We start from the raw sequence: 107,193 nt of genomic DNA, 5'->3' as shown, positions 1-107,193 counted from the left end.
AAGGACAGATCTTACGACAAAATCATGACAAACTTGTGTGATTTTTGCATTTGGGATCTCATCCCATAATACAGGTTGGGCCTCCAGTTATAGAGCAGCCCATCTTCGAATATAACCAGGCCGGCCCATATTGCTTTGCTCCAAAAACAAAAATTAAGCCCAACCGATCCATCATCCAATGGGCCATGATGCATCATGCGCAAGCCCACCTCCAACCAACCACTCTGCCCCAAAACCATTTCTTCCCATCATCAAAAAAAAAAGAAAAAAAAGAAAAGAAAAAACAGCAAGAAACACAAGGAAAATCCTCGCTTCTTCTCTTCCACGGGGTTTTTCTCCTCCAATCCTTTCCCCTCTCCCTCTCCTCCTCCTCCTCCCTGCGCCTTCCACTTGCAGCGATTCCTCCTCCCCGCCCGCTCTTCTCGAACCTTCTGGAACCTTCCCCCATCCCCCACAAGGTTACCCTTCTTGATCGGACAACCTGCCTGATTATTTCATTTTATTTCCTGCTCTGATTATCTCCTGTATGTATTCAAGAAAAGGAGAAAAAAAATGGAGACTTATATGCAAAATTCGTTTCTTGTATGCACAGCAGAAGCAGCAGATGGGCATCGTCGTCGTCAACCAATCCTAGGCTGACGAGCGCTGCGGCGGCGCGCGCCATCTGCCCCCCTCCGCCGTGCTCCGGTGCTCCCCGATCTGCGCCTCCCGCTCCGGTTGGTCGGCTGTCGGAACCCGCAGCTGCAAAACCCTAGCCGAGCTGCAGCGATCTCAACGCTGGCGGCGAGGCCTTCCACTTCGTCGGCGTCGACGGGTAATGCGGATTCTTCCCTCTCCTCAGTTTCGCGAGATGCTCGATTGCATTTCGGGATGGGGTTTATGCTCTAGGTGTGAACCGAATAATTGCCGAGCCGAAACATGTTTGATTCGGTTTGTGTATACACAGATCTAGCCAGACAACATCATCTCAGATGTCGGGGTGGGGTGTAGAGCACACCATCAACCACAATTTGTCCTTTTTAAGAGCGAAAAGATATACTACTACAAGTAGACTGCGGTTTCAACGAATGTCATCTTGCCAGATATTATCGGTTTTGATGGGGCTCACCAATGATGAATTCTTTCCATTTCAGAAGCATAGAATTGAGCATTTTGTTTTAGTTGTGAGGTGTATTAGGATGTCTTTCGGTATTGGATCAATGTTCACTAAATCTCGCTTATTCGACGCAGAAAAATATGGCGCATGTTTTATTTACTTCCCCTTGCTGTCACTGAACACATTTCCTTCAGTCAAGGACAAGACATGGTGTTGCAGAAGAGGTTGGACTATGGATCCCATGGCCATCGTGCTCCCGTTAAGCCACGTGTCGCAACATTGGCACCGGTACATTTTTTTTATTATGTTTTCTTATGTTAAGTGTGCTGCCCACATAATTTGGTAAGTTTTAATGATCGATTGTAATTCAGGTTAAACGCTCAACAAGAATAAGGAAAAAGCAGATGTATGCACTTGATTTGCTTGCGACAGCTGCAGAAAAATTGTTGGCTGATCAAGACAATTTATCTAGTGGACCTAACATAAATGAAACACCAGAAGGTTATGTTACAAGCATGAAACCAGTTAAAGCAGAACAGTTTGATGAAGCGTTTCCGTTGAGAAGCGTGGCTGTGAAAAAAGATGACTGCAAAGGGTGTACAGTAGGCTGTGCAGGCATCTGTGGCTTTCTCAGACAAGCTAATATGTGCTTGGCTGAAAACTCGTCGACTCAAAATCTAGCTGATTCAGTACTAGAGTCACTAACAGCAAAGCCTGATGTGTTGGCTAAGGACTCATTTGTTAGCAGTAAAAAATCATGTCGATTGGGTTTTGGTCTTGGCACAATTCCGGAGTATGGATCTGTCGGAGTATGCCAACCTTGGTCCACAAGATCAGCAGAGGTTAAACAAGTGCATCGGGCGAGACCAACAGCGATCAGAAGTCAAGAAGATAGTGATGCTGCAGCTCTATGTGCTTTGGTCGAGACCATGGATTTGGACACCAAACCTCTTGCTGAGGCTAGCTCTGGTAGTAACTCAGGAGTGCACATCTGCGGCCATGACAGGGGCCATAACTCCCATCCCTCGTGTTTGGCTAAAGTGCAGCATGCTGCAGACAGAGATGATGACGAAAATTCTTCTGGGTGTGTACATCCAAGCACCTCAGGAAATAACCGTGGTTATATTCCACATTATATAGGTGACCGTAGGATAAGGAGATTGTTTGCCTCCAGGTTAAGGAAGGCAGCTCGCAACAGGATATGTGGAGAGATGTCTTGTAAAGGTATTTCAAGCTAATATCAACTCTTCTACAGCTCCATAGCTTGTGAAAAGAGAGGATACTTTCTTTTCCTACTTAATTTTATTTTTCAGCTAGTTAGCAGGATTTGGACTTTATATTGACTAAGTTTTTTATCATTTAACTAGGTAACAAGCTGAGTTTGTGTGAAAAGAAGATGCCCACAACGCGCCGAAGAGTGCAACAAACAACTTTGAAGAGGAAAAGACTTGCTCAACTTTACTCCGAAAAATCATCTGATGAAGGTATCCTAACTGAAAGTATGTATTGTGTTGTCCGTTTCCCTTATTGTATCTAAAGGTCACAAATTATTTAGATTGCTCCAGGATGTAACATTGCACATAGTTGGTACAACTTAATCCTTCGTACACACAGCATTGGATATTCTGAACCCCTGCTTTGATACACTTCCTAAAAATACACGGGCATGCCATTTCTGCCAGTGGAACTCCATTTTGTATGGGTGATCCAAATCCGCATGTGCATCTGAGGGCTATGATGGCGTCCTGGATGTTTATTTTAGTTTTGGGGTTGACTTAAAAGAATCATTGCTTAATTTATAAACACAATGACTTACTTTTTTCTCTCTTTTCAGTCAAGTTAACCATCAAATCTTTCAACATCCCTGAACTACTAATTGAGATCCCTGAAAATGCAACAGTTGGTTCATTGAAGGTAAAACACCATATGTGTATCTTCTCAGTAAAAGTTATTGGCTGTAACATATATTTATTAGTTGGCAACCATGTATTCATGTGTGCATCCAGATACTCTTTCCATTTGCTGTCAATAATCTTACTATCGTTAGTGTTATCCTGTGTCAGCTGTTTTAGAAACTCAAATATATCACGTATTTGTTGTTCTGTGATCCATGCTAATGTGTATTTGACTGATCTAGTTTTCTAGTTTTAGTGATGCAACGTACTTATACATAGTGAAAAGGTGGTGCCTTTTCGTTACACTTATTTTAATCTTATATATGTTGAATATTTCTGCCTGTCAGTGCTTTACACTTAAATATTTATCTCTGTGCATAGACATTGGCTTTCTAATGAACCACATTATTTATTTCTATTTGTCTTCAGAAAACTGTGTCAGATGCTGTTACTACTATAATTGAACGCGGTCTCCGTGTCGGTATACTTCTTCAAGGAAAAAATATTCAAAATGACAACAAGACGCTTCGTCAGGCTGGGATTTGCCGTGGTAAAAAACTAGATGACATAGGCTTTACTCTGGAATGTGAAGCTGGGCAAGATTCTCACCCTGGAGTAATAGTGCCAGAAGAAATGGATTTTGTTGGTGCATCTGTCATGGACAAATCTGCTACGTAGGTTACAAGAAAGCATCTTCTCATTGCATTATTAGACAGGAGACTTGGATTTAGATGTAATGATTAGAAAACATTGTCAGGATGCATCTGATAGTTTATGTCAACGCTGTTGTTTTGCAGAAGTTTCGGAAACTACACGACCATAGATTTTTGCTGTATGTGGTCATCTAAGGGTTTTAATATTCCATTTCCAGGGTGAAATGCGAAGAACCTGCTGAGAACCAGCAGCTTATGCAAGATTTTCCAGGCTGCAGCTTGAGTGATCCTGGTTCTGTTGATTATCCCGTGGAATGGAGCACACAAGAAACATCAGCAAGCTCCCAAGCCATCGTCCCTTTTGCAGACCCAAACTCGTTGGTGCTGGCCAATGTGCCGCTTTCTAGGTCAAAGCGACCAGATTTTGGGCAAAGACGGATAAGGAGGCCTTTCACTGTTGCTGAAGTGGAGTTGCTGGTGGAAGCCGTCGAGCACCTTGGAACAGGAAGGTTTGTGGCTTCAATGCCCCAGTAGTTTTATTCCTATAGGCGCGAGATCATCACCGCAGTTCGCGTGTCTCATGTGGACCTCTTGATCTGGTTGTCTAGGTGGAGGGACGTCAAATTCCGCGCATTTGAAAATGTTCATCACAGGACCTATGTTGATCTGAAGGTAAGCCTAAATCTATCTCGTTTTTTCTTCAGATCTGGTTCTTTCTATCAGGATCAGGATGCACTATCTGAAACTGTGAAACAATATTTGATGAACCAGGACAAGTGGAAGACCCTGGTGCACACGGCGAGCATTGCGCCGCAGCAAAGAAGGGGAGCTCCTGTTCCACAGGAACTCCTGGACCGTGTGCTCGCCGCACAGGCCTACTGGTCGGAGCAGCAGGCAAAGCTCCATGGCGATCCCCCTGTTCCTGAAATCTGCCCTACCTGATCCTGATGATGATGATGATGATGATGAAGGAAAGAATGGCCCTCGTGTACAAATCGGTGTAAAAATTGTTCAGAAGGGATTGGTTGGTTGACGTTTGATTGAAATTTGTCGACAGTTGAAAACTCACAACTTGGTCCTTCCTACTGTTGGTTCGTTAACAGGAGGAGGAGGAGGAAGAAGAAGCTTATTTGTAAATTTCAGCAGAGTTTACTTGTCTTTGCAAAAAATGCAAGTCGTTTTGGACAAGTTGAGCTGGTTTTTGCATTTTGCTTGGACGTGATCCTGGCTGGGCCGTTGTGATGATGAGGTGAGGCCCAAGCCCATGAAACAAGATGGGCTTTGTCGTCGTGGGAAGCAGACCTTGGCTGTTACGGCTGCTGTTGTCTTTATCTACCGGCCTGGCCTTCTTATCCAACTACAACTAACACCAACCGGCCAGCTGCCGTCAGGCCTGACGTCAGCACAAGCATGGAAGCAGACGAACTCCACGTTTAGCTCCATCACCATGTGGCGCGGATTCTCGATGAGCATGTGCACTCGTATCACAATTACTACTCGTCCTAAACGAAAATCTACTTTAGTCGTACCAGGCAGAGACGGAAATACTGTATACTAGTACGGACAGGCAACAATACTGTTACACACAATAAGTAGGAATAGCAGGGAAAATACGGAGAGCAAAAAGAAAGGAAGAAAAATAAAAGTAGGAATCCGTTACGTGCAAGCGACCTTCACCTCACCTGCTGGTAGTATGTACTCGTGCTGCTACTGGACTACTCCTACTACTACCTGTGTGAAAAAAAAATAAAGAAAATAAAATCTGGAAGCAGTACGAAAGGAAATAAAAAAGTGGGCAGCTTATCCGGTGGTGGCGCCTACATAAGCAAAGCAGCAGCAACGTTTGTTGCGTCAAGTAATCGGCGCTTTTCACGAGCGATACAAACATAGGCAAGAGAAGAGACGCTTCGACTTCTTCCCCCACCCAACCGGAAGGAAGAAGAAGACCAGCTCGCGCGCTCGGATCTCAGCGAGCCATGGAGAAGGCGATCGATCGCCAGCGTGTCCTCCTCGCCCACCTCCTCCCCTCCTCCTCCTCCGATCAATCGCTCCTCTCCGTGAGTCAATTCCTCTTCATCTCTTTCGCAATTCTCTTTGTAATCTCCATCTCTCTCTCTCTCACTGGACTCAATTCAATTCAATTCGATTGTTGGTTGATTGGTTCAGGCGTCGGCGTGCGCGGCCGGCGACAGCGCCGCCTACCAGAGGACCTCCGCCTACGGGGACGACGTCGTCGTCGTCGCGTAAGCTTTTATACATCCCTAATCCCTTTTTTTTCCTACTATTACCTGTTAGTAACTTAGTATTACTTACACGGAACACCAATTAAGGTCACCTGTTAATGGCGGATGTTTGACTACCACTAGTTGCTGCCATGTTTGAGGAATAGGAGCAAATTCAAGCAACTACGCTGATTGACTTTTCTTACGAATCAGGATTACTATGGGTGCTTGGTATCGCGATGTAATCCCATCCAAGTCAAATGCGTTTAGTGAGGATGTTGAAGTTAGCCTCTTATAGTTTTAGGATAAACCTTGTACTAGTAGCTGAAATCATACTAAATCAAGAGTTTGTTACTGCTATTTTGCAACATAATATAAGATCGCAAACTCTACAGGCCAATTCTATCTCTTCACCACCTATCACCCAAAGTGTATTACAAACTACAAGTTCTAAGCTTTGTTTTTTTTAGTGTTTCTTTTTTGGCTGTAGCATGTTTTGTGTGCTTAGCCATGTGAATATGCCACCACGTATCTGAATCGATCAACGGATGTGATAGATACTCTTCTGACCACTTTATTCCATGTTTATCCACCTGCAGTGCCTACAGGACACCCATATGCAAGGCCAAGCGAGGAGGTTTCAAGGATACATACCCAGAGGACCTTCTTACTGTTGTTCTTAAGGTTTGCGCCTGCTAATATTTCCCTTCATGTATGCTGTGATTCAGTGGTTACTTCGAATTTAGAGACTATGCGTTCTCAATCAATCGTTTGCTCCTTTTTTTTTCTATGTATTTTCTAGGCTGTTCTGGACAACACTAAGATCAACCCTGGTGAAATTGGTGACATTGTAGTTGGCACGGTGCTAGGTCCAGGCTCGCAGCGTGCAATCGAGTGCAGGGCTGCGGCTTTCTATGCTGGAGTTCCCGGTAATACTGTGTTTGCGGTTATATCACCATATGAAGACAGGGCTTCTTTATTATGGACACTGGTTTCATTTGCTTGATTTTACCTTTCTGTCGATGCAGAAAACGTTCCTGTTAGAACTGTCAACCGGCAATGTTCCTCTGGATTACAGGCAGTGGCTGATGTTGCTGCGGCCATTAAAGCTGGGTTCTACGACATAGGTAATTAACTAGTTACTCGTTCTAGACAATATGGTTATGCTAACTCTGCTACATGGTTGCTTCATTTAAAGGTGCTAATTTGCCTTTTTCCATCAAAAACAGGGATTGGTGCAGGCCTGGAATCCATGTCAGTAAATGCTATGGGTTGGGAAGGACAAGTAAACCCTAAAGTATGAATTCTATGAGCACCAGAGCATCCTTTGTATTTCTGTAGTTCTCTGGTGATGCCTTGTAACACTACGTACTTTGTAGGTAAATGAAGTCCAGAAAGCACAGGATTGTCTTTTGCCCATGGGGATAACGTCCGAAAATGTTGCACACCGATATGGTGTAACAAGACAAGAGCAGGATCAGGCTGCTGTGAGTCACTTGCATGCATTCTGTTTGTGTTTTTTCTTCCCACTTCTTCCTTTTACTCAAAACATGATCAAAATTTGGATTTTCAACAGGCTGAGTCTCATAGGAGGGCTGCTGCAGCCACGGCTGCAGGGAAATTCAAAGATGAGATTGTTCCGGTGCCTACAAAGGTAAGAGGCACTGGGCTTTAGTTCATGTGATGTTACCTGGGAATTTAGTCTGCGTGATGTTACCTGGAATTCAAAGCCAGTCTTAACCTAGTTTATTGTTCATGATTATTGTGGAGTCATGAATGGTTGTTGCTATGCTACCTCTGTATTTTATTTTAGTTTTTTTGCTAATCAGGATGTGTACAAGGTTCACTGATATTCTTTCCTGTCCAGATCGTTCACCCCAAGACTGGAGAGGAAAAGAAAGTTGTGATATCAGTTGATGATGGAATTAGGCCAGGGACCACAGCATCTGGATTGGCAAAGCTTAAACCAGTTTTCCGGAAGGATGGTACAACAACTGCAGGTATTGCTACAGCACTCTTAGTTTTTTTTCCTGATGACACTACCATTGCAACCAGGCTATGTTTGTCCGTTGCCTTTTACATTGTGTATGTATGTGCTTTTTTTTTAATTTAACAAACCTATGTAGGCAACTCTAGTCAAGTGAGTGATGGTGCTGGAGCTGTTCTTCTCATGAGGAGGGACGTAGCAATGAAGAAGGGACTTCCTATTCTTGGTGTTTTCAGGTGCTGTATTTTGCATTTCTTTGTATATACAGCATTTGGTTCAGTCTTAACATGTGTTCCAGAATGCTGTATGAGATATATCTTATTGTTAGGTGTGGACAGAGTTTGTGATCATCATTGTTATTGCTATTGTTGTTGGGACCTAATATAGTTTCACCTTTTCTTTTAACTGATCCATCCATATGTTGCCTCCAATCATCATTTAGGAGCTTTGCTGCTGTTGGAGTAGATCCCGCTGTTATGGGTGTTGGTCCTGCAGTAGCAATACCAGCTGCAGTGAAGTCTGCTGGACTACAGATTGAAGACATCGATCTGTTTGAATTGAATGAGGTTTGTTACTTGTTACAATATTAGCTCACTCGTTTATTTGTACCTAGCTTGCTAGCTACAATGGTTGATACCCATACCATCCATATTCTTGTATAGGCCTTTGCTTCGCAGTTCGTGTATTGCTGCAACAAGCTGGGACTGGACAGGTCAAAAGTAAACGTGAATGGAGGCGCAATCGCCCTAGGACATCCTCTTGGTGCAACAGGTAATCAAATACTTGTATGGGAGATCGTCATTCTGGCTTTAGAATGTACAGGTGTCAATGGAAGTAGCATTGCTGTCTGTTAGTACCTGCTACAGATCATCCGAGCATGTCTTCTAAATGGGGCGATTGTTCTTCTGTTGGTCAGGTGCCCGGTGCGTCGCAACTCTTCTGAATGAAATGAAGCGCCGGGGCAGGGACTGCAGATTCGGTGTTGTCACCATGTGCATTGGTGAGTTCTTTTTCTCTGGATTTCTCTGTGTGCAGGAGAATGCATGCAAGTAGCCCCCGTTGTTAAACTTCCATGACCTCTTGTGTACTAGTATGTAACTATGCATGAATTGGTTGCAGGATCTGGCATGGGGGCAGCAGCTGTGTTTGAGCGGGGTGACTCGGTCGACCAATTCTCCAACGTGCGCCACCATTAGCGGCAGTTTTCTAAGAGAAATGCAAAGCAAAGCAGTGGTGCAAAATCATCATGGTGGTCAGTCCAATGGAGCATACTCTGGCAGTAAGATCTATACCGAAAACTAAATGCAGGAAACACGTAATCTTCTCCGGTGAAAGGTGTAACAGTATATTGAAGATCTTTTCATGTAACATTTTGCACTAATAATAATTTATGCGAATAAGGGGCATGCATGCTCAATGTTTGTTTTGTCAAGTGTTCCACACGAAACACTGAGAGGAGCACAGTGGTTGCAAATGTTGAAGGGCCTGATAAGGGTAGGCCTGATCATGGATAATTTGGCCCAAATCAAATCTGGCCTGGCCTGATCGTTGTCCAAAATACTTAGTACTACTTTCTCTGTAAAAAAAATAATACAGTATAAAACAATTTATTTTGCTTGTTAGGACAATGCTTTAATCACCAACTGCTTTATTAATATATTATATTTATGTGACACAGAAGTATAATTACAGGAAAGCATTTGTGAATATAAATCTAATAGCACTCATTACTTTTGAATGTAAATCTAATGACATTAATTTTGTCTCAAAAATCATAGTTCTTATTGGTCAAAACATTGTTCTAGTGAAATAATGAAGTGGGCTAGATCGGAGATGTTTAGCCCATTCCTTAGCCCAAAGAGTTCGGAATTCTGTTTGGCCCCAAAATACTGCTCACATCTTATTTGCACTATGATGGTATATATATGATGGTATATATATGTTGCTGTATATTCGTTCCTTAATACTATAAGAATGTGTTTATAGATGTATAACCAGAAATCATTATAATTATATTTTCTTCGGGCTGATAATACTTGTCCTTTTAGATAAGGGTGAGGTCAAACTTTAAAATATTTGATTATGAATTATTTTTAAAATGTCTTTTAAATATGGTGACTACATATATAGATTAGTCTTAAAATAATACTTTAATAAAATCATATATTTGTTAACACTTTTATACATATTATAATAGAAAATAATTGTCAAAATTGTTTTCTGGAGACCGTACTCTTGACCAAAACGATAAGTATTATCAACCAGAAGAGAGTATTTGTGACGATCACGAAGGATAGTGTGATAGAAGATTATTCTATCTAATCTCAATATATTTTTACGAACTTCAATATAATAATTATTTAAAAAATACTCCCTCCATCCCATAATGTAACAATCTAGAACTGGATGGGATGTATTCTAGTACTATAAATCTGGACAGCCCCCTGTCCAGATTCGTAGTACTATGATGCATCACATCCGATCCTAGATTGCTATATTCTAGGACGGAGAGAGTAAACTATTTTTTTTGATAATAGAAAAAGTTAAAACTGAAGGTAGGCTTGGTTTAGTTCTCAACTTTTTCTTCAACCTTCCAACTTTTCCATCACATCGAAACTTTCCTACACATATAAACTTCTAACTTTTTTTTAAAAAAAAATTTAATTTTAGTGTGGACTAAACACACCGGTAGTACATTGGGTCGATGGTAGAGCAGTGGCAGTGGAGCAGTGGAAGTGGGGGTGGCAATGGCATAGCTAGTGTGATGAGGAGAGAGGAGGCGACAGGAGAGAGAGGATGGGAGGGGGAAAAGCGAGGGGTGTCGGAGCGGGGCACACGGGGTCAACAGTTGGCGCGCCTTCTTTGTCGGCTTGTCCCCCCCACCTCTATCTCTTTATCGCATACTAGTACGCGCACACGAGCTTGTCTACCCCCATCAAACGTACTGTAGAGTTGTCCACTGCGATGCGAGGTCAACAACCAAACCGTTTTGGCCTGCCCGCCCGGCAATATGTCATGTGCAGCTACCTTTCCCTACTACTACTACTACCAGGGTTCGACTGACTTACCGTAGTACGGGGTACGGTAATAGAAAAACTGCGGTAACCTTTTTAAATTTAAATAAATTTAAAAAATAATTTAAATTTTTAATAAATTTTGCACGGTTTTGTACGGTTTTTTAAGTTACCGTGGTTACCGCACGGTAAACATGTTTACCGCCGGAGCACGGTAACCCTAGCCCCGACAATTTGGAAAACCCTGGCTACTACTGCTACCCCCTAGTACTACTGTAAAAGAACTGCTACTGCTACACCCTAGCTGCGACTCCTACTCCGATATATTCTACGGAGTATTTCCTCTGTCTTAAAAAAACCAAAAATGATTATATTTTAGTATTACGAATTTAAACGGATTGTGCTAAGTTGGTATTTTAAGTCCGTAAGAGCAAGTTTAATAAGGATGTGTTTAGTTCCACACTAAAATTGGAAGTTTGAAGAAATTGAAATGATGTGACGGAAAAGTTGAAAGTTTGAAGAAAAAAGTTGGAATCTAAACAGGGCCTAATATAGATAACTACTAGCTTCAAAAATTAACACATTATCTATAATTAACTCAATTGCATACTCATCATACAATAGTTAACAATAAATACAAGCACCGTTAATATATACCCCCACATTTCCCTCTCACATAGTTTATTGGAGCTCGTTTTACATCTGACTATAAATCTGTAGTTCACTTTTATTCTCTCTTTCACATAAGTGCAAAATATAATATGGTAACATGTAAAACCCATTTACACTAATTTATTGTAAGTGCTCTAACGCTACAATAACTGAGGTTTGCTCCTACTCCCTCCGTCAAAAAAAGTCTCTAGACACACATATCCAGATTCATCTCTAGAATTTGACTTTTTTTTTGAACGGGGAGTACCCCTTAGAACAAATGACATTGCTAGCCAGCACACAACCAGATCGAATACCACTACATCACTACTGCTACATAGGAGCACTCCATCGGTACTAAAATAAAACCAACCACGTATAAGATGTTCCACATCATAGTAATACAAATCTGGAAATATGATATTCGTTTTTTTACGGAGAGAGAGTACATACAGGAGTATGCATTGCTCTAGCTAGGAAGCGGTAGTAGTACTATTTTATCACCATGTTATTTTATTGGTTCTTTTATCACATGATTTCGTTTCTCTAGTTATTGAAAATTTCATCTCCTCGTCAAAAAAAATTTGAACTTTCCATTTTATAAAAAAAACAAACAAAGGGGAAGGTTTTAAGTGTAAATTAACCTAACTATGGTACGGTTTGAAAGAGCTTAATTCAAGTGTTACAACTACATTTCACCCAGATCACTTTCGATACATTAATTTTTTACTCCACTATAGACCATGAACAGGCATAGCCAAGGTTGTCAGGATCGGCATACTAGGTAGTATCGTTTTGCTCAAAATAATATCGTATCATAGGATCGTATCGTAGTATCGGGATACTATGAGATTTTATTTTTTAAAGTTTAATTAATATTTATATTAATTATATATAGCCATTCTATATAAAAAAATATAGTAATGATATATATCATGCAAATAGAGACATTTATCAAGAGAAACCACGTTGGTTTTGATATATTTAACTGATTTTTATATAAATTTAAGCATATTTAGTTACATTATTTTCAAACCATGTTATTTTAAATAATATTTTGTAGTATCGTAGGGATCGTAGAATCGGGATACCACCTAAGATTTCGTAGGATCGTGTAGTAATAAATAGTAGGATCGAGATACTACAAAAATTAGGATACTAGATGGGATTGGTATCGTTTCGGCTTGATAGGATCGTAGTATCGTAAAATACTAGGATACGAATCGGGATACTGACAACCTTGAGCATAGCCCTTTGGGTACTGTGTTCATGTACAAGTGTACTGTACTATTAGTATCGTAGGTAGCTAAACAGAATGCAGAGCAGTGCTGCATCATCGCAAAGGATGCAAAGGACATGTGAGGACTCACGTGACCAACCCTTTCCCCTCCCCTCCTTCCCATTTCTCCGTTTTCATCTCCTCTCTTTCCCTTGTCTCTTGCATTTTGTACACCAACAAAAGGCAAATACCGGGGCCCACTGCCCAAAGGGCAACCATCCCACAAAGAGGCAAATTGCTCTGTCTCCCCCTTTTTCTGTCCCCACACCAGCTGTTAAGCAAGTGTATAAACTTAGAAAAACCTATAGATTAGAGTTAATATGCACAATTGTGATCGGTTACGGATCCATGATTTAGACGTGAGGAGTAAGTAATAGTTACCGTGAAAAAACATAACTGATATGTTACTAGTTTCCAAACCATCCCACACGGATAATAAAAGCATATATATATATATATATATATATATATATATATATATATATATATATATATATATATATATGTGATACACATATGGGACTCCATGGTGCCCGGGCTTCAAGGTATAAAACACACAAATTCTCTCAATTTTTTTAAAAAATTTTAAATTGTGAGTATATACCTAGGTATATGAATTTGATTCATACAAATACCTAACAACAAAACAACTCAAACTCAACTTTATTTCACAATTCATTATTACATACCTAACGAATTATATGTTTGGATGTTATATACCTAGAACCATCTAGAAAAAAAAAAGTTCAAACTCAGTTCAAACTTGTTTGAACTTGTTAGTAAAGAAGTTAATGTTCATATCTAAACATTTAAAAAAATTTCATACTCATTCAAATTGGGTATATACTCAATTTGAATCTTGGAGCCCATACTCCATGTAGCACCAATTAATTTACCTATATATATATATATATATATATATATATATATATATATATATATACATACACACACATTTATGTTGTAAAATTCAAAGTAATAGGTACCAAGAATTATTCACAAATCAGAAAAAGTGAACACGTCAATCATACAGCCTAATGGCTCCTGAACGGCTTGAATATGGATTTATAATTGCATGATGCAAATTAATTAGTACTTGTCAACTCCATTGGATATGGCATGCGAACAATGAAGCGCAATCTAAAAGCCAAGAGGTATATATGAGATAGAGATAAAAAGTGATGCACAACCCCGTGTCAGTAGAGCTAGAACTAAGTAACCATTGATCGAGTAAGCACTCTAAGATTGGAGCAATCAAAACATTAGTAGTAATTTGGTTGTTGCAAAAACTATTGCATGCACGACTAGGAGCGAGCACAAATCAAACATCACGGCCAAGTAAAAAGCCAAAGCTTATTGTCCACATATGATTTGTTAGTATTAGGAAGGACCATATTACCCTAGACAGATGAATCGTAACTCTATGATTTCTATTATCTTACATCTCGATCACTCAGTAAGTTCTCCCATGTATATTTTCTTGGCTACCAACTCCATCTTCTTTGATTAGCGTGAAAATATAAAACACAAACATAATATCACTATTTTTTTATAGAGAAACACCGTCATGCAATTCCTATCATAATATCGTCTTCTTTCGCATATGCCAATTTAGAAAAAAAAACAAAAAAAAGGCAAAACGGATCTACTACCACTACTACCAAACAAATAAAATGCAGCACTCCTATACATTACCACAATCCACCCCAACACCAAGAAAAACCCAAGTGAATTGTGCTTGCTACAAAATGGTTGGGTGCTCTCTAGCAGCTACAAAAACCCCAAACCCCAGGCCAGCATTGTGGGCCCCACATGCCAGGAGGACAGGTGGGGCCCAGGTAGCCCTTTGCTGCACTACTACCCACAACTGCCGCTTAATGCTGCTGCCCCAGCTTAATTATAGCCTTCCTCCTCCTCCTTTCCTCCCTCTCGAGGCCCAGGTGTTCGTCCGTGTCCTCTTCTCCACTCCACACACGCACACGCACAAGCCAAGCAGCAAGCAGCGGCGCCGATGAGAGGAGGAGTAGCTGGGCCCACCGCCGGCGAGCCGCCGGGGACGGAGGCGGAGGCGGAGGAGGTGGAGGAGAGCTCAGCTGGGGACGACGAGGAGCTGGAGCTCGGGCTCAGCCTTGGCTCCAAGAAACAGCAGCAGCAGCAGCATGCGCCGTGCCGAATCCTGACGGCCAGGGACCTGCAGCCGGCGGCGGCGCTGTCACCGGACTCCTCCGTGTCGTCGTCATCCCCCGCGGCGGCGGCGGCGGGGGGGAAGAGGGCTGAGGGCCCCACCGCCACCACCTCGCCTGGGACGGTTGCTTCCGGCCATCCACACAGGTGAGCTGAGCAGAGCAGAGCAGAACACAACACCTTCAGGGTTCTTGCTTCTTCTCTGCCTCATAATTTCATATATAGCACTATATTTATTACTCGATACAAAAACAGTTTCTTTTATGATTCTCTGAAGTAGTAAGAGTAGCAGTAATAAATTTGTCTGCAAGATTGGTTGCCACTTGTTCTGCTCACTGGTTAGCATCATAGGATATTTGCATATGGCTTCTCCTGTAGTTGTGCATAGAACTCACATCAGCAACAACCTCCAAAACCTATTATTATCTACACTCCACACCTGTGCTGTGCATAAGCTTCTTATCCTTCCAAATTCAAGGACAAAAAATGACAAGTTTGGTGCTTGATCTGCACTCTAATATGTAACTACAAACACTTTTGTTTGACTTGTGACGCTAGTAAGATTTTCTCTGAAATGAGGACCAGATGTATATCAGCACCAGAGTTGCTGAGCTACACCTACACATGTAGACTTTTCAATACATTTCAACTAATCCCAACTGCATTTCCTGGTTTGGCAGCAGCTTTGGAGTGGTGGGATGGCCACCGATCCGACAGTTCAGGATGAACAGCCTGTTCAATCAGGCTAAAGAAAACACATCTGAAACCGACACCAAGAAGACCGCCACCAATGAATCTGATGTGCAGAAGGACAAGGAGGAGGGCGAAAAGAAAGGACGGGTTGCTGGATGGGTGAAGGTGAACATGGATGGAGAGGTCATTGGAAGGAAGGTGGATCTCAATGTGCACCGCTCATACAAGACCCTTGCATTAGCCCTTGAACTCATGTTCACGAAGCCGTCCATTGGCCTTTGCGCTTCTCGTAAGCTCGAGTCTGAACTGTCACTTTAAGTAGCTCACAGTTTCACATATTTTCAAATCACATCAAGTTAAGTGGAATCAAGCTTTGCTGCGCACAATACATAATAATAGTGTAGGACAATGTGAGAGTTTTGCAAATTAAAATAATAGCCATGCTTCATATTGTACCTAGTAAGTCGCAAGCTTTTTTCATGATAGGTTGATTCATCTTGTCCATGAACCTGAATTATGGTTATCTTCGCATTTTCAGATAATACAAAGTCGCTGAAACTACTAGACAACTCTGCCGAATACCAGCTCACCTACGAGGACAGGGATGGTGACTGGATGCTCGTTGGAGATGTTCCTTGGGAGTAAGTCGTTGCACTATGTAGCTATTAGAACCTGGGCACTAGAAATTTTTATAGTTCTAATTTTCAAGGCGACTTCGAATAGCTATTCAGGTGACTTATTATTACGGTGTTGCCTTGTTCTTGTGCGCAGAATGTTTGTCAGCTCTGTGAAGAGGTTGAGGATCATGAGGACATCAGATGCGAATGGTCTTGGTTAGATTCTTTTCTACCACCTATTACATTTGATGCTAGTCAGTCGTCTGAATGGAATCGATTATTGTTGTATGTATAACCTGTTGAACTGAATCTAGAGGATAATTTGAAATAGCTTGTTTTGCCACTAGTAGGATTTTAGCACTTTAATCAGCTAAAACGCACCCGTTTAGGTTCTAACCTGATTTGCGCTCATTTTACCGACAATCCGTTGCAGGTCAGCGATACCAGGGAATTCACAGAACCATTGCTTCAACAAGAGGCAGATCCTGAGAGCGTGTGACAAGGAAAAGAGCTATACCGCTGGTGAAGCTTGGAGCGTGCTTGATGGTTAATTACTTGTCCAGTTAAAATAGCAGAAGGCTAGTAAGAAAGAGCCACAGGGCTCACCCGGTTCTGTAATATTTTTGCCTTTGTGGTGCCTGTTTTTGTTTGCACTGTCGATCTGCAAGAGCATATGGTCGCCTTGCTCTGTTTGCATGTACAAGTATGTCTTTCTAGTAGTTTTTATGGTGTTTGATGATGATCCTTGTGCCTACCTGATTACTACTGACTCTTGCACAGCCTCACAAATCTCTATGAATTAGCCCTGGAGTTTCATTGATTAATCCACCTCCAAAATTCCTAATATGTGTGATGAAAAAAAAAAAAGTCTTGTGTTGCTAAGAGAAAAGGACCTTATCGCAGTTGCTGTACTGGGCCATGTGGCATCATCATCTATTCAGCATCATCCGGAGACAGAAAAAATGTAGAGTGAAAGAGGCTTGTTTGTGTGTGTGCTTTGCTTGAATGCTGATAGCTCACACTTTGTTTGCTGTCTTGGCTGTTTTCGTGTTGCCAGCCACACTGAACAGCGACCCCCCTGGATTCCTGATCCGTTCCCGGATCCGCACGAAAGCGTGCCAGCCTCCGTTGCCTCTGCCGGCCAAGCAGCAAAGCAACCAGACCACCTCCCCTGCTTCATTTTTGCCTCCAATTTTAGCACCTGTGAATGCAGAGGATTCCTGCAAGCAACAGCACATGCGCATGCTACAACTACTACTCATCACTCACTACCAGATGAGATGTGACTGACACAATGACACAATGTAGTGGTAGTACTATCATCTTCCCCAAGGTGAACAGAAACAGATTGATTCCTCAGCACAGCATGCCATGAGACATGGTGGCCAGCCTGCCATTGAAATCTTGCCAGCGAGAAAAATCAGCAAGGACCATGATAAAAACACTCCTGATTCCTTGGCACTCTCACTCGCTCGGCTGAATCTTTGATGCTGGCAGGCAGACAATGGCACGAGAACAAGGTCACCAGGAAGGAGGATGCAGGGACAGTCCAAGCACAAGACACCAAAGAATCAGAAAAGATGCCAGCAAGAAACGCAGGGAATGGATGGATAGATGCACACGGAAAAGACCAAGGTATATATATCACCGACAGCAACAAGTGAGTGGTCCACATGACAAAATGTATATAGAGCAGAGTACCACTGGACACCATTTCCCAACTACACAAACCCAGGCACATAAAGCAGCTTCCAAACGTAAGACAATGGAAGATAATAATATCGTCTAAAAGAATCCCACCGGGTAAATCCTGAAATCCCTGGAGCACACTCTGCACACCCCCTGTACCGCTTCATCTGTATGACTCGGTGCGCTTCGGCTTGCTTTGGACCACCGCTTCGATCTTGTCGACGACTTCTGGGGTTAGCAGCGGAATGACATCGAGGGCCTTCATGTTTTCAACAATCTGCTCATTTTTAGTTACCAAATGATGGATTAGTATTCTTAGTTTCAGAAAAACCATTAATTGGCGTCTTACTTGGCAAAAGAAACATATCTTGTGAAGCACGCGGGCGTGTGGAAGGTACCTGGTTTTCTTTTGTGGCTCCAGTGATCACAGATGAGACGTTTGGGTTCGATGCGCACCACGCGATAGCAAGTTGGGCTAATGAAACACCAAGCTCAGAAGCAATTGGTTTTAGCCCATTCACCTTTCTCAGTGTGTCGTCAACCAGAGATCTGTTGGCCAGGTTCTGAAAGAGAAAAAAGTTGCCTTGTTTAGAACAGCTCAGATTCTGAAAGAGAAAAAAGACACACATCTGACAAGGAAAACTGAAGTAGCATCGATGTATTTGTTAGGGGCAAGTTTCATAAGCCCATTCAGAAAATGAAAAACCATGATGTACACAAGCGTTTAGTCAATATTCAGAACAAGCAGAAGTCATGCTAGCAGCTGCTACATAAGTTATTAAGGCCCTGTTTGTTTCAGCTTAAGATTATTGTAATCTAGATTATTGAGCCAGATTACTATAAGTTGGATTATAATAAAGCCGACATAGAATAAGCTATTAGCTGTTTGTTTCTCTGGATTATTAGTTGTTTGTTAGCTGTTAGCCACCCAATAATCTAAAAAAGCACCTTTAGAGTGGATTACCAGATTATAGTAATCTGGCTTATAGATTATAATAAGCTATCTGTTTGTTTCAGCTTACTCCTAATAATCCAGATTATAATAATCCTAAGCTGAATCAAACAGGGCCTAAGTCACAACAATGACACGCTATGTTCTGGAACACTGATCCTGCAGCATTGAATCCACCATGAACTACAATCCAATGATTAATGCAATTGATATAGTAGTAATAGTTGAGTTTTATCCTTGGTATCTTAACATGACATTGTGATCTTCATGCATGGACAAAGGTACTCCCTCCATCTACTTTTGATAGTCATATTTCATCTTGATACACAGACCAAGGATAAGTAATTCTACTTATCATCTATTTAAACATGCTACTAGTCATTCCTCGCAAACAAACGATTCATTAATATTTACATTTCTCGATGCTCATGTAGCCAATCTTGTGTGGAAGAATGGAGAGTCACACATTAAATCCAAGAAAGTCTTTAAGATGATAGGTTGTTGGATTGAAATATGCCTATCAAAAATAAATTTTTCAGATTTGGAAATATGACTATCAAAAGTAGATGGAGGGAGTAATTAATAGTCAGGTACTCAGGTAGCATGATACTTTAAAAAGCATAGCTACAGCGTAGTATTGTCGATAGAAAAAATGATGGCACAAGGCAGCTGAGAATAAGCATGAACATTTTAATATCAGAATTCAGAAAAAGAAAAGCAGGAATGCACGTATCTAGTACAGGGACAAAGTTACCAATATTACCTTGTAATTTTCTAGGGCAAACCTACTATCAGCAGGTATATTTCCTTTGGCATACTTTCCAGTGAGAACTCCCGAAGCTAGAGGGCTCCATGTAGTCAAACCCAGGCCATATGTGCTGTAAAGAGGTAAGAACTCAGATTCCACCTGCAGAAGTACAAGATCGTTACTTCTTGTTACACAATCACACACAGCAATAAACTTTTTGCCATCTTAATCTTCAAAAGGACTTGCTACAATGCATTGGTGAGAAAAAGCAGTGATCCTACACACTCAGTTGAATGGCAGAAGTTTGTCAGCACAGAACAGTACAGTGTACATGCCTTTTATGGTTATATCAAAAAGTTCTGTATCAGCAATGGATCTGCTGATAGATGGATCAGTCATGACTCGTAGCCAAGTCCAATTCATTGCATTGGCTATACTGAACTAGCAACTCAAATTCTTCAAGTTCAACATTGTTCTCCTTTAGACTTACTGGATTCTGAAATATACAGCAAGATTCTGGAAAGCATCGCATAAAGAAATCTGCATTGTCACTTGTTAGTGGACTGTCAATTCACAAACAGAGTGTGAAGAATGTTAAGGAGCTGGCTCGGAGTCTCCTTTTCCTTGCCGGGGGATGAAGGGGAACACTTCATGGAATGGTGGCGACAAGTGCGGCAACTTTTTCAGCCGAGCTACAGGCCGGCCTTTGACACTCTATGTATGTTGGTCTGTTGGATGTTATGGAAAGAGCGCAACTCGAGAATCTTTGAACACAAAGATTGCACTTCAGCGCAAGTTTACAGAGCCATTAGAGATGAAGTGCTGATTTGGAGGGAAGCTGGAGTGTTTAAGCATAGAGAGTAGTGTGTGGGAGTCTTCTCCTGGGTTCCTTGATCCCTAGGAGCTTTTTCTTTTTTTGGGGGGGCTTATGCCCTGCGACAGTACAATGTCGTTCTGTACCTGGTTCATTTCTCTCTCTTCTTAATACAATTCGGTTGGTCGATTTTCAGCCGACCCGGCAAAAAGAAATCTGCATTGTGCATAGCAAAAATAAATAACTAAGTACATTTCCTGCTAGGTTGTATCATCCTCCCAGTAGACAACAAGAGAAATCTCTGGACTAATTTATTCGTAGCACTAGTCATAGAGAATGACAACCATTTCTGTTTTTCCTCTACCAGTCATAGAAAGCTCCACCTTGACTACTTAAGCTCATGCTGTCTTTTCTGTTTTAAGCGTGCTGAAGCGGCCAAATAGAAAAATTTTTGGGAGCCCAAACTGAAACTTTTTGAGATCTCACATATTTACGTAAGCCATCTCATTTGATTATGACCGAATATCAAGGTGTCAACCTGATAAAGACTAAATATCAAATAAAGCTTCCAATTGTAAGTATGAAAGGAGCATTGTTGTCTAAGTAGTCTCCACAATATTGTTATGCTTGAGCTTTCATTATCAGCATTGCTCTGTCTTTTGCCTGGCGTAATGACACAAGAGAATGTAAAGCAATGCATGGCCGACATTACTGCCTACTACTCCAGTTCTGAAGCTAAAGAAAAATACTATCGCTGGAGCCATGTAGTGCTACAGGTCACATCGAGGAGGATGAGATCTATACTACTCATCCTCCCTGACTGCTCACCTGTGCTTAATTTTCAAAGTTTAGGTGAAAATGCGGAGATGTCACCATCGCGAATCGAACCGATGCTCTATCATGTGTAGCCAAAATTCTCATGCAATTGGTATACTACTTACTCATCCGTGCAGGTGGAATACTAACGGTACTAGTGTCTACAGGATCTAGGAGCTCATCAAAGAGACAATAATAAATGTGAAAAAGAGAAGGATCTGATCCTAATCCCAACTCACCAAACCTACGTACAGTACTACGCATCAGCAGTTGGAGTACTAGAATACCAGCATTAAACATATTCGCTTTCGATTTTAAACGAGCTCTCGTTCTGGGCGGTGGAAACATCGGCAAGTGCTCATCAATTGGTACACATGAAATCCGTGAACCGCCATCAATTCAAATTCAATCCGCGCGTATCGCCCAACCAAATTGAAATTGCTATGGGTTTTGGAAGATGAGATCCAGTTGGGGGGAAGGAAGGAAGGATAGGGATAAGGGATCAGTGACCTTGTGGCGCGAGAAGAGGTTGTACTCAGGCTGTTCGACGATGGGTCCGACGAGGTCGAGGCGGTTGGCGACGCTCCACGCCTCGGTGATCTGCTGGGCGGACCACTCGGAGGTGCCCCAGTAGAAGGCCATGCCGTGGTCGATGACCCAGTTCATGGCGCGCACGGTCTCCTCGACGGGGGTGGTGGCGTCGGGGCGGTGGCAGTAGACGACGTCGACGTAGTCCATGTCGAGGCGCTTGAGCGAGCCGCGGAGGCCCTCGACGATGTGCTTCCGGGAGAGGCCCTTGTCGTTGGGGCCCTGCCCTCCCCAGAAGAGCTTGGTGGAGACGACGACGTCGGAGCGGCGCCACCCGAGGTCCCGCATCGCCTGCCCCATGATCTCCTCGGCGCGCCCGTTCGCGTACACCTCGGCGTTGTCGAAGAAGTTCACGCCGGCGTCGCGGCACGCCTGGAGCAGCGCCTTCGCCTCCTTCACGTCCAGCTGGTTGCCGAACGTCACCCACGCCCCGTACGACAGCTGGCTCACCCGCAGCCCCGACCTCCCCAGGTTCTTGTACTGCATCTTCGCCGCCTCCGCCTCCGCCGCCGCCGCCGCCGCCGCCTTCTTCCTCGTCGACGGTGAGGTTGGTTTGGATCTGCAGCGAGAGAGAGATCGAGAATGGCTAGGTGTCGCGCGGATGCGTTGCGTATTTCAGCTCTACTACTACCTGCGAGTCGCACGTGTTGAGCACGTGTCACGGACAGGTGGACCGATCTGTCCGGGGCCCACCTGTCACTGGGATTGGACGGAGCGTGGTGGGGCCCGATTGCAGGCGGTGGGAAGCCGAGGGGGATATGTCAGGTGGTGTATGACAGGTGGGCCATACGGGTACCGTTGGTGCGCTGGCTGTGTGGGGGTAAGGAAAAGCTGGGGTGACAGAAGAAAAAGGTTTCGCTCCCACCTTTTGAGATTCGGCAGCGCGAGAGCGATCCGCGGGCGGGCGAGTAGATTCCGCTACGCTGGATGACATCCCGACCCCACAAGCTGACAGCGCCAGGAAGGGAGAAGGCGACGCGGCCGCCGCCACCGTCCGGCACGGTGCAATGTCAGCCAGCCATGGATTTTTTTCTGCCACGTACAGAAAGCTCATGCTCATCTCGTCGGACTGGACACCAGCGTACAAATTGTTCTATGATTAATCTATATAGTAGATAGTTGTTACTTCTTCGTTTCAAAATATAAAAAAAAATTGATTAGATAAGACACATCCTAGATTTATAACACTATGAATCTGGATATGATTAGATAAAACACATCCTAGTACGATGTTTAGATTCGTAGTTCTAAAAATTTGGATATGGTCGGATAATACACATCCTATTATTATATCCAGATTCGTAATACTATGATATGTTTTATCTAACTAAAACTTATTATATTTTGGAAGAAAGAAAACATAGTTATGATGCAGAGAGTAGCTTTCTAAATACTGAGCTTTTTATTTTTATTTTCAGGAGAACCCAAAGATTCTGTGACACCACACGTCATGTGCTCATGCATGTGATGCCGATGCGTCATGCGATGTTCTCTTGTGCCTGGAGATGCCATGCCACTCTGCACGTGACGGCTATTGTCTCAAAGTTGAATAATAATAATAATAAATAAATAAAAGCACTTCACGCTTGAAAGTTGAAAGTTGAAAGGAACAGTGTTTGCGAGGGCATTGAGTTGAGTTGGACCAGGCTTTGAAGGGCGTGGGCCTCATAGATGGGCCCCAAACGGGCCAAGCTTAATTTGTCTCACATCTTCTTCTCCCTTTTTTCTTCTGCCTTTCCTTTTTCTCTGGCCATCTTTGGTTGGTACAACAGCGTGCGGGGAATAATGATAGACGTGATGATCATTAACGCAGGAAGGGGCTACTATAATCAGTGTGCAGTAGAAAATGACTGCAGCCAACATATTCTCGAGCACATTGATTGGCGAAGATCACCATACGAAATGATGAGATTCTTATTCTCATTCCTTCCCTTTCACCAAAAGAAAAAATAAAAACATGACGTATATTTATTAAAGTAATCCAAAACAATGATTTTTAAGTGCTTGTTCAATTTATTATTATTATTAACCTTACAACAAATCAATAATACTCAATTTCCGTGTAGTTTGATGTTACTAAATTTTGGTAGCGTTGGTTGCATTTGGGGCCATTTTGGATTGATGCTAAAATATGCCCTACCAATTGTTTGGCAATTTAAATAATAGTTTGATTGGTTTGGATTAGAGTCAAAGCATTGGCAATGCCCATATCTAATTTGGTAGTACTCTATAACTTTTCTTCACTATAAAAGCATATTAATAGCAAATGATAGCAAACAAACACATATATTATATGAACTTTACTCTACGGTAGTGCCAAAATTTACCATTGAATTGGTAGGGTAGAGAACCAAATAGACCCCTAGTTTAAAGTCTTAACTATCAGATTTTGGCAGAATCTTAAAGTAGAGAAACCTCTTCAATTACCAAATTTTACAGGGTAACAATGGCAAGAATATATTTTGCTCATTCAAAATTTGATGAAAAATGTACATTTTTTATATATACATAACTGAAGGAAAAAAAAAAAGTACTAGTTGTAGTGGCGAAGATGTGGGCCGCGGTAGTGGGCGTGCCTAACGGCCCCGTCCGTAGTGCGGACGAGTGGTGCACTAGTAGTAGTGTATTTCGCTTCGCCTCCAAGTTCCAACCATTTCCACCACCATCACCACCCTCCACCTCCGCCTCCGCCACAGCCGCGCCGCGCCGCTCCCCTCCGCCGCCGCCCGCGATGGCCGCGGCGGCGATCCACCAGTTCGCCGAGTGCATCACCTGCCACGCGTGGAGCCCCGACCACTCGAGTAATCACCCCTCTTCCTGCTCCTCCTCTCCTTCCCCCCTCTCTTCTCTAGATCTCGCGCCCTCCGCGGTGTTCCCGTTTGATTCGATTCTGGATCGCCGGCCATGGCGTACGACGCTGGCTACGAGTGCGTGCGGTCGGTACGGGTGGGATTCGCGACCGCGTTTTTCTAGGGTTTCCGCCTGCAAATGTGATTGAGCTCCGTTTCGAATCCCCCCGGTAGGAATCGGTTGTCGTTGCTGCTCATTTCGTGGAGATGAGGGATGTCCCTCTCTATCTTCGATCCGTGGTGTTGCTGGTTTTGGTGCCAGCGGTGGCGTTTCCTGCTGATGTATGGGTTTCTGTAGAACAAATGCCTTGCTAAGGTGGTTTCGGTATTAGGGTGATACTAGGAGACATGGATCGCGTCCGTAACACACGTTTACATCATGGATTTCCCCTCGTAGGTGGGGCGCTATATGTAATTTGAAATTTACTGACTTGGTTCTTTGAATTATGACCTGAATAATTCCATGTTTCCTGTGAATTTTACCTGCCACTCCATTCCCTGCACCATATTTGAATGGGAATTTCTTGCTACATAGCGCTAGCTCTTGTTCTGTCATGCACTGGTAAATGAATGCTCTCATCCATGGTAACAACCAGTACATTATACATGGCACCCACATGATTGTTATGGAAAATGAAGTAGGCTTCCTGCAATTATATATAATGTTCTTCAGTTCTCCTCTAGTGTAAGCCCAGGTTGCTTGTCTGCTGCTGATAGAGGGATAGATGAAACTACTGAACTCTGCATAATGTAGACTTGAACAGAGGGCTATACTCTTTCGTGCTCGCTTGATGTGTGCTAGTCCCATTGGAGGGGTGAGCAATACATTAATTTCTGTTCATACTGACCATAGATGATATATTATCTGCTTATATGGCAAAACACCTACTGTAATTTAAGAGTACAGCATTTCTTGCCTTGTAATATGAGACACTGTTACATCCCTCTAGAATGATGCCATTTCCCCTTTTTATGATGCACATCCCATGCCATCTTATTTTTAACTTGACATGTAACCTTTTCTCTCTCTCAGTGATTGCCTTTTGTCCAAACAACAATGAAGTACATATCTATAAGTTTTTTACTGACAAGTGGGAGAAACTTCATGTTCTTTCAAAGGTAAATGTTCTTATTTATATTTTACAAGTGCGATGATCTTGAGCACCTCTCTCTCTCTCTCTCTCTCTCATCATCTTTTTACAATGCAGTACTGTATAATCGATAGTTGATTCATTATCTTATTATTTTCGCTATTGCTATATCTTGCAGCATGATCAAATAGTGTCTGGAATAGATTGGAGTAGATCTTCCAACAAGATCGTAACGGTCTCACATGATAGAAATTCGTAAGTACACATCAAGTCTCAATTTTCTTATTATGAATCACCTTCCTATTCCACAAGGGTATAAATACATGTTGGTCTCCTTTTTTCCTTATATGAACTGCAGATATGTTTGGACACAAGAGGGCCATGATTGGGTTCCTACCCTTGTTATTCTCAAGCTAAATCGTGCAGCTTTATGTGTCCAGTGGAGCCCAAAAGGTTCTCTTTATAACCTGCCTTGATGCTTACTGGCGCATTGGATTTTTCTACTCCCGTTGCTGAATCAATATATTCTCTTTATAACCAGTGTATATGCTTTATAGTTCTTTACTCTCTCAGATACAAATATAAATCGTGCAAGCCTAATAAACTCTTTCCCAAATATTAGTCATCTTAGAACCTCTAAGCACTTTCCCTCTCTTCTTTCCTTACCCTTACTTAAAAACTGCCACTACACTACTCATGAATAATTACAACTGCACAAGTCATAACTTGTAAGTTCCTTAGCCTTAATTATGCTTTAGATGAGATGTTCAGATGCATTAGTTTGTCAGATTGTCTCAACCGTGCTGCCATATTTGTTGGCAACAAAATGTGTGAAAAACGGATGCTTATAACCTGAAGTGCAGTATCATGAAGAAAACAAGTTTTTGAAGTTCATTTTATATTGTTTGCAGAAAACAAGTTTGCCGTAGGAAGTGGTGCTAAGTCTGTGTGCATTTGCTACTATGAACAAGACAACAACTGGTAATTGTGTCTGCTACCTGTATTAGTTGACTGCTACTTTTGGATTTCCTTAGTTTTACGTTAGCTACGTCAAACATTACAACTGGGTTGTATGTTTTCTACTGATATAGTTCATGCAAGTAGGTAGGTTGATGTGCCACTCTTGATATGTATTTTTCTTAACTGCCTGGATCCTTCACCTACAGGTGGATTAGCAAGGTTGTTAGGAAGAAGCATGAATCTTCTGTCACTAGTGTTGCATGGCATCCAAACAATGTAAGCGTCTCTCTTTATATTGTGCTTTCATTACAGCTGTGTTTTTCTTTCGTTTTGCTTTTTCTTGTACTTGTGAGATGCATATCTCCCAATCCCACCACTATGCAATTCTGCTTGGTTTATACACGCAACATCTATGTATATGCGGGACCTGTTTTTCTTTGGAGGCAATATTTTATTTTGCTTGCTTTCGCGTTTCTTCAGATACTTCTTGCAACAACATCAACTGATGGTAAATGCAGAGTGTTATCCACTTTCATCAAGGGTGTCGATACAAGGTGGACCTTGCTGTTCTTATGCCTATCAGGATCTTCTAAATATTTTGTTTATCTCATAGCTTTTTCTTGACCAGGGGATCACATGCGAGCACTTCTACTGATTGGAAATTTGGAGAGGTATTTGCCATTTCTTAGACCATTAATGCATAGTGTTCCACTGTTCCTTCTGTTGGAATGAAAATGTCTTACGATATATCCCTTTGTGATTTTCAAATATGCCTCTCCATTTTGTCACCACACAACTTCTTAGGCTAATTATACATTTTAGCATCAGCATCAGTGTTTTTTTATTAAATACTCCATTAACTAAGAACTTGAGAACTCATTATGATTCACAACCCTTGGCAAGGCATACTATCCTTATATTAGCTGCTATAGCATTTTTTGTTTCCTGTCAAAGTGCTGATCATCCTTGTAACATTTTTTCTGCTATGTGGTTGCAGCAAATTGCTCAGCTTGACCTATCATCTATGTGGGCATTTGGTGTAAGGTGGTCGCCAAGTGGAAAGACACTAGCCTATGCAGGTTCTCCCTCCTACTTGTTTCTTCATCCTAAGTGTGTTTAACTCTCTATTTTGCTTTTGTTTACCACATCATCTCGCATGCATCATAGCCTCCTACCAACTTATACTTTTACATGTGAAAGGTTCTCTTCATTGTCAATATACTGTGGCACCTTGACTGACATAAGCTAGTTGAACTTCAATTAATAAAAACACTAGCCAAGGCCTCTGCATAGTTCATCTTTTGTCCTCTCCAGTATTTTGAGCTCCGTTGAGATTATGACTTGTTTCTTCAATTTTTATTTCCCACAGATGGGACACTATACCCTCTGATATATCCACAGATAAGATAATTTTCAATTATTTACATATATTGACTTGTTTGTTATTGTCTGATTGCTAGGGCACAATTCCATGATTTATTTCATTGATGATGTTGAAACGTCTCCTGCTGCACAGAATTTAGCACTGCGTGATCTGCCTCTCCGTGATGTGGGTCAGCATTTTCCCTTCTGCTAGTATTTATTTGCATGCTATAATTCCATGTTTCATAATATTGGGTGAACTCCACAAAATTTCAGATTCTTTTTCTTTCTGAAAGGACGGTGATTGGTGTTGGATTTGATTGCAATCCTATGATCTTTTCTGCAGATGAGACTGGACTTTGGTAAGCAAAGATGTAGATAGCAAATTAGCAACTTGTTAAAGTGGTTGCATTTTCCTTTTTATTCCGACAGTGCATTGTTATGAGCACTTGCTTCTTCCTGTTAAAAACATCTGATTTCTAGCTGCCTAGCTTCACCTTAATAGTTAAGGCACTTTAACCTTTTTTTCTTAAAAAACATCTTGTTTCCTAAGAGTTCCATGACCATTATTTTAGGTTAATATATATGTTTGTCTCTCATAGGAGCTTTGTCAGATACTTGGATGAAAGAAAAGTAACTACATCAACTTCAAGAGCTTCACAGGTTTCCTTTCTCCCTCCCTCTCATTACTTCATGTTAGTGCAGGATTTAATCGTGTCATTCCTTGCTGTTGTGCTGTTATATGCAGCTGTTATCTACTATTTACTATGTTCACAAGGTTCTATCGTCATGTGTATTTAGGCGAACACTATATAGCGCAGCCCATGGTTGGAAGTACAGTCTATTGGTTATATAAAAAAATGTGGATTTTCAGTTTACAAAAAGATATTTACATCTCTGGTTTCAGTAATTGAAATGGAATTATCCTTGGTTGGAAAAGAAAAACATTCTTGTCTTCAGCATTTTAAACCTGAACTATTCACCCTTTATTATCAGTGCAACCTCAAGTCTATATAGAGTTTATCTGCTCAGTTCTTTTTAGCTGAGGCAGTAGCATTAACACAAGTATCCTATTGATCTTTGCCTTCAGTTGTGAATACAATAATCAGAACAGGTGGTCCATGGTTATTTGAATAACTTGCGATTCCACAAGAACTAACATCAGAATAAAATTTATGTATCAGCTATCTGAAGCCTTCGGAAAGCTATATGGCCAATCAAAGCAAGTGGCAAGCAGTGATACTGTTGAACCATCAAAGCCTCGTGGTGGTGTTCATGAGAATTGCATAACGTACTACCCTCTACTTCCATTTTGCAGTTCAAAAGCGGACTCTTATCAGTTGCATATAGACTAATAATTTCGTAAATTTCACAGTTGCATCGTGCCATTGAGAAAAGGAAACGACAGTATTGTCAAACGGTTCAGCACGTCAGGTTTAAAACATTTCTATGTTGACGGCCTAAATTCTCCAGCTTTATGTTCAGGCAGTCTATGTTAACATTCTGTACTCCGTTATTGCAGGATTGGATGGTAAGATTGTGGTATGGGATGCAGAAAACCACATCGACATTAAAAAATAGCTCCAGGGAAGGTTTCTGATCAATCACATCCAATGAACTTATATTGATGCATGGCAACAATGGCAACGAGCCCTGCAGGTTTTAAAGATCCAGGGCTAGGGAGGAGAATGCTTGTTTTTTGTTGTACCTGTACACAAACCATTTCTTTAGCTGGCTCTTTAGCATAGAGGCTATTGGGATCTCTATAAGTTGGCTTCATTTTTTTGGGGAGTAACTCGGTCTTGAATTAATATTGTGTAATACCTGTAAAATCCTAGCTAGGCAATTACATAAATTCGACATCTCATCCCAAGTGTTTCGCGGTATTCTGTGTAAAATAACCACACGTGGAATTCACCCGAATGCTTTCACTTTTGCTCAGATGATAATTGCTCGTCATCCTGTTTGGTTTGATTTGATTTTGATGTGCTATATACGTTGGAACCTGCGGACTCGAGAGGCTCGCTTGGTTGAAATTTGTGATGTACTTAAGTAATTTACTGCTGATGAAGGAGCATGAAATCAGGTCCTGGCGATGTGGCCTGTGGGGACCTGCCATGTTCGTGGATCCCCATGTATATATGCTCATCTGCTCAATTATCTGAGACATTCCTCCAGGGCGGCCAAATTTGGATGTACGTCCATGAAGCATCCACTTTGCTTTTGTCCAAAGCAAAGCAGCAAATCCACAGGCGACTGTAGATCACTCGCTTCTGTTACGGTCTGTGGTTAATACAAGTGTCATGCATGTCTGACGCACACTGACTCTTATACATGATTGATGCCGGCTCACTCACTGTGCTGTCGCCTATCCAACTTGCATACGTACATCGTAATCAGTACAAGTATATATTTCTTCCGTCCTATAAAAAAACTAATCTAATACAGAATATTAACGGATATAAATTAATAGAATATATCACATCTAATTTTAGATTCATTTTTCATGGAACGGAGGGAGTATGAGAGCTAGATATTGGACATGAAACCGTTAAGCAAGTAGTCGTGGAAGGGAACAGTTATCGACCTGTTTATTTAGCATGAAAAGCATTCAAAATTTTGGAAGTATCAAATTGGCTCCCTCCCTTCATATAAATCCTCGCTATGTCCACCCCACATCTTTCATCGCCATTGTCTTGTATACCTTCTTTTTTTAATCTATCCATATAAAACAATTTTATGCACCATCTCCTTTGTATTAAAATAATTTCATCTTTCACGAAATCATTTCATTGGAGTATTTTACTTGCCGCCATCCAAACTACTACCTCTGTTCTAAAATTGTTTCAAAATATAAGAGATTGATTCTAGCTATAATTCCTTATATTTTTTTAACGAAGATAGTAAGTTTCTAACTTCTCTCCAGTCAATGCATCTCTTTTTCACTCGCCATCTTCTTACAACTCGAACAACACTATCACCACTTTGCCAATCACCACCATCCACCTTCTCCACCATCTTTCTCGATCTCCCTTTACTAATTAACTTCCAAAAATAAAAAGGTGGGCCTCTCTCCACCCAGGTCTTATCAGATCATGCCATCCGGTTCTGCTATCATACATTTACGGCCACTCTCCCGCTCGTCCCTTTTGTCATGTGGCAGTCTTGCTCAAGAGACGAAAATTGAGAGTGAGAACGATTTTTAACTTGTGGAGAGCGAGAATGTAGAAGGGAATGCCGATTGTTAGGGAAAGAAAATAGAATTGTCGTAGCATTTTTTTTCAACTAAAATCCTAAAATATCAGGATTAGGAACGTAGTAGGGACACTGTTGGTGATGATCCAAACAAGTGATCACAAACGGTAGGTAGATAGGCTCAGCTCTTGGATTCTCGTCTTGTAGAGCTAGAGCCAAACCAAACGCTATTAGAACTTTAATCTTTTATGAGAGGTGCAGGCGAATATACTTCAGAGAATACATACGAGGATGACTATCCTTCCCTGATTCCATGACTCTAGATAAATGTTAGATTTAGAGCTCTACCAAACATCCTTAAGAGACATGTATGGCTGTCGTAATTTTTTTATTAAAAAACTTTCAGATGTAACTATAGTATAATTAAAGTGTAATTAGATTGTAAGTTTGTAACTACATTGTAACTGTATTAACTATACTGTAACTACGATATAACTTATATAAAACTTGCATTTAACTATCGTTTGGTTAGCATTGAGATCTCACACGTGACATGTGTGAAAATTTCTTTCTATTATTTTTTTTCCTTCATGGATAAATCTCGAGGCAATCCGATGTTCACAAATCTGAAAGTTTTGGAGCCAAAAGTTTGTGGAAGTTTTCTAGCGAATCCCTTTTTTATGGCAAACAGCCTACTAACAAGAGATCCAGGAGTTTCATGAATCCTTCAAATTAATTTGTTTGTCTCTTCAATGATACTACCTCCGTTTTTTAATAGATAACGCCGTTGACTTTTTCTCATATGTTTGACCATTTGTCTTATTCAAAAATTTTATGCGAATGTATAAGATATAAATCACACTTAAAGTACTATGAGTGATAAAACAACTCATAGCAAAATAAATTATAATTACGTAAATTTTTTGAATAAAACGAATGGTCAAACATGTGAGAAATAGTCAATGGCGTCATCTATTAAAAAATGGAGGGGGTATGATATTGCAACAATTAATTAACACTTATAACAGACATAAATCACTGATGATGTTACACGAGTGAAGCAGTAGCACATGCCATAGGCCATGGTGATGATCGATCGAGCAGAACAAATTAAGATAGCCTAGATGGGGCTCCCGAAGGCGAAGGCGGCGGCCGGCCAGCACGCGGCGGCGGCGTCGCGGGCGCTCCAGCGGCGGACGAGGTCCATGTACTCCTCCTCCTCGACGATGGCGGCGCCGACCTTGCTCCGCCACGCCTGCTCCGCCTTGGCGAGCTCCATCTCCGCGTCCTTGATGAGCGAGTCGAGGTCCAGCCCCAGATCGAGCCCCATGTCCAGGCTCACGCCCAACCCCTTCTCGATCTCCTTGCTCCTCGCCCAGTACTTGTCCTCCAGCATCGCCAGGAACTCCTCCTCCACCTTCTCCACCTCGAACGCCGCCGCCGCCTCCTCCGGCGCCAGCTCCATCAGCAGGCACGGCTTCTCGTCCTCCATGTCGCCGGCCTCGTCGTCCTCGCCCGCCGGCCGGCGAGACCGCGACCGCGAAGACGAGATGGTGCCCTTCTCCATCGTGATGAACCCCGCGCCCTCCTCGTCCACGTCCTCCACGCGCCCGAACGCGCCGCCGCCCTCCATCTCCGCCACCGAGTTCTCGATCGTGATGAACCCGCCTCGATCGGATCGGAGCGACGCCGCCCGCCGAGCCGACCCCGACGCCGCCGCCGCCGCCGGAGACGGCCGGTTCCGGAGGCAGCTCAGATCCGGCAGGCACGACGCGTAGGATCCCTTCCCCTTGTTCTTCCTCTCCGCTCTTGCATGGCCTGTTCGTGATCGATACACGTAGTAACTAATTAGTATTTACTTCTTAATTCGCAATTAATTAACCACTACACTGTTATTTAGCGCCATAATTAAGTGATTAACTAGGCTAGCTAGGGTTTCGTTTCTTCCTTATTACCATTGGCGCCGCCATGGTTTTCCTCATGCTCCATCACTCTGCAGTAGACGCTGACGGTGAGCACGGCGCCGGCGGCCGCGCCGCCGAGCGGGAAGCTGAGGGCCTTGCCGCCGAACCGCGGGTTGGAGCTCTCCGCGGTGGCGATCTCGGTGAGGTCGACGGGGAAGGAGCCGAGGTCGCCGCCGCCCCTCGCCGTCGACGCCGGGTCGTCCACGAGCGCCGCCCACACGGCGAAGCTCCGCAGCGTGGCGCCGCCGGCGACGAAGTAGTTGAGGAACACCTCGTCGAACGCGGCGGCGCCGCGCGACGCGCGCACCGGCGACGTGTGCTCCCCCTCGCCGCCCCTGCCGCGCCACCCCACCACCACGCCGCGCCCTTCCGCCGCCGGGGGGAGGCCGGTGACGTGCTGCACCTGGAGGCACACGACGCACCGCGCCCGCCGCGGCCGGCCGAGGCCGGCCAGCGAGCCCAGCAGCCGGCACTTCCACTGCCCCAGCCCGCCGCCGCCGCGGCCGCCATCGCCGCCGCCGTGCAAGAGGTTGAGCTCCTCCGCCACAAGCGAGGAGGAGCCATGGTGATGTGGCTTGCCTACCATCTTAAGCTCTTAATCAAATTAATTGGAAGCTAATTAAGCTATCGACCTGCTCACTGATCACTCAGCTAGCTAAGCTATAGCTAATTATAGTGGAGTTGATCAGAGGAAGAGAGAGCTTGGTAGCTAGGAGATGCATATGCTTATATGAGATTGAACACTACTGTAATTAAGTGGAGATTAGCTAGGAATAATATAATAAAGGTACAAGAGAGGTGATGATTTGGGTAGCATGGCATGTGCAGTGGCTATTAGGTAGTAGCTTTGATCTGATGGGAATTGTGGAGGCAGGATATATGGGGAGCCCTAATGTGGAAAGGGAGGACCAGTGTTAGGGTTTTGCACCATTATTTAGCTCTCATGTGTTACTTGAACAAGAGGGCTGACTGTGGAGGGCAAAACTTTAGAATGAAGGATTGCTAGCTAGCTAGCTAACTTGTAAGGAAAAAGATGGATGGCCTATGCTTGTAGATCTGTTCTCATTATCTACTAGCAAGTTGGGATCTGGATTGCTCAATTAACCATGATAATATACGCGATCCCGTTCAAATATGATAATACTATGTAGATATCAGATCTGTCGATATGGTACCCCATCGGTACCAGACCGATACCCATAGGTATCAATTGATACCCGTCAGTATAAGACGTCCTTCATACTTGTGTATTAGGCATGATACTAGATACTTGTGGTGTATCATGGCCTGATACTAGATACTTGTGGTGTATCAGGCCTGATACTAGTGGTACGTGTCTAATACCTACAACTACCAATCAGTTCACCAATGTTGATGCATTTGGTTGAGTATGATTATTCGATTTCATGAGAGGATAACCGTGGTAGCGACGAGCTCACATCAAAGAGGAGTAGCATAAGACTTCCTTCCATCACCCTCGCCAATGCCACCATCTCATCTCCCCTACTTCCCCATTCATCACTTCCTCCTTTCCCCATCGAAGAAGACGATAGAGATGAAAAGGGAGATCGAAGTGAGTGCTCACCCAACAATGTGAAAGACCAAGGGGGTGATGAGCTGCTCCTTGGTGGCTCTATCCTCGTCACATACGCTTCATCCACACCGCCACTGACCATCTCGCCAGATTTGATCTTGCACAATGGATAGATGGATGGACGGGGATGCAGTCAGAAGGCAGGATGGTGTGGAAGTAGGCGATCAGGCAACTGCCCCCTAGCATTCCCGCTTAGAAATTGGCATCTGAGGCCTGGTTTAGTTTCCAACTTTTTCTTTAAACTTCCAACTTTTCCATCACATCAAAACTTTCCTACACACATACAAACTTCTAATTTTTCCGTCACATCGTTTCAATTCCAATCAAATTTTTAATTTTAACGTGAGCTAAACACACCCTGATAATACTCATCTTTGCGCATTTTATCCCGTCTTCAGAAAATTTGAGACTCACCACATGTATGTTACGATCACATCGAGTCATGATTCACACTAATTAATAAAAACAACAAAATTAATTTCCGAATTAACTAGTAGGAAAGCAATGTACTTTCAGTGAAACTAATTAAATGTGGTGGTAGAAATCAGAAATCCTACCGAAGGTACTAAGATATATATGGAGTACTACAATTTTGCTTACTGGAGTAATTATATAATTCTACACTCACATCAAGTCAAAACATTGATATGAGTGTACCTAAGCTCTCAACCCCAACCTCAAGACGTGTACAGTACAGGTGGTGTGTGCATGCAAATAGGGGTTATATCAAATCAACAAGTAATATAATCTCCTCCCTAGAACTGGACCCCTATTAATCCTTTTAAAAACGTCTAATCAAACAAGGAAAAGATGAAACGGCGCGCAGGTGCATGAGAAGAGGAAAGAATTGGCTAAGTCCAATGATGAACTTGATGACCCTTCAAGCTAGTACTACGTCCTTTGCTGGTGTCCATGGCAAAAAGAATTTGGGGATGGCCTTGGCCCTTGTGACAATTGTCAGTTGTCATGTAACTTGGCTGCTTTACTTAATTGACACCTAGACTCTACTTAATTGGTACTTAATTAGTCACCATGACCAATGGGTTAGCAGGACCACAAAAGGATATTGGTACTATTATTTTGGATTAATTCTGCATAGTTCTTGTGCTAAGCTCCCTCACTTTCTGCATGGCACATGTACTTTGTTCCCCTCCAGAATGGATAGTATATCTCTAACTAGCTAGTTCTGTTTCTACCCCAAATTAAGCGTGATTGCCAGTATGTATGTGGCTGCGAATTATTACCAGAGGTTATTTGTTTGATAGACCAAGAACATCTAAACATTTGTGTCCCAATTGTTAAAGTTGTGGCCATCAAATTTGATGCCACAACTTAGCTTGTTTGTGTTTGTAGGCAATGACTTTGTTTGAGAAGCTCGAGATTCCGAGAAGCAGCTTTCTAGTTTTTTTTCTCGAACGTGCAAAACAATTACACGTCAATATATTAGAAGAAAAGAGTAATAGCTACACAACCTCACTCAGCCAGACCGGCTTATTCCAGGCGAAGGGGAAAAAAAAGGCAAAATCAAAGCTGAAAACTTAGAAAAACTATGGCAGCTAAAAACAAGACTCCAAACAGTGGAAGGGGACAGAGCCACGCTACACTCCCAACAAATCCCCAAAGGCGGCAATGCCAGCCAAAGACCACAAACGATCCTCCGAGTGGATGGACTCCAGAACCACTGAGACAGAAGAGAGCGCAGAGTCGAAAACCCTGGCGTTCTGTTCCTTCCACAACTGCCAAGAAACCAAAAGCACCAGGGAGTCGAAGCCGGTGAAGAGATGCTCAGGTAAAGTGGGCCCTGGTGCTCGGCCACCAGTCCTGGAACCAGCTGCCACGGGGGAGAGAGGGCAGCCCAGCCAGGAGGCAAAAGCACGCGGAGCCAGACTTGCCGAGCAAACACACAGTTGAGGAGGATGTGGTTCGCCGTCTCCAGATCCTAAGCGCAGAAGGGACATGCCGAGTGACTATCGATGCCACGTTTCCTGAGCGCAGAAGCTTTCTAGTACTAATCAACTAGTGAGAATAGACAAAAGATAGGTTTCTAGCTTTTGACTTCAAATGCAATTTATTATCTATATTCTATATCAGAATTTGGTTGAGAATCTGAAATGTTTGAGAAGCTTAATTAGAGATTCTGTGGAAAAAGTTGTAGCTGGTAGAAGCTCTCTCAAACAGAAGCTATAACATTGCCACATCTAATTAATTAGTGTTCCTACAACATGTATTTCAGGTCTCCTTTAAATGAAGTTTTGCATGACTGGCATATATATGTCTATGAAGCAAACACTATCCTAACATGATCAAACACGGCCAAATTACTTGTGGCAAACTCTGGCGTTAATTTTAGAATTTACCCAACTACGACTCGCCTTGCTGGAGCACATCAATAAAATGCAGATCGATGGAGCATCGTTTCCCGATATGGGAAGGCGCGCGCACACATTTACACATACAATTGGTAGCTACCCGATCCTGATGCGCGATATATATATGGGACCGATCGATCGATGCATGCATGCATGTTTGTGTGCTTCTGTTCGATTCAATTGCTAATTAAGATTATAATTCTAGTTTGTTTCGCTATCCGAAGATTTGAGAAGAAAGAGTATAATGCCCCTTATTAAATGGTACTACGTAAGAGTGTACAGGTTAGTTGAGGGTAAAATAAGGAGAAATTTAAATGAGAAGTGATTAATGAGATCATTAATTAGTACTCTATTTTGACAATTATTTTGAGATAAATTTAAATCCTATAAATATAATTATTATGGGACATGGATTATTAATTAAGTAACAAACTTGGCCTGCAAGTGCTAAGCTATCTGTGTTGGTAAGTACCCTGGGCACAAGTGGCATAGCTTCAGTATCCACTTTGGTTTGTCCAATCAAGTGTAAACCACATGCATATATATGAATGAGGCTTGTGCCCTGACGCAGGCAGGGTACGTACTAGCTCATCTCCTTTGATCGATCGATCTCCCACTTGATCATCAACGCGTGCATTGACAAACGAGTAAACCCTGCATTGGAACTATATTAATTTGAGACTTGCTTTGGACACATGGAGATTAAGATCGATCCATGAATCATGCACGTACGGTCCGAGGCAGATATTAGTCCTATATATATGCATGAACGTACACCTACACTATACACGCGTACGTCGATCTGCTCATCTGATCGATCAGAGAACACACTCTATCGGTATAATCCCTCCGTCCAAAAAAAACTTAATCTAAAAATAGATTTGGCTCCTCCTACTATAATGAATCTGAACTATCTCTTTTAGGTTGAGTTTTTTTAAAGGGAGAGAGTATGCATATGCATGGCTAAGAGCTACGTGCTAGGCATACACGTACCTAGGTGATCAGGTGGTCTAGCTAGCTAGCTATAGCTATAGGGCTTAATTTGTTACTAAGCACTAGTTTAATTAGTTGCTTTTAAATTTGGAACATTTTGTACTGCTGCATGCTACCTTGTCCATATATTGAAGTACTACATAACAATTCATGCATGCAGTGGTACCACAGTAGGAATGTTGGCATGGATCAAACCGATTTGCCTATATTTTATTTACTTATCATTGTACTTATTATTTGTATTATTGTTGTGCCTTGTTTACTCTCGTCTTGGACTTGATCCACGGGGAGAAATGCTTTTGGCGTGGCCCGGCCCAGCCCAGCCCAACAAACTCGGGTAGGGCTAATGGGTGCTAACAGTGAAATTTAGTAATCGGCAAAGACGTCATCGGCTTATAATCATTATAGGCTGCAGCATCTCGGAATCAGCCGATGGGAGTTATAAAGTCGTCAATAGTCAGATTCCTGCTATATTCAGTTAAGGAAATCAATCTACTAAAGGAAGCTTATCCCTAAGTGACCGAGTTTAAAGAGGATGCGGCATGGCAATTTATCTATTAATTAGGAATAGTTTGTTAGTTTCCTTTTATCTTTAGGAAAGTGTGTTTAGTGTCCGATAAGGACTTTATATTTTCCTTTTATCTTTAGGTTAGTTTCTTTCTTGTCCGACAAGAATTTGTATCAACCCATGGGTATAAATATGTACACCCGGGGTCTATGTAATCTATCGCTACGATCAATACAATTCGGCGTATCGCCACCCTTTTTACTTCTACTTTTGTTTTTTACATTCCGGCGGAACTTGGCACCCGACGCGGGGCTGCATCGTCTTCGATCTCCGGCGAAGGGATAAGTCCAATGTTCCGTCGGTCCAGGCAATTGTCTCATCTACATCGGCATCGTTCAAGGCTACACCAATACATTCGACCTCTTGGATTGCTCTGGTTTGGATGATATATTTGCCTACCTATTTATCATGTCTCTGTTAATCTAGTCTTAGCATATCAATTTAGCTCTATCGGCTGTCTCTCGCTTTAGGGTTTCTGCCGGTAGGCTAAATCGCGTTGCTAGATTAGATTAGCCTAGGCATCTACCACCCTGAAAATCAATCAACGGCTTGATTGTCTAGATATTGTGTTTCTTTTCATACTTAGTGTTGCATCAGTTAAGTTTGATCTACTAAGTCGTGCTTAGAACCATAATCTCTAGCCTGCTTATTGATTGCCAATAAGGGTTTCATCGGGGTTTCAGCCGGTGAGTTATCTGGACGTTGCATCGGCTCATAAGGATTGCATATACATATAAGTTGGATTTAGCCGATGGCAACAGAGGTTTCATTGTTTAATCTAATCTTGTGGATTTCATGACATCGGACCTCCAGCCGATAGGTGCTTTAACCTTCGGATCAATACTTGTTCTACTATATCATATTGTTAGCCAATTGGTTTATACAGGATTATATTGCTATATTACATCATCATCAGCCGATTACCTTTATATCAGTATCTACATTTGACATATAGCTGATTGCTTAAACCCTATCGCTATCGGCTGGTATTAGCGTCGACTATTATCGGCTATCGGCTGGAACTACTCCATCGGCTTGTCAGCCGATCGGCTGTTTGATCTATTATTTGCAAATGTTGTCAGTTGCAGGATTAAACTGACTAGCACGCCCGCATCTCATTAATCTTTGGACCTACACAGGAGCTAAGCAGATCTCCCAGGCCGGTGTGTTCGATTTTTTTTCGTCAACAATGGGCCAATTAGATCATTTGGTGAAAAAACCCCTCATTTTGTTATCATTCCAACTAGTCCAAACCAACACCACACCTCATTCATCCTAAGACCAAAAAAGAAGAATAAAAAACTTTATATATCTCTCTCTCCCCTTAATAGCCATGTTAAGGGCTAAAACATACTGTATGCTGTACCATGGGACAAAGGGAGTATATGCATCCAGATGCTCTCGACTCAGCTATGGCCAATGATGCCAAGCCTGCCATAAGATAAAAGTACTAAGCTGTGCAAGACATACTAGCATCAGCTAACATTATACTGTGATTGAAAAAAAAAACTTGTTACTCGAGATGCCCGTCTACAGTAAACTTCATATCGATGGATGATCACCAATTGGTTCATGGCAAATCACAAAAACTCGCAATTCCTTTTCAGCATGCGAGCATATATGGTTCAATCTTTTTGGATTATACAAGCCAATAATATATTACACAGGATGTAATCAGAATTCAGGTCGATGCATGTTTACAAAAACTGAATCCAATCACTTGGCTGAAATTTAACTCGATTTTACCTTTGATCAGACTGCTACTGTTTACCAGCTTCAGCAGCGGAATCATACAGGCAGCTTCAGACTGACACAAGGTTTTCTGGACTAGATCACTACTACTAGAGATACACTCAACTGTCTGAAACCGTCTCTTCAGACGATGCACCGGTGTCACTAGTCCCAATGGCACCGAGGGGTCCGGCGATGGCAGCAGCCCTCTGGTTTAGATCCAGGGCGCCATCGCCGGACTTGAACAGTTTCTTGCTGAAGGCGCGCCACTCCGCCTTCCTCTTGGGCGCACGCTTCAGTGATCCATCAGGAAGAACATGAGGCTTCATTTCATTCAGTCGGTCTGCTGCAGAATGACCCGGAGCCTGCATGCTCGGCCACAGATCTGCATCAAGCCGGCTTACGCCCGCCATCTCGGCGTCCTTTGTCAGCCACTCAGGAAGATTGTTGATTGGTTCCTGGTTTATGGGAAGGAACTGAGCCACCCTCTCTGATGGATCTTGGCACCAAACTGCCTTGTTGTCATAGTATGACTTGGGAAGCTTGGACGCCCTCCTGCGCTTGCTAGAACTTCTCCCATATGGGGAGGAAGCAACAGGGAAACCTCCCAGAGACAAATTTCTTGGTACATTGTCGGTTGCATGTAGGTTTAACATGCCCAGGTTTGATAAATGATGCTGCCCTCTCTCTGAAGTACGGGCGCTTCGAAGGTACATGTCACCCAATGAAAGGTCTGTTGGAGCAGAAAGAAATGGAGATTTTGAGCATCCAGTCCAAGAACTGCTTCCAACGTAATCTTCTGGTATATGTGAAGGCGGTGGAGGACCTCGAGCAGAGGATCTGAGTGATTGAAGGAAATCCACACCTAGAAGATTTCTTTGTTCCTTGTCCCATTGCTTAGCAAGATCCTCGGCATTTCTTGAGTTAGAAAACCGTAACCGTCTATCCCTCAACATTGCATTCCAGTTATTTGTCCCATACCTCCTAACTCCAATCCAAAGAAAATCCAATTCTTCTTCTGACCACGGGGAAGAGTGCCTTTTGTAGGAGTATGTCCCAAGCCTTTCTGTCAGAAAATGGGATCCACTGGAGGTGCCTCCACGAAATAACTTATCGTGCCTGAGGGCTGATACACTACTGTCTGGGAAACTATCCAATTTGAGATCTAAATTGAATTCAGGAGCCTTATCCAATATTCTGAACTTCAGTTCTGATGGCATGACACTTGGTTCCTTGAAATTCCCAGTAATCCACGACGATGATGGGGCTGGATCAAATAAATTTGAGTACGAGCTATGCATGGTTGAGGTTTCTTCATGATGTTTTTTACCGTGCATGGCATCCTTCTCCTTTGTAAAAAACAACCTTTCAACTGGATGGGACATTTGCTTTCGTTCATGAACACATTGATCCTGTAAATAGTGCAAATAAAATGCTTGAGATAATACAAAGCACAAATATCAAGGACTTATCCAATAAAGCATATGTAAGCACTTTTTTATAACACATGTATCAGCAAAACAATAGCTTGTAAACTGGATAGTGGTTCAAATAAAGAGCACATAGGATACAGTTTACTGAACACCTAGAGCAAGTATAAAGAAACAGAACACCCAATCCTACTAAAATGAACGGTACAGAATGTATTATGTACAAACCACTTCACTGCAGAAAGAAGTTCTCTCTTTAAATAAGAAGATGAGGAATGTGGATTATGGACTAAAGCCAAAATGTAAGGTAATACTTGATGAAATATAGACTAATATTATCATTCTGACCTGATCTTTTAGTTTGTACACCGATGTCTCATCCAAACTGAGAAGCCTCTCTTGTGGTAATTCAGCACAATTTAGATTTAGGTTGATCTGCCCCAAAGAAAATCTACCTCTATTTTTCTCCTGGATTAATTGATCAAGGACCTCTGATTTTTCCTGCTCTTTGCCCCTCTCATCACTATCATCGTCCAAGACAATAATTGGAATATTTTTTGTTGAATCTTGAGACTCCAGAAGATCAGCTGCCTCAGATCTATTTGTTGGTTTCAGAAGATTAACATTTATATTTTTCCTTGGTGACTGTAGACAATTAGTCTGTCCATTACCATGTTCATCCCTCTTCACTTCAATAACTTTTGGTACTTCAATAGCGTCTACTGGTGTTCTGTTTGAGTCCTCCACTCTTGCATCTAACTCACTGGTTTCTTGCACCCTAGTGAACTCAGATACTGGTGTACCTTCTTCTGGGATTGAACTTTGGTTTGCATCTTTAGCAGGCTGCGAGGGAACCATATGATGTACCGACGATTTCGGAATGTGTGAACTAGAAAAGGAGCATTAATGAGTTCCGGGTTCATGTACTGATCAACAAAACAAATAGTACCGTCTTACCTTTTTTGTTCAAGCAAGTGGTCAACAATTACAGATTGTCCAGTGCTTGTTCCCGCTATAGTAACCTGTAAATAAATTCCTTTTCCTCAGTATTAAATAGAAGCTGTAGTTATTCTGAATGCTCTACGTGGTAAAATGCAAAAGCACATAGTCAATGAACACATAAACTATCAGGAGTGTAGCCTCATTGTGTATAGACAATGCAAGCAGTAGAGAGAATGCAGTCGCAATGACACACACATTGGATTTTATTTGAAGAATTTATAAAAGAAAAGACATGAATCTAGAATATGGTGCATAAGTGAATCACATAGAAGCTTTCAGTTGAAGTTACACGGACAATGTTGGATGCCTCTAGCCATTGCAGTCACAACATGCATTATTTCCTGACACTGGTATGTGCACTTGCAATAGTATTGCACATAGTCGCATAGAATGAACAAGTAAAACAAATGGATAGGCTTAACAAAAATTTTGTCAAGTTAGCAGTACTGTTATTGTACAAGTACGAGTACATGAAGATGAGGTCATGAGAGAGAAACATACCTTATCTTCAACATCCAAAGAACTGCCAGCAGTTTGTCTACACAAGGGTATAGCATCCAGTGGCGAACTTGGTGGGTTGCAACTTAGTTTTGAGCAATGTTTGTCATTATCTCTTGAACAACTTCCTGCTGCAGGCTCTTCCAAACCTATTTTGTTTTTAACTCGCCTATGAAATGTAAGCATAGGACTAAATCTACTCTTAGATTGGCTAGGCCTGGTAGAATTATTCGGCTGCTGATGAGAATTTACTCCCACAGAAACAGAGGCACTAGAATCTTCTGCCTGATTAGTTGTCCTGTCAGCATGCACACAACTGGAAACAAGACTTTGATTATGTGTGCCATCTATGCATTCTAATTTATTCTCACATGCGTCTCCTATTGCAGTATGAGTAGAACATATCTCAGGCTGTTCCTTTTGAGATAATGATTCACGTGACTTAAGTTCCGCTCGTTCTTTGCCTGGTGCATTTGCACTTTGTTTAGGTGATTCTTCCTTGATGACTTGCTCCCTTGAATCAAATACATCCTGTTGCTTTGTAGAGGTCGACTGCCAATTTTATAGATGAGAATAAGTATCAGATATGAATAAAGTTAGATCAACTTATGAATACAAAAATACAAAATTTTAGTATATACTCCAGCATCGAACATTAACACACCACAGTGATACAGAACAAACTTTTAGTATGGCATGGAACTTTACCACACAGCAGTTTTAAAACATAAACATATATCATGGTTTCATTAAACGATTTTTTATTATAAAGCACGATAGATTAGATTCCTGAAAAAACATGACTAGTGACATTTCTAGATATGAATATCTACATCATGTTGTACTGTTTGACATGGCAGTTTCATGCGCTCCTTGTGGAAGTGGTGCATATCAATAGTAGTTATGTATTGTACACCCTCTTTAGGAATGTAACAGAGTAACATCAAATGCTAAAATAGATAGTAAGGGTGACAAGTCAAGGTTCCTCACAAAATTATCTTCCTCTAACATGTTATTATCGGCACCAACCCCATAGTTTGGGGATAAACTGCTGACAGGAACACTACTGGAAGCACCAGAAAACTTGAGATTGGTGCCATCAGCTGTATAGACATGTGATGTAACACGCTTCCTCTTGTAGGTTATCATGAACTTGCTGCTCATCCCTGAAAGAGCCAATGTGATAAAACAAAAATCAAGCTGTATATAATGTACAAGGTATGTTCCCCCATGCTGACAGCAAAGAAACAACTGAGCAGCTGTGAGTAAAGTTCCGGTAGTGATACAAAAGAGGTGAAGCAAAGGCAAGGGGAACAGCATCTATGCAAGAATGAAATTTCATTATTTAGATCCCTGAGCAGGATAATAATCAACAATGACAAGTGTACTTAAGCGAAAGCCTACATCAGGGAATAAGATGGTGGTGAAAACATTCTCTTTCAAATTTCTAGAATTACAAAAGTAGAGCTGCTTATCTCTATCAGTGAATTAAACTTGAGTGATCGAACAAGAACCTCAATCTTTTTCCATTCAAATACAGATCAACACCTTGTGAAGAAGTAGATAGCCAAGACAACCCCATTCAGAAAGTGACGCACATATCTACATTAGGAAAATTTAACCCAGTACCCCACCCATCAATCAAGCACTATCATTACCCTAAATAGATAACCCCTCATACATTTTGAGCCGGATGCGTGGTATTCCCCCATCCCACTTTCCCTTGTTTAGATACACTAGAGAGCATTGCTACTCCAAAAATAGTACAACATCTCCTCCTTGCAACCATCCCACGAAGCATAATCAATCCTCACAGTTCTACATACAAACTCCGAGCTCCAAATCAGCGCCACAGCTTTCACCAGGCATGAGCAAAATTTCCATGCAAAAGAAACACATGCAACCACTCCCCCCCCCCCCCCCCCCAAACTAACCACCTTCCACAGCAAGCCAGGCTCCTCCTACCCTTTCCCCTCGCTAGAAGAAACCAAACCAAATCAAACGAAACAATCCGCTCAAGGAATCGAGCTAGAACGAACGAACGAACAAACTTGGGGGGAAGATAACCATTACCTCGATTCCGCGGGATGGCGGCTTGGCAGCGAAGAATTTGGGATAATCTAGAAGGAATTCGGGAGCGGGAGGAGGAGAGAGAGAGAATCTCCCTTCTTCTCCTTCTTTTTCTTATTTTTGTATTATTTTTTTAAAGGGTGGGAGAGGGTGGAAGGGAATGGGGGAGTGCGGTGTGCCTACCTGCCATCGGTTTATTGTTGTTGCTTCTTCTCTCTCGTTCAGTGTGTGGATGGACGGAAATACCCCCGAGAAACCATGCATAGAGGAATTTCTGAGGGAGGGTAGTTTAGGGAATTGGCTAGTGATGTTGGACGCTTTAGAGCTGTGGGCCAGGGGTGTCAGGTGGGCATTTGGGACTGTGCAGCAAAGTTCGCGGGTTTCCCGTGCTCCCCTCCAGTTGAAGTAACTTTCCTTCAAATCCAAATGAAGAACTCTTCCAGAAAAATTCAAAACGAATGGAAGGAAAAGGCACGGCGGATCGAAAGAAGACGGACGTACCTGCTCGAGCATGGAGGATGAGAATCGACTCAAAGTTTACACAAGGCTACATTCAAATTGCTCAGACTACTTTCAAACCTAAGTTACCCATAGAGAAACTACACAACTTCCTTCCATGCGATGGCACCTTAGACACCACAAGCCAGAAAAAGACGCAGAAGAAATTACGAAACATCCTCTGTATTTGCAGTTTAGTTCTCTCAAAAAGAGTAACAAAAAGTCACTGCAGATCGCAGCGCATCTGGTAAACAAGACAACACCTCCAAGATATGATGTATGAGCATAATGCCATTTGGTATATGAATTTCCTTTTCTTGCACTGTTCATATACATTGTAACTTTGTACAATCTATAACTGGGAGAGGCCACCAAGACATTGCCTCTTCCTACAACCCATGGATATTATAAGACTGATTTGAATTTGCCCTACAAAAGAATGATTTGCCTGCCTTGCTTTAAAAGATATGGCTTTTCCTAGATGTAAGGGAGGAATCCCATCCCAACCCTATTGACTACCTATAAGGATTTTACAAAAAACTAGCTGGAAAAGAAAAGGAAATATAACAAAAGAAAGGGTACACCATCCAGCGTAAAGGATTGAAAAAAATTTACAACAAATCAAGGAATATTCTGACAAGGTATCTAACGGTATAAAGCTCTGAGATTTCACAGCCCTAATCCTGTAAAAACTGGAAGGCGGGATTCTCGAGTAGCTCCTCAGCTGGTTTGACATCGGTGAAGTCCTTCTCCTGAATTGAGTTGGTGATGTCATCGACTGAGAACGGGATGCTGCATTGCAAACACAACAATAAATTGAGGGGTGTGTTAATGTTTGTCCAGGGACTAATATAAACAGTGGATACATCCACACAATTAAATCAAATGGTACTTATGTTACCTTGAATTATCATCCAACAGAAATGAACTGCTTTCAGCGTTATTAGAGTCCTCTGTCATCAGCACCCGCATGTTACTAAGAACCTGAAACATTAGATGACCTTAAGTTTTCTTTTCACTTTTGATATCCTGCACAGTATACTACATTGACCAGGAATTAAAATTAAGCAGTAATGTGTATGTACGTTATTTCAATTCCATATACAACATTCTTTTAAAAGGGGGAAAAGAAAATGTACTTTAGCAGTCAACAAATGGAAAGATTTTCATTGCCACATGCATAATTGTATATTGATTTTTTTTAACGAATGGAACTCACATCTGATGATACGCTCTGGGTATTGTACTTGTCATCCCAGTACTGTGTACAGATTCTGTACAGCTGCTGAACGCTCAAGATCTACAGATATCAACAATAAAGCATGAATTAGCACCAATTTGCTTAAGGAACAAAAACAGAAAAGATGCTCGACAAAATTGAAAAGTGCGGTTAATGTGATTTTACCGGACATAGGTCATTGACAATCTCATCATAAGATATTCTGAATTTTTGGAATATGACCTGAAAAGAGTATTGAAAATGTATTAATAGTTGCCAATTACACACAGCACAGGGCAACATCAGTCTGGATTAACACTAATTATCATTTGCTTTATTCATGGAAAACTATGAAGCTTATTAAAGCCAAAGATAAATAAAGCAAGGTTCTAGGATGCCACTCATGCACATAGGATGTCAAAAGTACTAATGTTATCTGATCGGGCGATCAGCCCTGATCGCCTAGGCACCGACCAGGACGATCAGGGCGATTAATCGAGGCTGATCGGTTAGTATAGCAAGAGTGTCCAGCAGGCCATATATGCTATATATTATATACTAAATACTCTATAGTCTGTAGTATATGGTAAAAAGCAAGGATCATTTGGTCAAAGAAGAAGAAGCAGCATCATTTGCTGCCCGTCATCTGCCCAAAATGGAACATGGGCTGGGCTGGCAGGCCAAAATTATATTTTCTCAGGGAGGTAGCCCATGAACTGATCGTTTTCCACCCTGATCGGACGATTAATTGCGACTAATCATCGATTAATCGGATGATCAGCTTTCTGATCGGCTGATCGACTTACCTGTGCCTGATCGGAGGTAGGGGAGCGATCAGGACGATTAATCGTGATTAATCGGACAATCAGATAACATTCTCAAAACTACAACATTTTATTGGTGCCAAACCTCAACACAAATATACACAAGCAGAATGGACATCATACCAGAAAACCAACAGCCTGCCTGATATGCTTGAGCTCATCCCAGGATGCTGCAGCATACTGTATGAAAAAAAAATGAAGGAGCTTCAGTAAACTGAATCATGTAGGAGGGAAAGCTAGCGTTCAAACACAGACAGATCACCTCAGTTGTTGCCTTTGCACACCATAATTCCAACTCAGCTAGACCAGCTTTGACATACTCTCCATTGCTGAAGGAGCAACATTCACGACGAAGGAGTAAACTGCAGAACAAAAAACATTCATGTACTCATGTACTGCGCAAGTTTCCCGGCATACAAGAAACAAAACTTGAAATATAGGTTCACCTGTTGAACAGTTGTACATTAATGTATGAGAATATCTGGGTAAAAACTTTCTGAGCTAAAACTGGGGGTACCTGAGGATAAACAAAGCAGCAGTTAGCGCATACATCCAACAGAAGTGAATCGCATAGAAACAAAGAAATACACATACATGGTTATCTTGCAGTTTCTTCAAAAGGATATCCAAGCTCTCGATGATTCTCTGCCAATGGTTGCTCTGAGCTTGACCAGATAACCGTCCAGACATTCGCAGCATGCTAGCTTTCATTGTTCTCGGAGCCTAGTGGTTAACAAAGATCAAAATGAATGGTAAACAATGAATCTATTTACAGCCAGTTATCAACAAACAGCAAAGATCCAAAAGGAAAATATACCTGGATACACAGAGAAATCAAAGATGATAATTCCTTTTTAATATTGTCACGGATGATACCGTAAATCTTCTCCACATAAGCAGTTAACTGCTGCTTGAAAAGCAAGGCAGGATACTTGGCCTCAACTTGACGGACGACATCAGTTGCCTCAACATGCATGTTGACAAAAGATGCAGATCGCAAGCCCTAGACAAGTGAATTTACATTATCAGAGCCCGTACCACATTTTCCATTTTATTTCCTTCCACTTTTCATGCATGGAAAAGAAAGTAACATACTTGAGCCATTCTGCCAAACAATGATGTTGGCTGAGGAGGTTTCTTTCGTGAAACACTCCCAGGTGCACCAGCAGCTTTGAGACTTCTCTGAAGTAGGAACAGCAAGCTAGATGTATTTGAGAGCCAGTAAGCAAGATTATCGTTATCTTCTTCATTCTGCATCAAGGGCTTCACAACGTAAGCTGACTGGGGGCCAAAGAAACTTGCCAACTTCCAAAATTCAATCAGATTACAATTTAAGGTCAAAACAGTATCACTGAAATAAACTGTGGATTGGAATAAATGAAATGCCAGAGAACAGAGTGACGTCATTATTGATTTCTGAGGAATACAAATTTAGAAAACAAAAACCAATTAGATTGGTGTAATAAGAAGTTGATTCTCTCTCCATGTTTTCAAGTCTTTCCTGTACCATCCCAGTTTTCAAGAATCTGAAAGGGTTTTAGTTTTTCTTCTACTTTATTGGAAAAAACGAAAATGTTGGACCAAATAAGTAGCATGTTCTTCCATGTACTAAGAAGTGGCCTAGATCTCCATGCTTGTAATATTTCCAAAACCATGCCAGTTTTCACGCATCTACAGGTTGAGTTTTTTGTTTGATTTATTAGCAAAAATGGCTTTGCCTTCATTCAAGAGTAGAAGTGGCATATTGCTACTTCAGCTGATGCTCCAATACCTTGAGGAAAATGGAGCAACCGCAGAATAACTTCTAGACAACTAGAGTAGTAGAGTGGAAAATGTAGGGTGTAAAAGAAATTGGAAACTTGTTAAGAGAGCAGCTCTACTTTTATATAACATAAAGATAAAGCCTAGAGATGTTTTGATGCTGGTAGGATCTCAGATTAAATTTTCAAATAATAACCACTTATTATATATATATATATATATATATATATATATATATATATATATATATATATATATATATATAAGAAGTCTAATTGTACTTCTGGCTCAAGTAACGCTGAAAGACCACAATACAGGTTCCAGATTACCTCTATTGCAGATCCTATTAACTGAATAAGGCGGTCAAAAACACTTGTCTTCTCTGCCTCAAAAGATTTCCAGTGAAGAAGACATTTATATATGGTAAAAGCAGCAACTGGTTTCCCCCCACAATAGCCAAGGTTTTTTGACACACAGTCAATAAGTGCATCGACATTTTCCTACAGAAAGATAAGAGTCAAGTAACCATTTTTGTATGAGCAATTTAAACAATAAATATGTTGACCTACAATTTGCCTGTCGACACAAGATTTCCTCAACTTTGGATCACCATTCCCATAATCTTTAATAGCAGGAGGTGCACTTTGGGGTTCCTGAAAATGACAGATTGTTGTGACTTGTGAGACCATAGACAGTTTAAGTTTCAAAACAAAAGGAATATTTAAGGTGGAAAACTTCAAACCTTTGGATCTTCAACCTCATGGAAGCCATTTTCCAAGTTCTGATTAATAGAGAAGAAAGCGGGAGATGTGAGTAAAGGAACATTCTCATTTCAGCCAGAGGGAACAAAAGTTAACCAATGTGCAAGCCATTACATGTACCTTTGGAACAATTGGAATTGACAGATGTTCAGACATGCTCTTGACTGGCGAGCTCAACAGTGCTTGTCTCTGCACCTTCTCCTCAGATTCCATGTTGGATAATTTCTCTTGAAGCCTGAAGCAGAATAACAAAAAGAAATGTCAACCACTGTACTTCTACAATAAAGTTGAGTTCAGAAAATGGAACAACCTTAGCATCGCCATGTTCAAATCGACAATTTTTGTCTCAGCATCCATTGCCTTTTGTAGCCTCTCTTCGCTGATTTTGTTTGTTTCTTCATATTTCTTCTCAGTATCATCAATTTTCTTTTCAAGAGAACTGACCAGAGTCTGCAGTAATGGAATGTCAAGTGTTATATCCATAGCAGAGGTAGTATCGCATGGAGCTAGAATGGCAGCAGGAAACAAATCTCTTTAAGAATGATTAGATTTATTTTATAGTATAAGTCCTAAGAAATAAGAAAATGCATTTCCTTGTCAATGGGGCAGACAAAAAAGAGAATCTAGAATATGATCAGGTCTCACCTTAAGTTTGTCGTTTTCATCTCTAAGCTTATTCATCAGTTCAGTATCTATGACAGGAACCTCTTTAACAACTGGTGCCACCTCTGCAGCCTTCTTGGCAGCCTCTCTCTCCTTGACTAGCATTTCCTGTGTTTCTTTGTATTGTTGTTGCACCTCTTGCAAGGTAGCTTGCAACTTTGCATTCTCTTGTGATTTAGCTTCCTCAAGATCAGCCTACAACAAAGACCCATGCATAAGTAATAATAAGGTATCACAAGTTAACTATACATTTTTTTTTTTCATTTTACTAACAGGGAAGAACAAGATCTCCCTTGCCATTTCCCAGATGTCTATTAGGTCATATGGTGAATATACCGCATAGGTCACTCATATCATGGACAGAAAGACATATATATTGATATTCATGGACAGTCAGCTGTGTGCTTGAGTGCTTAAACCAATATAGTGAATTAGTTATGGGCTGAGTCCTTTTGTAGAAGGTAACCAAACAGCCAGTTCAACCATGAACCATGAGATCATATTTGTGTAATTGTGTATGTTAAATAGCACGTAGAGTACAGATTGGTGTTTCAACCCCAGAAAACAATGTAACAATGCCATCCAGTATTCTTCAAGTTACATTAACAAGAGAATTTATAGAAATAAACTCACTCGCATGCGTTTCTCCAATTGCAGTCGCCATGTAAGCTCTTCAACTTGCTTTTCCAATTTATTTTTGGCAGCTTGCAAAGCACCAGTTTCCCGTGCAGCCTGATAAGCAATGAAAATGGATAAGAAAAGCTGGTCCTTGATATATCCCACTATCACTAGGGGGCTTTCGCACTAGTAACAATAGAGAACTGTAATAGGCAAAGTACTAAGGCCTATAAAAACATACCATGTACTGAGAAATGTACACAGCAGTATAGCAAAACATCTGTAACTGCAAGTGCAATATTGTACACTATCCTACATACAATATAAAGGTTCCAGAAGTTGCAAAAAAATGGGCCAGTTGAAACTTTTTCTTGACCAAAATTTCTAAGGGACACCTTAACATGGTTTCATCGAAATAGCATATATAGAACATAACAAATGACTGGTGTGCTTGAGTTTACCATTTTGAGTTTTCGAAGCTCCTTCCTAGCAACCTTTCCTCTCCAGGCACATTGTGTAGTAATGGCAGCTTTCTTCGTTCTTGAATAATACAACCTTGCCAAGAACTGACGGCAGCGACTCTGAAATAGAAATTTGAACAAGTACAAAGTTTAAGAAAAAAGCGTCGATAGGATCTGATAAGGATTATTGCAGATTGTCTGCATGTTAGTATTGTGGACCATATGTGCACTATATGTACAGTTAGTCATATTTTGGAGAAAGATTCAACGGGGAGTACTGTTTGTAGTCTAAAAGGCAAACTCTGCATAGCAAGCAGGCTTTCAGCTATTGAATTCAAGGATGAAACTAACAAAGGTGAATGGAAGTATGTTCTAGTCTTAATTACTATTTACTAAACCACAGATTTCATAAACTATACCTCCCAATGAAACTTAGATTTCATATTTTTTTATCAGTTTATCTAGCCCCTATCTGAGGAAGTTGTCCAGGCAGTAATAGCATTACAACTTAAGTCTAAGACTAGAAGAAAAAATCTATGCAACCTAAGCATGTTCCCTGCAGTTTCAGAGCTATCGATGACTGTCAATCAAATATCAACCTTAAATATACGGAGAGAAAATCATAATACTTATATTGATTACTATTCCATGCTACTATCGATTTGCATGTGCTCACACACACATGAAACAAGCTTATTTATTTCTCAGTTTTACCTGGATAACAATAGCTGCTTTTGTTTGTTGTCTGAAATGGAGCTCTTTACATGCAACCATCCCGCGTAAAGCTGATTGGATAGTAACAGCCGAAGCAGAAAGTTCATTGTATGCTTTTCTGGCAGCATGCATGCGATAGCAAGTCTGTATCCTGAGAGAAGCAGCTTCTCTGCGGAGATTCTGGTAAATTTTTCTTGCAAGTTCCCCTTTAAATATGAAAGGGAAGCCATGTCAGAAATTTTTATGACATGAACAAAATTTAAATTAACTGGGGACATAGAGGCTTCAATTTGGAATAACAAATGAAAATCTCACCGCGACAAATCGTCTGCAGTTGTACAGCTGATCTCCGCAGTTTAATGAAATTTTTCTGTGCCAGAAATGAGCGGACTTTCCTTTGAATCATGTTGGCGGAACGTCCTAACACTTCGTTTCTACGTGCATCAAGCTCAGCCATTTGACCAGCACGAAGAAATACTTTTGTCTTGCCAATCTACATAATCCATTTGAAAAAAGGCATGCAGTTTAGTCCACATATCAATACTGGTAAAGATAGACCTCCAAATATTCACTTAAAATGCATATGTTACATCCTGTTCTAAACAATTCAGCTCTGCTGCAGCCTATGCTCTACACAAGTAGATATTTCTATAGGAGAGAACAATTCTTGCACTTCGAGGCATTATTTTTATAAAAAATGTTAAGAATTATAATGATCAACGGGTGGTAATGTCTTATAACTAACACGACACTATGTGGCTCCAAATACTTAATACAGACACTCAGACAGTAGTTCTGGTTCAGTACAGTTTGTTTAGCACCTCAACCACAATGGACCAACGCTTCTGAGATGGTAGACACTGCTGTTTCAACAATAGCAGTTAGAGTTTATTATATAAGTGTACCAGAATGAGGATGCCTTAAGTAATTGTTTGTCCAAAAAGCTATGCATTTGTGGATGGAAGGAGTAATCAACAATATGGCAACAGAGCATACTACTTACTGAGCATCAATTATCACAGATCAATAACACCCAATGCAAAAGCTACTTTCTGTGTAACATCCATTACCTGATAACCTTGCAGATCTACCTTCTCTAACAGCCTCCTTACAGCAGCAATCTCATCAGAGCTAGTAAAATGAACACAAACTCACATCGGTAAGTAGGCTCAACAAACTGAACAAAGAAACAGGTTAACACTGGTAATACCTTCCACTCAAAACATCAGGCGCAAGAATACCAAAGCGATCTATGAACTCATAGAAAGTTCTTCTAGTTGGATACCCAGCACAGCTTATCCTGATTGCTTCCATTACTCCCTGAGGACAAGCCAATAATGTAAATATTGAAGTTGGAACTTGGAAGCAAAAAAATATGTGAAACAGGAAATCTTACTCCGCATCTTAGCTGCTGAAGAACATTCTGGTTCTCGAATATTGATGGCTTGAGTATATTATTCGGCTTTACACAGCGGATATAGTGGGGCTCAGTTGCACTCAATGTCTCTAAGAGAGATTGCAGTTGTTGCTGTATTGCATTATATATGTATTAAAAGTATGAACAATCGTAAGCAATAGACATCCAAATGAAGAATTTTATGTGACTTGTTATGCACCTTGAACCTGGAACCGATGGATGAAAACTTGGACGATTTTGAGGAATCCTCAGAGAGGAGAGGGAAAAGGCCCGAGACAAATGAACATTGTGAAGCACTCAAAAGGGCCTGATGTTCAGCAACTACATAATCTTTGTTCTTGTCCAAAAATAATTCTGTTTGGTAGGTGACCTACAAATTAAAAGGTGGCCAACTTAGATTTGATCAAAAGAACTATGAAAACTAAAGAAAGTAAAGGTATTCATACTTACATCTCCAGCATAATGGCATATGGTGAAGTCTGATCGCGATAATTTTGGCTTAGTAAAGCGCTTATTATTTTTGAAAGTTTGGTACAATTTCTGAGCAAATGTCTCGTGTGTTGATCTTGGCAGCATACTGTAACACAAAATCACATGTTTATAGATCAATTTCTTGTAAAGCTGAAATGCTGTATGCTTGAAGACCAGCATAAACAACAAAATGATTTATTATCAGTTATACATACCAGGCCTCATCTAGAAGGGCAATAATTCCACCGGGTTTCTGTGAACGAATAATCAAATACTTAGACGGGAGTGGAAAAAAAAAGCAGAATATAAAAGCATGACATCACCAGCGAGTTTCAGTAACACGAAAAAAAAAAACATACGAGTAGCAGCCTGCATATCCAAGAATTGGAGCTAAGGTATAGTAGCAACAGCACTTACATTTGCTTGCTACTTGCAAGGTCTGTTGCATCTACGATTATATTTGGTAAAATTATGCAAGGAAGATTTTGAACGAGACCACATAAATTCATCAGAGAGAGAGAGAGAGAGCAATCTTGTTTTCATCGAGGTTTGTCTTAGCGTAACCATATCACAAGGTTCGAGAAATATATATATTCAAGGCCAAGAAAGCAACCTTCTCAATGAGATCGAGAACATCCTGATTGTCGATGAACTCAATGTAACTCCAATTAATTTCTTCTTTAGTGTACTCTTCCTGCTCCATCTTAAAGACATGCTGCAGAAAAGAAGAAATTCAAAGTTGGAAATATCTTTTTAAAAAAAATATAAGTCAGCAGAAATGAACGCGTAGGTGATAACAACAAAAAACAGAAAACTTGCCTGGTTGAAGTGCTGTTGCAGTTTTTCATTTGTCAAGTTGATACAAAACTGTTCGAAACTATCAATATCAAGAGAAATATGCATTAGATATGAGAACTACAATAAATTCATAAAATTAGAGAGAAATAATAGAAAAAACAGATAAATAAAAATCAAGAAACAATTACTCCCTCCATTCCATAATATAAGACACAAACACTTTTTTTATATGTTCCATAATATAAGGCATACATGCATGCATGCATGCAATTAACTATGACCTCTTCTCCATTAAATTATTAATTCTTTAAATCCTTCACTCTCACATCCTCTAATTCTATTGGATGCATGCATTGTATTTATTAGCATGATCCAAACTACAAGATGATAATAATTATTTCTTGGTCTTTGGATTAAGGGTGGTTGTGCCTTATATTTTGGAATGGAGGGAGTAACAAGCAACAAAAAATCCCATGCATCATGATAAAATGTGGTAATATCTTGGATTGTAGAAGAACATAGTGTATAAAACCTAAAATAACAATAGTTCTGAGAATCTACTTCACTACTACCTATCTTAACTTTTTGAAACAGTAAGATCACACTAAACATGAAAAAGCAATACTCTGGATCCAACATTTTGCACTTCTTCAGGAAATGTTTCAGAGAAAGTGCTGCATTCAAGGCAAATATTGCAGGCAATATTTAAGATTTTCCATAAAATACAGCCATCCTGAATCTTTAACATGTAATCCTATATCAAAGGAAAAGCCCAGGAGTGTAGCATCTTCCATGCGTCCATAGCTTTAGTTCTTGAAATATACAGAGTACAACTGGGACCAAGTGTTTCGGTGACGAAAAGTTTCTAGAAGCCATGCCCTGAACAGCACATAGTAAGGCGTGAAGCCAAATTACCACCATTTATTACCAAGAACTAAATTGGGGCTAACCCAACAGCTTTCCTCTCGCTGACCAATAAGTTGACAAGATTACAACTAACATGCAATCAATCATCAAAAGCGTACCAGTGAAGCACCTGTTTGTCTTGAAGCTTTCAAAACCGTAGATATCCAGCACTCCAATTAAGCATTTTGAATTTGGATCTTGGCCAATAGATTTGTTTATCTTATCCACAAGCCTAAGATTAAAGGTCATTTGACACATGAGCATAAGGTGAAAATATGTGTGGAAACAACCATTAGCAGCCAGTGCAAAACTTCAAAACTGACTCACCAATCAAACAACCGTGAGTACACAGTCTTAGCAAGTGCATCTCTACTCCCCTTAGCAGCCTCAGGATCCAAAGTTTTTACTATGTTCTCATCACGAGTCACAATAATACGTTTGCACAATGAATCTTCAAGTGCTTTCTCGTCACACCTACAAGACCAAATTTGAGGCTCTTGTGAGATAAGTGTACGCATTCAAGAGTTTCTAAAAGGAATCCAAAGACCGCATACATGAAGAGCTCAGCGGCAGTCTTTAAATGAAACAGTGATTTTTCATCCTTAGGTTTTGATGACTCTCCATCATCCCCTTCAGCAAACTCAACATTTCCCAAGTGGAGGATGGCAGCAACAACCCGGAAAATTGCTTCCTGAAGCATCATGAAAAACATGAGGTAAAGTTTGAGAAGGGTAAATAAGCTTCAAGTAATTAAAAAATGGTATGTGTTAATAATTATAGAACCAAGTGCATACCTGCTCTTCAGAACTGATTCCAATAATATCCATAGCCTTTCTAGTTTCAAGGTACTCTTTAGATTCATCTAGACCTTCAAGCTTGTAGCAGTTGGACTGATTAAGATAGTGAAATGTTCTGGGATCTCCCAGTTTGTATCTCTTAAGCTCCTGTAGATGGAACACTGAATCATTCAGCACTAGTATATGAAACACAGTATTTTAGGCTGCAGAAGCTGCTACAGGCTTACAGCATTTAGTATTTTGTGAAGCTACAAAGTGGAGAAGAACCTCTAGAGGAACATGTCGACGGAAGGTTTTCATGAACCAAAATTAGATTCATAACTGTTATCAATCTAACAGAGAACAGGATACAACGTGAAGAGAGAACTTCAGCAAGGGAAACTGGAAACTTTAAGCTTAATAAAGCATTTTATTCACACCACAGTGTGTGCCATATGAAACGGTATTCCTTCATGCTGACCGACATGTAAGTTGTGGTATAATTGGGAATTAATCGATTTAAAGAGTATATCAAACTGTCAATCTATTGGTCCCAAATAATACAGATAAGCCTCTAGATAGGTTATCTTGGGTGGTAACATTTAGGATGGTGCTATTGTCATGTCAAACTGAAAAATGGACTATATATAACAGCTCATATAGTGTAAGCAGCATGTAAAAATAGTGATGCTATTTACATAAATTTGTCTAATCAAAGAAGGACATGAATAATCAAGGGGCAGCACCTCGGGTGGGGCAGCACAAAGCATGTAGAAACAATGATAATTTCTCTCTGGATCAGATATTTGGCAGACACGAGATCTCTCGAGGAGATAAGTTCTGACAGCAGCTCCTGATATTCTCCCATTCTGATCAAACTGGATCTCAACAAACTTACCAAAACGACTGCAATAAAAGCAGAGAAAAGAAGATTTGGTTGAGTGACAGATATTGAATCATAATGATCGTATGAAGAATGCTTCCTACCTTGAATTATTGTTTCTGACAGTCTTTGCATTTCCAAATGCTTCAAGGACAGGATTAGACTGAGAGGAATATGAATATGAAGTAATCAGTTGAAGAGGAACAACAGATGGTTATGGAAATAGCTTTCTGGAATTAGGTGGCTCTCAGAAATTATCACCTGAAGAACTTGCTTCTCAACAGTTCGCCCTTCAGCGGCAGCCTTCCCACCCATGTACGCAAGATAACGCATTATCATTTTAGTGCTTTCTGTTTTGCCAGCACCACTTTCTCCACTAACAAGAATTGACTGGCTTATTCCTTCATTAAGCATCAATCTACACCAGTAATCAAAGACATTCTTCTCACAGTAGAGCTCAAAGGAGAAAAGAAGTTCTTTATGGAAGCTAACCCATTTAAATCGTAGACCACCTTGTAGTTATCAACATATATATCATAATGAGCCTACCTGTATGCAACATCTGCAACAGCAAAAGGATGGGGACTTAATTCACCAAAATCTGCCCCTTTATATTGTTCCATCATCTGAGTATCATACAGGTGAGGCAGTCTTCGAAAAGGATTTACAGCAATCAAGATATTTCCAGTATATGTCTGGTTTCAACACAAATAAGTTGAAAACATGCGTTAGAGAAGAATGATGGCTGCACTTAAAATGGTAGCATTGGTAAAAACATATAGAGAAGCGTAGTCACATTATGTCAGTGTAAAAGACTTACATATATTTCGTTCATGTCATATCTAGATTTCAAATTCTGAAGAACCCCAGGTTCATGAAGATAAGCAAGCTTCGTCATGTCATCAACTCCACATGGTGATTCCTCTGGATCCTTTGCGTGGACATTGGAACCTTTAACAGTAACCTGAACAAGACGACCAAATTTGAACTTAAGTGTAAATACCGCTATTATGGAAGGTCAGTTCAGCTCATCTTTACATGGTCTCTCCTAGCTGCCTAGCTGTTACAAATCTAGCAATAATATAGTAGCCAGCTGGTCATACTATAGCAAAACCTAATTACTTATGAACAACTTACCGTCTTTTCATTGGAACACTTGACAATAACCGTGTCACCATGGACTTTTATAACCTCCCCATCGATCCAGGCAACACCAGGATCCTCAACCCAAACCTGGGATCCCACCACAATGGTAGCTTGAGCCGCCTGCAGGAATAAATTTATGCCATCAAACGCTAGCTGCATATTGCTCGACGCGGGAAAAATAGCGTTATACCTAAAATGTCAACGAAACCCATGCATCCCACATTCATTACAGCAGTTGTATAGCAAACCGTTTTCTGGCGCGAACAAGAGCGCGGCATATTGGTCACTTGATCTTAAGGGTAGCAACACACAGGTCAACGTCCATAGCACAATAATTTTTTTCATCAAAAGGAATAATATCACAATAATAATTTATCGGGACAAAAAGAACATTGTCCTCATTTCCCATCTGAAACAGCCTAACTATCCAAGGGCGCGGACCTAACGTGGGGCATAGTTAGAACTCCAAAAATAGTGTGGGAAATCAAAAAGGTGCTATCAGCGTCAGTACCCAGTAGGGTAATATCACCCGCGTCTAGTCTAGACTCTAGAGCAACGGAACAGCAAAGCTAGGGCTTCCTTACCATCGAAGGAAATCAATCCAGGTCCGGGCGGATCTCCGCTCCACGCTACTCCTCCAGACTTTAGCCCGAGGGAATGATGAACACGACGACGACGACGACGTCAAGATGTAGTCCGCCGCGCGAGACCTCGAGGACGACGGGCGGGGTTAGCCGCGACGACTCGGCCGCCGGCGAGATCCAATCACCGGCGGGGGGGCCGAATCGCCGACGCGGAACCGCGAGATCGGAGGGGGGGTGAACCCCCCGAACCCCTCCACCCACGAAAGCAGCAACAGCTGCTCGTATCTCCCGCCGCCCCCCGACTGCCTCCGAACCCGCCCCCGCCGTTCAACCCCGACGAAATGCACCGCGTCCGCCTTACAGAGCGCCGCCGCCGCCGGCAACAACAACGACGACGAGGAGGAGGAGAGCTCTCCGCGATTGCGCCGCGGGGGTTTCGCGGCGGCGCCTCTCCAAAGTCCAAACCCCCTCCCTCTCCTCTCTCTTCTCCGGATGTTTTGGCCTCGCTCTCGTGGAGAAAGGGAATGTGAATGGCGAGGGGAGAGGGGAGCGGGGAGGAGGAGGAGGAACAGCTGCCGCCTGCGCTTTTTTTTTTTTTTTTTTTTGTTCTCTTGGGTTTCTTCGGGTTTTCGTTTACTACTACTAGTACTACTTGCTTGTAGTCTGAGGCATTTTTTCTCCTTCCGGGTCTTTCGGTTCACCCTTTCCTTCCCTTCTCGTTTGCTTAGCGGGTTTTGGGTTTCTGTATGCTCCGAATAGGTTATGTGTACACGAAACAACTTTATATATAGTTTTCTTGTATATATACATATATAAAATGGCACGTGATCACTAATGTGACTGTACACCATGTAGAAAAAATAGTTAGATGGTTCTCTTGCGCGACTAATGATTCTAAGAAGAGAGCACGAAAAAAATGGTATCTAAAGTTTGGAGTGTACGATGATAACTATGATAAATAAGAGACATTCAAGACATACGTGTGGAAAAGTAGCAATGGTATAGCACACGTAGTTATAAGGTGTATATGACTATATGTCGAACGTGGAAAAAGAGGGTTAGTTTACTACAAATGTGCGGGAAAATGAAATCATGTTGACAGCTTGATGACGTCATGACCTTATAAAAACCGCCAGCCATTTAAAATGTGGTATGGAGCCATTTATTAATATGTAATCTATTCATGTTGTTTTACTACTGATCTATAAATTTACATTCATTGCACGTATAGAGTGACAAATGAGAATATATAAAAAAAATATTTATTGATCGATTATAACGATATGCACATATACGTGCAACACTCTTAGAGCAGGTACAATAGGTTGTTTAAGCGGGTGATAATCTATACACGGTGGCAAAAGTGATGATCTGGAGAAGAAATAAGTGGAGAGAGAGTGAAAGTGGGCGACTAATTTATCGCTTTATCGCCGACGACACAAGGGCTCCAACGCATGCAAAGCAGCTCCGAATGAGCTTCTACTGGCCACACGGTTGTGAGGTGGGGTCCATGTGAAACCATGCAGAAACAGAGGTCTGTTAGCAGCTGAAAAAGTAGATTAAAATATTGAAAAGTAATACATGCAAATTTATGGATAGAAGAGCTAATAGCTCATTACTATGCATGTTATCTTTACTAGTTAATTGTATTGCTGATGTGGATGTTTTTGGAGCCAACCGTAGGCTATACTATTGACCTTGCTCTTATGATCAGTTTTTGTTTGACTCGAACCTTAGGCAATTTCAAACTTAAGTGACACTATAGTATTGACTTATTTGCTTAGTATAGCTAGTTGTTATTCCTTCACAATCCCTCATCACTACCACAAGAAGATGGCACTTCATGATGAACTAACTTCTTAAAATGCATCATTTTTATCCTTTTGTATTCCTACTACTTTATAGTTGAATTATAGCCACACCATAGCTTACCGATCATATGTACCATCTGGATAGCCAAGAGGGAGCATTACTTCCTAAATCCTATCATCGTATGATCTATAATTATTTAATCGATAATCATCTGGTTTAAGGTATAGAATTTTGTAACATATTTCTATAAAGATTAGTATTATACGTGCAAAAAGTATAAAAAGATAAAACTTTCCCCTTTATGAAACATATAGAACAAAATTCATGCATACACCGTATCGTATGTCCTCGTACATGGTGGGTAAGATGTACTTGTTGGAGGCAAGCTAGGAGTAGGTACTGTGTGGCTCCCGTGTAATCGGTTTTGTTTGACGTGAACCTCAGTCCTCGGGCAGTCTCAAACTTAAGTAACACTATGTTTTTGTCACTCGTGTGCCTCACTATGTATAGCTAGTTGAATTCCCTTACATTCCCTCACGCAAGGATGATGCTTCATGGCTAAACTAACTTCTTAAAAAGTTAAAATACACAGCTTGTCATTCTGGATTCCTACAACTTTATAATTGAATTATAGCTGTACCATAATCTTAGCTTACTGATAATATATACCATTTGGATAGCCAAGAGGGAGCATCACTCCGTACCATTGTTTGATCTATAATTATTTAATCGACTATCGCTTGGTTTAAGATACGGCACTTTGTAACATATTTTTTTATAAAGATTAGTATTAAGCGTGCAAAAAGTATAAAAAGATGTAACTTTTCCCCTTTACGAAATACAGAGTACAGAATTCAGAATTCATGTATACACCGTTTGTCCTTGTATGTGGTGGGTAAGCTTACTTGATGGGGACAAGCTAGGAGTAGGTGCTGTGTGTTGTGTGGCTGTAGAAAGAAAGTTCGGAGCCTGGACCCGCGAAGCCACGCAAAAACCCGGATCCGCTAAGATACCTGTAGATTTTATTTTTGCATCCAACGTGGCGCCAACTCATTGGGTAAACCAGATTTAGCAGGTCATAAGGTAGAGGGAGAAAAGAAAAATATAAAACCATTTGCCGTTTTTCTTTTATTTTGTTTTCTAGTGGTACACCCGCTGTTCGTGGGTACGCACCCGCGGTGGGGCCCGCGACACCCCACGGAAAACTGGAAACGCGCGGTCACCGTCACCGCCCCCAACGACCCAGGGCGCCGTTAGGCTTAGATCATAGGCGGGCCCCACCAGGCTTGGATCATTAGGTGGGCCCCACCATGTCGGTGAGCGGTGGGGTAGAATAACACCCGGTGTAGAAGGAAAGAGCAGCAGCGTTTGTGGCTGTGGCATTAAAGAAGTATACTCATAATTGCAAACGATAAGACAGCTATAAATATATTTTAAAAAAATTCGTAACTAGCTATAGGATGGATTTTAAGACACAATATGTGTATGATAAATGAGATCAAGTATTAATCGTGTATTATATATTTGTAGTAACTATTATATAAATCAGCTATTAAATTAAATATAAATGATTTAGAGTTACTAGTTGACTATACTATTAAACTCGCTCTTATCTACGAGGAGCTAGTTTTAATTTGGAATATAGTATTAATTAATGGCAGCTTATGGCCTCGTGATTCCGTGCTGGTACACGGTTTCACAACTCATCCAACTCGTGGATGGCAGCAGAGAAGAGGGAGGGGGCATTTCGGGGAATTCCAGCCTGTGATGCTTGGTCGGTGGCGTATCTGTGAGGTTTCTCCTCCTTTAATTTCATTTATTTCATTCTCTAGTGTGAGATCCCTTTTTTAATTCCTTGTCAAATTAGGCCAACGGCGGATTAGAAAAATGACGAAAATAGCCACACCGTCGATCAGAAGAAGTTGGCCCCCACGACTGGACGTTGGACGGTTGCCTCGTGATCGATCTTAGGTTGTCAAAGACTCAAAGCTAAGCTTACCTACCTTGTGTGCCAACGCTTCCAAGGAAGTGTTACGAGGTCTTTCCAAGGAAGAATTTATCAACGGCGGAGAATGCTTCTATTTTCTCGATTTTTAAATATTTTTTTAAAAAAACACAGTACAAATGCAAGACGCTCACAACACGCGTACACTCACCTCTATAAATATATACACGCACACCCTATCTCTATAAGCATCTCTAAAAAACTGAGCTGGCGTATCTTGAGATTGATGAAGTCACCACGAGATACTGTTGGATTATTTTATCTAAAAATTTAGTGGAAGTATTTAAAAATATAACTCATACCTGAAATATCTTTAATAATCGTACAAATCACATCAAAATGGATATATCATGAAAGGAATGGAATAGCATTATGTTTTAAAAGTAAACAGCTCTACATGTTTAAAGCTGGAGTTAGTAGTAGGCTGTATGATGTTGATGAGTAGAGAATGCGACATAAATTTGCTCGACCGATGTCTCTCATCCAACAACATCGCGTACAAACGAGCACTGTATCCTCTTCATCTCATACGCATATGCAAGCATGTGATGTGAATTAAAAGCGCTCGAATGATGAAACACTGCAACTGCAAAGGGTAGGGAGCAATTTTGCTTGTGAATTTGGATGATGATTTCGTGCCTAACAACGTGGAGACAAGTAACCGCCATTCACGGGAGCCCCTTTTTTTAGCTCAACAATGAGTGTACTCAGATGTAATGCTGCAGCACCTACCTCGCCAAATTATCCTGTAGCACTACTTGGAGCAAGTTTAATACCATCCATAGTTAAATTAATAGCCAATTTATACAATAATTAACTATAAATATATACTATATCATTAATAATTAGCCCCACATGTCATACATACGTAATATTTTGGAGTTCGTGTTATAGTTGGCTACAGATACGTAACTCATTTGTCTTCTCTCTTCACTTTTATCTTCTCCGTATATGCTTATAACCGATTTATAGTATATTAGTTTACCTGCTCTTGGTGGGGATCAATCGAACTCTATGCGTCTGCTATTTTTTTATTATTATTTCAAGCATAAAAGTGAGCAGAATTTTATGGCCGGATCAATTGATTACCTCCTAGGTTGGACATGGAGATCATTATCTAAGAAAAAGTTGGGCATGGAAATTATCAAGCGCGTTAACTTTTTTTTTCTAAATCATTTATTTAGGTACTATTTAGATAAGGGACTAAACTGTCACATCGGATATTTAGATATTAATTAAAAATATTAAACGTATACTAATGATAAACCTATTTCATAACCCTGAACTTATTCGCGAGATGAATCTATTAAGCCTAATCAATCCACGATTAGCCTATGTGATGCTACAGTAAATATGTGCTAGTTATGGATTAATTAGGCTTAAAAATTTTGTCTTGTGAATTACCTCTCATTTATACAATTAGTTTTATTATTAGTCTATATTTAATGCCTCTAATTAGTGTCGGACTAAAATTTAGTCCCTAGATCCAAACACTACCTTAATAATTAAAGTTACAAAAAATTATAGCAATGTTTTTAACATAGAACAAAATATAGCATCAACATACATTCAATGCTATATTTAGTTAAACTATTTAATATTATAGATGTTGCTACATTTTTCTATAAGTATGGTTAAATATAAGAAAGTTTGAATTAAAAAAAGTTAAATAGTATTATAGCATGAAATGGAGGGAGTATTACCAATTGTTTTTTAAGTACATGATGTTGTTTATTATTAAACATAGTGTTTGATTATTGGTTTTATTAAAAAAAACAGTGCAAACGTAAAAATAAATAATAAAGTATGCTTAAAATACATTTACTGATAAAAAAGAATAACATAAATAAATACTATTGACGTAGATTTTGAAATAAGATGAATGCTGAAAAATCAACAACATCATATATTTACTATTAGAGAAATTAATTATCAGGCCAAGGATATTTAAGCAGTACTACGGCCTGCAATCACCTTATTGACATTAACCGAGCACACATGGTTCGGAGTTCGGTTTGATTGACATTAACCGTCTTACCGTCTTGTACGATCTGGTAGTAGGACACTAGAGTCACCTTCAGTAAAAACAAGGTAGCTGCAATCCTTCTTTCGTAGCCAGTACAGAAAATTAATCCCTTGTACGTACAGTAATCTCCAGCGACTGGTACAGCTCCAAATTAAATATACTGAACAGTGAAATCTGTAAATGGACAGCAATACTACTGTATAATGTATCCAATCGTTTTGTACATTTCCAATGGGTGAACCCAAACTGATTGCATATATAGGGTAGGATCGCAGAAAGCCATCACTGATCCTTTGCATTAGGAAGCTACAAACGCAAGTAAATTGCAGTGGTCAAAAGTTAGAGCTCAAAAGTAGGTGCACTATATACTTTAACTATCTGCTTTCTTTCTGCTTATCTTGCTCCACAAAGGAGAGAACTGCACTTTATTCAATACTTAGATTATATATGATATGAAAGTATTTCTTTTGATGAATCTTAAAAACATAAAATTTATAATGTTAAAATATATGAATTTCTTGTAGAAATTGATGGCTAAAATATGTTTGACTTATTGCAAAGATATAAAGAAATACCAGTAATTTAAAATGAACGGTGTTAGTCCTACTCGTAAAGAAGGCGCACTTGTGTCAATTAAAAAGTTGGCAAGAGGTACAACAGCATCAGAATCAGAATGCAGAGAAAACAAATATGGAAGCGAGCAAGCAAGAGAAGTAAACGCGTTGGGAGAAGGAAAGAGTCAAAACCTCCAATCAATGGCTTGTCTGATCATCTTTTCTTAACCTGAAAGATCTACCTGGGAGGCAAAAATGAAAAAAAAAAAAGGGAAAAGAAAACAATCGCCACACGAACACATCAGACCAAAAATTAGGGCATCAAAGCATGCGGCTGCCTTTTGTCTAACTCCCAAGGCACACAATAACAATGATAGATGTAGCTCTACAGTCTCTCTCTTCCTGCCTTGATCTGCAGTTTGTCTTAAGCCGGCTGGTATCAGCACACTACAGTACTCCCTCATCATTAGAAGTGGAAATAATCTCGATCGTTAATATTTAGGAGTTCTAAACAGTTGAGGTTATTAATTAGTACTACCTCGGTATCAAAATATAAGAATTTGGATGGTATCTAGTTTCAAAGGACTGAGAAAAATGTCGGATAGAGATAGTAGTTAAGATGATAGTAAAAATAAATATGATCCATTGAAAGAAGATAGGTCTAGATTGAACTCTACTAGGAGTGGAGACTATATACCAGTTTTTTTTATTACTCCTGTTACGACTTACGAGTAACATGTGTGTAGGCGCAAGTAAATTAATAACATGTTTGTAATCACTTTTCTTAATTTAGTGTGTCATGTTTTGAAAGGGGCACCGTAAAAAAAATCCCTACAAATTATAGACATACATATTTTGATCATAAACTTTCTCAGATTTTGCAAGTAATAGTTCTCAGCGGAGTACATCCTCTGAAAATTGCAAATCTTTCTACTTTATGACTTATGAAGATGATTTCTGAGATTTCATTGATACTAGTTTAACAGTGTCCAGGATGCCATTCTTGTCTAGCATTCATAGGATAGCTGGATAGCACACCCTATGTGTCATCAAAACTAGCAGCTGTCTGTTAGTGCATCTGCTTTTATGCAAACCAGCCACTCATTTTCCATTCATTCACTCCATTTAATTAGGGCCTTATTTAGTTCTAAACTTTTTTTTTCGAACTTTCAACTTTTTCATCACATCAAAATTTTCCTACACATAAACTTCTAACTTTTCATCACATCGTTTCAATTTCAACCAAACTTCTAATTTTGGTGTGAACTAAACACACCCTAGAGCAAGCTAGTCAACTAATTCCAATCACATCTCTCTCATTTGCCCATTTTCCCCCTTGTTTGTGCTCGAGTTGAAACGTTAATCTCTCCGAGTACCAACCAAGTTGATACTATATGATTTTTTTTTTGAGAGAGAACATGAGTTGTTAGTGCTGTTGCTGTAGGAGCGCGGCGTATGAATACGATACGGTCATTTATATACCTGTTTCAGTTGTACTGACTCTCGTTGGTACCTATATATAAATGGCTGCCATGAGGCGATCAAATAAACAATTTTCATATGAAAATTTATCAGTTGTACCAAAAAGCCAAATGATTTATAATATGAAATGGTGGGAGCATACAAATTAATTTCTCTCTTATAATTAGCCGGAGTGATTATGACAGATGAAACGTGCGTGCATGCATGGCATGCAGCACGACGGCCTCTTGCATCTCGGTGGTACTTGAGCTCGTTGGTTGATGCATCAAGTCGTCCGAAATTCCAAGCAGCAATATATGCGTCGGTCCGTCCGTCCAGGGCTGCACATCTGGCCATCTGGGTGTCCATATATATGCATCATGCATGCAATGCAAGCTCAGCCAGCGGCTTAATCGGCGGGCCAAAAGGGCGACGTCGTCACGCGTCCCCGTCATTGATCGAATTCAGATTGATCAAAATCACCCCTCTGGAATTAAACCCCACAAGTTCGAATTCAGTACGACTGGTAGTCTGGTAGAGGTAGTAGTTGTGAATTGAGTGATGTGGCAAAGCGGTAGCTGCATGCACGCGTGGTTGATTGCTTGATTACCGGTAATGCCGTTGTAATCGAGTTGCTGGTCCATGCATTTGCTTTGCTTGGCTCGCTCGTCCTCGGCTGTCAGCTCAGCTGGTGGCTGGCACATCCATTTCTCATGACAGTGCCAGTGAACACAGTAATCAATCTCTCCCTTTTGTTTTCTTCTGGGAATTTAGAAGACCAATCAATCAATCGATCTGATCAGTGTACAAGCGTTTTGGGCCAGGAGTAGCAGAATTGTGGAGGCCTAACAGCCAGGAAGCAGAGAGAGGTGTTTGCAGCTTTGATGGGCTGTGTGGCCTATGGACTGGGCATCACAAGCAAAATGGTATACAGTGAATTTGTACATGTGCTAATCAACTACTCCTACAACATAGTAACCTAATACTAAATTAGACACTAAACAAATTATTATCACATTATCACACCGTAGCATCATTGCAAGCAATGCAAACCAGCGAGCATATATGTATAGGGTAAAGAAAGAAACATATCTTTGTTATTGTGTCATAGGACTGCAACGATTCGCCTCACTTGCATTTGCAACTCAAAAAATTGACAAAGATTTTGTGCGTCTTATTGGTGAAAAACATGAGCAGGAACCAACATATGCATCGAATATGGTCCTGCTCGCTGTAGGGCGGCTGGCAGCAGCAGCAGCAGATAGTAAGAAAACAAACACAACAACGTTTCTGCAACTAAAAGATTAATTCTACAGTGTCTTCAGGAGTGGAAGACTACAGCTCAGAACTTCGTATCTTCTCACTGACAGTAGAACCAAAAGCTGGACCGCCCTTCCGGTAGCACACAAGAAACTCAACCGGGTAACCCTTCAATTTGTGAGGCACGATTCCGAGGTCCGAAAAGGTGAGAGCTGTATTATGTCCCCAGAAACAAATGTGAGCTTGTGCAAACAATAGGTTACAGATCAATCATAAGATATCATGCTTACCATTATCAGACACTAGGGTGTCTACAGAAAATGCATTAATCTGATCTTTGTTGAAAATTGATGGGGTTGGCAACGGAAAGGGCACTTTGTTTAGCAGCATTTCCCTTGGAGATGCGATAGCCTGCACAACCCGAAGCATAACTGTTAAAAGACGAGACAATCCAATACTCAGGTTGCCTTGACCAACACAAGATATTATTTAAGTTCATACCCTTGCAATAGGAAGAGGAACATCGATGTACCGTGGCCATTCACGTATTGTCTCATACATCAGCTCAGCCTGTAACATCCAGAACATTTTTATATAAAAAAACTCGACCAACCAACTTGAAGATTCGTTCATTGCTGCATAACAAAATGTTGTGCATGATAATTACCAGCTCATGAACAGTATAAATCTCTGGTCCACCAAGTTCGTAGGTCTTTCCCATGCTGGTGCCGTCATCCTTGAGGGAGTTGACAATAGCAGCAGCAACATCCACAACATAAACAGGCTGAATCCTGCAAAAACCAAAAGGTTGCATTCATGTTATCTCACCTGCTGTGGAAGTTTATGTAGGTCCCCATCGGTTGCCTACGACTGATTATAAGCCGTAACGGCTTATTATTACTGATAATAAGTAATTTATGAGTAATACTTTTACATGTGTCTTTAGCGACTTAAAAGCTAATGATGAAAAAGAAACTACGTTGAATTAGCATCAAAATCAACTTCAAAATCAAGTTTTAAAATTCAAATTTTGGCAATGGCTTATAAGCCATAGGGCAAATGATGAGGCCCGTATTCTCTGATCAATTAATGTTCTAGACTAAATTTTAAGTCAAGGCATTACAACAGCAGCCAACAGGAAAGTTCAATTACTTTGTAGACCCAGAATCAACAAGAGGGAGGAAACCCCAATTTTTGGCAAACTGTGCCCATCTGTTCAAAATCCGATCTTCTGTGCCAATCATAGTTGCAGGCCTCATAATTGTAGCCTGTTGATCCATGCAAACAAAATTTTGGTTAAAGTAACTGCCAACATAAATGGGACATGTTTGCTTCTAACTTTCGGTAATGTAGAAACAGGAGTTCAGTATTGCCTAATGTAGATGATCACCTCAGGAAATTCTTTCAACACAGATTCCTCCCCAGCAGCCTTGGCCCTCAGCATTCTAGAAGGAGAAGAGGCCGATGCTCCTAGGGAAGAAACCTGGATAAATCTCATGATACCCCCATGCTCCTTTGAAATCTGTGCATAGTCCATAACACAGTTAATAGCCAGCCACAAAAGAAGTCTTGATGGGAATTATATTATCATGATGCAGCAAAAAGAAAGTTACAAATGATAGTGAATTTTTTCCCCTTTGTACAGGTATCCAATTGAATGAAATTATAGAGCATGGTTATTACCCAGGACAGCACAAATTAGAGGAAATAGAATAGTAATTCCACATTGAAGGCAGTAACTGTGATGCTGAATTAAAAGACTAACAGCTCAGTAGAAAAAGATACTTTTCATGCAAAATGTAAAAGTAAGATATTTCCATTTCCAGATCTAGGAGCTAAGTAACACTGGCTTCTGAAACAAGAAAAAGAAGGATTAATGTTAACCAAAAGGACAGCTAGACGGATTATATACCGATGGCAGAGCAGTGTGCTTAAATATATTGTGCTTTGTATTGTGTCAGATGAAACCTAGCCAAGGTCACCTAAGCAGGCAAAAGTTTGAAATCTAATCACAACCATGGATTATGTGACCCTCTGAAGTTATAGCTGGTGAAATAAACCAGCCAAATGGTTGCTTGTCAATGCTGCTGCAATCTTGGGATGAGCACAAGCAAGCCAGTGCACTGAGAAATCAAGCTGGTTGCTACTTTGAATTTCATTCAATCCTAATTCTCAAAGATTGTATTAGGAATTATCTATATAGTTGGAAGAAAAGCGGATGTGCGCACAATGCATACCATTGCAAGTTGTTCAGCCATATGATGATTTACTTCGTCAAATCCATAGTTTCTTGTTTCATACTCACGTCCTGTTGAAATTGAGTTGACATAGTCAGGAAGGGATTTGACTCTGAATACGATGCTGTACCAAGTTAGACATACCTATTAGGTTAATGACCACATTGGATTTGGCCATGACAGCCTTAATTGAATCCACATCTCTTGGATTGTATTTCATAGGAACAATCTGCCAAGAGAAAAAAGTAGAATACATAAAAGGGAAAAAAAAGGAAAAATGAGTTAATGACTTCACTACTTGTAATTTGTGAACTACAAAAATACAGTACCTGACCCAGGTCACCCATCAACTTCAGGTGTCGGTGACAATCCTCAGAACCTCTGAATGGTACAAGCACTTGAGACCCCATCTTTGCTGAATAGAAATAAATAATTGAGTTACCATACTATTTCACTTTGTTTTTATGGTAATATAACTCAGTAAGATATTATTCATTACAATGTAGTAATATAGGTCTAAAGCCTTATCATCTCACCAAGTTGTTGGACAAGGTAGCGGCCAAGAAATCCAGTAGCTCCAAACACCGTAGCTATGATTCCACTGTCACGAAATTTCTTGTTATAAATTCAAAGGAAAATTTGCAGGTTAAGAGTATCATTAACCTAATTTGATCGTCATTGCTCCCAAGATGCAACAAACACCAGCAAATGTGCAAGTAACACTCTTTAAGATAAATATTAGTACCACAATTCGTACACTCAACACCCTATGCAAATGGCAAATGAATTTTCTCAAACCTAGCAAAAAAATGTGGGAAGTAGGATCAAATACATTTGGTAGAACAACATCACATATCTGTCAACCAGAGCTCCAATTCAGCTCATAATAACTAAAATCGACTCTCTGTTTTTTCAGGGCACAGAATTTCCAAGGCCTAGCTGTGTTACAGGTAACTCCAAATTCCACGAGATGCACAAGTATACAAGAACAGGTCCATCGCAAATGCAACCATACGAACTGCACGAATCTGACGATCTAAGCATCAGGAAGACCATTCTAAGGAACACATATCTGCTATGACAGTACGGATGGATCAGAACATTATCACAACCTAATGAACCTAAACCAAATCATTGGGAAGGCCAAACCTAGACGCAGACTCGTGACAACGGGAATGCCCGATAGAATCAATCGGAGGAACGGAACCAGCCTGAGCTCCTCACCTCACAGACGACCTCCCTCCGGTTCCCTTGCGGACGAGATGCCCCGTCCCCTTGACCGCCGGCGCCCTCGCGGACATGTACCTCGCGCCATCCGCTCCACCCAATCCTGCATCGAAAACCCAAACCACCTCTAAGATCTACCCTCGGGGGGCACCCGCGGGCGATGTTCAGGGCTGGTCCCGGACGCCCGGAAGGGCGCCTCCTCCATACCTTGGGGTGCGAGCGCCGGCTGGGAGGCGGATCTGAAGGCGGAGATCGCCGCCGCGGTGGTGGGGGAGATGTTGCCGTCGAGGAGGTGACGCCTCCACGCCGCCGCCGCCTGCATCGTCGCCGTCGGTGGTGGTCGGAGCTCGCGGTGGAGGAAGGCCGGAGACGAGGAAGGCCAAGTGGTGGTGACTGGTGAGAGAAACGAGGTAGGGTTGGAATCTAGGTGTTAGTGGAGGCCCAATTAGTTGCGAGGTAGTTGGGCCCAATTCTTTATGGGCTTATTAATGGGCCTATTCTTTATGGGCTAATTAATGGGCCGTAGGCCCATTTACCATTCTACGTGAGGAAGTGAGTTGTGTTGGTTGGTGGACGCGTCCGCTTTTCTCTTCCTCGTCTTCTTCTCCGGCGAGCTCGACGGGCCGCGCCGCCGCATCGGCCGCAGTCGACGGAATGGACGGGCAGGGGGCTTGGAGGGGTGGGGCTTCTGCTTCCTCCAGGATCTCGTACAAGAACGCCACCGTCGCGGTGTGCGCAATCAACCTCCTCGCGTGCGCTCTCCTCTTCCGCAACTACTACTCGTCCTGGCCGCGCATCGCCGGCGACCACCAGTTCGATTCTGGTACGAACTCATTGTACTCTTGTTCATTTCACTCTCATTGAACAATCTATCTCTCGTTAGATGATTTGGGCCTAGAAATTTGTTCGATTTGGTACCCAAATGATAGTACGATAAACTGGTTAGTGAATTGGATCTAGACTGACTAGCAAAGTTCAGGTCTTTTCTTCTGATTATGGACAAGGGCTTCTGCTAACACCACGCCACAGGAAATGCAGGGAATTTCTTTACGAATCCGAGCAGCTGACAAAAATCACTCTTTTTTTTTCCAATCGAAATACCTCATGAGCTCTGAGCATATGGGGAAACCCCAAATGTAGAGAACAGCACTATAAGCTGCGCTCAAAACCTATAGAATGGGATCAACCATTCTTCGTTTAGTACAAATTCTAGTTTTTCCTTTATATCATGTGAGATCAGTCCTGTTATATACTCAATTCAGTGAAAGATCCCGTGCTACAATTCCGCAGCTCAGCTACGGTTTATATGGGAGTCGGAAGAGTTACGTCGTGCTATGGAGCCTGTGGATTTGATCAGGAGAGTAAGTCACTGTATATTGTATATTGTGTTTCTCGTGGTTTGGTTGAAAGAGAATTCATTGGGATGCTAATCAAAGTTAGAACTTCGCTATTTCTGCTACATAGGTGAAGGAAATCGAACAAGAAGCTTATGGTGAGCATGGCATGATGACACAAGAAGATGCCAAGCAGACAGCTGCTGTTGATGCATCAAAAAGGCTGCAAGATTTAAGGGCAGGGAATGATGGTAGCAGCCAAAAAGGTTCGTAAATTCATTCTTGGTTTCTTACCACTCCTCATATTTTGGGGCTGCATTGTTCTTTCAGTTTATCTTCTGTACTATGTCTGTTCGGATCCAAGGAGCATATGATGTGAACAAAATGAAGTTAGATGCTTGCAAACATGGTTGTGAGTCTTGTGACAGTTACATCTTTGTAGTACTACCATCATATTGCTGTCAATATGTGGCCCTTTAGTTGTGGCTTGTGCTGCGAGTATTTGACAGTATATATTTCATGGAAAGAAAAAAAAGACCAGTTGCACAGTTAAACCGAACAGTTCAATAATACAGTTGGATGGGCTATAGATCAGAGAGCTTCAGGACAGGGCTGAAAAGAAAAGCTGAAAGAATGAAACAACTGCTTGCAATACCAAGCTATTGTGATTTCACCACCATTCCATTCTATCCTGCCAGTTGATGCAAAGACACAAAATGATCATAGCAAATCATATCCTGAAGTCTTCAGGTGTACATATATATACATATGCTAGCAATTGGTAATATACCATTATGCAATAGCAGTGTGATTTGGTCTGTACACAACGGTTTATTTTGCATGCTTGCTGGAGCAGCGTTTTGCTCTTCTACCTCCCTCGGTAATATGTAGAAGCTGATGCTTATTTTTTTCTTTTACCATTTTGTGTAAACATCTGCAGCTCTTGAGGAATGGCGCAAACGGAAGATGGAGCGTGCGAGGCAGCGGGCGATTGAAAAGAACGGGACCTCATCAGCTGCGAAAACGCGATGAATTGGGAGGTAGCTATTGCTGCACATCACCTTTGGGGGTGTCCTGGAGCTGCTGCTGTACGTGGGGTGGTCTCCTGGTGTCTGTAAAATTTCTTGTACATCGTGTTGTTGTTGTTGTCTAGATCCATTTTTTATTCTTCTGTTTCTCTAGTAAAAGACCAACTGGGTAGAAAAAAAAATTAAAGCTCATCTTTTTCGACCACTCTTTCTTGTTTTCGTGCTTACTATTGTGACTTGTGATATCTGTCCGTTGAACCATTTGCGGTAAAGAATTGCACTCCCATTGTTTACCTCAAGCTTATAAGCTAAAAGCTAAAATTTAAATATGAAAACTTAAATTTAGAGTTAATTTTAATGGTTTTTTTATTATAATTTACATTATTATTAAGAACACATATAAAAATTATATTTGTAAATTATCAAATTTTTAAGTTGCTAGTAATAAGCCGTTACTCCACATCTTACCATCAGAATAAGCGTGAAAAGATGATTGCATTGCGCACTACTCTCTCCGTCCCATAAAAAATCAACCTTCTACAGGATATGACATATCATAGTTTATGAAATCGGATATATCTGTCTAGATTCATAATACTGTAATGTATCACATTTGTCGGTGATATGGGCCCGGGGTATCAGGTTTAGAGGGAGGAGGCTGCCCCCCCCAACCGATGCCACGTGGCCCTCCCCCGAGGGGAGTCAGCCCCCCCCCCCCCCCCGAGGGGAGTCAAGCCTGAGGTAGGACAGCGGCCACTCCTGCCCAGAGACTGGATGGAGGAGGCTGCCCTCTAATGCCACGTGGCCCTCCCCCGAGGGGGGTCGGGCCCGAGGTAGGGCAGCGGCCACTCCCTGGCCAAGACTAGAGGGAGAAGGCTGCCCCAGGCGCCACGTGGCCCTCCCCCGAGGGAGGATCGGGCCCAAGGTCGGGCGGCGGCCGCCCCCTCCTGTGACTAGCGGTCGGGCTCCCCCGATCCCCTCTCTAGGTCACCGCGTACGGTGGGTTAGGTGTCCGCCTACAGGTGCCCACCTACCCGCATTTATGGCGACCGAGCGGTCGCGCCGCGTGCAGTATACTCAACCGGTCTATGACCGGTCGAATGACCGATGGGACTGGGTAGCGAGCCTGTGTGCTGCTTGCGTGTCAGGCGGCAAGATTTGACAGGCCCCATTATCAAGACGACGTGTGCTTGGCTTCCCAAGTCAAGAGACAAGACATGCATTTAATGCAAAGATTATAATACTTCTTCACCGGAGCTAGGTTAGGTTGTTGGGCCCATGTGGTAATCCCTTGAGGTATAAAAGGAGGTCCAGGCCTAGTGGTGGGGGGGGGGGGGACTTCCGAGCGAACTGGCGCTTGGGTCTTGTAACTCCAAGTACTTGTGTTATACATTCAATCAATCATGCACAGGAGTAGGGTATTACGCTTCTCAGCGGCCCGAACCTATATAAACCTCTTTTGTCTCATCGTCTTGGAGGGGCCTAACCCCCTCAAGATCACACAGCTCAACTCACCAAGCCCTCGAATCTCACCCGCTGCCCCCGTTCGAACTCACAAAGGGGGGCCTCACGGTTCCCTGGTGGAGGAGTTCACTCTCCGACAATATTCTATGCTAAATTCATTTTTTATGGGATGGGACGGAGACAGGAATCACTAATCACTAGAGCTGTGCTAGCATTATTGGGTGCATTGGCATTTTACCTGAGCTGGTGGGAATCTGGGTGGTCGAATCCAAAGCGGACACATCGCGCTTCGTCCTCTCCTCACCGGTTTTGGTGGGGGTGGCCGCTCTCGCGCCGCCCATGCGTCCGCGCCTCCCGCGCACACGAACCTCGTGTGCCCGCGGTGACGCCACGTGGCCGCGCGCCAGCCAGCCATCTCACTCCACACTCCAGTCCAACTCCGGCTCCGGCGCCTCCCGCGTCGAGGCGTATACTCTTCCACCACCACCCGCACCCGCCACTCCCAGGCCAAGTAAATTTATTTCTTCTTCTTCTTCCTTTTAGATAAAAGAGAAAAGAGAAAAGCAGCGGATTATAGATCTAGAGCCAGTTGCATCACGGACTTAAGACATAATATATATATATATATATATGATAGGTAAGACCATATATTATTAATAGTATAGTAAGGAGCTATTATATAAATTAGTTATTAGATTGGCTATAGATAAATTAAAGCTAGTAGTGAGCTCTACTATTAAACGCTCTTATTTTCCCACAACGTTTACTGCTACAACTAGAGCACTGCACTGCACGGGAAGATTATTGCGCGGCAAATTCATCCTCCTCCTCCTCCTCCGCCTCGGGGTCTTCGCCGAAGAAGCTAAGCTTCTTCCTTCTTCTTCTTCTTGCCCATGGAGGCCGCGGCGGCGGCGGCGTCGGCGGCGCCGCACCTGCTGCACTGCGGTGGCTTCGGCCGTCTGCCTGGTCTCGCGGCGTCGCTGCCGGGCCGTCGGCGCCGGCGCCCATCCCGCCGCGTCCTCGCCGTCGCCACGGAGCCCAAGCCCTCCGCCTCCGCCCCGGCGCCTCGCTCCAGGTCGAGGACGAGGACCCCTAATGACATCTCCTCCACCGTAAGACCGATCGCCTCTCTGCTCAATCAGTTAGATCTTCCGTGTTCTTACACCTGTTTCGTCTCGCTGAGATTGTGGAGATTGTGTTGGTGTGGTTTGTGTGTTTGCGATTGAAGCGGTTCGGGGAGATGTCCAAGGAGATCCAGCGAGTGCGGAAACAGATGGAGGAGGACGAGCAGCTCGCCACGCTCATGCGCGGCCTCCGCGGCCAGAACCTCCGCGACTCCCAATTCGCGGACGACAACGTCCGCCTCCGCCTCGTCGAGGTCCGCCCCACCAACCACACAATTCAATCATCACGTTAATTAACAGTTTATTTCAACTAAGGTCTAATAGAAGAACAAAATTTTCATTTCCCCCTTTTCTTGGCTCTAGGTTTCATCCATGAACAACAATGAGGCGCTGCCTCTCGTGTACAGTCCTGAGATCATCTCTGCATACTGGGGGAAGCGCCCGAGGGCCGTCGCCACACGGATCGTGCAATTGCTGTCTGTTGCTGGTGGTTTCATCTCTCATCTCATATCAGACCTCATAAACAACAAGCTCAAGGAGGTACCAATTATTGATTTACTATATCCACCTTGTTGTTTTCATCTTGAATCGTCTAAATCCAATTGCTAACTGATAAAGAACATTTCCTTTTGGGGGTGGATCAATGCTTATCAATAGAATGAAGTAGCGCGTGCGATTGAGCTGAGGGAAATTGTGACATCTTTGGGTCCTGCTTATATTAAGCTTGGCCAAGCACTAAGTATTCGACCAGATATTCTGTCCCCTGCAGCAATGACTGAATTGCAGAAACTTTGTGATAAGGTAAATATTTCTGTGTTTGTCTTACTGTGTTCTCCCCTTGCTATCTCACAAAGCATAGAAATGCCAGGAGAGCTATAAATTTGCTAACTGGTTGATCTACCGCTATGTGAAGGTTCCTTCGTTCTCCGATGATCTTGCAATGACTCTTCTTGAAGAAGAGCTTGGGCGGCCGTGGCACGAAATATACTCTGAATTATCTCCTTCCCCAATTGCTGCCGGTACTTGTACTAAATATTGCCCGCGTGCTGCACTTACCATTTATGATTAAACCATTATCAGATGAAATTATATTGCATCAAATTATACTCACTGTTCTTGGACTATGCTTATGAATTATCTTGCAGCATCTCTGGGGCAGGTTTACAAGGGCCGCTTGAAAGAAACCGGAGAACTTGTAGCTGTGAAAGTACAGAGGCCGTTTGTACTTGAAACTGTCACAATTGATTTATTCATCATTAGAAACTTGGGCCTGGTACTAAGGAGATTTCCGCAGGTAAATATTTTCTTCTACTTGGTCAAAACTGATGCCCAGACTATATTTGAAAGCTCACCATTGAACCATAACTGAATACTGTTAGGTCTCCATTGATGTTGTTGGTCTAGTAGATGAGTGGGCTGCTCGATTTTTCGAAGAACTTGATTATGTGAATGAAGGAGAAAATGGCAATCGCTTTGCTGAAATGATGAAAAAGGATCTTCCGCAGGTAATTATTCTAGTGTCCATATCGAGTGATAAATCTGTTTACTGTTGGAGTTATCTGTTTTGTCTTAATTCCATGTTATTACAACACATACATGCTTGTTTTACTGTCAAGCTACTTATGATTTTATCTAACAATCTTCCAGGTCGTTGTACCAAAGACATACCAGAAATACACATCTAGAAAAGTTCTTACTACACAATGGATAGATGGGGAGAAGCTGTCACAAAGTACAGAGGATGATGTTGGGTCATTGGTCAGTGTAGGAGTCATATGCTACCTAAAACAGGTTAGCTCATTTTGTTTAATCATTGGTCAATGTAGCATATGCTTGTTGAATGGAAGTACCTTTATTTGCGCAAGACATCACTTCAATTTTCTTGGGCTCGTTTTATGTTTCTCTGGCAGTTGCTTGATACTGGATTTTTCCATGCTGATCCACATCCTGGCAATATGATTAGGACACCAGATGGAAAACTAGCTATTCTTGATTTTGGTGAGTCAACATTATGGATAATACTTCTCACACACAGCTCTGTTATTTTTCTTTGGTTCTCATATAAAAGACAAAAGTTATACTAGTTAGTTTGCATGCGAGTCCATAAAAAAGGAAAGGCTGAGCGGAGTCAGTAAACCATGGTCCATTATTATTTAGTTAAATATCTATTCAGTGGTAATGTCAGCATTACGTGGAAATACTCTTCTTCAATTTGGAGGGAAAAAGGACTAAGAATACACTTGTTTTGTACTGTCCTTTGGGTCGACCTATTTTTTCTTCGTTTTGTTTCCATCTCCTTTGATGCTGATGAAAGAAATATATCCTCCTTTTTGTAGGGCTTGTAACTAAATTGACAGATGACCAAAAGTACGGAATGATTGAAGCAATAGCCCACCTCATTCATCGTGATTATGATGCGATAGTCAAGGACTTTGTGAAGCTTGGTTTCATCCCTGAGGGAGTTAACTTGGACCCAATCTTGCCTGTATTGGCCAAAGTTTTTGATCAAGCACTTGAAGGAGGTGGCGCAAAGAATATAAACTTTCAAGAGTTAGCAGCAGATCTAGCACAGATAACATTTGATTACCCATTCAGGATACCTCCGTACTTTGCTTTGATTATCAGAGCCATTGGAGTATTGGAGGGTATAGCTTTGGTGGGTGACCCTGAATTTGCCATTGTGGATGAAGCATACCCATATATTGCGCAGGTTAGAATTTGATTCAACTCCATGCTGCATTTCTTAGAATAACACAACTATAAAGGCAAGCAGATAATACTAGGATTTGCATATTCCTTCTTTCTTTGGTCTGTTGGGATCGAAGGTTGATTTTGATGTTATTGTATTATTGATTCTGATTTTTTTCGACGATCGCAGAGACTACTAACAGACGAGTCACCTCGTCTAAGGAGCGCCTTGCGATACACAATATATGGCAAAACAGGTGTATTCGACGCAGAAAGATTCATTGATGTCATGCAAGCTTTCGAGAATTTTATTCGTGCAGCAAAGAGTGGTGGTGGGGAGAACTTGAAAGGCAGCATGGCTGAGCTGGCTGAGATAGGAACTCTACCAAGCACAAGTTTAGTTCCTGCATTTCCAATGGCCATATCACAGCCTGAGCAACCAGTCAAAGCTCGGGCTGCTCTTTCTTTTCTACTCTCTGAGAGGGGCGACTTTTTTAGGGAGTTCATTCTTGATGAGGTGAGCTCTCATGTTGCAGCATTTTTGTATTTTGTTTAAACCAAACAACAGTAATTTGCATGTTGCAGGGAATGTTGTTTAAGATAATCCAGTGCCTTCCATATTGAGACCTCTTGTTCTCTGCATTGCAGATTGTCAAAGCCATAGATGCAGTTTCAAGGGAGCAACTGATACAAATTGCTGCATCTTTTGGGCTAGGAAATGCTACCCCAGTTTTCAGCATGGTTCCTGTCAGAGCTAGAGCACTGCTTCCTACAATCACAGAGGAAGACAGGGTCATCTTGAACAATGTTGAGAAGGTTGTGAAGTTTTTGACAGCTGGGAACAATCCAACAACAATTGATGGGGTATGTATACTGAATGAAACACTCCGCAAATCGAACATCTAAAGATTACTGATTTTTTTGTCTTACTGAATGAAACACTCCACAAATCGAACATCTAAAGATTACTGATTTTTTGTCTTTGGGTTGATGCCAGGATGTAAATGTTGCGTATCTTGTACAAGAGCTTCTACCTGTGTTGCCGAGCATTTCGTCGAAGATCCTACCAGAGGTCATGAGCCGGTTGTCATCGCGAGTATTTGCACGGTTGATCCGGGAGGCATTTTTGTGAAGTGATTTTTCTTACTTCCGACGGGAGATTGCAAACAGTTATTTCTCCCTTTTTTGCAAACAATACATCACAAATGATGATAGAACTCATAGAAGATTGTACAGCTAAACGTTGTATAGAAATTATACACATATACGCAGATTTAACCAATTTTTAACTAGCAATTTTCCTGTGTTAATGGAGACTACAGAGCCTGCAGTTTCATTGTGCGTACATGGATCAAGTTGCTAATTTAACCCTTTTTTTGTTAGCGTTTTCGTCAGAACGGAGTATCACCTGTATATGCAAATTAACCAATTGTTATATAGCAATTCTATGACTTTGCTGATGAAAACTCTTGATTACTTAAAAACGATTAAGCGCATTCTCCCAAGCCCTTCGAAGGCTCGAACCAATACTTTCTAACAATCATCTCAAAGAAAAGGAGGAAGAAGAAGCAGACAAGTGGACACAACCATGCTTAACTGTGTACTTCAGGAAGAACAAGCAAGCACATAAAGTAAGGATGGTTCAGTGCCAGATCTTCCAAGTTAGGGCTCAGGAACCACAAAATGGATACATGAATTCACAGCAAACCTCATAATACTAGTTGAGCTACTATGGCCCCAACAGAACAGAGGTTTGCAGGGATTTCATAAAAAACGAATTCAATCTTCTGTTGGCTTGACGACAGCTTCAACTTCTGTGATTGTACTCTCAGCCTCTCCAATCTCAGCACCTTGTTCATTTGATTCCTTCAATTCAGCCTGCAATAGAACAATGGTTGTGGTTACTGAAGAAGAGGATATGCAGAATTTAAATGTCGCCAGAAAAAATTCATACGATACCAGAGTTGCTTTCAAGTCTGCCAGTGCAGTTTCAAGTCGCTTATGGCAGTCTGGGACCATCATCCTTGACTCGGCTAAAACATTCTCCTGCAGGCGTAAATGACATTAACATAAAGTTCAAAGGGTTCCACATTGAATTGCAACTTGGAAGAGATGTAGCGCCACCAATAATCAGCTTTGCTCCTTCAAAAAGAAATGCAGTTGCAACGAACTGAGCAACAGTCTTCCCAATCTCATTTTCACACACACACACACACACACACACACACACACACACACACAAAAAAAAAATCAAATCAAATTTAGAGCTCTTCAGACATATATGAACTGTGATGTCTTAACAAGCCTTGCAACACCTATATGTAAAACTCTGTATAATGTGATTGTCAGAGAACATGGTAGCACTCTGAAGAATGCATCCGCCACATGTTCATTTAATGCACAACCCCGTTTATAACAATGTCCATCCATATGCTGTGTTGCTATGATTACATAGACTGCCCAATCAAAACATCTCAAAAATGCATTTTTAAGGAAGAAATTATTCTCTACTGGGTAAATGGACTAGAATAAGATTGTTATAAATCTAAGTCATTGGACAAAACCAGAAGCCAAAATTACAACCAACAACTGACTTGTTCAGTGAGTCATGGTATATTGCATTATTGATATATACGGAAAAGCTTGAAGCCAAACCATTAAGTTAATTATTAGAATTAGTGGCACCAGAATATGCAACTGAAGCATAACTTGACACCATAGATTCCAACCATAAATAATGCAGAAATCACTATGCCACAACCATTGTGGAATGGATGATAAAAACATGTACGTTTTTTAGATAATGGAAGTTTTCATTGATCTCAGTCAATTACATCAATGCGATATAATTGCACTAAGAACACTTCTTGGCAACATGTATGCAAAACTGACAAACACAAAAGGATAAACCAGACTGTTAACAAGGCTTAGATACTTCTTTTGCCTAATCATTTTGATGAACTGCTGATTAATTGAAGCACAACTAATAACGAAGCAACAAGAGGAGCAACCATTCACAAGAGAAACAAAAAGCCCTTGATAAATACTAGTATAAGATTCTTCTTTTAATCACAATACACGGCATATGTACTACTCCCTAACAGTACTGCACTTGCAATTTACTACCAGAATAATGCAGACAAATTAACAGGCAGGTTAGTAAAGGGGGGAAAAAGGCTTGCAATTGCAAGCACAAAGATCTTCTTCACCTGTTGCTTGAGATCGTAGGGGTCGGCGCCTTTCTCCTTCATGTCAGCAGTCTTGGCCGCCTCCTTCTCCACCTCCTTCTCGTAGGAGCGGAGCTCCTTGACGATCCTCTTGCAGGTCGACGTCTTGATCTTCAGGTTCCTCAGAGTCGCCATCCTAGAAATCCAGAAGAAACTGGATGCGCCAATTGGAGGGGAAAGAAATCAGTTAGTCCGGATGAATCCCCCAACTACGCCACGCAGGCGCATCGATCCAACCAGAGAAGAACGAGGAGGAATACCTCGAAACTGGATGCTCGCGCGGGGTCGGAAGGAGAGGAGGCCGTCCCTTCTCGCCGGCGGCGCGTCGCGGCAGAGCAGATCGGCGGAGACAGAGAGGAGAGTGCGGCGGAGGCGAGACCTGACGGCGGCGGCTGCAGGCTGCAGCACACCGGGCGAGTTCCTATGGGCTTCAGTTGGGCCTCAATGGGCTTCCTCAAGCTTTATTTCAATAAGTCTATTTTGCCTCCCTCAACTAAAAAACAGTTTATAGCAGCTCCTACATCTTCGAAAGACGCTCTCCTTATGAAGCGGTTTCTGCTGACGTGACAGGTTGACTCTGGTCGACTCACTGAGACAGGTTTTGCGGTTGGGAAGACAATTCAGGGTGTGTTCGGCACTGCCGGTTCCAACTTTCCCCTCTCGTTTTCCGTGCATACGTTTTTCAAACCACTAAACGGTGTGTTTTTTTACAAAAAGTTTTTATACGAAAGTTGCTTAAAAAAATCATATTGTTCCATTTTTTTAAAAAAAATTAGCTAATACTTAATAATCACGTGCTAATAGACTGCTCCGTTTTCCGCGCGCACTGGTTGGGAAGCTCCAGTAGCGAACACACCCTCAATCAGGAGCAATAAAGGAGGGAGTCAGAGTAGACTTATTCTAGCTATACTTTACTAACAACTGGCCAATTTGTCTTCCTCTGAGGCCCAACTGTTGGTGAAAGCTTGGACTAATGACGGCCCAAATAATTGGATTGCCTCATCGGCTCGCTCTACCTCTACCCTCCCTCCCGCCGCCGCCCGCCGTCACGCCGTCGCCGATGGCTTCCTCCTCGCCGGCGTCTCCTACCGGCGCCGCTGCCGCCCTCCCCTCCCCGCCCCTTCCGGGGTCAGCCTCCGGTACTCGATCGCCGCCCTCCCCGATTCTTTTTTTCTTCGACCTGTTGTTTCGATTGATTGGTTGGTGCATGCGAAAACTTCGAACTGGTACAGTATTTGCGAGCAAAAATCGATGAACAATTAGAGAAAAAAAAAGCTAGTACTCGATATATTAGGATAGTACTACTCCATATGTTGCTAGAGGAAACTCTGAATCCTGAGCTGTATGACTGTATCAATGCAACTTGCATTGTGTGTGCAAAGAAAAAAAAAAAGAAATGCATTGCTACTGGTAGTTGTAATTAACTACATTTCTACAAGAGTCTTAAGCAAGTTTGACTCGTGAATGGTAGTTGCAACTTGCAAGAGTTCTGTGTGTGGTCCTTTGTGCAGCAAAGCAGTTAATTGAGAAAAAGCAGCAGAGTTACTCACTCACAGACACCAATCAACATGCATGGACCATACATATGCATCTATCCTGCTGCTAGTGCTATGGTATCCATTCTGTGTGCTAAAACGCGACTAATGACAAGCTAACAATGCACCTTGTAGGACAGTTCCAACCTGATAAAAAGCCGTTTTTTATTCTCTCTCTAGCGAATAGCAGAAGCTCTGCTGTTTCTTCTTTCGAGCAGAACTGAAATATATAATATACAAACTCTTCGTTACAACAGCTACTGCATTGTAAACAACCGCAACTAGGGTACTTGTATAAGTTGAAGCGAGAAGGAACTTTGTTTCTTCACTTGGTTTGCAGGAGTGAGTTTGTTGTGTGTTGAATTAATGGAGTCTTTAGTTTTTTTTAATTATCAATCATGCATCGTCCTCAAAGTTCTTGAGATAGTACAGTACATGGTTAAGATTCATCTCAACCACTCATGTTACTTTCCTGAATCCTGCCAACCTTAATGGTGACACCAACTCAAAAGCAGAGCGATTTATCTTGGGCTTTTGCCCTTTCCTGATGCATCCAGGAGAGTTTCACTTTCACCATTGCAAGCTTGTTGCAGCAGCAGGAGAAGTACATATGAATCAAATCAAAATCCAAGCCAAAGCATGAAAGAAACATATACATGTAAGCAATAAATCCAGTTCAGTTTGCAGCTTGACCTCATCATCCATGGACACATCTAACGCTGTCGTTAACTGATCGGTAGCGATTGATGTGGTCGCATGTGTGTGGGCGCATCCATGCAAATACTATACTACTACTGCATAACATGCACTTGTTCGTCTCATCATCTATAGTTAGCTAAGCTCTGGCTATCATTGTGCAATGGCTTGTTGATGAGTTCTTAATTTGCTGCAGTGCCCTGGCAACATCATGTATGTACTCTCACTCTCAGTATATGTTATTATGTTTGTACTAGATCTCTGCATGTTTGTGTACATCTTGCTACTTGCTTGCTTTTTCCCAAGCTGGTCCTGAATACTAATCCTGTTTGATCTGCATGCAGGTTTGGACCAGTTGGATGCCATGGACAGGACAGCAAATTTGCCTTGGCACAAAAGCTGCCTTGTCTAGCGGTATATGTGCATAGTGCTGTACTAATACTGTATTTGTGCGTGTATCTATGTGTTTTTGTACATGTGTGTATCCAGACATGGGCCAGTAGTGTCGGCTCTGTTTTTTTTTCCAGCTTATTAATCGGATTATTAGAACCACTTATTTGTTTTACGTTTTCTTAAAAACAATGTGATTTATATAAAAAAAATATTCAACTGCATTGTGTTTGACCACCTGTTTTAAATTATTTGTTAAGTATATTTATCAAAATATTTAATTAATTCCTATAATAAGTAGATAATCCGCATCAATAATCCATTCACTTATCTAAATATCTAAATCAAACATATGCAGTATGTATGAGGGTGCTGGCTGAGGGATGCAAATGCAATCGATGGACCACTCAGAGATCTGAACTTCTGGATTGAAGCAGATAAGGTGAGAGATTGCACAATTATACTAGATAGATCAAGCTGCTGCTAGTATGATTCATAGTTTGGTGTTGTTGTCTGTAGGCATTGGCCTCTTCTCCTTGGTTAGTTCAGTATTTGGCTGAACTGAATTGAATGGCATGCAGCCATGCATGATTCAATTGAATGCAAGCTAGGACTACTGGTTGTGCATGCATGGATCAAGCTACTCTGTTAGTAACTGAATTGAAGGGGAACTGGAATGAATGAATGAATAAATACTGATCGATCGATTGCCTGCTGCTTCTGCTGCTGGATTGCACTCTTCCTTTCTGATAGGTTGATAGATCCGCTTCTTTCGGGCATACATGCAGAGCTGGATTAATGTTGCTGCAGGCTCTCTGATTTCACTCACTGCATGTGCAAAGTGTAAATTATGAATTTACTAGCACTAGTACTATATGTTAGTGTCTGCTGCAAGTTAGTTTATCTCGCAGCAATTGTTTCTCTCTGAAGATTATCGGCGTGATTGCTGGGAATACATCTGCGTATGTAATTATGTATGTATGTGCATGCATATGCATGCGGTATAATATACTGTACTGTACTTACTGATAGGCACATGACTTGTACTTATACTACTTAATCACTTACACGTATGCAAGTACGAGCTAAAGCTAAGCGCGAGCCCCACGCTGTCGTGTGACACGTGGCCGTGAAAGCTGTACACGTCTAAAGTCTAAGGGCTTTTTCAGTTTACATTTAAAAACGAAGGGTGAATTTTACCATTCGGTTTGGAGGAATAAAATATAAAAACAAACTAATTTTTTCATTCCTAACTGTCGTACAGGAGAGGCTGAAAATTTTACATCCAATCGGACCTTTAGAAAAATCCTGTAGGATTGAAGTGTATTTACCTTTTCAATTTCTATGGATTAGAATATCTATAAACTGAACAAGTTCTAAACGAGATGAGAACCAGTTTGGCTGTGAAAGTGTGAACCTTTGTTGCATTGACCTGCAAAGGCTACCTTCATCTTTCTCGTTGGAAAAAAAGAAACTTCACTTTACATCCCTAAACTTTCACCAAATCGTCGTCAGATTTCAGTGGCAAAAGAACTTTACTTACATCCCTAAACTTTCACCAAATCGGCGTCAGACTTCAGTGGAAAAAAAACTTTACTTTGCATCTCTAAACTTCCACCAAATCGGCGTCAGAATTCAGTGAAAATTCAGGATTGTATACTGAGCAGTTTCATTTTGAAAACTTGTCTGAAAATCTGAACCAAAGTCTATTAATTACTAAATTTATTCAGAACCTAGAGTATGTGCAACTTGAACTGCACACACAATCATCACTCCACGAGTGTCCTGCAAAGGTAGCCAATGAATTACCCAAAGGAAAACTAAAAAGCAGAACACATAGTACTCCTACTCCTATATTAAAGGTCGTGAAGAACACAAGGCCACCAATGGCAGCGATGATGAACAGGCCAAGCTGCACAAGCAGAGACCACCACAGATCACAAAAAGGCAGCTCTTTTTCACTTCAGAAAAAGCAGAAACCGTTGAGCCCTAATAAATGAATTGTGAACTAACCCTATCCCAACGGCTTCTTCTCTCTTTAGCTAGGCCGGTGAGTGAGTACTGAGTACACGCTATTTCCTCACACTACAAACAGTTCACAGCTTAATGACACTGCGCCCAGCACTGTTCACAGCTTCACAAGTTCATCATATCATAAACAAGGTTTGCCCCAGGCATTAATTTCGACTGGCAGATTTGCAAGCAAGGATCTCATAATGCAGGCCCCCACAGGTTTGCGATTGCATACCTTCATTTAAAAAAAAACTGTGCTATACCTCTCAAAACGGTACATTTTTTAGGTGCTCTCTTTTTAAACTGTTAAATGGTACATTTTTTATAAAAAAATTATAGAAAAATTGCTTTAAAAAATTATATTAATATATTTTAATTTTTTACTAATACTTAATTAATCACATGTTAATTAACAACACTGAACTCAGCCTCTAAGTATTGGATGAAACTTTTTCGAGTACAGGAACACTAGAAAAAGTCTCATCAGTACTATGTTTTTGTATGGAGAGAGTACGCCCTCCTCCGTCAGAAAAAGAATTAACTTTTATGTATAACACCTTCCGTCCTTCGAAACAATTAACTTCTACTACCTACGAATTCGGACAACGGGTACACCTTTTTTTTTTTTTTCTATTACTGCTTTGCACAGCCACACATGGAGTAAAATCTGTTGTTTAGTAGGAGGAGAGTTCAGAAAAGTGGAGCGTAGCAACAAACACCACAAGGACCAGAGAAGCAGAAAGCCAGAAGAAAAGATCAGAACTTTTTACCCACTGAAACTACTTTCCCATGTAGTAGCATAGTAGTAAAAAACTATTTCTCATCCTTTTCATTTATTGAAGTACTGAAGAGAGACAATGTAAACAACAGTTGCCATGACACTCCCTAAAAATAAGAGAGCCTGTGTCGAGCTGAGCATGAGCAGCAGTGGCAACTTGCAAAGCAGCCATCAGGATGCTGAAATTACACAGCAGGATGCTCCAGAAATTTCACATGCTTTGGCCTGTGAAAAAAAGATGAACAGGGGTGAACTGACCATCCTTGGCCCTCCTCTCCTCCTTCAGGTCCCCAGAAACCTGCAAGTGCAACAGCTCTCCAGTTGTGCCAGTTGGTGTGGTTGTGAGGTAGTAGTATCTGGTCACTGACATGTGGGTCCCAGTGACACACCCACATGAAGCCACAGTAGCCCACATGCCAATGGACAGGGACACCACTCAGCCACCACAATCCCCTAATCCACTACTCAATCAGGCAGTATGAACACCAGCAACCAACATGGATTCTTCAGTTTGCAGCAACCAACATGGGGTCAAAATTATATAAGCTAGAGTTGCACAATGCACCATGAATCCATGTTTCATGCCGTTGTTTCAGGTTCAATGAAAACTAGTAGTAGTTCCCACTTGTAACTTCGATATGTGACACCAAGAGATTCTCCAGTGAATTTTTCTATGTTTTTTTTAGCAAACCCCAAAATATGCTATTATCACGGAGAAGACAGTGGCTGTCTGTCTGATTCACCATTAACAAAGTTGGCTGTCTGTCTGATTGATTCACCATTAACATGCCAATGGGCAATGACCAATCAACATTTGTCTTACTGTTGAGACCGGTAGGCTATAAGCACTATGATTGAAGTAAACAAAGTGTATTAAACATTATATAAATCACAGTTGACATGCAACATAGCAAAGGTTACGTTGCCCTGTGACACTCGTGAACACATGACATGCTGGGGATTTTTTTGTCTCATGGATCAGATCATACATTGGTCAGGGTGATAACAAATGAAGCAATTAATATATTACACTCTGTTGGTTTGTAGGCTACTTTTCAATCTCGAATGAGACAATACTGACCACAAGCAAAGCAACACCAACAGCTCACTAGAGACGAATGGAATCAATTATTTTGTCTCGTGTTGTTCGTGGATTAAAAGGATATCAACAATACTGACAAAATGTATTTTTCAAGCAGGCCAAGCTATTTACAGCACACTTCTACATCAGAATGAAGAAAGGCCCTCTCAAAATAGAAAAGGAAATAAAAGAAAACAAAGAATAAAGGACATATATTAGGCAAAAGGCACATTTGGCATCACATGCATTTCTGTGGTGATGTGAATGAATGAAGCAGTGTTACAGCAGCAAGTATCGCGTGAAACAGCAATGTTAGGAGGCATAAGCAAAATTAGTGGTTAGAAAAGTGGAGGTACCTCGCTAGTTGTTAGTCAGGCACTCAGATCTACAACTGCATCTGCAATCAGGTCCTCCAAGACCATTGTACAGACCATACTGGTGAGCTCGAATGTCTCCAATCGTGTCGTGTCGCTGCTGGCCGCCTCCAACACCTCTCTCTTCAGTATCATTTCCACCAGGAGGTTTCTTTCAATAGTTTCTCCGGGTGGATACTTGTCAAGAATCGACCAGTTCCTTATGACTCGCCAAATTTCATCAGCTGCCGAGTTACTGAAAGCATTCTCACAATCTTTGCGTTCCAAAGAAGATGACCTTCCCAATGGATACGCCATCAGTTCTGCAGTCCAAGTGAGCTCTGTGAGTGCCTCATTGACAGCATCGAATAGAAACTTCTCTTTCGACCGCCTTTCCCGCAATTTGGTTCCCTCTTCTTGGTAATCTGAGAACTTCTCAAGCAAATACAGTTCCAAAGGACTGGATAATATGCAACCTTCTCTATCTATGCCAGCAGAGCAGACTAACTTCTGGATAAATGTCAATGAGTCTTGATCTTCGTCAGCCTTAGAGAAAAGCCTTGATAGTCTCAAGGAATTTGGCGACATGACTTCCAGTGGGGGATCTTCCCATGAAAGTGACCGTGAAAATGATCCGATAAGTGGAGATCTCGACAAAGCTTCTGCACACACACACCCAGATGTCATTTACATATATATTACGAAGAACTGTTTGTATTTCATAGTTGGATGAAAAGGGTTTTCAGCTTACGTGGGGATGCGGTGATGAAACTTTCAGATGAGCACAGCAAGCTCCTGCTGTTATCGGAGAGAAATGGTCCATCTAGTACAGACACAGGACTTGGTTGGTCCTGTGACTCACCAAAGATTCCTGGGGCACCAATAACCGGGATGGAAGAAATATCCTGACAAAATAGAGCCAAAATTTCATATTTTGAACTTTGGATGACTATAGAAGAAAAGGCACAAACATATACAAGCCTTTTTTTTTTATAAAATCGGTGAAGTAAGATTGAGCAGAGCATAACATGCTCAATACCTTGGCAGGCATGTTTTCCATATCATTCATGTGCCAAGAACTAGCCATGAGCCTTGGCATAGAAATCTCATCGACATTCTGTATAGTACAGTTAAGCGGATTGTCCAGTGCAGAATGATCAGCGTTTTCGCTGAAATCATTAATAGTAGCAGAATTTCCATGCTTGAGTCTATCATCAGTTGATGGAATTCCAGATGGATCTAGCTTCCCCCGAGCCACTTTCCTATTTTTAGAGAACAGACTGGAAACCTTTTCCCTAAATGATAATGACTTCCTGTTCTTTTCCTTCTCGGCTTCCTGACAACCGGTCGCTACTCCATTTAGCTCAGTGCCTCCGAAAGACAAAGAAATCGGAACAGATCGAGACCGTGGCAAACACAAGAACGGTTCTTCGGAATCCATCTCAGGTGATGGGTTCTCCAATGTGACTCCCCCAAACACTTCTTGGTCTTTCTTGACTTCTGGAATGGTAAGCATCTCACCTAGTGTGCCCATACTTCTGCGTGCTTCCCTTTCTTCCTCACCACCGACGGTGGATGATACAATTGACAATCTCTCAAAAATCCTTTTTTTGGCTTCTTTGACCACTGATGGTTCACGCCGATGGGATGTCTGACTAGAGCATGATGCAGAGTAAGGGCTGCCACTCCTGCTCAGGAAATCCCAGGAACGGCCAGAAGTAGGAGTACCGAACTCCAAATCCTCACTTATTTCACCAGACACTTCTTTTGCATTCTCAACTTCTGACTTGCTGAAGGAGTCATCTCCAATATAAATATCATGGAACTCATAAGAGAGTAGGTTTTCTTCATCCTGCTTGTCTTTCAAACGCATCCTCATCTGCCAAGTGATCTCTTTGGCCAGTCTTCTTGAGCTTGGCACTGTCTCATCAACTGCCGACATACTATCATCTTCACTATCAGCTGCAGTTGATGATGATGAAGGGGACCTCAGAATCTTGGGTTCCTGGGACTTTACAAGTCCTGGCTTTAGTACTACAATTCTTGTTGGTTCAGAAAATGTTGAATTTGTTGGGGAAACACTTAAACTCTGATGACGCCTGCACCTGTTCCCTTCACTTTCATCTCCGTCTGAATAGAGCTGCCTCCCTACAAGAGTGTTGCCATTTCTCTTGATTGAGTCTGATGGCTTCAGTATGGTTATTTGCTTTGTCTCCGAAGGTGGGGTATCAGGTTGGAACTCATAATTGTTGTGTGATAACAGTGGATTTGGCTCATCAAGGAATTTCAAGAACAGATCTTTATTTGAGCTTAAAAACTGCAATGCTTCTTGGAACTCCTTTGTGTGGAGAAGCTTCTCATCTGTAGCCAGACGTTTTGCTTCAGCAAATTTTTCACGCACAAGGGTCATTCTCTTCTCACAAGAAGGCTCCTTCCCTTGGTGTTTATTCCTGCTGCTATTCATTCTTAAAGTTTGATCACTGAAACCACTGCATGGTTCACTGTGTGTTCCTGCCTTTTGGTTTGGGTGGCCTTTGCTGTCCTTCTTTGGTCTGAGATTCCGACTGTTCTCATCAAAACCACCAGATCGATATTCCTTGTCTGATCTTTTTCCCGATTTCAGATCAGATCGGTGGCCGGCAGCATCATTTAGACCCATCAATCTGGCAACAACATTCAGTGGCTCCTCGCCAGACATCCCTTCTTTCCACATGTCCTGCTCCATGAACAATTTAACAGGAGCCTCACCAGATCTTTTAGTTGGTGAGCTCAATCTTTTAGTTGGGGACTGCTTTCTAGGCTGACTATCTCTCTGTAGTAAAACCAAATAAAAACATATACATACTAAGTACCAGGTTATGCTTGAGTTCGTTTGTAGTTCAAAAGCAACAGGAAACAAAGGGGGACAGACAATTCACTAACCTTTTTATCTTCTATCTGTGATGAGAATGGACCAATTGCCATCTTGAAAGCATTACCACGGTCTTTACCTGCTGGAGAAACTGCAAGGCGTATGCTGCATTGCATCAGAGCTTGGTCTAGCACCAATCTTGCATAACAAGAAGGGGGAAACAGAAGTAGACGAAGACGCATACCATCTCTATGCGCTTTCTCTGTGAGCATCTTGGTCGCGACCACGCCATTGCTGAGGTCGAACATGTTTATCATCCTACCCAAGCATCCAGGGAAGGGCCCGAGAACCTGCAGGTCCTGCTTCTTCTTCTGCTTCCTATCTTGAACCCCTCTCATCTCTCAACACTGCAAGCAAATATCCAAAATAGCATACATGATATATCACGAGAATACGCAAGTATCACCAAGATTTCAAAGTTCGAAATTCACACTGAACAATCAAGCAGCTCCAAATTTTATCTTTTTTTGAACGATGGGAAGAGGGAGAGGAGAGAAGAACCAGACAAGACAAACCGGCCAAGAACGAAACGAACAAAGAAAGAAACAACTGCATCCCAAACAACAACGAGTGGGAAGCAAGGAATCAACACGTGAAATGCACTCACCCCCACCGCATCCCCGAGGAGAAGAACAAACAATATGGCAGGGAGAGAGAAATGCAGGGAACTATCATGCGAGATGGCACAAGAACTAATCATCACACTTCACCCCGGGGCCTGGAAAGGCCACAGTACAGTAGTAGTAGTAGCAGCCAAAGAAGATGCACAGAAAAGAATACGGTAGCAAAAGCAAAGCTATATGTAAAGCTTTGCCTCTTTTTTTTTTCTTTTTTTTTTTTTTGCCCTGGGTAATCTCCAAATTAAAATACTGCAGCAGCATCACGCAAATGCAGGTAAGAGAAGCTAAGCTTGCACATGTCGCAACCGCGCCGCGAAAGGTGGGAAATTTCTTACCGGAACGGGACGACATGGGTGGCGATGCGTCCGGCCGGGGAGATCAAATCCACACGAAAGGGAAAGCAGGCAGCCGCAAGAAAGCTCAGCTCAGCTCGCATTCTCTCCTCAGAAAGGCACCGGCTTTTCTTACCCAGAGAGAGAAATAGAGAATGGATGTGTGGTAAAAGGCCCAACCAAATCAAAGCCAGAGGTGGGTAGCGGCGAAAATCAGGAACAAAGCCAAAGTTAAAGAATCCATGGATGTCCCGTGATTGGGGGCTATTATTATGAATCCATGGAAATGCCACGAAGAAGAAGAAGAAGTGGGCAGGAGGAGATCATGTTTGCTACTACTTTGCTTTGCAGTTTGTAGCCAATGCGAGAGGCGGGAGAGGAAATAGTTGATCGATCGGCATGGTCCCCATGGATGGATCCGGTTAGTAGTAGACAGCAGATGGGATTGATTTGGTAGGTGGTAGGAGAAGACGAGACGAACAAGATTAGTAGTAGAAGAAGTAGTACCAGTAGAATCCATTAAAGACGAGGAGAGGAGAGGAGAGAGCTCTTCTTCCTCTTCCTACTCCTATTACTACTCCTATCATATCAAACAAATTAACAAACAGCGGCAATGAAAAGAAAAGATTAGGGAAAGCGAGAGGGGATTCATTGATTAATCCCACCTGAAAAGGCGCCGCTTTTGGAGACGAAAGCGACGGAAGGGAAGGAAACGGTCACCTCCCTCCCTCCCCGAAAACGGCAAACGAAATACGCTCTCACCAAAACTAAATTAACCAAAAAAGAGGGAGTGACTAGCCTTCCTCTCTCTTTTGTTCATACCTGCACCGCTTGCTTCGCCGCCGGCGAGCCCGCAACCGCCGCCTCCGCCCTCGCCGCCGCCGGCGGTGACCGGAGAGATACACCGAGGTATTAAACCGCGCCGGATGGGTCGGATCTAGCTAGCGCGCCATTGCAGCCGCGGCGGCGGAGCAGGAGGCCGGCCGGTGATCGGGCCCACGTCGCCGCAGCAGCAGCTCTCGCGCTCCGGCGAGCCGGAGACGGGAAGAGGAGGGAATGGTGGTTGGGGGGAAGAGACCGGAAACCGCTCTCGTCTTCGTGTCCAAGTGTAGTGTGCGTGGTCTGCCTCTCTGGGTTGCAATGGCGCACACGGAAAGGAGAGAGGAAGAGGGAGAGGAGAGAGATGGGGAGGAAGAAGAAGAAGAGGAGGAGGAGGAGGAGGAGGAGGTGGGGGCGTGGCAGAGCACGTGAAGGCTCATTAATGGGCCGCGGCACCCGCGTCCAGTGAAGCGGCGTAGTACACCACCATTGCCATTGCCACTGCCATTACCACCCCAAGATTATTATTACTCCTCCCCCTCTTCCATTGCCACTAGCGCTACTACGGCGGTGGTGTTCTTTTTTCAACTCCCTCCGTATCAAAAATATAGCAACATATAACTAGGGTACGTTTCAAGCCGATTCTAGGTTACTATATATTCTAAGACGGAGGGAGTAATAAAGATAAAGATGAAGATTAAGATTTTTACGTAAAATAAGGTGGTATTAACGTATGATTGATTGAGTTTTAATTATTATAAATTTAGAAAATAGATTAATATGATATCTAAATTTATTAACATATATATGAATGTGGGCAATAACAGAAAGCCTTATAACCTAAAACGGAGAAAGTATTTTAGAGCAACTTTCATATAGAAAGTTTTCGCACGAAACAAAACTGTATAACAGTTTAAAAAACATGCCACGAAAATTTTTACCTTCATCCAACTCGAACCTACGACTAGTATATTTTTAATTAACTCTATTTTGATTGGTGTAGCAGGGGGCAAATTGGCATGGACAAATGTTTTTTTCTCGTCATCCACGCCACCATTAGAGTAGTAGCAGCAAATCCATCTGCATTAGATTAGCCTCTCGGCTAATCTTAATCCCGTTTCTTGATTACCTCGTCCTGTCGCGTTTAAGGTCAGGCCTGGGCCAAGCTATGGCTGCTACTGCTGCTTAAGACCTCAACTTGGGTGTTTGGTGGCGCCTATCATTGAGACGTGCATGTGCTCTCACAGTGCCTGTGCTGCCTCTGCCTCTGCCTTCCTGCAAGCTTAACTGCCTTGGACCTCTCTCTCTAGTCTCTACTACGCCTTTCTGCGACCCCCAAGTCGCCATTGTCCTCCACACCACATCATTCATATGGCTGCCGGCCGCCTGCCTAAGCACAATCTGATTATCAGTAACTGCTAATCTAGTCTACTCTTTTACTGGTTTTCTACTCACATAATGCCATCCTGTCTGGCTGTCACTGTCTCTGCAATGGACGAAGAACATGTTAGTAGTAGTATTAATCTTTCCAAATTCATTCAACTTGTCTCTGCCACTGTGTGTATTCAGAACTCTAGATGGCCATTTGAGAATTGGGTTCTCAATCCCAAATGTGGTAGTAGTAATAGTATCTGCGAGATTTGCCAGCGTGCACAGGATTACAAATAGATCACATATGTCATATATGTAATAATAATAGTATAAATCAGGCACATGCCTGTGGAGTACGGCCAAAGGAGCAACTGGACAAGTTGGAAATCTCACAGCCTATGAACTGCACACCCATTATATTTTTTTCTTCCTTTCCTTTAGATCACATAAGCTGTAGCAAACAGGATGAAAATGCTAGTACTACTATTCTTCCATTGGTTGTACAATCTGCACTGCCTACATGCATGTATCTCATTTCTGGGTAGTAAAAACAGGTAATTATGATTTACAGTATAGAGATCTATTCTACTATGCTCATAAATTTGGAGAAAGGGGGAGAGAGCTGAGCTGCTGCCCTTATTGTGCACACATGGCCATAAATAAAAAGAAAGAGAAGGCTAAGGCTAACCAACGGTGGAGAGTTATCGTTGAAACAAGCATTGCGTCTTCTTCTGCTGCTGCTGTTGCTGCTGGGTTGCCTGCATCAAGCGTCCACAGCAATAAAGCTCGTCTGGGACAGCCGACTGGCGTACGTGGTTACCAGCTGCAGCTGGGCGCTGTCCAGCCTCTCCAAATACGGCAAGAACGCTGGCCCGAGCTTCAGGTACGTATCCACCAAGCACAACACCACAGCCTGCAATATAATGGCAGCACACAGGATGATGAGCATTCTGCTACTTGTAGCAAATAGAGCTGTGGACAAATAATCTCGATGAAATATGAACTTAATTGGAAAGTACAGGGTGCATGAATGAATTCTTTGCTTGTTTGCATGTTTCATGCTACTTTCTTTTGTTTGCTTTTTCTTGGAGAATATATCCATCTCTGTGTTGAGTAGCACAAATATAGTAAAGCAGATTCAGGGGGGCACAAATGACATTACAAAGCCAAGGCCTTCCAAACAATCCAAGGTCCAAAGGAACAACGCCGCATGATGCCCACAGCCCACTGAATCCAAATACAAAAGTACTCGTGAACTGTGCTGAGATCAGTTAAGACTAAAGTGGAATCTGGCCCATAAAACTGAAGGGGCTAATACAAACATATATATGGATCGATATGGCATGCTCGTGGATTCTGAATAAACTCTACTGGGAGATGCTCAAGCTCAACACCTCAACATTGCAGGCTTGTAGCTGTACTTCTTATGAATTTTTTTGTCAATGTAGTTGAACAAGGGCTACGCTCATTATGAAGTGGAATCTATTTCCATTTTTTTTTTTAAAAAAAAAAGTATTTCTGATTGTGCCATAACCTCTTTGATGCCAGAATTTTGAGAAAGGTGAAGAATAATAAGAACAAAGTTTTCAGATTCACTTATGAGAAATAGTATCTGATCTTAAAACAGGATTTGTGAGAGTTAGTGGGAATGAATGACCTTGCGGACATATGGACTATGGTTTTCGAAGGCGTCCAGGAGTGCAGGAAGAAATATCGACAAATGTGCCATAAGATTGTCCTGTGATAATCGAATAACAAGCTGCAGATAAAGGAAGAAGTCGAGAATTAGCAACAAAGAGAAGAAAAATTGCGTACATAGCTCACTCAACTAATATGATATCACAAAAGTGGAGGTAAACAAGAAAGTCATAATCCTCAGATAACGAAATGCAGGATTAAACATGTGCTCTTTCACCATATAATTTGATGGTTTAGCCTACTAGCCTAGTACCAAAATATTGTTAGAACTGAACTCGCCATTTTACCATACACAAGATTGACATATATCTTTCCTTTTTTTTAAAAAAAAGATTGACATATATCAACTGCAGTCTTGGGGTTAGGAGTACCTTGCTCAAACTGTTGATGCTGACAATAAGAACTTTTTCATCCTGGTTGGCCAACTGAGAAGCAATTGCCTGCTTATTTGGATTAAACACTTAAGATACCAACTACTACAAAAGGGAAAATAAAATATCCCAAAGACAAATAATACATACTCTTAGGCATGTCAGCGGATCAAATTGAGTAACCACCATTGTCAAACAGATATGGGCTTGATTTACAACCTGCAATGACAATGGCATAAAAGGCTTGAGAGGGCAATAACTTTATGGCATCAAGAACTGCAAGCTGAAAAGAACACTGTCAGTGCAGTACCTTCAAGGCAGCATCTTTGGTTGCATGCAGCAATTTAACTATAAGAGTATCGATACAGTTCTCCATTGCCTTTCGCTGGATTACATGGCCATGACAAATGTCATTTTCATGGAAGATGGCATTTAAATGATGCCACACCAAGAACACACTCTTAAGTAACTTCAGAAACACTTACTTGCTTTTCAAGAATTTCAACCAATAGAGTAAGTGCAAGCTCTCTGGTGGATTCCTCTGGATCATCAAGCATCTCAAGTAGAGAAGAGGACATCTGGTGTAAATTCTGAAAAGGGAACTAGTTAAAAAGAATACTTTTTTTTCTCAGGTTGCTGGATCTAATGCCTATACCCTATGTATAGTTAGATCATTTTGCAAAAGGATCATTTTGCAAAAGGCTTTCTATCTCAATGCAATAGTACGGAAGCATTTTGCATATTCCCTAGAAAAAAGACAGCAGGACTAATTACAGGACAATGCCACTTAAAGCTTCAGATCGAAGCCTTATCTAACCTTGATTGACACGGAAGGGCCATTTATCTCTGGAACTTCTTCCATTTGACTCATTTCGTCCTGTTTATCAAAAATAATATATGTGATCATACTGTGTAATAGAAACCACAAAAGAAAATAGACTGACCGAAATGGGAATAATCTAAAAAAAACAATGATCAGACAAAACATTAGGCGGGTCAATCAAGTAGTTAGAAACCTGATGATATGTCCTGGAAATGCTTGGTCCATGATCTTGACAGCTATTCAATATGACATTCCTATTTCTGACAGTTATGTTCAGTTCACTCTCGTTTGATTCCTCAAATCTCTTGATGTCAGTACCCTCTTTTCTTGGACTCTCAACTGTGTTATCTGATATCACATTATAATCAAATGTTCTAGGGGGGTCACTCGACCTTGTATCACTAGATTTCTTGTCCATCATTTCAGCATCATGACCATTAGATTCATCGTAAGATTCAGATTCAATTTTCCCAGCGCGTCGCTCACGAACTTCCAAAGAAATTCTTGGGAGACAGTGGAGTGCAGAATCGAACACATCATCAGCCTGAAGGCAATCAGACTGATATGTGGCATGCAGATGGTGCTTATTTTGCTTTATGACTAAACCTTTAGCATAAGGTTGATATGCACCAACAAAAGAATCAAATAGTGGCACCTTTGGCTTATGTTTCCTTTGTTGCAAAAACTCTTCCAAGTCGCTCTCTATTGTAGGGATCAACTGCTTTATTGCCCGTCTTAATCTCTTTTGTTCTTCCATTGACAAGCTAACTAGAAAGCTTAACAAAGATGCAGGATCGTAGTGAGAATAGATTGATGAGAAACCAGCAACGCTAACCTCTTTTAGCTTACTGTTTTTGTCCTTGAACAAAAGAGCTAGCTTTTCAAGCCATGGCTTAAGGAAGCTGCTGCTAGAATAGTTGTCAGAACTGACTGTGCATTTTACAAAAGAAGAGTTTGCAAACTCAATAATTGCCAATTTTGACTTGGGAGATTTCTGTTCTTCTAGTGTACGAAGTAGGGCCGGTAAGAGCGAATCAATGGAATAGATTTCACCTGCAAGTTTCAAAATTGCTGAGCACTGCTGCTTGATGGATTCCTTTGGATCATTCAGCTGAGAGAAAACATGAGGCAGAGTCTTGTCCAGATAATGTTCAAAAGGCTTCTTAAAAACTGGCATGATCTCTGAAAGTGATGAGAGAGCAGCCTGTGCTATTTTATGATGAGGATCAGCCAAGTAACGACTAACAAACCTCATAACCTTGTCAAAATTTTGTGCAACCTCCTGAATGCCTCTTGGTCCCTGCTCTAGCAAAGATTGTCTTAAGAAATTGAATGCGTATACCCTCATCATCCAATCTGACTTTGGTTTAAGACCCAAAGAAAGTGCCTCGGTGAGAGAGGAGGGCACATCCATGTTGCTGACCATTTCACCCAAAATGAGTTGCTTGTCATCTAAATCACTTCTGTTACTGGCATAAAACCAGTTTGTCATCTGCTTACTCAAGAGAGGACGCCGGAAGTTGGGAATGTAATTGTTCCGCGGCTCCTTACGAACAACACTCTTATTAGGAGCGCTAGTATGATGCTTCACTTTCTGAGCTCCTAGTTTTCCACCTGAGCTACCATCAGAGTTCACTTGAATAGGGTTATGTTTCAGCGAGTTTCCTGATTCTTTCAAACTAACAGGAGGTGAACGGTTCAGCAGATCAGAAGGATGTCCCAAAACTTGAACTTGCTGAGTCAGCTGTTCAGTATTTGGCCTGCATTCAGCCTTGTCTTGAACAATTGTTACAACAGTTGCATCAGACGGTAGCAATTCTGAAGTAGGTTCTAGTATAAATTGAGTGGCAGAGGATGGATCACAAGATGATAAATTGACACCTGCAGTATTGGCTGGATTCAATTACTTGGTCAATGGATCCTGATTTGCTAGCAGATAAAATATAAATAAATTATTTCTGCATGACATATACCTGAATCACATTTATCAGGATCAGGGCCTTTGTCTGGGCTTGTTTCTTTTTCTAACGTACTGGTATCTTTAAATGAACTTCCAGTAGTTGTAGTGCCATCAGTTTTGCCTTCAGGCTGAATTTTTGAGGTCATATCATCATGCTGAACGGATGCTTTCACTTGTACTGATTGAAGGTCTACAGAAGAAAACGATGTTCCAGAATCGACCTTGACAACTTTGTCAATTTCAGTTGAATTACAAGAACTAGATTGAGGCTGCATCAATTTAACTCTTTCTACAGGAGAAAGATGCCTTTGCTGTGTCTCAGCATCTTCATCATTTATCATCTATGCAATTCAACAAAATAATGTTAAATTATAGAACAAATTAGGTAAATATATCAGTTAAATCTGAGGATATACTTTCTGCCTGGATGATTCAAACGATGAAAACAACTGATGCGAACGTTCAGGCCAAATCCTTGAAAACATTCTGTAGCATGCTCTAGCACTTGATCGGACCTTCGAATTGGAAAATCAGTGTAAATCTCTGATTAAGTCATCAAGATGAACATTAAAAGAACATCCACACAGGACCACTAGTTTAAGTGCAATGCAGTGCACAAAAATGTAAGTGTTTAGTGAAATATAGTGAACCATCTGCCTAAATTATGGCCTTAACCATAATCAAAGGTTGAGATGTGTTCTTGAAAAAAATTCCAGGACCAATGTTCCAGATTACCCTTTTTTTTTAAGAAACTGGAAAAATCACTATTTTTATGCAGGTATTTTATCTTATACAGTGGCTAAAAATTACATTATACCTTTTATTTTTCCTGGTTTTCCTTTCAATCCTTTTGTCATCGCAATGTGGTATGTATTTTTATTTTTTTTGGTAATAACGAAAAGATACTTAATTCATGGCTAGTAGTTATGCATTTGAGGTGTACAGTACATTTAACTAAATATATGTGATATATAACGCAAAGAAAATCCACTAAAAAGTTTCTGCAAAGGTAAAAGGAGGATGGAAAAGATAAGGAAGAAATGTGTAAGTGCCTTTCATACATTTCAAATAATCGTGCCATATAAATACCTCACTAGTTGCATCTTCTATACAACATTTTATGAATTCTTCATACAGATCAACTGATCTCTGTATTTCTGGAGTATCAACCCATAACTCCAACATCAATATTGCGTACTCACAACACCTACAACAGCAAATGCCTTTTTAATCATTCATCCAAGATTATAGCTATACTATAATATTGTGTTTCTCTTACCTGGCACGGAGAACTGCACTTTTATCATTCTTTGCAAATTCAATAATTTTTGGTAGAATACGAGCTACTTTGCAGTTCCGCAGCATCTGTATTTGGAAGTAATGAACATAAAAATGATGAAATCAAATGGAAAACAAAATTTCTTCGGTATATTACCTCTTTTATACAATTATCCGAGGACTCAGCAATTACATGAATAGTGATCACAACATTCTTAAGAAGGACCTACAAATATAAGATGGTAACGAGGTCATTTTAGAAGTATCCAGGATGATACTGTTAACTTCCAACAGATGTAAAAATAGGTTAGCAACATACCGGAATAAGCAGTTCAGCGCACAGTTCAAAGTCACGTAGCAGTTCTTTTGATAAGAAATTTAGCAAATGGCATGCCTGTAAATATTGGAAAACACTTGGATTAATGAGCGCCCAAAATATGATTGAAAGATGGTCTGTTCAATACCAAAGGTTTAAAGGCAGTCGCTCACCAAGTCAATATATCTATTTTTGGTTTGCCTACAGTACATCTATGGGAACTATATGGTTTGCAGTACATACAAGCAACATTCTCTTATCTCAAACAGTGAAATAGGTTGCATTATTACAAAGACGAACAAACTAAACATCCAGACCTGTTTCACAACACTTGATCTCCTATCCAGAATCTGGGTTATGAGTGGGGTCACAAGCTGCTTTAGGAGCATAGGGAAGGCTGAATAGTCGGCAGCACCTGGGACAAATTACTATTAGACAAAAATCACAAAAATCTTCAACTTACCCAATGTGTACAATGATAGTGATCGATGCAAACAGAAATGAGCAGGAATTACAACCTCCGAGAACTAAGCCTTCCACTCTTTGCATTGCAGTTATTCGTATTGCCCATTCATTATCTGGATGTAAAGTAGATGCTACTCTTTCTATTTCTCTTGATAGGTCCTTCTCAGAGAATACCTTTATTGGTCCAAGCGATTTTCTTGTAATATCTCCATCTCCTGTACCAAATATGGATGGACAGATCGCATCCCAAATTCCCAATGATCAGGGATAGCTTTGGTAAGATCAAAGAATGTGAAGAAAACAGAACAGAAAAATCAGAGTCCAGGATGCATAATAGAATAACAGGTAACCAGAACTCCATTGTTCAGTTGAGGTATCTATGGTTCTAAAAACCAGCACTGCTTGCTCTTAGCCTATTATCACCTATTGGGCTAAGATTAGTTAGTGGCAAGAAGAGAATCTTGACCAGCAGGTCTGAGTTGATCATATAAAAACAAGTTCTCGATTGGAAATTGAGGGATAAAAAATTGTGCGGGTCAAACCATTCTAACAATTGTTTCACTTTTAACTTTATATATGTTATAAAATGCTGTTAGATGATGCCATGCATTTTCACAGATAATTTAAGATTATTTGCACCACTAATTTTATTTTGATGAAAAAAATGCAATCATGAGCTCATGACCCATTTCGTCAGTTAGCATATATATATATATAAGACCAAATTAATTGACTTCTTACAAAAAAAAAGTAAATAGTTTTGGGACGCTTTTGCCTATCAAGTATATTGGATTACATTGTTGATGTTGAAACTTATCTGAGAACAAACAATTGTGGAAAAACATGCTGAATTGGATACAAGTATTTCACATGGTAATTTATAAGAACAAGTTTAGTGTGATATTGGTCTAAAAAGAAAGGAAACTGAAACAGCAATTCACATTCTTTAGGTTTGAATCCCTGAGTTCTCTCATAGTACCTGCAAGAAGTGAGGCATCTCTTGTAACAATCTTCACTTTGGGACTTTTCTTTGCTTGATTGGTATCCGTTGGTTCAATTTGTATTGTCATACATCGGTTGTCTTGGACATCTGATATGCATGGGGTTTTTTCTCCATTTCCCATCCTTGCATTCATCTCCTTCATCTGCAACTCAGTAATCAAAGCATAAAGGTATGAAACTGATATTTGAGACATGATAACGATGGATATTAATCACACATTACAAAATAGTAAGTAATAGTGTACAGTTTTAAGTTTTAAACGTTTGTACATTCTCTTTCTCCCTTTCCCTTTTCATTTTCCTTTTTTCTCTCCCTCTCCTCGTCTACTCCTCATGTAACTTTGCAACCGTCCATTTATATCAATGAAATGGCTATAAGGGCTCTACCTTCTTATGTCCAAAAAAAACATAGATAAGTAATAATTTCTGCTTTCACAATATTGTTGAAAGCACTAGCTACCAGAAATACATTGGATGAGCTTTTTTTTTTTTCAACAGGGTGAAAATTGCCAAATCTTAAGGGCAATAAGATGTGTGAACGTTGTTGCATCTCATAAATTCCGCAGATAACTAACCCAACCCAAATATCAATATGTTAACTTGCTATTGTTATATGTATGTGCTCTAACAAGATATGACACATTCATATAAATTGTTAAAAACCTGCAACATTCGCCTTCCTTTTCTTTCTGATCTCACTTTACTACTGTATATATGCACTGTTAATACTGTAACTATCAATCTCAGTAATTAAGTACAGTTCAGAATTCAGAAGCTGCTCATGCAAACCCACTGGATTAGACAGCACCACGAGCTCTAACCAACTAAGGAAAGGGGAACAGAATTGAGTGCCCCAAGAGGGCCAATACCTCCATGAGCCGCACGAGGAATCTCCTGGCCGCGTCCCGCACGGCCGGGTCGCCGTCCCCGAGCCGCCCGACGACCAGCGGCGCGAGCTTATCGGAGTGGCGCCGCATTGCCTCCCCGCTCGCCGCGCACAGCGCGTCGAGCGCCGGCCGCGCGGCCTCGGCGTCGCCCCCCGCGGCGGAGATGAGGAGGCGCGCGCAGCACTCGGCGAGCGCGGCCGCGCCGGCCTCCGAGAGCTCCGCCCCCGGCGCCGGCGTCAGCTCCCGCAGCCGCGCCACCGCGGCGGCGGACGCCGACGACGACGACGCCGCCGCCATCTCGCCGACGACGCGATGGTTTTGATGCGGTGGAATTGGAGGGAAAATCAAACCAAAGCGAGAGGCTTCCGAGAGAAGCAAGGAGACGAAGCGAAGAGTGGGGCTTTTGGGGAGGAGGTTTATATAGGCGCGGGTTTAGCGGTTTGGAATGTGATTTGACCAAGCTTAACCTTGTTTTTAAAAATTGGAGAATTTGATTTTTTTTTTTGATGGACTTTTGGAGGGTTCAAACTAAATAGGAGTGTTAAAATTCTGTAAAATTCATGTGTTTGGAAGAAGCATTTGCTGATGTGATTCTTGACTTTCTAGAAAATGGAAGCATTTATTTTCACTTGATTCCCAACCACCTTTGTAGCACAAATCAGCCCTTCAATTCATTGGTTTAAATGATAGTATTACTCACATGTCTCCAGCATTCATTAAGTTCAGAGATATCATTTGTAGTTAATGAAATAATGAACCTCAATTCCACGATATTTAGGATATGTTTGAGAAGAAAGGGATTGAGAAGATTGAGAAGATACGCAAAACGAGATGAGCCATTAGTTCATGATTAATTGAGTATTAATTATTTTAAATTTTAAAAATGAATTAATATGATTTTTTAAAGCAACTTTCCTGTAAAAATTTTTTGCAAAAAACACACCGTTTAGTAGTTTGGGAAGCGTGCGTGCGGAAAACGAGGTGCTTTCTCTCTCAATGTCCTCCGAACAAACGCTGCCTTAGTGTTTCGGGCCTATCAAGAACCGAGAGCCTATTCGAGTGGTTTTTTTTTTCACTAAAAAAATAGAGATTTTTTTTTCTTGAAAAAAAAAACCTCAAGTGGTATATGCTCGTACTGTTCGTAGTACTTGTTCATTCCACAGAACCCAATTAATTCAAATCGAACTCAGCTAATTAATTCAGGCATTCAGACCGTTGGTGGCTGTTGCACCATCGCCGTTGTGACATAAGAAAGAAATTCATCCTCTAAGCAGCTACTCCCTCCTCCAGTTTTATTTTAATTGACGTTTTGAACAATGACACGGTGTATAAGATACATTTTTAACATTATTTTTCTATTATAATATATATAATAAATAAATGCATGTTTAATTTTATTATGATACTTTAAAAGACAAATCTATATATGTTGTTCTAGTTTCTTTAAAATAAATATTTTTAAAGTTATTGATAGTCTAAGTTATAAAAGTTTAACCTCAACCTTGTTTAAAATATCAATTAATATGGAACCGGAGGAGTACATTCTCAGCTAATCTTGATTAGAGTCTTAGTTAATGAGGAACAAATAAGCGTGTTCTATGTACTACTAGTATTGTTTTTAAAGTCAAATCCTCACACGAAGAGCTGTGCATTGGTAAGATGTCCAAGTGATCGTGTTCTTGTCTCCTTATGCAAAGTACGGTTTAGTTTACGGGAAATGAGGGGGTTCCATGGTTGTTTCACTGTTCCTTTCAGAGCTTTGTCTTGACCTTTGTGTTAGTTCATCCATCACAGGTGGATAAACCATATGTTCATGGTCTCCAAAAGGTTTGCTCTGAATATAGTATTTAAGTTTTTAAGAAAAAGAACTTCAGGTAACTGAGTCAAATTAAGTTAGCCATTTTACAACTTCAGCCATCAGGAATAAGCTAGTGATCAGCAAATATAGCTCTGTTTCTAACAAACAGAGATAG

General features: G+C 41.4%; 13 protein-coding genes and 1 long non-coding RNA gene across 21 annotated transcripts; 7 read left to right on the top strand and 7 right to left on the bottom strand.

Moving 5' to 3' along the window:
- Window positions 1-287: 287 nt before the first annotated feature.
- Window positions 288-5,364, top strand: LOC127762696 (telomere-binding protein 1). Of its 4 annotated transcripts, none has more exons than XM_052287166.1 (10): window positions 288-458; window positions 596-814; window positions 1,291-1,384; window positions 1,468-2,320; window positions 2,464-2,595; window positions 2,931-3,010; window positions 3,421-3,665; window positions 3,863-4,153; window positions 4,253-4,316; window positions 4,416-5,364. In XM_052287166.1, the coding sequence occupies exons 3-10, from the start codon at window positions 1,304-1,306 to the stop codon at window positions 4,584-4,586; spliced, it is 1,917 nt and encodes a 638-aa protein (XP_052143126.1). In that variant the 5' UTR covers window positions 288-458; window positions 596-814; window positions 1,291-1,303; the 3' UTR covers window positions 4,587-5,364. The 4 variants fall into 4 exon arrangements, with proteins under 4 accessions (XP_052143126.1, XP_052143123.1, XP_052143124.1 ...); XM_052287163.1 differs by having other exon boundaries at window positions 1,231-1,384; XM_052287164.1 differs by having other exon boundaries at window positions 593-814; window positions 1,231-1,384.
- A 120-nt stretch (window positions 5,365-5,484) lies between these two features.
- Window positions 5,485-9,280, top strand: LOC127762698 (3-ketoacyl-CoA thiolase 2, peroxisomal-like). The gene is made up of 14 exons (XM_052287168.1): window positions 5,485-5,701; window positions 5,811-5,887; window positions 6,466-6,550; window positions 6,669-6,795; window positions 6,895-6,993; window positions 7,096-7,163; window positions 7,246-7,353; window positions 7,443-7,520; window positions 7,734-7,866; window positions 7,993-8,089; window positions 8,296-8,419; window positions 8,516-8,624; window positions 8,770-8,853; window positions 8,973-9,280. Exons 1-14 carry the CDS (start codon window positions 5,621-5,623, stop codon window positions 9,047-9,049), a joined length of 1,347 nt encoding a protein of 448 aa, XP_052143128.1. The 5' UTR covers window positions 5,485-5,620; the 3' UTR covers window positions 9,050-9,280.
- A 5,399-nt stretch (window positions 9,281-14,679) lies between these two features.
- Window positions 14,680-17,030, top strand: LOC127762220 (auxin-responsive protein IAA10). Of its 2 annotated transcripts, none has more exons than XM_052286643.1 (5): window positions 14,680-15,128; window positions 15,662-15,963; window positions 16,213-16,315; window positions 16,446-16,507; window positions 16,725-17,030. In XM_052286643.1, the coding sequence occupies exons 1-5, from the start codon at window positions 14,809-14,811 to the stop codon at window positions 16,778-16,780; spliced, it is 843 nt and encodes a 280-aa protein (XP_052142603.1). In that variant the 5' UTR covers window positions 14,680-14,808; the 3' UTR covers window positions 16,781-17,030. The 2 variants fall into 2 exon arrangements, with proteins under 2 accessions (XP_052142603.1, XP_052142604.1); XM_052286644.1 differs by having other exon boundaries at window positions 14,681-15,128; window positions 15,665-15,963.
- Window positions 17,031-17,902: 872 nt separating this feature from the next.
- Window positions 17,903-22,496, bottom strand: LOC127762219 (probable voltage-gated potassium channel subunit beta). Its single transcript, XM_052286641.1, has 4 exons — window positions 21,821-22,496; window positions 19,696-19,839; window positions 18,379-18,543; window positions 17,903-18,257 (listed from the first exon to the last, which is right to left on the bottom strand). Exons 1-4 carry the CDS (start codon window positions 22,382-22,384, stop codon window positions 18,144-18,146), a joined length of 987 nt encoding a protein of 328 aa, XP_052142601.1. The 5' UTR covers window positions 22,385-22,496; the 3' UTR covers window positions 17,903-18,143.
- A 2,045-nt stretch (window positions 22,497-24,541) lies between these two features.
- Window positions 24,542-30,486, top strand: LOC127764769 (actin-related protein 2/3 complex subunit 1B-like). Its single transcript, XM_052289683.1, has 15 exons — window positions 24,542-24,699; window positions 25,781-25,866; window positions 26,017-26,093; window positions 26,197-26,291; window positions 26,750-26,819; window positions 27,005-27,074; window positions 27,279-27,352; window positions 27,427-27,469; window positions 27,796-27,877; window positions 28,259-28,347; window positions 28,437-28,522; window positions 28,763-28,823; window positions 29,345-29,451; window positions 29,536-29,594; window positions 29,683-30,486. Exons 1-15 carry the CDS (start codon window positions 24,630-24,632, stop codon window positions 29,739-29,741), a joined length of 1,128 nt encoding a protein of 375 aa, XP_052145643.1. The 5' UTR covers window positions 24,542-24,629; the 3' UTR covers window positions 29,742-30,486.
- Window positions 30,487-40,336: 9,850 nt separating this feature from the next.
- LOC127762454 (uncharacterized) lies at window positions 40,337-45,753 on the bottom strand. The gene is made up of 6 exons (XM_052286976.1): window positions 45,578-45,753; window positions 44,495-44,670; window positions 43,508-44,056; window positions 42,962-43,026; window positions 42,353-42,893; window positions 40,337-41,986 (listed from the first exon to the last, which is right to left on the bottom strand). Exons 2-6 carry the CDS (start codon window positions 44,666-44,668, stop codon window positions 40,697-40,699), a joined length of 2,619 nt encoding a protein of 872 aa, XP_052142936.1. The 5' UTR covers window positions 44,669-44,670; window positions 45,578-45,753; the 3' UTR covers window positions 40,337-40,696.
- Window positions 45,754-46,352: 599 nt separating this feature from the next.
- On the bottom strand, window positions 46,353-60,694 carry LOC127762453 (myosin-6-like). Its single transcript, XM_052286975.1, has 39 exons — window positions 60,075-60,694; window positions 59,482-59,610; window positions 59,165-59,308; window positions 58,894-59,039; window positions 58,606-58,762; window positions 58,449-58,507; window positions 58,208-58,367; window positions 57,480-57,629; window positions 57,240-57,376; window positions 57,013-57,159; window positions 56,816-56,917; window positions 55,801-55,858; window positions 55,595-55,696; window positions 55,197-55,234; window positions 54,961-55,087; window positions 54,710-54,880; window positions 54,490-54,621; window positions 54,304-54,413; window positions 54,164-54,224; window positions 53,409-53,586; window positions 53,094-53,299; window positions 52,380-52,499; window positions 51,934-52,032; window positions 51,283-51,495; window positions 50,948-51,087; window positions 50,758-50,872; window positions 50,619-50,657; window positions 50,446-50,529; window positions 50,206-50,376; window positions 49,211-49,366; window positions 48,933-49,118; window positions 48,710-48,838; window positions 48,562-48,632; window positions 48,378-48,477; window positions 48,239-48,295; window positions 47,478-47,534; window positions 47,292-47,372; window positions 46,974-47,056; window positions 46,353-46,864 (listed from the first exon to the last, which is right to left on the bottom strand). The coding sequence occupies exons 1-39, from the start codon at window positions 60,075-60,077 to the stop codon at window positions 46,750-46,752; spliced, it is 4,533 nt and encodes a 1,510-aa protein (XP_052142935.1). The 5' UTR covers window positions 60,078-60,694; the 3' UTR covers window positions 46,353-46,749.
- Window positions 60,695-68,965: 8,271 nt separating this feature from the next.
- On the bottom strand, window positions 68,966-73,065 carry LOC127764605 (NADH dehydrogenase [ubiquinone] 1 alpha subcomplex subunit 9, mitochondrial). Its single transcript, XM_052289502.1, has 12 exons — window positions 72,864-73,065; window positions 72,654-72,759; window positions 71,966-72,030; window positions 71,759-71,844; window positions 71,574-71,658; window positions 71,430-71,500; window positions 70,583-70,714; window positions 70,345-70,460; window positions 69,860-69,983; window positions 69,694-69,762; window positions 69,483-69,603; window positions 68,966-69,404 (listed from the first exon to the last, which is right to left on the bottom strand). The coding sequence occupies exons 1-12, from the start codon at window positions 72,976-72,978 to the stop codon at window positions 69,268-69,270; spliced, it is 1,227 nt and encodes a 408-aa protein (XP_052145462.1). The 5' UTR covers window positions 72,979-73,065; the 3' UTR covers window positions 68,966-69,267.
- A 167-nt stretch (window positions 73,066-73,232) lies between these two features.
- Window positions 73,233-75,305, top strand: LOC127761931 (uncharacterized). The gene is made up of 4 exons (XM_052286267.1): window positions 73,233-73,479; window positions 73,947-74,017; window positions 74,121-74,256; window positions 74,931-75,305. Exons 1-4 carry the CDS (start codon window positions 73,311-73,313, stop codon window positions 75,020-75,022), a joined length of 468 nt encoding a protein of 155 aa, XP_052142227.1. The 5' UTR covers window positions 73,233-73,310; the 3' UTR covers window positions 75,023-75,305.
- A 1,972-nt stretch (window positions 75,306-77,277) lies between these two features.
- Window positions 77,278-81,630, top strand: LOC127763232 (uncharacterized). The gene is made up of 13 exons (XM_052287875.1): window positions 77,278-77,594; window positions 77,711-77,860; window positions 77,970-78,146; window positions 78,264-78,407; window positions 78,520-78,625; window positions 78,752-78,900; window positions 78,986-79,111; window positions 79,254-79,397; window positions 79,517-79,604; window positions 79,943-80,316; window positions 80,485-80,811; window positions 80,943-81,158; window positions 81,292-81,630. The coding sequence occupies exons 1-13, from the start codon at window positions 77,376-77,378 to the stop codon at window positions 81,424-81,426; spliced, it is 2,355 nt and encodes a 784-aa protein (XP_052143835.1). The 5' UTR covers window positions 77,278-77,375; the 3' UTR covers window positions 81,427-81,630.
- Window positions 81,631-81,871: 241 nt separating this feature from the next.
- LOC127763233 (tubulin-folding cofactor A) lies at window positions 81,872-83,945 on the bottom strand. Its single transcript, XM_052287877.1, has 4 exons — window positions 83,782-83,945; window positions 83,504-83,675; window positions 82,254-82,340; window positions 81,872-82,172 (listed from the first exon to the last, which is right to left on the bottom strand). Exons 2-4 carry the CDS (start codon window positions 83,654-83,656, stop codon window positions 82,074-82,076), a joined length of 339 nt encoding a protein of 112 aa, XP_052143837.1. The 5' UTR covers window positions 83,657-83,675; window positions 83,782-83,945; the 3' UTR covers window positions 81,872-82,073.
- Window positions 83,946-85,823: 1,878 nt separating this feature from the next.
- Window positions 85,824-87,168, top strand: LOC127764521 (uncharacterized). Its single transcript, XR_008015891.1, has 4 exons — window positions 85,824-85,965; window positions 86,097-86,166; window positions 86,501-86,584; window positions 86,662-87,168. It is a non-coding gene; the product is annotated as an uncharacterized LOC127764521 (long non-coding RNA).
- A 3,061-nt stretch (window positions 87,169-90,229) lies between these two features.
- On the bottom strand, window positions 90,230-95,525 carry LOC127763057 (uncharacterized). 3 transcript variants are annotated; one of them, XM_052287633.1, is made up of 6 exons: window positions 95,053-95,525; window positions 93,463-93,625; window positions 93,290-93,369; window positions 91,407-93,179; window positions 91,119-91,272; window positions 90,230-91,029 (listed from the first exon to the last, which is right to left on the bottom strand). In XM_052287633.1, the coding sequence occupies exons 2-6, from the start codon at window positions 93,614-93,616 to the stop codon at window positions 90,386-90,388; spliced, it is 2,805 nt and encodes a 934-aa protein (XP_052143593.1). In that variant the 5' UTR covers window positions 93,617-93,625; window positions 95,053-95,525; the 3' UTR covers window positions 90,230-90,385. The 3 variants fall into 3 exon arrangements, with proteins under 3 accessions (XP_052143593.1, XP_052143594.1, XP_052143595.1); XM_052287634.1 differs by lacking the exon at window positions 95,053-95,525 and adding an exon at window positions 94,234-94,991; XM_052287635.1 differs by lacking the exon at window positions 95,053-95,525 and adding an exon at window positions 93,886-94,217.
- Window positions 95,526-96,812: 1,287 nt separating this feature from the next.
- Window positions 96,813-105,584, bottom strand: LOC127764207 (CLIP-associated protein-like). 2 transcript variants are annotated; one of them, XM_052289056.1, is made up of 18 exons: window positions 105,203-105,584; window positions 104,311-104,476; window positions 103,385-103,546; window positions 103,184-103,281; window positions 102,870-102,944; window positions 102,708-102,776; window positions 102,552-102,637; window positions 102,362-102,479; window positions 101,689-101,787; window positions 101,286-101,613; window positions 99,506-101,205; window positions 99,307-99,366; window positions 98,975-99,079; window positions 98,800-98,874; window positions 98,640-98,708; window positions 98,490-98,558; window positions 98,078-98,179; window positions 96,813-97,333 (listed from the first exon to the last, which is right to left on the bottom strand). In XM_052289056.1, the coding sequence occupies exons 1-18, from the start codon at window positions 105,515-105,517 to the stop codon at window positions 97,184-97,186; spliced, it is 3,846 nt and encodes a 1,281-aa protein (XP_052145016.1). In that variant the 5' UTR covers window positions 105,518-105,584; the 3' UTR covers window positions 96,813-97,183. The 2 variants fall into 2 exon arrangements, with proteins under 2 accessions (XP_052145016.1, XP_052145017.1); XM_052289057.1 differs by having other exon boundaries at window positions 99,506-101,193; window positions 105,203-105,583.
- Window positions 105,585-107,193: the final 1,609 nt, after the last annotated feature.

This window comes from Oryza glaberrima, chromosome 2 (genome assembly GCF_000147395.1).
Source record: "Oryza glaberrima chromosome 2, OglaRS2, whole genome shotgun sequence".
NCBI lineage: Eukaryota > Viridiplantae > Streptophyta > Magnoliopsida > Poales > Poaceae > Oryza > Oryza glaberrima.
This window is presented reverse-complemented; position numbering and strand designations above follow the sequence as displayed.

Coding starts and splice junctions, on each gene's coding strand:
- LOC127762696 (XM_052287163.1), top strand. CDS start 1,244: ATGTTTTATTTACTTCCCCTTGCTGTCACTGAACACATTTCCTTCAGT. Junction 1,385..1,467: donor GTGTCGCAACATTGGCACCG/GTACATTTTTTT, acceptor ATTGTAATTCAG/GTTAAACGCTCAACAAGAAT. Junction 2,321..2,463: donor TGGAGAGATGTCTTGTAAAG/GTATTTCAAGCT, acceptor TCATTTAACTAG/GTAACAAGCTGAGTTTGTGT.
- LOC127762698 (XM_052287168.1), top strand. CDS start 5,621: ATGGAGAAGGCGATCGATCGCCAGCGTGTCCTCCTCGCCCACCTCCTC. Junction 6,551..6,668: donor TTCTTACTGTTGTTCTTAAG/GTTTGCGCCTGC, acceptor TGTATTTTCTAG/GCTGTTCTGGACAACACTAA. Junction 8,854..8,972: donor TGTTGTCACCATGTGCATTG/GTGAGTTCTTTT, acceptor AATTGGTTGCAG/GATCTGGCATGGGGGCAGCA.
- LOC127762220 (XM_052286643.1), top strand. CDS start 14,809: ATGAGAGGAGGAGTAGCTGGGCCCACCGCCGGCGAGCCGCCGGGGACG. Junction 15,129..15,661: donor GCTTCCGGCCATCCACACAG/GTGAGCTGAGCA, acceptor CTGGTTTGGCAG/CAGCTTTGGAGTGGTGGGAT. Junction 15,964..16,212: donor CATTGGCCTTTGCGCTTCTC/GTAAGCTCGAGT, acceptor TCGCATTTTCAG/ATAATACAAAGTCGCTGAAA.
- LOC127762219 (XM_052286641.1), bottom strand. CDS start 22,384: ATGCAGTACAAGAACCTGGGGAGGTCGGGGCTGCGGGTGAGCCAGCTG. Junction 18,544..19,695: donor TTGCCCTAGAAAATTACAAG/GTAATATTGGTA, acceptor TTTCTCTTTCAG/AACCTGGCCAACAGATCTCT. Junction 18,258..18,378: donor GAGCCACAAAAGAAAACCAG/GTACCTTCCACA, acceptor AAAAATGAGCAG/ATTGTTGAAAACATGAAGGC.
- LOC127764769 (XM_052289683.1), top strand. CDS start 24,630: ATGGCCGCGGCGGCGATCCACCAGTTCGCCGAGTGCATCACCTGCCAC. Junction 26,094..26,196: donor GTCTCACATGATAGAAATTC/GTAAGTACACAT, acceptor TATGAACTGCAG/ATATGTTTGGACACAAGAGG. Junction 29,452..29,535: donor GTTCATGAGAATTGCATAAC/GTACTACCCTCT, acceptor TAAATTTCACAG/TTGCATCGTGCCATTGAGAA.
- LOC127762454 (XM_052286976.1), bottom strand. CDS start 44,668: ATGAGCAGCAAGTTCATGATAACCTACAAGAGGAAGCGTGTTACATCA. Junction 44,057..44,494: donor TGTTAGAGGAAGATAATTTT/GTGAGGAACCTT, acceptor TAAAATTGGCAG/TCGACCTCTACAAAGCAACA. Junction 43,027..43,507: donor CTTTGGATGTTGAAGATAAG/GTATGTTTCTCT, acceptor ATTTATTTACAG/GTTACTATAGCGGGAACAAG.
- LOC127762453 (XM_052286975.1), bottom strand. Junction 52,033..52,379: donor AGCTTCGAAAACTCAAAATG/GTAAACTCAAGC, acceptor ATTGCTTATCAG/GCTGCACGGGAAACTGGTGC. Junction 50,530..50,618: donor ATGAGGTTGAAGATCCAAAG/GTTTGAAGTTTT, acceptor TGTCATTTTCAG/GAACCCCAAAGTGCACCTCC.
- LOC127764605 (XM_052289502.1), bottom strand. CDS start 72,978: ATGCAGGCGGCGGCGGCGTGGAGGCGTCACCTCCTCGACGGCAACATC. Junction 69,984..70,344: donor GTTGATTCTGGGTCTACAAA/GTAATTGAACTT, acceptor TGGTTTTTGCAG/GATTCAGCCTGTTTATGTTG. Junction 69,604..69,693: donor TTCCTCTTCCTATTGCAAGG/GTATGAACTTAA, acceptor CGGGTTGTGCAG/GCTATCGCATCTCCAAGGGA.
- LOC127761931 (XM_052286267.1), top strand. CDS start 73,311: ATGGACGGGCAGGGGGCTTGGAGGGGTGGGGCTTCTGCTTCCTCCAGG. Junction 74,018..74,120: donor CTGTGGATTTGATCAGGAGA/GTAAGTCACTGT, acceptor TCTGCTACATAG/GTGAAGGAAATCGAACAAGA. Junction 74,257..74,930: donor TGATGGTAGCAGCCAAAAAG/GTTCGTAAATTC, acceptor AAACATCTGCAG/CTCTTGAGGAATGGCGCAAA.
- LOC127763232 (XM_052287875.1), top strand. CDS start 77,376: ATGGAGGCCGCGGCGGCGGCGGCGTCGGCGGCGCCGCACCTGCTGCAC. Junction 77,595..77,710: donor CTAATGACATCTCCTCCACC/GTAAGACCGATC, acceptor TTGCGATTGAAG/CGGTTCGGGGAGATGTCCAA. Junction 78,626..78,751: donor TCCTTCCCCAATTGCTGCCG/GTACTTGTACTA, acceptor ATTATCTTGCAG/CATCTCTGGGGCAGGTTTAC.
- LOC127763233 (XM_052287877.1), bottom strand. CDS start 83,656: ATGGCGACTCTGAGGAACCTGAAGATCAAGACGTCGACCTGCAAGAGG. Junction 82,341..83,503: donor CCTACGATCTCAAGCAACAG/GTGAAGAAGATC, acceptor TTACGCCTGCAG/GAGAATGTTTTAGCCGAGTC. Junction 82,173..82,253: donor CAGACTTGAAAGCAACTCTG/GTATCGTATGAA, acceptor GTTCTATTGCAG/GCTGAATTGAAGGAATCAAA.
- LOC127763057 (XM_052287633.1), bottom strand. CDS start 93,616: ATGAGAGGGGTTCAAGATAGGAAGCAGAAGAAGAAGCAGGACCTGCAG. Junction 91,273..91,406: donor TGGAAAACATGCCTGCCAAG/GTATTGAGCATG, acceptor CTATTTTGTCAG/GATATTTCTTCCATCCCGGT. Junction 91,030..91,118: donor TTTCATCACCGCATCCCCAC/GTAAGCTGAAAA, acceptor GTGTGTGTGCAG/AAGCTTTGTCGAGATCTCCA.
- LOC127764207 (XM_052289056.1), bottom strand. CDS start 105,517: ATGGCGGCGGCGTCGTCGTCGTCGGCGTCCGCCGCCGCGGTGGCGCGG. Junction 99,367..99,505: donor TTTCCAGGACATATCATCAG/GTTTCTAACTAC, acceptor TTTGATAAACAG/GACGAAATGAGTCAAATGGA. Junction 98,180..98,489: donor GCATCAACAGTTTGAGCAAG/GTACTCCTAACC, acceptor CTTTATCTGCAG/CTTGTTATTCGATTATCACA.